This window comes from Bos mutus, chromosome 18 (assembly GCF_027580195.1).
Source record: "Bos mutus isolate GX-2022 chromosome 18, NWIPB_WYAK_1.1, whole genome shotgun sequence".
Lineage (NCBI taxonomy): Eukaryota > Metazoa > Chordata > Mammalia > Artiodactyla > Bovidae > Bos > Bos mutus.
In genome coordinates this window covers 12,136,825-12,273,742 of record NC_091634.1, presented here as the reverse complement: position 1 = coordinate 12,273,742, position 136,918 = coordinate 12,136,825, and the positions used below count along the sequence as shown (strand labels likewise).

At 52.1% G+C, this 136,918-nt stretch overlaps 9 protein-coding genes and 1 long non-coding RNA gene across 15 annotated transcripts in view; 4 read left to right on the top strand and 6 right to left on the bottom strand.

Annotated features, from left to right (window-relative positions):
- HNRNPUL1 (heterogeneous nuclear ribonucleoprotein U like 1) overlaps positions 1-34,427 on the top strand; it is a 35,129-nt gene extending 702 nt beyond the window's left edge. The window contains exons 1-15 of one of the 3 annotated variants that reach the window (XM_070387656.1): positions 784-1,219; positions 4,817-4,942; positions 6,941-7,094; positions 8,060-8,133; positions 10,040-10,179; positions 12,099-12,198; positions 13,960-14,072; positions 19,696-19,962; positions 21,138-21,260; positions 21,352-21,480; positions 28,691-28,859; positions 29,473-29,757; positions 30,812-31,101; positions 32,493-32,687; positions 33,235-34,427. In XM_070387656.1, the coding sequence (XP_070243757.1) occupies positions 925-1,219; positions 4,817-4,942; positions 6,941-7,094; positions 8,060-8,133; positions 10,040-10,179; positions 12,099-12,198; positions 13,960-14,072; positions 19,696-19,962; positions 21,138-21,260; positions 21,352-21,480; positions 28,691-28,859; positions 29,473-29,757; positions 30,812-31,101; positions 32,493-32,687; positions 33,235-33,351 (2,577 nt within the window). In that variant the 5' untranslated portion in view covers positions 784-924 and the 3' untranslated portion in view covers positions 33,352-34,427. Of the gene's footprint in view, positions 1-783; positions 1,220-4,816; positions 4,943-6,940; positions 7,095-8,059; positions 8,134-10,039; positions 10,180-12,098; positions 12,199-13,959; positions 14,073-19,695; positions 19,963-21,137; positions 21,261-21,351; positions 21,481-28,690; positions 28,860-29,472; positions 29,758-30,811; positions 31,102-32,492; positions 32,688-33,234 lie in introns of those variants that run through there. The other 2 variants (XM_070387657.1, XM_005911982.3) reach the window with 2 other exon arrangements.
- A 3,551-nt stretch (positions 34,428-37,978) lies between these two features.
- On the top strand, positions 37,979-48,346 carry CCDC97 (coiled-coil domain containing 97). Its single transcript, XM_070387661.1, has 5 exons — positions 37,979-38,153; positions 41,359-41,814; positions 43,629-43,907; positions 44,337-44,466; positions 46,224-48,346. Exons 1-5 carry the CDS (start codon positions 38,114-38,116, stop codon positions 46,342-46,344), a joined length of 1,026 nt encoding a protein of 341 aa, XP_070243762.1. The 5' UTR covers positions 37,979-38,113; the 3' UTR covers positions 46,345-48,346.
- Positions 48,347-52,960: 4,614 nt separating this feature from the next.
- Positions 52,961-68,675, bottom strand: TGFB1 (transforming growth factor beta 1). Of its 2 annotated transcripts, none has more exons than XM_070387655.1 (7): positions 67,427-68,675; positions 64,066-64,226; positions 62,752-62,869; positions 60,547-60,624; positions 60,238-60,388; positions 54,268-54,421; positions 52,961-53,563 (listed from the first exon to the last, which is right to left on the bottom strand). In XM_070387655.1, exons 1-7 carry the CDS (start codon positions 67,779-67,781, stop codon positions 53,405-53,407), a joined length of 1,176 nt encoding a protein of 391 aa, XP_070243756.1. In that variant the 5' UTR covers positions 67,782-68,675; the 3' UTR covers positions 52,961-53,404. The 2 variants fall into 2 exon arrangements, with proteins under 2 accessions (XP_070243756.1, XP_005890676.1); XM_005890614.2 differs by having other exon boundaries at positions 52,966-53,563; positions 60,238-60,385; positions 67,427-68,674.
- Positions 68,676-69,284: 609 nt separating this feature from the next.
- Positions 69,285-76,905, bottom strand: B9D2 (B9 domain containing 2). Of its 3 annotated transcripts, none has more exons than XM_014476655.2 (4): positions 76,682-76,905; positions 76,149-76,240; positions 72,558-72,683; positions 69,285-69,884 (listed from the first exon to the last, which is right to left on the bottom strand). In XM_014476655.2, the coding sequence occupies exons 2-4, from the start codon at positions 76,234-76,236 to the stop codon at positions 69,571-69,573; spliced, it is 528 nt and encodes a 175-aa protein (XP_014332141.1). In that variant the 5' UTR covers positions 76,237-76,240; positions 76,682-76,905; the 3' UTR covers positions 69,285-69,570. The 3 variants fall into 3 exon arrangements, with proteins under 3 accessions (XP_014332141.1, XP_070243755.1, XP_005890677.1); XM_070387654.1 differs by having other exon boundaries at positions 76,692-76,905; XM_005890615.3 differs by having other exon boundaries at positions 76,747-76,903.
- An 8,524-nt stretch (positions 76,906-85,429) lies between these two features.
- On the top strand, positions 85,430-90,117 carry TMEM91 (transmembrane protein 91). Its single transcript, XM_070386825.1, has 4 exons — positions 85,430-85,576; positions 86,811-87,034; positions 89,113-89,262; positions 89,794-90,117. Exons 1-4 carry the CDS (start codon positions 85,564-85,566, stop codon positions 89,950-89,952), a joined length of 546 nt encoding a protein of 181 aa, XP_070242926.1. The 5' UTR covers positions 85,430-85,563; the 3' UTR covers positions 89,953-90,117.
- A 2,010-nt stretch (positions 90,118-92,127) lies between these two features.
- EXOSC5 (exosome component 5) lies at positions 92,128-101,181 on the bottom strand. The gene is made up of 6 exons (XM_070387653.1): positions 100,959-101,181; positions 96,442-96,555; positions 95,796-95,917; positions 94,345-94,485; positions 93,293-93,382; positions 92,128-92,576 (listed from the first exon to the last, which is right to left on the bottom strand). The coding sequence occupies exons 1-6, from the start codon at positions 101,104-101,106 to the stop codon at positions 92,484-92,486; spliced, it is 708 nt and encodes a 235-aa protein (XP_070243754.1). The 5' UTR covers positions 101,107-101,181; the 3' UTR covers positions 92,128-92,483.
- A 377-nt stretch (positions 101,182-101,558) lies between these two features.
- Positions 101,559-120,751, top strand: BCKDHA (branched chain keto acid dehydrogenase E1 subunit alpha). Its single transcript, XM_070387652.1, has 9 exons — positions 101,559-101,716; positions 111,062-111,247; positions 111,354-111,440; positions 114,867-114,975; positions 116,927-117,088; positions 118,488-118,694; positions 118,802-118,943; positions 119,153-119,324; positions 120,231-120,751. The coding sequence occupies exons 1-9, from the start codon at positions 101,603-101,605 to the stop codon at positions 120,399-120,401; spliced, it is 1,350 nt and encodes a 449-aa protein (XP_070243753.1). The 5' UTR covers positions 101,559-101,602; the 3' UTR covers positions 120,402-120,751.
- On the bottom strand, positions 113,420-117,455 carry LOC138991765 (uncharacterized). The gene is made up of 4 exons (XR_011467632.1): positions 117,302-117,455; positions 114,620-114,765; positions 114,202-114,296; positions 113,420-113,551 (listed from the first exon to the last, which is right to left on the bottom strand). It is a non-coding gene; the product is annotated as an uncharacterized lncRNA (long non-coding RNA).
- A 457-nt stretch (positions 120,752-121,208) lies between the features above and the next one.
- Positions 121,209-123,973, bottom strand: B3GNT8 (UDP-GlcNAc:betaGal beta-1,3-N-acetylglucosaminyltransferase 8). The gene is made up of 2 exons (XM_005890620.3): positions 122,828-123,973; positions 121,209-122,485 (listed from the first exon to the last, which is right to left on the bottom strand). Exon 2 carries the CDS (start codon positions 122,448-122,450, stop codon positions 121,209-121,211), a length of 1,242 nt encoding a protein of 413 aa, XP_005890682.1. The 5' UTR covers positions 122,451-122,485; positions 122,828-123,973.
- A 3,085-nt stretch (positions 123,974-127,058) lies between these two features.
- Positions 127,059-132,959, bottom strand: DMAC2 (distal membrane arm assembly component 2). The gene is made up of 6 exons (XM_005890621.2): positions 132,834-132,959; positions 131,047-131,243; positions 129,783-129,863; positions 128,869-129,005; positions 128,602-128,764; positions 127,059-128,225 (listed from the first exon to the last, which is right to left on the bottom strand). The coding sequence occupies exons 1-6, from the start codon at positions 132,882-132,884 to the stop codon at positions 127,916-127,918; spliced, it is 939 nt and encodes a 312-aa protein (XP_005890683.2). The 5' UTR covers positions 132,885-132,959; the 3' UTR covers positions 127,059-127,915.
- Positions 132,960-136,918: the final 3,959 nt, after the last annotated feature.

Here is a 136,918-nt window from a genome sequence, read left to right as displayed (position 1 = left end):
TCAGGACTCTGAAGTCAAAGGGTTGCTTTTCTTACAGGCAACTGAGTTTCTTCCAGATTAAGAATAATTTATCTACTTAATCTCGATTTCATATACTTCCTCTACAGCGAAATTTGTAAGGCCGTCCGTAACCAGAATGGCCAATCTGTTTAGGTTTTCCTAAAACGATGCAACTATACTAGCTTTAGTGAGATAAGTCAGTAACTGAGATTGGTGGACAGATTGTTTTGAAACCGCCCTAACGGCAAGGGGCAGGTCCTTAGTGAATTCATCTCTTTCCGGTTTCTTAAAGGCAATCGTGAAAGGGGGGGGGGGTGGGTCTGCCGACTCTCCATTTGATTGGTTCTGGTGGTTTTACCCGCTTGGACTCCTCTAGGGGCGGGAGATTTAGACCAATCAAGATATGTGTTACAGAGACACTAGTTTGATGAAAGGACCGCGCAGGGAAGGCCGTGCGGCGCTCATTCTGAGACCCCATCACTGATTGGCCCAAATCTTTACTCTCTTTCCCTCATTTGACCCTACGGGAGCGGGCGCGCGGGCACTACCCAATCACCGCGCGCCCCTCCTCCCTCCTTTTCCCGCCCTCCCGTTTCGGTCCCGGCATCGACGTAGGCCAACGCTTCCTCCCCGGCAGCTCCTAAGCCCTTTCATTGCTGTTCTTTTGAAAGACCCCTTCTGATTGGTTGAGCCCTTGGGCCCGCGCCCGTTGCTCCTATGAGGTGGCCAATTGGCAACCGTGTTGCATCGGGCCAGGCCACGGAGGAGGGGGGAGGCGGCGGCGGCGGCCATTTTGAGCCGCCGCCGCCATTGGAGTGGGGGGCCCCCCCCTTTCCCCCTTCGCCTGCTGACAGGAAAGGTTTAAGGGGGACAGAGCCCTGGGAGGCCGGGCCGGGCTCGGGGGCCGCCCCGGGGGCCCGGGCCATGGATGTGCGCCGTCTGAAGGTGAACGAACTTCGCGAGGAGCTGCAGCGCCGCGGCCTGGACACTCGCGGCCTCAAGGCCGAGCTTGCTGAGCGGCTGCAGGCGGCGCTGGAGGCCGAGGAGCCCGACGACGAGCGGGAGCTCGAGGCCGACGACGAACCGGGGCGACCCGGGCACAACAACGAGGAGGTCGAGACCGAGGGGGGCTCCGAGCTGGAGGGGACCGCGCAGCCACCGCCGCCCGGGCTGCAGCCGCACCCGGAGCCCGGCGGCTACTCGGGGCCGGACGGACATTGTGAGAGTGCGCGGGGCGGGGGCCGGGGAGCCCGGACTCCGGGCCGAGGAAGGGCTGTGGGACGCGGGAGTCCGGCGCCTGAGGTCGGGGAGACGGTCTGAGGATCGGGGGATACCGCTCCCCGCCGCTGAAAAGGATCGGGGGACAAGGCCCGCGGGACGACCGGAGGGTGGATCCTGGCATTCGGCACAGGGAAGATACTGGAGTGGGGGCTCTCGGTTTCGGAGATGAGGCAGGTCCGGGGTGGGGGTGTAGAGGATTCCCGAGCCTGCGGCTCAGAAACCGGAAACCGTGGTTTTTGGAACCGAAGACAGTCGGAAGAACAAGGGGATCTCTTTTAGGAGACTGAGATCTTAAAGATGGTGATCTTAAGATTTGGAGCTGGGTAGGCTTGGGAGCCGTGTTTTCAGGGCTGGGGCCGTTTTGAGGATGGAGGATCCTGGAGTTTGCTGCTGGATGGGGTACCGGGGAATTCTCATGTTTGTTATTGGGATGGGTTGGTAAGATGGAGTTCCGGTATCTGGCCAGGGAGGGTCTGACGGACTGTGCGTTCTAGTGATTGACTGGGGAGCTTTTAGGGGATGCGAGAGACCACCATGTGTACCATGGGGGACCCCATCAGTGTGAGGACGGCCTGGGGGAGGGTCTCAGATCCAGGGCTGAAAGGCCAGCCTTGAGGCATGGGCAACCTGGGCATTTGATGCTGGCTATCTGGAGCCCTTTTGGCTGACTTCTAGAGAAGGTATATGGAACATCGATGTCCAGCAGCTGGTGGGGGAGAGAAGGCTACTTCACTGGGTGAAGTACCTGGAGGTCTGGAGCTAGGAAGGCACTGGGGACAGATAACGCAGTGGCTCCTGCTGAATGGTCTTAGATTAACAGGATGGAGAAAAAGAGTAGCTGAGAGTGGGTGGGGTAGATAACAGGTTGGTGGAGTTTGAAGTTGAGGGATTAGGGGTAGAGGATCATGCACAAGAAAAGAGTGTAGCTGGTGTGTCAAATGTAGGGAAGGGAAGAGTGTGTATGATGTGGAGGGTGAAAGAATACTTGTTGACTTGGCAGGGGGCCTCAGGGTGAAGGGGGGGAAGTGTTTCTGGGGCTGAGCATCTCCATGAGAGGGCTCCTCGGTCCTCAGAAGCAGGGTTTTTGTGTGTGTGTGCGCCTAGGGATTGGAGAGGCCTCAAGGGGTGGTTGAGAACCTCTGCATCAGACACTCTGAAGGAGAGGGGATGGAGTAGATCTGTGACTTTCTGAAGGGAAGAGACCCTGGTATGCAAGGAAGTAAATCAAGTTAAAAGCGGGTGGCTTTCTAGCAGGACAGGACATGGTGATTGGAAAAGTTGAAGAGTAAGTAGAAAGAACTCTGGCATCCAGAGATTGTATTATTTACCTGAAAAAGAGGGCACCCTGCGCTGTGGGACTAAAGAAATGAGGAAAGCAAGAGGATCAGGGAAGAGACTAGATTTGGGGTTGGCACAGGGTATTTACGTGTTTTCCTAGAGCAGGGCAATCTGAGGGTAGATTTGAGGTGGAGGGTGGTTGTCTAGGACTCAGATGCTGGGAGGAGTACTTCCCATTGCAGAGACCTGTCAAGGAAGGAGGAGTGGCCCTGTACCTGCCTAGGGCAGGCAAGACCCTGGCAGGAATGCCAGTGGCTGGAAATGTCTCCAAAGAAAAGTGATATGCTTTACGGCACAGGCTCTAGACTCAGATTTTTGTCTTGGGCAAGTCACTTCACCTCTGAGCTCTGGCTTCCTTGTGTGTAAAATTGGGATATAATAATAGTGCCCCCCTCCCCGCTTGGGGATGAATGAGATTACATGTGTAAGGGGCTTAGCACTGGGCCTGCCTGTTATTAGGAGGTAAATGTTTTAGAGAACAGAGAAGGGCCCCAGAATCATAAGCTTCTCTGGGCGAGGCTTCCTCTGTGAGCGCAGGAGAGATTCTCGGAAAGAAAGATATGAGGCTTTTGTGGCAAGAACAACACACGATGTTGTGTGTTGAACGCGATGGTATGAAAGGGCCCCCTGTGTTCTAATTAAGGAGTTATTCTGTGTCTTCCTTTCTCTCCTACCCATTACAGCAAAATCCTTTGAGCCCCTTTTATGCCCCCCGCAACCCTTCCTTCAGCCCTGGTAAACAGACCTGTAGCGAACCACGTGATCTGTGTGACTTTCCTCCCTTTGGGCCGCACCTGGTTTGTGCCCAGATACATTTGTCCTCTGAGAAAGGATCCAGTCAGTTAGCAAGCAGCAGAACAGTCTTTCTTCCCCATGGTTCCGCCTCACTGGTCCTGGCACAGCCACTAGTAGGGCCCTGGAGGCATCTTGCAGAGCCTGCCCCTGGGGTGGAGAACCTGCTTGCTACTCAACCTAGGTTTCCAATGTTCTTTCTGGGTTTGGCTACAGGGTTCTCCTTGAAGGAGTTTCAGGTTTTAGTCCCATCTCTGAACTTTATCATGTGTTGCCCAAACCCCAGGAATGTTTTCTCCATTCTCATCACTGGGTTATTGTCACTACTATGTATCCTTTGAGTCCAGGCTTATCTGTTACTTTCTGGGTCCCTGATCTCAGCCCCTGGTACTTCTTCAGAGCCCTTAACACAGTACAATTTTTGTACTTTCAGATTTGTTTAATGTGTATCTGTCTGACTAAGCTGAAACTTGTTCTTAGTTATATCCTAGCATGTGGTGTATAGTATGTACTCCACTCCATGAATAGTTGATATTGTTTTTTTCTTTCTTTTTTGGCCACACTGCACAACTTGTGGAATCTTAGTTCCCCAACCAGGGATTAAACCCTGGCCCCAGCAGTGAAAGCACTAAATCATAACCACAGGAAATTCCCTGATATTATTATTCTTGCCACCCTTCAGTTGAGTTCCTCCTGGACCCACAAAAACACCTTCCTGAAACACTTCCTGCCTAACTCCAAATATTTTAGGGCTTATCCCTAATGAGCCTGAAGGCCACTATTATCATAACTCCTGTTTTCTTAACAGTTCCTTTCCTTCCCCCCCCATTTCCCCTTCAACTGAGATGGTTATCCCTTACCTTTACAGCTATTGCAGGGCGGAAGAAATTCATAAGGAGAGTTGGCTATGCAAGTGGGAATAGTGAATTGGGTTGGACAGAGGACTGGTTTGTGCTCTGAACAATTTTTAAGGTTGTACCCTAAAGGCAACTCCCTAAGCTTTATACTCTGTCAGGGAACAGCTGGGCTGGTAATTTTTAAACTGTGTTCATGGAGTTGCCCCCCACCCCAGTGGGGACTTAGAGGGGAGGTCAAGTTGGACCCCTTCTTCAACTTTCCCATCTCCTTGCTCCAAACAGAGCATTTCTGCTTCATTTGGTTTTATGTGTTAGGATTCTGTAGAACCTAGTCACAGATAGATCACTAACTTTTGAGGGGCAAGAGGGCCTGTCCTTAGGCAGCTGGGGCCCCTGACTGCCCAGGTGGGTTTCCATCTGAAGGTGTTTTCACATCTTTTAGCCTCTGGAAGACTGATTGTCCACAATGGGGATGGCATCGTTTTGTATTTAAAAGCTACCTCTAGTCCCAAGAAATGCCCTTCTAACTGGCCATTTTTTGTTTTAAGATGTCATGGACAATATTACCATGCAGAACCAATTCTATGAGACACAGGTCATCAAGCAAGAGAACGAGTCAGGCTACGAGAGGAGACCACTGGAAATCGACCAGCAGCAGCAGGCCTATCGCCCAGGTAGGAAAGCGCATGTGATACATCTCTTTTGAAGGAGATGTAATCTATGTGCGGGTGGCCTTTACCTTCTGCCTACTGCCTGTCTTCCCAGAAACTTTGTATCTTCCTTTCAGGCAATCTTTGGGCTTGGTCACTCTGGCAAGATCTTTTTGAAGGGAAGAATTTAGTCTGTCTCACTTGCAAGTATTAGGATAGGGGAGTCTTCAAGGTATCTGTCATCAGATGTTAGTAACAACATCTTGGAGAGCTTAGACCTGGAGGCCAATATCTGAGTCCTACTTAGAATCTTAGAATGTTGAAGCTAGAAAGGACCTTCGAAATCTAGTCTAGTATTTGCCATGTTCTGAAGAATATTGTTGCAGGAGATATTGCTAAGGACGTCTCAGAGAAGAGTACCTTGGCCAAATGCATCTGAAAAATGCAGCATATACCTTGCCACCTCTGGGAGAGTCACTGTGCTCATTAAAAATGCTCAGAAGTCCTGGATTGGGAAAAACTCTGTCACATTGTTTAAACCCAGCATTTCCCAAATATGTAAATGTGTCTTTGTAGAACAAAGTTTTCTACAGTACAAGCTTGGAAAGCACAATTATAATGTAGATCTCTCCCCATTTTACAGATGAGGGAGGTTGAGGGCTAGGGTTGGATCCCAGAAATTAAATTGGCTTCTGGGCCACTGCTCTTGGTTGATACGCAGCATTCCTTACCTAGTATTTGGGAAGCGGGGTCCTACTGTTGAGTAACGACAGAGCCAGGACTGACTCCCAGTCTTGTGCTCCTTTCACTGTGCTGTGGTCCCAGTGCCTTTTTGTAGTCAGTCTAGTTGGTTCTGTCTGATTCCATTCTGGTTCACCCACAAAGTAAAATCCCCAGACATTTCTTGAGAGTGGCTCAGGATTTTAATGAATGTAGGTTACAAACTGTAGATTTGTGTCAGGCTCTGTGAGACTTGTGGGATCATTTGGCCCAAGGAGACTGTTTTCTGTGCAGACATTTATCAGGGCCTCCCTTGAGCCCAGTGCTGTGATGGGAACCAAGGAAGCTCTGTCCGTGTGAGTGAGCACCATCTCTGCCCTAGTGAACGAGGAGCCTTCTCTGAGATTTTGTCTGTGTGCCAGAGCCAGGGAGTGCTCCAAGGTGGTATTGAGTTGAATGCTGAAGTGTGTAGATGTGATGTGAGTGACCCACAGCATCCATAGATGAGGTGAGTCTGAACCCACAGTTTGCTCTCAGCAGGCACGGATTCTTGGAATCTGCCTGAGCCTGGGGCATTCCTGTGGTCCACAGCGTGTTATCCCATCCTGACTTCCTGTTTGTGGGGTGATTTAATAAGGCCATCCCACCTGTGGGCTGGCTTACATGCAGACCCGCCCTTCTGGAGCACTTCTGGGCTTTGTAATAGTGATTAAAGCCCATGGAGTTAGGTGGGGGACCACAGCACTGCTGAACTGACTTTCCCCTCCATTGCTAGACTGAAGAAGCTCTGTAAGAATTGAAGTGAAGAGATTCTCTGGGAGAAGAAATTATAGAATGCAGAATTGTGAAATGGTAGAAGGCTTTTAGGGCTCTTTCCTACTTGGTGCATGCGATAGTAGCTCCCAAGTTTCCCAACTTTACTTTGCCTTTGGCAAGGTAGCCCAGGCAGTCATTCGCCTTTGAGTAGGGCCTTAGAGAGCTTCTCCTTATTTAGTGCTGAAGTCCCCTCTCCTCCGCACGAAGCCTGAGAATTATCTGACTGACATCTCTCACCCTATCAACTGCTGATGCTACTGGGCCTGGATGGTCATCCCCAGCCTCGCTTTATTCTAGCCCTGTCCTCCAGTACAGCCTTTTCAGTTCCCTCAGCAGGCTTCCACTGAACCTAGCAAGAGCCTGTGCCCAGACCTTCATCACCATAGTCAGGATCCTGCCATTATCTCCTGAAGTAGAGGGGACCAGAAAAGTGATAACTGAAGAGTTTCTGAGTGTCTTAACCATCTGGATTTGTCCTGACTGTAGAAGTGAAGACAGAGATGAAGCAAGAAGCACCCACCAGCTTCCTCCCACCTGAAGCATCTCAACACAAACCAGACAGACAGCAATTCCAGAGTCGCAAGAGGCCTTATGAAGAAAACCGGGGACGGGGGTACTTTGAGCACCGAGAGGATAGGAGGTGGGTCTGTGAGGCAGTGGTCATCCTTTTTCCAATAGGCCTCAATGTCTGTAACCCAGTGCCCACCGGGGTCTTTTTACTAGCCAAGAGGGCAGAGCTGAGGTCTCCTGCCCTCTCACTCTCCCCCAGTTCTTCCTATACCCACTACAGATTCAACTTTGCTTAACTTCTGATCCTTCCCTCAGTTTCTCCCTTCCCATTACTTGAAGGGTGAAGTTCAGACACCTTGCCATTCACATGTGAGATGCCAGCCTGCCTTTTTAGTCCTTTGCCCCACTGCCCTGCATATGACCTGACCTGAGCATATGGTAGACTAAGGTCATCCAGACTGTCCCAGGGAGGACCCTACGCATTAGACTCCACACTTCTACCTTATTCCCATATGTTGGAAACCACCAGTATTTTCACATAGTCCCTTTTAGTATTTTGGTTGGAATAAATTTCGTTCATAATTTAGGACACTTTTAAAAGAGAAGACAAAAATGGGTCATTTCAAATCCTTTCAGATGTGGAGTTTTAGGAAGCCTGGAATAAGGACAGATTATAATAACAGGTTTATCCAAATTCTTACAGATTGCCCTTCCTGACCCAGTACTCTCTGGGCTACTGTAACCTCCCATCAGTAGCAGAGTTCAGTGTGAAGGCAGTGCTCAGCATGTAGAGGGGTGGATCAGAATCTGAGGGTGTGAGAGAGTGGTATTTTTCAAAAAGTTCTCTAAATGATTCTCATGGCCCTCTTCAGCAGAGCACACCCTTTCCAGTCTTTGACCCCGCCCTGGTAGTTAATAGTCATTGCTCTCATTGCAAGGATGTAGGGTTCCAGAGTTCTTTTGCTAACCTCTGTGGGAGGAACTTGAAATCCAGGAAGCAGCTTGGAGGCCACTTGTAAATTCCAGCAGAAACTTGAGGTCCCTTCTTCCCTTGTTCTTCTGTTCTCCTGTGACTGATACCTCTTTATGACACAGGGGGCGATCTCCTCAGCCTCCGGCTGAAGAGGATGAAGATGACTTTGATGACACCCTTGTGGCCATTGACACATGTGAGTCTTTGGAGTGCCTGTTTGATACTGTCTTCAGTCAGTGTAAGGAAACTGCCTTTACCTTCACAAAATCCCCACCCGGCACCGTCCAGAGCAGTTAGTTCAGACATGAGAACTAGCAGAGCCCTGGAGTCAGGGTGTCGGTTTGGAGACAACAGCTCTATCTGTGAGATTCGGTCAAGTCATTCTACTTCTCCAAGCTTCTCTTCAGGGAGGAAGAATCCTGCTCTTATACCTCAGGGGACTTTCAGTGACATTCATCAGAGAGCAAGTTGGAAAACCCTGAACACCCTGTAAAGTTGTCATCTAATCAAGAAGGGAACCTGAGTGCTGCTGGGGAAACTTAACTCTTTGACGGCTATTTCCCCAGTTTCCATTTGCTGCTCACGTTCCTGGTGAAACCAGTGCTGCCTTGTCTCCTCAGGCATTAACCTGGCCTGCCCTGCTCTCTGTCTCCCAGTTCGGTTTTGTTTCCTCTAGATAAGTGACTTCCCCCTTGACCGTGCATCTAAATACTTGGGGGAATGAATGTAGAGGTCCTGTCCCTCCTCAGGCCTCCTCAGATAAACTCTTAAGTGGTAGGGCCTATGAATATGAATTTTTGAACACACCCAGAAGCCCAGTCAAGTCTGAGGACTGCACTTTTCAACAGAGCAGAAAATTAACAGTTCATTCATGTACTTGTTTACATAGCTCGTGTTTATAAACCAATGGCTACATGCTTTAAAAGAGGTAAAGATATCTAGTATACAGTCCCTTTTATCACAGGATCTTAAGGATTCAGAGTGAAACAGAGTGTTAATTTTTTAAGTATTGTGGCAGTGGTTCATGAAGCAGCATCTGATTAAATACCAAATGTACAGACCATGGCACTCAGCCTTTAGAGAAAGGAGAGAGCCTACTGGACGAGACATACAGGAAAGACTTTCCCGGAGACATGCATGGCTCCTGGCAGAGTGGGGAGAGTCTGAGCAGCAGAGTCCTGGGCCCACGCGAGGAGCTGGGAGCCTGTGGCGCACCTGACCGTGGTCCTGGGTGGCGGGTGTGGATCAGGGTCAGCTGTTGGTGCCGCTCTTGGCAGCAGGAGCCTGACTGATATCCCACACTGATAGAGTTAGCATGGGAGGTGGTTGAAGTTTATGGTGTTGGGAGGTAATCTTTTCTAAATTCTAAAATCACTTGAGACTCTAACCTTTTAAATTCTAGAATCACTTGAAAGGATATTGACCCTCTCCCTAGCAAGTGTGCATGCTGTCACTTCAGTTGTGTCCCAACTTTTTGTGACCCTATGGACTGTAGCCCACCAGGCTCCTCTGTCCATGGGATTCTCCAGGCTAGGATACTGGAGTGGATTGCTGTGCCCTCCGCCAGGGGATCTTCCAGACCCAGAGATCAAACCCATCTCTCTTATGTCTCCTGCACTGGCAGGAGGGTTCTTTACCACTAGCCCCATTAGAGAGGCATGTGTGTATTACTTGCAGGAGCCCCCGTGACAGCCATCCTTGGACCCTGGCCAGGTGAAGAACCCTAGTTCCTCTGCGGCGTGGCAGCTTTCATCCTGTGCAGTCCAGTTAGCAGTATTGCAGGGCCTTTGTGCTAAAAGAGAGAATGGTTAGGTGGTGTGGCTGGCTTCTCGTGAACCTGTCCCCACACCGTGTCAGCTTGTGTAGTTTTGGTTAACACTCTTAGGAAACTTACCTCTGCCTGTCCCTCTGCTGCTGCTGCTGCTAAGTCACTTCAGTTGTGCCCAACTCTGTACGACCCCATAGACGGCAGCCCACCAGGCTCCCCCCATCCCTGGGATTCTCCAGGCAAGAGTACTCGAGTAGGGTGCCATTGCCTTCTCCTGCCTGTCCCTCTGGGGACCATTAAAACATCAGCCAACTACAGGCTGTTTCCTCCACAGACAACTGCGACCTCCACTTCAAGGTGGCCCGAGACCGGAGTAGTGGCTACCCGCTCACGATTGAAGGCTTTGCATACCTGTGGTCAGGAGCCCGTGCCAGCTACGGGGTCAGAAGGGGCCGTGTGTGCTTTGAGATGAAGGTAAGTGGGAGCAGCAGAGGGATGGGGACAGAAAGCAGGTCCATCCTTGATCAGAGCCATGATTGCAAAAGAAATTTGATTGAACATGAATTTTATGTTCAGGCCAAAGAAAAAAGTAAAATTAATTCAAGAGAACTGTCATTGCTAAATATTATATGGGGAAAGCAAGGCGACCATATGTTGCTTCATTAAGCGGATTTTTTCCTTGATGGGGTTTGACCTAGGTGCTGTATAGCCAGCCATGCGAGGGTGACATGTTTGTAGAGCTAGGGAGAGGAGTTATTTGGAAAAACAGTGAACTGGAAAGAATTGGCCCTGGCCAGTTAAAGGGAGGCCAGGTGAGAGTAGGGCAAAGTAGGGTTCTGCTATCCGGATATCCTCTACCATTATCTCTCCACAGTTCCATGTCAAAGTGTATTTATGAAAATAATATCTGGTCATGTTTAGTAAAAGGGCAGAGAGCACAGAAGAGTAAAAACCAGAGTTATACTCACATCCTCCCAGCCCCATCCTACCCTCTAGAGATACTTTATGTGTTAACAGTTTCTTGTGTATCCTTTGTGTATCCAAACTTATTTATGATAGCTAATATCTGTAGAATACGTTGCATGTGCTAGGTACAGTGCCAAGTTCTTTCCATGCATATCCATTAATCTTTACAGTCTCATCATAAAATACGTACTGTTGTCCCCCATTTTTCAGAGGTGGAAACTAAGACCAAGGGTTATCGTATTTGACTAAGACACTTGATTCTCAGTCGCACGTTGTTTTGTGTGCATAGAGAAACCGCCAGTTACACTAACATAGTGCTTTCAGACGTCAGCTGTAAGACATATACTGACTCTGGAGATGTTAAAATGTGAAAATCGTGTGTCCAAAAGTCAATTACTAGAGTAACTTTCTAAAAGCCACAAACGAATAAGATAAATATTGGTTATTAGATAGTTGACTGCTAATTAAAAGTTAAGTCAGAAGGTGCCTTTTATTTTTTTTGCTCCTGTTACTTAATACTATATATCTTGAATGTTTTTCCGTACCAGTGTATTAGTCCTGCTTCATTCATTTTAACCGCTGTATCATTCTGTGGCATGGATATGCCTTAATGTGACTGGTATTTTGCAGGTGGTTTTTTCTTCCTTCCTCTTCCCCTCTCTTCCTTCCTTTTCAACATAAAGACCACCACACTGCATTTTTTGTGTGTGTATATGTCCCTAGGATAGACTGAAAGTTGAATTGGTTGGTTATAGAGCATGTGCATTTGCTCTTAATAATAAGACTGTTAAATTGCCCTCTAAAGACATTACATCAATTTGTGGGCTCACACCAAATGTTGTGAGAGTCCCTGTTTGCCTTGTCAGTCAGTTCAGTCTCTCAGTCGTGTCCGACTCTTTGCAACCCCATGAATCGCAGCACGCCAGGCCTCCCTGTCCATCACCAACTCTCGGAGTTCACTCAGACTGAAGTCCATTGAGTCAGTGATGCCATCCAGCTATCTCATCCTCTGTCGTCCCCTTCTCCTCCTGCCCCCAATCCCTCCCAGCATCAGAGTCTTTTCCAATGAGTCAACTCTTCCATTCAGGTGGCCAAGGTATTGGAGTTTCAGCTTTAGCATTATTCCTTCCAGAGAAATCCCAGGGCTGATCTCCTTCAGAATGGACTGGTTGGATCTCCTTGCAGTCCAAGTATTACAGCTAAAAAATAACTATTTTTAAAATTCCCATCTCTGTGGCCCTGAACTCTCCTGAGCCCTCTGGAGGCCCTGGTTTCGGTATAGCTGGCCCTTGAGACAGCTCAGATACGTGTTCCCCAGCCACAGAAGCCATTCCTGTTTTAACATCTGTGCATTTCCCACCTGTATTGCCTCCTAAACTGTCAGTCTCCAGAGAATCAATTCTGAGTCTTCTTTTTCTCTGTCCCAGATCAATGAAGAAATCTCTGTGAAGCACCTTCCGTCTACAGAGCCTGACCCACACGTGGTCCGCATTGGTTGGTCCCTGGACTCTTGCAGCACTCAGCTAGGTAAGGGAGGTCAGGCAAGCAATCCAGAGAGTAGTGCGGGTGCCTTGATCCCTGGATTCTCAGGCTTCCTCAGCTTCTCTCTTCCGCATTGGACCCAGAACAGAACTGCCCTGGGGTGGAATAGACACAGGGATTGGGTTTGTGGGGCTGCCTAGCTTCAGACTTACAGGATTCAACTGGAAGGACCACAATCATACAGCAACTTTTCTACAAAAAATTTATCTTTCATCTTTAAGAACAGGGTCCAAAGTTCTCTTCAGAAAACTGTTCCCTTTAAAAAAAAAAAAAAATGACCAGTTGTCTCCTGTTCTCAAACCGTGGTGAAAGTAATAAGGTCCTCAAGTTTCATTGAGTTCTGTCTGGAATCTTCTGTCCAGAGCCTAACCCAGAGTAAAAGAGAAAAAGACCAGTGGGGCCAGGGCTGGCTGGTGGAAAGAGGCAGGGAGGGGCTGTCTTGAGAGGTTTTGAATTTTCACAGATTCCCGAGGCTCTAATGACCTTCTGGCCCCAGGTGACTGGTTTCAGTGACCGATGGTGAGACTTTCTTTCTTGCTCATGTAAACATTCTGATTGTGAAAATAATGTCTGCTCCGTGTGAAAATTCAGGCCGTTACAGAGAAGGGGAAATGAAAATCCTTCTAAACCTATGGGATAATGACTAGTGCCAACATTTTCATCTGCATTCTTCGAGACAATGTCTTTGTCCTTTGTGTATCTCGAATGGGATACGTTATAGAACTTTTCTGTAGCCTGACTGCTTTTTCCCACTTGATGTTGGTGGTTATATTTTGTAAATAAGTATAGATTTTTTGACCACTGCATAATTTTTCATTTTATAATTGTATTACCTATTTATAAATGTTTTGTGGGTCATTTACGTTGATTATAAATTTTTACAGTAAAACACTTGAGCTCTCCTTGTATGTAATTAGTCTAAGCCTTAAAAGCAGAAATGGTAGGTTAAAAGTAGTGTACAGTTTTCATTTTGATGTGTATTAGCAGTTTTATTTAAGATTCATATGTCATCTCCTTTTATCTTTGTTTCAGTTTTGAGATGTAAATGGAGAACAGTTGATACAGATAAAGATACAAAGCCCAGAACAGTCAAGCAGATGTCCAGGTTACACAGCTGATTCAGGCTAGAGCTGGGCCTGGAGTTCATGCTTGTTGGCACCTGCTTTACTGGCAGAACTTAGGTTTCTGGCCTGATATCTCTGTAACTCAGATGTCAGCCAGGGCCCTTGGGGTCTCAGTCATCTTGCTTCAGAACCCAGTTGTGTAGCCTGAGGAAATCTGTACCTTTCCTATGGGTTAGACCTCGTGGTCTGCAGAAGCAAAACCCCTTTACTGATTTCTGACCAACACTCATTGACACCAAAAACAGACACTGTTAGGAGACTTAACTGAATGTTGAATGTCACAAGGAAGAAATGTGCCTTAGTGTACAGCCTTTCTCCATCCCAGCTTCTCTCTTTCTTCCTCCCTTTTTTCCCCAGTTCTCCCTTCCTGTTCAAAGCAGTTCAGGTCAGTTCCAACTCTCGGACTTAACACCTAAAGCCATCAAACCCTCAGAAACTCTGCATGATGAAGGGCTTCCTTTCAATGGAAGCTTTCTTACCTCTTCCCCCAAAAGCACCTGATTAGTAAAACAGGCAAAGAAAATGTTTCTTTAATTTGTTTTAATTTAAAACTTTGTAACAGCCATAAAGGCCATTGTGACCATCACAGGTCTAACCTGCCTTTGCCTGTTTCTTCCCTCAGGCGAAGAGCCTTTCTCCTATGGCTACGGAGGCACTGGGAAGAAGTCCACCAATAGCCGCTTTGAAAACTATGGAGACAAGTTTGCAGAGAATGATGTAATTGGCTGCTTTGCGGTGAGTGCTGGCAGCCCATGGGAGTTAGCAGAACCAAATGTTGGTCCTGTGAGGTCAACCTGCAACATCTCTTTCAGAATATCTCTGTCCATCATCTGCCGTTTGTCCAGCCGCTCTCACCATACCTCTGTTTCTCTTTGACACACTGAAATGTTTGTGGTCATTTTGTGCAAAATTCTGCCATTCTTCCCCCTCTGGTCTTTTGTGCAAAGTTTTTGGATGGGCATCCTGAAGATGTTTGGGGATGTCAGACGTGCACAACTTCTAGATACCAGAGTAACATTTCCTAAGCAAACTAAGGAATTACCTCCCTTTGCTGTGGAATAGTCTGCATGCGCAAGTGCTCAATTGTGTCCGAATCTTTTCAAGCCCGTGGACTGTAGCCTGCCAGGCTCCTCTATCCATGGAATTTTCTCCAAGCATACTGGAGCAGATTGCCATTTCCTTCTCCAGTGGATCTTCCTGATCCAGGGATCAAACCCTTGTCTCTTGTGTCTCCTGCATTGACAGTCAGATTCTTCACCACCAGCACCACCTGGGAAGCCCATGAAATAGCCTATCTGTTCTCAAGCGCAGTGGTGTTGGCTCTTGCCCCCACTTTAGCATCATCTCATCCCAGAACTTCTCCCTTCCTTCACCTCATTGGTTTAGCCGGGCTTCCAGTAGTGCGTTGCCTTTTAGGAGGAGGATGCTGCCGCTGCTGCTAAGTCGCTTCAGTCGTGTCCGACTCTGCGACCCCATAGATGGCAGCTCACCAGGCTCCCCCGTCCCTGGGATTCTCCAGGCAAGAACACTGGAGTGGATTGCCATTTCCTTCTCCAGTGCATGAAAGTGACAAATGAAAGTGAAGTCGCTCAGTCGTGTCCGACTCTTAGTGACCCCATGGACTGCAGCCTACCAGGCTCCTTCATCCATGGGATTTTCCAGGCAAGAGTACTGGAGTGGGGTGCCATTGCCTTCTTGGGGTGGCTGCAAAACAGAACAAGGTAGAAGAAACCTGAACTGCTGCTGAACTTTAGTTCCCAAGAGCAGTAACCAGCACTCACAGAGGTATAGAGTGTGACTGATGGTTCTGGGGCCAGAATTCCTAGGCACAGACCCTGATTTTCAACTCACAGCCCTGGACAGCCTGCCCTCCCTGTGTTTCAGTTTCCTCTCAGTGAGAATTCTCACACCTACCTCAGAATTTCATGTGGTGTCATTAAGGTAGACCATTAGAAGCACTTATAGCAGTGTCTGGCAGAGAATGAATGCTCAGGAAATACTCTTTAACACTATGATCATTGGAAGTTAAATGTTTGTAAAAATATGCCATGAAGCCCCAGGGAAAGTGGTTAACCAGGTGGATGCTTCCTCTTGGCCTTCTTCCCGCTCCCTTCTTCCTTCTCTCCCTCATATTTATACACATGGTATTCTTTTTTCTTTCTTTCTGTCTTTTTTTTCCCCCTCTTTGAAAGAATTTCCAATTTAAAGAAAAGCCGTAGAATTCTCATAGAACCTTGTCCAGATTCTAATGTTTGCTTTACCATTTTTCTCAAATATATGTATGTGTATGTATATGATTTTTATCTGACCTATTTGAGAGTAAGATGCCTACTTTGTCTTTATTCCTTAATATTTTAGTATGCATTTCTTAAGAATAAAGCTATTCTCTTAACCACAGTAATCAAATTTAATGTTGATTTAATGCTATTATCTACTCCACAGTCCATGGTTAAGTTTTGTCAGCTGTCCCAACAATATCCTTTAGAGAAGTTTGGTTTGTAGTTCAGGATCCAGTCCAGGATCACTGATTGCATTTTCTTGTCATGTCTTTTTAGTCTAAAACAATTTCTCAGTCTTCTTTTGTCAGTCATGACCTCATTATCTTTTTAATAAAAAGCATGTTTTCTTGCTTCCCTAGTGGCTCAGAGGATAAAGCGTCTGCCTGCAATGCACAAGACCCGGGTTCGATCCCTGAGTTGGGAAGATCCCCTGGAGAAGGAAATGGCAACCCACTCCAGTATTCTTGCCTAGAGAATCCCATGGACAGAGGAGCCTGACGGGCTACAGGAGCCTGATGGGCTACAGTCCACGGGGTCACAAAGAGTCGGACATGACTGAGCGACTTCACACACTCATACACACATGTTTTCTTGAATAAAAATTAACCATGTTTATATTCTGCACACTGTTCCAAACCTCGCATTTTTTTCAATTTAACAGTAAATCTCAGCTATCTTTCCCTTGTCTGCACAGAAAGTATAAATCTAGCTCAATTTAAAACACTGTTGGATAGTTAATAAATTTTTATGGATTTCAAAAATATCCAGACATACAGAAAGGTATACAGTATAAAGTCTTCTTCAGACCCTTCCCCTCCACCCATGGTTCACATATGCCCTCCCCTACACATAAGGCCGCTGGTACTCAACATTTCTTTATCAGAATACAGGAAAGGTGGTGGTTATTTTTCTTTTCTACACAAAAGGTAGCATATTACACATGTTATTCTGTATCTGTCTTTGTTTAACTATATATCTTAGAGGTTTTTTTAATATCATTACCTAGAGGACTTCTTTGTTCTTTTATATAGTCTGCAGTTATTGTGTTGATCTACCATGTTTATATAATCAGTTCTGTCTTAATAGACACTTGGTTAATTTCTCATCATTTTACTTAGTGGCTTCCTAGTATTCTAATGTAGGTGTCAGTTTCCCCTGGTAGACCTAAAAGTTATTTCTTGGAACAGTTGATGCTACAGTGATAGCTTATCATTTCCCACTGACCAGAGTATCTTGGAGGGCTTTTCATGTTCCCATTCATGGACGTCCTGTGTGATTTAGTCTCCCACTTCCCCACTGGAGCACATTTAGTGGTGCTGGAGTGAACAGTTTGCACGTTCTTGCGTTCTTGTGGGCATACAGTTGTAGAATAAATACTACTGAAAGCATAAATTCTGAGTCAGAGGTACAGTTTTAATTTTTGATAGCTACTGTCGAGACTGTACTCCAACTCCAGAGAGGTTGTAGCAGTTTAATGTGTCATCAGCATGTGAGTGTGTTCCCCAAGCTCTCTTATTCGGGCGTGACATTCTGAGTGTGTAGCACTTGGGAACTTTGGGCCTTGACTCTTGCTTCAACCAGTTCATCTTTACTTCTGTTTTTTAATCTGTGTTCAGTTTCCTTTGTTTAAAGGATCAGTTCAGTTTAGTTGCTCAGTCATGTCCAACTCTGCGACCCCATGGATTGCAGCACACCAGGCCTCCCTGTCCATCGCCAACTCCCGGAGTTTACTCAAATGAGTCAGTTCTTCACATCAGGTGGCCAAAGTATTGGAATTTCAGCTTCAGCATCAGTCCTTCGAATGAATATTCAGGACTGATTTCCTTTAGAATAGACTGGTTGGGTCTCCAGTTGCAGTCCAAGGGACTCTCAAGAGTCTTCTCCAACACCACAGTTCAAAATTTTGCATCAGTTCTTCAGCCCTCAGCTTGCTTTATAGTCCAGCTCTCACATCTGTACATGACTACTGGAAAAACCATAGCCTTGACTAGATGGACCTTTGTTGGCAAAGTAATGTCTCTGCTTTTGAATATGCTGTCTAGGTTGGTCATAACTTTGCTTCCAAGGAGCAAGCGTCTTTTAATTTCACGGCTGCAGTCACCATCTTCAGTGATTTTGGAGCCCCCCAAAATAAAGTCTGACACTGTTTCCACTGTTTCCCCATCTATTTGCCATGAAGTGATGGCATCACTTTAAAAGATTCAGAGGGAAGGGTTAAGAAGGGGTGTGAAAGATTAGTGACCTGAAGGGGAACTAGTGGGGAGGACACTGGTGTCAGAGCTTGAGTTCTCAGCACTCACAAAGCAGGGCCAGATGACCTTCCAGGTAGAGAGGACAGGATAGCTCACTTCAGCAAACCGTAAGGAGTAAAATATTCGGCGCCTTGGGGACAGCACAGAGAGGTGTGAGAGGCGAGGCTGTGAAAACACACACTTTGAACAGCACCAGGCTAGGACTTTGGGTCCTTAGGCCCTAGCATGGCACCCAGGGACATTTTAGCAGAGGTGACACAATTACGCTTGCCTCCTTGACTGTTGGCCCTGTTGTGCTGGATTTGTCAGTTGAGGTTGCTGGTTTCCGTACAGGGAGGTAAGTTCCTGTAGTGAAGCTGGTGGACATAAGAAAGGTTAGCCCCTGCCATGTTCATTTTCACAACAGAGCAAAAGTGACCTGGCGATTCTTGCTCAGGTGAGAAGATACGGGAGGGACCATCCTGCAGGGATTGAGGCAGGATTTAGTCCAGCAGAAGTCTGTGTGTCTGCCCTGCATGATCTTTACCTGTATGGGCGCTTACAGACACAAAGGACCATGTAGAACTATGCCCTGTGACCACTGAGGAGGGTGGCGAGGAGGCTCCTTGGGGGAAGGGGGCTTTCACAGCTGCTCAAAGGCAAGTCCCAAGGTGGTCTCTGCATGCAGGAGGGGAAGGAATACCACTCAGCCTTTGCTCCCATCTGCTTATGACCCCAAAGGTTAGTTATTAACCTTTGCTCTGCAGCTGAGTGATCTTTGTGAAACACAGTTTTGACCAGGCAGTTCTGCTCTTAGGAACAAGTCAGGGGCTCTACTCTGCTGCCATCAGCAGGAATCTAAACTTGCCCGCCCCCACGCTCCAGTCTAGAGCAGTGTCTGGCATCTGGGAGTGAGACCACCCACTCGTGCTCTCACTGTAGGAAATACATTAACCTGTTTAGTCCTTAGCACAATTCTGCTGTATTGTGGAAACTTTTTTGAAAAGGAAACTGAAGATGTAGTAAATGGTAGAACTAAAGCCGTCTGCCTTCCAAAACAGGATCTTGACACTAAACCTCAGCTGATCACTCAGGACTCAGTGAATTGTTGAATTAATGAATATGGTCCCTTCCAGCTGTCCGGCTCTACCTGAAGTCACCACCTCCCAGTTCTTTATGTTTCAGCCAGTCTGACCCTGTGTCCTCTCACTGCCAGATTTGTACGTAAGAACTTCTCTTTAGGACTATCTTCTCTCACCCCAAACTTGGCTCATTCCCATTTATTGTTCAGGACTTGGCTTACAGGTTCCTCCTCAGAGAATCTTGATCCTGCGTGGGTGTTCTCACTGAATTAGGATAATGTCCTTGTCTGGTTCCCCACTAGGCTCTGAATGCTTGTCAGGCTCAGATGACTAGAATATGCATCAAGAAGAGCAGGAACTCAGGGAGCACGTGTTGAACATATAAATGGATGCACTTGTGGAGCCAGGCTTGACTTAACAGGCCCTGCTGTGAATTTCTTTCCATCCATTATCTTGTGGGAGTTGAGAATGGACAGGACAGCTTCCAGTCCATCTCAGGCTAGGCACAAGATTCAAATACTTGGAACTTCCTAAAGTTACACACTTCACATTCACTTCTGGGTTATGGCCAAAGAGGGCCTTGGGCTGCATATGGTCTGAACCATTCCTTGGGGCTGGCGGACACATTTATATGTTGAGGAGGGCTGCACTTGAATCTGGGGCGCAAGCTGTTTCCACCCCTTACATCTGCTCCCTGACTCATGGTTCCTGGTACCTTACGCATTGGAGCGTTGGAACTTACCTTTCTTTGGCTTTTTTCCCCTAGGACTTTGAATGTGGAAATGACGTGGAACTTTCCTTCACCAAAAATGGGAAGTGGATGGGCATTGCCTTCCGAATCCAGAAGGAAGCCTTAGGGGGTCAGGCCCTCTACCCTCACGTCCTGGTGAAGAACTGTGCGGTGGAGTTCAACTTTGGGCAGCGGGCAGAGCCTTACTGTTCTGTCCTCCCAGGCTTCACCTTCATCCAGCACCTTCCCCTGAGTGAGCGCATCCGGGGCACCGTTGGACCAAAGAGCAAGGCAGAGTGTGAGGTGAGGAACCTGGAAGCCTGCCTGGGTGGCCACCTCTGCAGAGCCACGCTGCTGCCTAGACAGGAGGCCTGCTTGCAGCTGAGTGTGGAGGAGCGTCCTAGATTCGGGGTGAGGGGTGTGGGCGTGGCTTAGGCCAAAGGGGGCTGGACTATTATAACTAAATACCAGAAAGATCCCAGAAGTTGCCACACTGTTCCTTGAGTGAGGTCAGAATCTTGAGAAAGGAGGCCTTCTAGCAGAAAAAGGGTGTGAAAGGCACTTTCTGGTGAGCAGGTTCTTGGAGGAGGTTTTGTGGCTCCACACTCCTGCCCAAGCCTGTCTGAGAACAAAAATGGCACCTGGGCTTGGAGCTGATTTGGCTGCAAAAGCTATACTCCTGGTCTTAATTCTCAAATAATTTTTTTTTCTGGTGTATGTGATTTTGCGTTTATTTTAGAAAATTAAGAAGTATAAAGGAGAGTTTCCCATAATTCCACCATCTACAAATGTTTCCTTTTAAGAGTTTTGAAGTTTATCCTAAATGCTTTTTTCTGTATTAGGTCTTGTCCTTGCACATACAGTCTGTCCTCATCTTAGACTCCAGGAATGTTGTACCACTCCTTGTGCCTATTCCGTGGGCCTTTTCCTGTCAGACACCCCTGAATCCTGCCTAAACAGAAATGTTAATATTCATGATAACAGCAGGCCCTCTGCTGAAAGTCTCACAACCCTCATGTCTTTCACTCCCAACAGCAATACTGTGAAGTAGACACTGTTACTGGAGAAGGCAATGGCACCCCACTCCAGTACTCTTGCCTGGAAAATCCCATGGACGGAGGGGCCTGGTGGGCTGCAGTCCATGGGGTCGCTAAGAGTCGGACACGACTGAGCGACTTCACTTTCATTTTTCACTTTCATGCATTGCAGAAGAAAATGGCAACCCACTCCAGTGTTCTTGCCTAGAGAATCCCAGGGACAGGGGAGCCTGGTAGGCTGCCGTCTATGGGGTCACATAGAGTCGGACACGACTGAAGTGACTTAGCATAGCATAGCATAGCATAGACACTGTTACTGCTTCCATTTCCCAGAGGTGGCTGTGAGGTTTAGAGTCACCCTCACAGTCCCCAGCGAGGGGTGATGCCAGGCTGCCATGGTACACACTGTTCACAGCGCCCCTCTTGGTCCTGTTCTCGTAGATTCTAATGATGGTGGGCCTGCCTGCTGCTGGCAAAACCACGTGGGCCATCAAACATGCAGCCTCCAACCCCTCCAAGAAGTACAACATCCTGGGTACCAATGCCATCATGGATAAGATGCGGGTAAGCGCAGCCCTTCTTTATCCACCCCACCCCCCGCCTGCTGCCTAGCAAACAGGACCCCCAGCCACCCCTTACCACTCCCTGCCCACAGGTAATGGGCCTACGCCGTCAGCGAAACTACGCCGGCCGCTGGGACGTCCTGATCCAGCAGGCCACTCAGTGCCTCAACCGTCTCATCCAGATTGCTGCCCGCAAGAAGCGCAACTATATCCTAGATCAGGTACTTCCTGGTGACCATCAACCCCCAGGAGAGGGAATGGGCCTTTTGGGTACCTGGGAAGTCCTCTGGTTCTATTTTTTTCCCCCATAATGCTCTTGGCCTACAGTATTGGTCAGAGGTCAGCTATACATGGTGGCACAGTCCCAGACTCTTAACACAACTTTCTGAGTCCAGTCTGCTGGAGGGTAGGGGGACAGCAATTCAGACCTGGCTCAAGCCCGCAGCAGCCCAAAAGAACGTCAGGTGAGAGCAGTTGTGTGAAATGGAAAGGCTTAGATTTCTGAGCCAAACAGTCCTGGGCTTGAATCCAGCTCTGCCACTCGCTAGCTGCATGCCTGTGGGCAGCGGCCTTTATCCTTTGACTGTTGAGTCTCCTGATCTGGAAAACAGAGCTCAAAATGGTGCCCACACACCTAACATGGAGACTGGCATGTGGTAGCTGGAGATTGTTGTTAATCTACAGAGTGGGTCTGTCCCAGCGTCTCTCAGTATGCTTTTATGACTGTCAGGTACATGTGTATGTCATGTATTTTCTACCTGCATTTCAGTGAAGAGCAGGGTTCTTCACATTAAAAGTATGACCGGCCCAAACGGTTAAAGTTCCTTGTTAGTACTACGCGAGGCATCATCCTTGATGTTTGTCCTGAAGGCTGTCTCAAGTAGCAGGTTTTGTATAAGTGTGCAAATACATAAACTAAGTAGCACTGCTGAGCTGGCAGCCTCATCTAGAGTGCCTTCCATGAGTGTGGCCCTGGGTGCTTGGTTCACATGAGTTTAAAGGGCTCCTGCTGAGGTTGGAGCTGGCTTTAGTGATTGACTGATCAAAGAGTGGGTGAAAAGAATTCCTGGTGGTCCAGTGATTAGGACTCCACATTCCCACTGTAGCAGGCCCCTGGGTTCAATTCCTGGTAAAGGAACTAAGATCCCACAAGCCATGTGGAGCAGCGATAGATGGATGGATCCATTATTCATCCAACTAACTCACAACCTTTTAGAAAGAAAAGAAAGGTGGTTCGAAACTCCAAAGGATCAAGGTACTTTTGCATAGGAGAGAGCATCTTACAGAAAACAAGCCAGAGCTGCTGGGTTGGTGAATAGTGGAGATTTGGGGAGGGTGGCAAGTTCCACGTAGCCTGCCCTTTGCGTCTGTTCCATCAGGTTGTTCCTGCATTATATCCTTTTATAATACACTGGTAATCTAGTGTTCAGACTTGAAAAATTGATTCCTTAATATCAACCTTTGAAAGGAATACACAGAACTGAAGACAAAAATAAAAGACTACTAGTTGGTGATGGTTCTTCATGACAGATAAACAGTTGCCAGTTAGATACTGAGAGTGGAAATCTGGTTTGCTGATGAAACAGTTACGCTAGGAAACTGAAAGTCGGCCAGACTGCAGGGCTGCTGCCACTCTTCTGTTGTGGAGGGGTACAGGATTTACATCGGGCTCTGCTTTTCTGGGAGGTGGACATGGAAAAGGCGTACTTTTAATTTTTTTGTAAGGTGGGTGTTTTTTATTTTCTTTAGTTCTTTTTTGGCCACACTGTGCAGCGGGAGGCGGGGGTGTCTTAGTTCCCCAAGCAGGGGAACACACACACACACACACACCCCCCACACACACACACACACACACACACCACACACACACCACACACACACCACACACCACACACACACACACACACACATACACAGTGGAAATGTGGAGTCTCAACCACTGGACCACCAAGGAGTTCCCTGGAAAGGTGTACTTTTGTCTAGTGACCGATGCTACAACCCGGGGATTAAGCCCTAAAGACTGACATTTGTGAAGACAGATATGATCCTATAATACTAAATTTTGATAAAACAACTAATTGGGCTGATGTTTAGACTGCATTTATGGGGGAGGGGTGGTTGGGCACAGGGTAGTCCAAGAGCCACTCAGCGTTGCTGCCCCAGTTCAGCCTCATCAATAATGTGTACAGCCAGTCTTCTTCCCCATTGAAGACTTTGTTTAAATTAACCCTGGCCTCACCTTGCCCCATTTCTTGTCAGGGCATTTTGGAATTGTAGTCCATAACTTGAGAATTATTTTTTTGGATACCACAAGTATTCCCTGCCTCCCTTTTTCTCAGTTTGCTAGTTAAATCAGCTGTGAAACCTATTTCACATATAGGGCCTGGTGGAGAATTTATAATCCTAGGGTAAATTGTCTTAACATCTCCGTCCAACATTGCAAAACGGGCTTTCTTTAAAGGTCAGGCCCCCAGCCCCTCAGCCAGGCACAGAACTGCTGAGCACTGTAAAGACTCACTGTTGGCCCTCTCAGCTTGTGTCGACTCTCTCAGGACAGGGTCCAGGGCTTTTCCAGGTGCCATTGTGGTCTCCAGGGCTGCCTGCCTCCTGGTGAAGGAACATATAGGTCAGGCCAAGTGCTCCAGGCCAACAGCAAGGCAACAGAACGCAAACTCTGAAGGTGGGGCGGGGTGGGGAGGAGGGTTCTCTGGCTAACCACAGATTGGAGGATTGACTTGGGGCCCCAAACCAGAGGTTACTGAGGCCTGGAAAGAGGTCTGAAGCTAGTGGTTTGACCTGTTTTGGCTTAAACATCAAAAAGGGTGTACCAGAAAAGCCTGTGTGGGTAGATGTGTGTGTAGAAGATTTAGAGCGGGCCCCAGGCCAGACCCTGCCATTTCCTCCCCCACCAGCCTGAGCAGTGAAGGGTAGGTCGATGTGCAGCTGACTCCTCAGTTAGATGGGGTTCCCAGAGCCAGGATTGGGACTGCAGGAAGAGTCCGTGCAGCCCCTGGATCTCAGCCCAGCACTGTCTTTTTCCTTCTCTGGTTTTCCCTGAGTGGTCTGACCTCCCCACGTTTGGCTTTTCTGGGTTTCCTGTTACCTAGTTTGACCCCAGAAATGCCCCTTCTTGAGAGGGGAGTGTGCCTGCAGAAGCCAGGAAAGGCCAGGTTTCGAGGTGGGGGTGTCTTATGCCTCGGTTCCGTGGTGACCTGAGTGTCCTCTTCAGATCCTGTGGGTGTCAGAGCTGTGGAACAGCTGAGGAGAAAAAGCAGCAGTAGGCCAGATTGCTTCAAGTGGCTCTTTTAGGTCCTCTGTTGCCAGTGGGAATCCTCTGGAATGGGAGACCGCCTGGCCTGTCCCTGGCCTACCAGATGCAGAGCAGGAGCTGGCCTCAGTGAGGCAGCAGACCTGCCCTCCTGGAGGCTTCTCAGAAGGCCCCTCAGGGCCATAAGTGAGGGCCCAGGCCAGTCCCAGAGTTGAGGTCTGAGGCTAGGAGTTCTCTTAGGAATCCAGCAGCCCAGAGCCAGGCCAGGCAAATGACCAGAGTCTACGGTATGACAGCATCATTAACCTTGCCTCAGCTCGAGGTGGTTGTACTCCTGCTGGCATCCCCATGGGCAGGTGCCATGCCTTTTCCTGAAACAGAGATCCAGGGCTACTGTGGGGACCCAGAGTAAACTGCCTCTTGTGGACAGGCATTGGAGAAGAGGGTGTTTCTTCTATCCTCCCCAACCCCAGAACCTCAGCCCATTCCATTGTTGACACTCTCGCCAGTTCTGTGTCTGCACATGTGGTTCATTCTACTGGGTTTACCTCACGCCGAGCCCAGAGTGAACTCTTCGGTCAACAGCTTTAAGCTTGCTTCTGTGGGATTCACACATGTTTCTCCTGCTGCCAGCCTGACCTTGTTGAGTTATAGAAGGGGGACAGTTGACAGGAGACAGTGTCTCTTAGAGATTTCAGGCTGTAAGCAGCCTGCTGTGTCCCCTCCTTCCTGCCCCAGACTGCCACACACCACAACTACCCAGGCAACTGCTCGGAGAAACCCAACCCCTGTCCTTTGGCCCACATCACAGAGGAAGGGGAGTAGCCAGGAGGCAGGGAACACAGACAGCTCCAGACCTCCTTCAAGTCAGCATCTTCAAGCAGGGTGGGACTGAGAGAAGCAGGAATGAGGCAGCAGGAGCCCACACAGCTGGAAAAGCTGACCTAGCTGTTGTGTTGGTCTCCTAGCAACAGCCACCAGCAGCCCCCAGTGACCACAGCAGTGCCGGGCCAGCCCAGGGGCTCTGACCTCACTGTGTTTGCTGTGGCAACAGCCACCAACAGCTAACTCCCTTCCCTCTAGGAAAGCCAAGTATTTGCATTTTTGCTGGTGTGGCTTAGATGCTCTTCTTCCTTTCCCCAAGCCAAGGAGTGAGGGGAGGGAGGTACAGTCTTCAAACTGTCACCACAAGGGTTCTCAGCACCTCAGCTCTGAAGTGTCTGAGGAGCCATCCCTCACTGTCTAGCCACTTTCCAGGACAGAGGCCAGCTGTTGAGGAGTCCCGTCTGCTCTTCCCCGTACCTCCCATCAACAAACTATGGGGACTGGCCCCTATGGACAGCAATGCTTCTCTTCTCTGTCTCCTCATCAGGACATGGACAGGGCGGGTCTGCTTCATAGAAAACCTCCAAGAGGCATTTATCCACATCCTTGAGGTTCAGAGGAATCAGAATAGGATCACTGATCATTTATTATGGGCAAGCAAACAGTGGAATCAGTTGTCCACTGTCCATCAGTTGTCCACAGAATGTCTGGGGCCACACTCACCCCTGGCACCTGCCCATCTGGGTTGTGTGCCAGGAGGAAGCTTCATTATTTAGCTGGAAGTCAAATTCTATCTTCCTATGACCAGACGCCACCTGATTCGCTTTTAGGAATGGAGCCTAGGAAGAGCAGCGAGGAGAAGGACTTGACTTTACCTTTGTAACCAGTGTGCTTTTTACACCATTTATGTGGCTCAGGGCACAGATGACTGCATGTGTATGCCTTCACTTCCACCCCAATGAAGGTTGAGACATTTTCCCTGGGGAACAAGGAAGACCCTCTAAATGCTGTGTGTGTCAGAGCCACAGGGTCGGGTTGGTTTAGAGAACAGCTACACCCACCGACCAGATCTCCCAACAGGTGTGCACTGCGGTCCCTGGCCTCTGGCTAACCCACATCCCAGCTTCTGTTCCTCGTGTTTTTGGAATAGACTCTCGTGTTTCATCTTCTCCTCAAACTTAACTTTCCTTGATGCTCCCTATTGGGAAGCCTCTCCCAGGACAGCATCAGTCCTGCTGGCCCCAATTTCAGACTGCTTTCCCTGCCAAACATTTCCACATCTGCAAATTCCCACCAGAGCCAGGGGGAGGGTGATAGGATCTCCATCTTTCAGATGCAGAAATTTGAGACTCAGACTAATTAGGTGGCTTGTCTACATCCTCACAAATAGAGGGCACAGCTGTGATTTCAACCTCGAGCCTCTTCCCCAGAGCCTAGATTTCTACCCTGACTCACCGTTCCTGTCCTTCTGATGGGAAATCACCGTAGCTTGACTTTCGCCTGGTCCGGGTTGTGAGAAGAGCCAGTGTAGCCCACCCAGTGATGGCCACTAACCATCAGCCATCACACCAACCATGACCTCCGTTGTTGAGTGTCGGCTGTGAGCCAGACCCTGGATTACGCAAGGGCTTTACTTTCCTGAGCTCCTTCAGTCTTAGTAGTGATCATATGATTTTCCTCTTATTTCCCCCTTTCAGGATTTGAGACTTAGTAGATAGACTGAGGCTCTGAGAGGAAGTCACTCACTCAGGGCCCTGTGGTGTGACTTGACCAGGTCACCTTAGATCTGGGGTGTGCCAAGCCTCTGCCCTGCACCACTGGCCTCTGTCTGGGCAGCTTCCATCCTGGAGGCCACAACGGAGCCCCTACTCCAGGGATCCCTCACACATGGTCAGTTGCTTTGTGGTCTTTTTTTCCGGTCAGTCTTCACCAAGTCCAGGAGAGAGGCTTTTCTCCCGCATTTCATGGATGAAGCAACAACACAGACTGGCCGTGGTCAGTAGTAGCCACACTGGAACTCGATGCCGGGCTTTTTCCACTCCGCTAGGCTGCATCTTTGTCTGTTTGTCTGTGCATGCAGGCCTCTTGACAGATTTGTTCCCCTCTGTGGCTTCTCCCCTGATTACCTTTCAGGGCCACTGAAAGTTGTTTAAATGCAGTATTCCTTATCACTCCAGTTCTGTTGTGTGTCAGGATGTGAAAAGGACACCCGTATGTGTGTCTGGGCCCCACTTCCAGAGACTGGGGTTCAGGAAGACCCCTATAGAGGGTTCCAGTTGCTGTCTTTTTCAGTAGTGTCCAAGTGATTCAGGTACATAGGCTGAGTCCTTGGACCGCTGGGGTTTGATAGATGTGGGCCCCAGCCCCAAAGGGCCCAGCATGTGGGAGGTATGCAGTGAATGGAAGCTGTTGTGCTCTCAATCAGGTGTGTCCTAGAGTATCACTCTCTGCCAGCACCAGCCCAGGACGCACCTGACCGTCACCTAGAAGAAGCAAAGAGAAAGTTACTAGCAAAACTGCACTTGCTAACAGCACAAGCTATTGGCTTGCCAAGCACCCTAATTTAGAAGCCTGTGGGTGCAGCTGGTGTTTCAGAGCAGGACTAAGGGGATAAAAGAAACAGTGTTGATGAAAATGATCTACACAGCTGTCAAAGGGGCTGGTTAATTATGGCATCTGTTCTACAAATAATAAAGGAGAACACCAGGGAATTCCCTGGCAGTCAGTGGTTAGGACTTGGCGCTTTTGCTTCCTAGGGCAGGGGTTCAATCCCTGGTTGGAGAACTAAGATCATGCAAGCTGCACAGCATGGCCAAAAAAAGGGAGAGCAACAGCACAGAAAAAGATAAATGTTGAGTGAAAAAAAGGCTTCCGAAGAATGCGTGTTTTTTGATTCCATTGGTTTTAAGAATCACAGATACTTATAAAAATACATAAGAAATTCAATACAGGTTATCTCTGGGAAGTAGGAATAGCAGCAGTAGGTGGATGAAAGGCTTCTTACTCTACACTTTACACCTTGTACTCTGAATTTTTTTTACAGTAAGCATATGCTACTTTTGAATAGGGGCCAATAGAGCTGTAATGTACAATACCAAGGACAAATAGGATTAAAAAGCAAAGCCCAGAAATTAGGAATCTCCTGTCCTCTGACTGTCAGCAGCCACTTTCCCAAGTCACTTCATTTTCTGAGGGTAGATTCAAGAATCTTAGAAGTGAAGAAGGAGCAGTTTCCTGAGTTTATCTGCTTTTCTCACTCCCTGGCCACATAATACCCTGCAGAGGAAAAACCAACTTGTAATGTGCCACCTCTTGCCTTTTCTGATACCTACCCCTAGACAAATGTTTATGGGTCAGCCCAGAGACGAAAAATGAGACCATTTGAAGGCTTCCAGCGCAAAGCTATTGTAATTTGTCCCACTGATGAGGACCTGAAAGACCGAACAATAAAGCGAACTGACGAAGAAGGGAAGGATGTCCCAGATCACGCGGTCTTAGAAATGAAAGGTAGGAGACAAGCGGTTCCCAGGGGGACATCGCAGCAAGGCCCTTAAGGGGAAAAGTGTCTTATCCCGTTTTTCCCGCCCCAGCTCCTTGAGTATTCTTTTTTTGAATTTGTTCTTTCTTTGCTTCTGCTTTGTCCCTTGCCTGTGTAGTACAGCTGTGACTGAAAGAGCCGCCCATATCCCTGTGGGGGCAGGCTTTTCAGATTAGGTGGGGCTGAGGCAGGATGTGGGAGAGGGTGTGTGCGAACAGATGCTGGAGACCTGCATGGTCTTCTGCCTCTGGCACCCACTGGGTGGGCTGGCTGAGCAAGCCTCAGTGAGGCTTCTCCATAATAAACAAGGATGGTGATTCCTCTTGACTGGCTTGTTCCTGGGGTATCAAACAGTGGTTTGGTGTTTAGTCACCTTTTCAGAAAAAGGAGAAGAGGGTCATTGTTAGCCCCTGATTGTTGTCAGGGAGGCAGAGCTTGGGACTCTCTCTCCTCTGTTGCTCACACTGTGGTCCCCTATTCCTCCTCCCTTCTGGCAGACCAGTGTCCTGGGGTGAAGGAGACTAACCCTTGGAAGGTGCTGACCGCCTTTCCTCTCCCTCTGGCACCCTCCCTTCCTCCTAGCCAACTTCACGTTGCCCGATGTTGGGGACTTCCTGGACGAGGTGCTGTTCATTGAGCTGCAGCGAGAGGAAGCAGACAAGCTGGTGAGGCAGTACAACGAGGAGGGCCGCAGGGCTGGACCGCCGCCTGAAAAGCGCTTTGACAACCGAGGCGGGGGTGGCTTCCGGGGCCGCGGGGGTGGCGGTGGTTTCCAGCGCTATGACAACCGAGGTCCCCCAGGGGGCAACCGAGGAGGCTTCCAAAATCGAGGAGGAGGCAGCGGTGGAGGAGGCAACTACCGAGGAGGTGAGACATCTCACACTGAACTCTCCTGCCTGTGGTTCCGGGGTCAGGGTTGACTGCTTCCTCAGTCAGCAGATGACATTTCCTTGGCACCAGCTGTTGGCTGAGCCCTGGTAGAGAACTGAGATAAATCAAAGTCTGGGGCCTCAGAGAAACTCCCATTGTCATCTCTTCCCTCCCCACCCCACCCCCCACCAACATTACCCCTGAAGGCCTTGCCCATTTGTGTGTCACATTGCTATTATTTTTGTGAGTCTTTCCCACCCCTCATCTGACTATGAGCTTTTTGAGAAGAAGGGCCAATCCTGGGTCCCACCTCAGGACCTGGCACAAGGCAAATATTAGGACTGTTTTTGCTTCTAAAACAAATGGAGAAACAGGCTTGGAGAGATTAATTTGCTCAATTCACCCAGGTGAATCCGTGGTTGGTATCAAGTGATGGATCGAAAGCCCAAGTTCTTAGTCACTAAGTTATGCTATGTCTGAAGTGTATGGTCATGATTTTAATAAGCATGCCCTGTTGTGTTTCAGTCTTGTGTTGGATGGTTTAGGGGACAGAGCCATGACCCAGACACTGTCACCCTTTGGTGACAGTCCAGAAGGATGCTGGGCTGAATGGGAAACCCCAGGGGTACAGTGAGCTCCAGTGATTCAGCCTGCAAAGGAGCAGGGCTCAGGAAAGGCCCCCAGAAGTGCTAATGCCTAAGCTAAGGTTCTGAAGGCACCAGGAGGGGGCTGGGGAAAGGGTTCCGGGCCAAAGACTCGGGGAGAGGCTGGCTCATTTGGCCAAGCACTTGGATGTTGGAGACACAGTAGAAACCAAGATGGCCCTGGTTCCGGGCCCACAGCCCAATGGGCAGGACAAACTTGTCAGCAGGCCTTGATGACTGGGTGCTCCCAGGGCTCTGGGGAAGGCCAGAGGGGGTGCTTGACTTGTTCACTGGACCTGCTCTGTGCATGGTCATGCTGGAGCCACAGCAGTCCCCAAGACAGCCCGACGCCTGAGGGTCTCAACCAGTCAAAACAGTGGGGCCTCTTACTTGCTTCTCCAATGCAGGTTTCAACCGCAGTGGAGGTGGTGGCTACAACCAGAACCGCTGGGGTAACAACAACCGGGACAACAACAACTCCAACAACCGAGGCAGCTACAACCGGGCCCCCCAGCAACAGCCTCCGCCACAGCAGCCACCGCCACCACAGCCGCCACCACAGCAGCCTCCACCGCCACCCACCTACAGCCCTGCTAGGAACCCCCCAGGGGCCAGCGGCTACAACAAGAACAGCAACATCCCCGGTTCAAGCGCCAATACCAGCACCCCTCCTGTCAGCAGCTACAGCCCTCCACAGGTGAGAGGAGGAGCGTGTGTGTGGTACAGGTGAGAGGATGAACGCATGCACGTGTGTGTGTGTGTATACAGGTGAGAGGAGGTAGGGCCATGGGTCCTCACTCTTAGCTCCAGCCCTGCCCTTTCTTCCTTTGTTGCCAGTGCTTTCAGCTGGAACAGACCCTAGATATTCCCAGATCCTTCCAGACTCAGAGTAAATTGGGAACCTGCCTCTTCTGTCACCCTTGGGGCCGACTGTGTTGTCACAAGCAAGTGCATTTGTCTTGGCTGTATTGTCATTGGCCTCACTGAATTCCCAAGAGAGCACTGCATTGTCGTTACCTCTTGCCCAGGCTAGAAGGGGTGACCCTTTGTCTTTAGGATGTGGAGACAGACCCTGAGGTTGGTGAGGACTTGACCTCTGCCCTGAGAGCTTCACTGCTAAGCAGCTCCATCTCAGTTCAAGTTCTCAGAGAGCCAGTTCTCGGCTCTGGTGTGCACGGGCCCTGTAACCAGCAGTCCCCATTTACTGTGCGCCTTCCACTCGCCACGCCTGGAGGCAGCGGCCAGGGGATACAGGTGTATGGTCTAGTCCCAGTCTAACCAGAATATTTCCTAGAACAGGAGTTGGGCAGATGCAAATTCAAGCCCCACCCTCACAACCTTCTGGTTTTGTGACCTTGGACAAACAGCTTTACCTCTCAGAACCTTGTTTTCCTCATAAAGACCTCCTCATAAAGACCTAGAGTTGTTAGTAGAACTCACTTCCAAGGTTTGCTGTGAGGGAAAGATAACGTTACAGCTTTGCAGGTGAGGCTCTGGAAATAGGCGGACCTGGAGGCAAGTCACGACTTTTTGCCCGTGTGACTTGGGCCCTGTTGATTTCACCTCCCTGGCCTCCCCTTCTTTTTCTATAAAACAAAGCCAATGGAACCTACTTCAGAGAGTTGGTCGGGGGTCAGATGAGTTAAGGATACCTGGACATGGGGAGCACTTAGGAATTGCCACTGCTGTTTTCCTTAGCTGGTCTTCCTGTAACAAATACCACCATTTATTGTGTTCAATGGAGTGTGCACATAAGCTTACTGAATACACAAGGCAGTCCAAAGGGGTAGTCGTGTTGTAATTCTCATTTTACAGGGGCAGGGGGTGGGGAAACGCCTAGGTTTTCAAGAGATGCTGTGTGCCTTGCTCCCGAGAGTCTCAGGCCTGGGATTAGAGTCCAGGATAGAACTCTGCATCCTTCCCTGTCCTGCCAGGTCACAGAGCTGACCCACCCCCTTCTTAGCCCTCGAACAGCCTCCCCCGGGGACATGCCTTTGTGGGCCCACTGCTTACAAAGGCCCTTCCTCCATCCCAGCTGAGCTGGCTGTTTCACAGAGACCTGGTTTTCTTTTCCCTTCCACTTTCCAGCCGAGTTACAGCCAGCCACCTCCCTACAACCAGGGAGGGTACAGCCAGGGCTACACAGCCCCGCCACCTCCACCTCCGCCACCACCTGCCTACAACTATGGGAGCTATGGCGGCTACAATCCAGCCCCTTACACCCCACCACCGCCCCCAGCGGCACAGACCTACCCTCAGCCCAGCTATAACCAGTATCAACAGGTAAGTCCCAGAAGCAGGGAAGGTAGAATGGGGCCCCACATGGATGTGTATTTCCAGACTCATGTCCCTGCTTATCCCTAAAAAGATGGGCAGTCTTTTGGTGTCCATCTAGTATAGCCATTCCATTTGGTGACCACTGCCACACTGGCTGCTAAGCGTAGGAACTGCCATTCTAGTTCCTCTCCCCAGCGCAGCAAGCAAAGGGGCCGCAAACCTTGCTTCAGCACCATGGCCAGTGTCCATTCTGATTGGTTGGTGCTAGGCCACCATACCTATTTTTGAGTATTTTGATTGTGGTGTAACAAAGACACATCTAGCTATATTTGAAAGGGCAGTAGGTTGGCAAGCCAGGAGACCTGGGCTTCAGTCTCTAACTGACCACCCATGCTACATCAGGTCATTCACTTGTCCTCCCAAGGTACCTTGGTTTCTCTGTCAGGAGACCTATTGTTGACTAACGTCACTGTACCATGGTGGGGGGTGATCGGGGAGGAGCCAGATGTGGGTCTGGGTGAACATGTCGTGTTCTTGGTTTCTCTCTCCCCAGTACGCCCAGCAGTGGAACCAGTACTATCAGAACCAGGGCCAGTGGCCGCCATACTACGGGAACTATGACTACGGGAGCTACTCCGGGAACACACAGGGGGGCACAAGCACACAGTAGCCATGTGTCCTGGAGGCCCCTGCCGGCTTCCTCCACCAGCGCCCACCTCAGCCCTCCTCATCCATCCCTACCGGGTCCCGTGGTGCTGGGGGATGGGTCCTCCCAGGGCTGCCTCCCCTCTGAGGGGCTCTTCCCCCACACAGGGCCGGGCATTTCCTCTGGATTCAAACAGGCAACAATGACCTTTTATTTTCTGTTCGCCCCCCTACCCTCCTCTTCCTCCCTTCCTCCTTTTTGACTAAAGACCCCCATCCCTTGCCTTGGTCGTACAGTGAGGCTACAGGGCTGAGGGGAGGGCCCCTTCCTGTCCTCTCCTCCCAGCCCTGCTCTAGCCCCTCAGCTTCCCAGACTCTCATGCAGTTGGTTGTAAATTCTTCCAGGAGCTGTTTTACTGTCTACTTTTCAGGATTTAAAAAAAAAAAAAATCAAAAACTTAAAAAAACACAAGTTTTAAAAAGCAAAATGCAGAGGGAGGAAGCAGTGACAGATATTTTTTTGGTAATTATGCTTTTTTTTTTTTTAATTTTTAGAACTTGTCCGTTTTTACTGTGGGTCGGCTGTTGATATTTCATCAGGATAACCATTTCTTTGCTGAGTTCAGGTGACAGAGGAAGAACCACACCCTCAAAACACACACAAAACAAAACCACAGAATCATCTTTAACCTAACTTTTTATACAATGTCTCAGTTTCCCGTAACTTTGCACACAAGCTTCTGTGTTGAGTTGAATTGTACCTGCTTTTTGTATTTGGAGAGAGTGTGACTATTGAACTTGAAACCTTTTATTCCGGGCGTCTTGGTAGTTTCTGGTGGGATTAAGCGGGTGAGAGGGAAGAAGGGAGTTGGGGGACTCCTACCCTTCAGAACATGAAGTTTCTCCCACTGCTCCTCTCCAGAGGTCTCCCAGTGCCAGACCTAAAGGTTTTTCCTACAGTGATCCTCTGATTATTTTTACTTCCCCTTGACCCATATGTTTTAACAGAACTTTTAACAAACTGCACTTATTAAGAAATGTGTTTGCCCTGTTTTGTTTTTGTTTTTGTTTTGTTTTCAATAAATGACATGGCACCTCCTAGCAGGAAGGAAGCAGGGTTTCAACACTGAAGTGTTACTGCAGTTGGCCTTTACTTGGGGTGGGGGCCTTTACAAGGGGACATTATTTACTCATTCATTAAATACTTACTGTGGGATTTATGTTCAGTTCAGTCGCTCAGTCGTATCTGACTCTCTGCGACCCCATGAGCCGCAGCACGCCAGGCCTCCCTGTCCATCACCAACTCCCAGAGTCCACCCAAACCCACATCTGCTGTGTGGGTGATGCCATCCAACCATCTCATCCTGTGTTGTCCCCTTCTCCGGCCCTCAATCTTTCCCAGCATCAGGGTCTTTTCAAATGAGTCAGCTCTTCGCATCAGGTGGCCAAAGTATTGGGAGTTTCAGCTTCAACATCAGTCCTTCCAGTGAACACCCAGGACTGATCTCCTTTAGGATGGACTGGTGGGATTTGTGTGCCTTTCCCCATTTTTGGTGCTGGGTGTGCCCCCTTAAACCTGGGGCCCTCAGTTTAAAATCCACTAGTTCACTTTTAAAGTGGTTCTCTGGTTTCTGCCCCTTTCAGTCCACCCACAGCCCCCATTCTCTCCCAGAATTTGTGAATAGGATGTAACAGGTCCCTCAGCAGAGAGCAAGGTAGGGCCGGTGTTTGGAAACTAGGGCTGGACTGTTGGGGTCACCCCTGGGTGTGACTGCCCATCTACATTAGGTCTGGTCTGGGTGCTAGACTTAAGATGGTTCCTGACTGCTCCTGGATCCAGGCTCGTGGGGTTCCAGGAACTAATGTATCCAGCTAGTAAGTGTCAGTTTTTGCTTTGTTCTTATCCACCCACTCTGGACAGTGTTAAAGACACAGCATGACCAAGGTGGTCTTGGACCCTGCCCTCAAGGGGCTCCTAGTCCAGAAGTGACACAGACCTCTCGTGGAATGGTGACAGCATCAAGATCAGCTGTGAGAGCGTGGGATGGGTGCAGGGTGTGGTGAGGGCTTCCTGAAGAAGGGGAACATTTTTTTTAAGTGGGAATGACCTGGGATAAAAGATTGCATCCCCACAGCCTGTCCTCCTTCCCTGGAAACTTGAGTCATTTCTTCATTCCCTCTGGGCATGCTGTGCTTCTGGCCCCTTGTGAGGGACAAGGCTGGGACACAGGAGGAGCCAGTTCAGCCCCACCTCCTCTATCACAGAACTATCTCAGAGCCTTCTGAAGGGGACATGGGCTACAAAAAAGGGAGGAGGAAGGTTGACTACCTTTGAGGCAAATGTGAGGCATCTGACATGAGATGGAGCCAAGGTTGATGCCTAACTGGGCTACAAGTGATCCTAGAGTGGCGTCCCTGCTGAGAGGGCCGCAAGCCCTCTAGGCTGGTAAGTCCCCCTGCTGCAGGTCCATGTGTTGGGCAATAGTGCCCTCTGCTGGCCTTGGCAACATCTAAGTGTGGTCAGTCCCCATCTATTCCAAGCAGCAACTCAGCCACTTTGCTCCAGATCCCTTATCCCGGGAGTGCAAATAGGAAGTTCCTCCTGCTTTTGAAAGGTTGTTGAATCACGCGAATACACCAGGATTCTTGGCCCCCGGAGGAGAAGAATTCAATCCGGGGCCAGAGACGAGGCTTGATCGCTCAGAGCTTTTGTGTAATAAAGTTTTATTGAAGTATAAAGGAGATAGAGAAAACTTCTGATATAGGCATCAGAAGGGGGCAGAAAGAGTACCCCCCTGCTAGTCTTTAGCTGGATGTTATATAGTCACTAGCAGTCTGTTAATGAAAGAAAGGAATGTCTTAAAATTCAGAATGGCACCAGGCCCCTCACCCATAAGATGCATTTTGGGATAATCTTGGCACCAAATGGTTTATCCTGGGCCATAAAATGATTAACTTGAATCTTGAAGAAGGGCAGACCACCATATAAATAGTTTCATTTTCATAGATAAGGGGAACAATATCCATACTGGTTTGTCAAGTAGGTTCTGGGCCAAGAGGCGGAACCGACTTGGAGACAGAGTTTGGGGTAAAGGCATAGTACATTAGCATAGCTTAAGACAAATATTTCCATAAGAAAAAGGCATTGGTTATCTCTAGGCTCGAGAATAGCTAACTTCAGGCGAAACCGGGTGTCATTATGGCAACACAGTATTTTAAGAGAAACCTCCCTATAAATTTGTATAGAGAAGGAAAAAATATTGCTAGTTTGTTTCCTCCTGCCGCTTAAGAGAGAGAAAAATGTCTAACACTTGCAGGCTATTTCCTCTATTTGGAGACCCCTGGCCTTCCTGCCTGTTACCCTCTCACTTTCAGCCATAATATCAGGGTTACTGCATCAGCCTCCTCACAGATCTCGCTGTCCTCCAGTCCCTTACCCTGATGCCGTCACCCTCTTTTAGCTCTCCACAGGATAAAGGAGCTCAAGCTACTTAATTCAGCTTATGTGGCGCACATGCTTGGGCCTGGTGACCTCACTAGCTTTATCTTCTGCCACTCCCCTTTCAAACTTCAGATCACTAGGGTGTTCAGGGAGAGTCACAAATCCCTTTTAGGCTCTAAATGCCATGAAATTCTGCCTTGGAAATGCATGTGTATTTGGAACTTTGCATAGATTCATGAGATTCTCTGATCCTTGCAGTCTGGTCAGGGCCAAGTTAGAACTTTCCTACTCCTGGTGGCTCAGATGGTAAAGCGTCTGCCTGCAATGCGGGAGACCCAGGTTCAATCCCTGGGTTGGGAAGATTCCCTGGAGAAGGAAATAGCAACCCACTCCAGCAGTCTTGCCTGGAAAATTACATGTAGGCTCCTCAGTCCATGGGGTCGCAAAGAGTTGGACATGACTGAGCGACTTTACTTTTCACTTCACTCCTTGACCATACTGAAGTCCTTGAAGCAAACAGAACCATGGATACCCGCCTTCCCTTCCAGGGCTTTGCCTTGCCCCCTTCCTACATAAGACCCTTCTCTTCCTCCCTCTTACCTTAATTCCTGCTCATCTTTCAGGTCTCAGGGTATCCTTTACTCCCAGAAAGAAACCTTCCCTGGGCCCTCCAGGCTGGGACGGACAGCTCCCTTGGCTAAACCTGTGGGTCCATCAGCCCTGCCCATTTGGTTACTGGTAGCACTTGAATGCCAGCCCTTACCTATCACCTAGGGCAAATCAAAACCAAGGTTTTCTCTCCACACTTGCAGATTCTTCAGGTCCTGGAAACAGAGTGGGACGTTCAGTCTCTGATCTCACCACCAATCATGCTAACCAGGGACTGGGTGTGATGACAGGCATGCTACAAGACTTAGCAAATATTGTTTGAGGTAGTGAAGAGGATAGGTCTAAACCAGAGCCCAAGCACTCAGAGGTTATGAAGGGTGGTGATTCATCCATTCCCAAATTAAGCATGCTGGGCTCTGGGGTCAGTAGCGCACAGGTTGAACAGTGCTTCCCTCCTGATACCCCACAATTTCGAAGCGGTTCAGGTTGGCGGGGGTGGCCCGGAAGAGCCTATCCGGCCCTGACTCCCTTTTCCTGCCCGGCTCGAGTGGGCGGGGCCGGACAGCAGCATGCGTGCGCATAGAAAGGGCCGCCTTCGTCCCGGAACTTTGGTTCCTAATGCCGTGGAGCACCCGGTCCCAGGAACGTACTCAGCCGGAAGTTGCCCCTAAGGACCTGCGTCCGGAATTGGTGTTAGGAGCTCGCCACGGCGGGTAAAAAGTCGTAGACAATCGGGATGGAGGCCGTAGCGACCGCGGCGAGGGAACCTGGTGAAGGTGAGGTCCTGGCGGCGCGGAGGCGGCAGGAGGGTGGGGCTGCAGTGTCACTGTGAAATGTTTCCCCTTGAAGGTGAAGAAGGGACTCTATAAAAGAGGGCACCTGTGTTCGGCCTTACCTGGCCGCTTCAGGCTGACCTCTTTTATCCCATCGCCTCCCCCGAAATTAATCTCCTCCAGCTCTTTCCGTGGCCCGGGATAACCCGTTTCCTTACCAGGCTGACTCAGACTAGCAAACCTGTTCCTGTCCCGGGCTAACTCTCCCATTATTTCAGCCAACCTTGCTTTCTCATGTTATCTCTTTCCCTTGACTCCTCCCCTCCCACGCAGACTCTTATTTGCTAATGCCTCCCCGCATTTCACTCTAATTCCCTTTCCCCGAAAGTCCACAGTCCCATGTGCTTACTCAGGGTCGTTAATCCATTTCTGTGCTCTCTTTTGTTTTTCAGTCTCTTTATTTCTCCTGATGCCTCTCCCATCAGTACCTAAAATGCTTTTGTTTTGCTCATCCAAATTCTGTCCTGGTGCTTCAGGGTATGTGGGGTGAGGTGCGGTTAGGAGGTTGGTTGAAACATCACAGGCCAAGAATTGGCCATTGTTGAAGCTGGATAATGGGTATATTGGGGGGAGGGGGGTGTCATTGTACTACTTCTGTGCATGTTTGAAATATTCCATAATAATAATAAAAAAGTTTTAACCTAAAAAGCTATCCCTTGATTGCATGCTGCCTTCCAGATACCATTTAATCTTCTCCAAAGAGTCATTTACATTTGCCTCCTCTTCCCACCCACTGCTGTCTGGCTTTTACCTTCAGAAACTGCACTGATTAGGGTCCCCAGTGACCTCCCAGTGTAGTTTGTTTTTGTTTTTACTTTTTAAGAAAGATTTATGTATTAATTATTTATGGCTGGGGTGGCTCTTTGTTGCTGCATGGAGGCTTTCTCTAGTTGTAGAGAGCCAGGGGCTACTCTTTGTTGCGATGCGTGGGCTTCTCACTGTGGTGGCTTCTCTTGTTGCAGAGCGCAGGCTCAGTAGTCCTGACCTACCGGTTTATTTGCTCCAAGGCATGTGGGATCTTCCCGGACCAGGGATCAAACCAGTGTCCCTTGCATTGCAAGGTGGATTCTCAACCATTGTACCACCAAGGAAGCCCTACTCTGTAGTTAAACCACATGGCCAAGTTCAGGTTTTTTTTCTTTTTTAAACTACTTGCAGAATTTGATGCCATTGACCCCTCTGTCTTTACTGAATGTTTTTCTTTGGTTTCTGTGACACCATTCTTTCTGATTTCCTTCCTATCTCTCAGGCTCCTCCTGCTCAGCCAGCGTTAGTTTCCCATGGCTGCTGTAGCAAATGACCACAAACTGGGTGGCTTAAAACAACAGAAATTTCTTCTCTCACGGTTCTGGAGGCCAGGAGTCTGAAATCAGTATCACTGAGTTGACATCAAAGTGTCAGCAGGGCCGAGGAGGCTCTAAGGGAGAACACACTCCTCACCTCTCCTAGCTTCTGGTGGCTCCTTGCATTCCTTGGTTTGTTCCCACATCACTCCAATCTCTGCTGCTGTCTTCACCTTGCCTTCTCCTCTGGGTACATCAGATCCCCCTTTGACAGGACACTTGTAATGGCATTTAGGGCCCACCAGGATAATCCAAGAGAATCCCCCTGTTTCAAGGTCCATACCTTAATCACATCTGCAAAGACTTTCTGAGTTTTGTGGGGTTTTTTTGGCCATGTAAGGTTAACATTCATGGGTTCCAGGAATTAAGATGTGGCTATATTGGGGGGCCATTTTTAGCCTCTCACAGCCTCCTTCCCATCCAGTCAGGGCTCTTTCTTAGTCCCTCCTCTCTTTTCATCCCTCACACAATCTCCTGTACCCTCCCCGTGACTTATTTCCTTCAGCTCCACTGCTTTCCTTGTCTCTGATGACTTCTGTAACTGTCCCCAGAGCAACACTTCTCTCCTGAGAAGTCTCCAGCCCCCGGTACCAGCAGTCTCATAAATGCCTTCCCTTGGGTGTCTCCTGGGCCTGTCATACCATCCATGTCCCAAATTGGTCTCAACATCTTCCCCCAAACGTGCTCCTCATCCATGCCTGTGTGTCAGGGACAGTTTGACCAGTTTACTGGCCAGAGGCCTGGACCTTAACTGAATGCCTTCCTCACCTTCCAGCCCTTCAATCCCATGACTTGTCCTAGTCAGCCTCTCAAGCATCTTTTTAATCTGTCCTCTCTTCCACAGCCCCTTACATGGTCCAGCCCAGTCTTCTCTTGCCTCAGTGATTAAAACACTCCCTGAAGCCCATTGCACCTAATAATCACCACCCTCTTTCTCTTCCCCATCCAAGTCAAGCTACCTAAAGGAGTTGTCTCTACTTCCCCTCTTCACTTATTTCCTGCTTGCAGTAGCCTTGCTCCAGTTCCCGCCACTTTTGAGAAACAGCTCTCACCAAGGCTTGCCCAGCCCTCAGCTTTTCTGTTTCCAGTGCCTGTACTGGCTTTGACCTTGTCTGTCTTCTCCCATCAGACCAGGTGCTCCCTGGGAGCTGATTTGGATCCCTCAGTGGATCCTCAGCATTGCCCAGCTCGGGGCCCAGCATAGATTTACAGTTGCTGAAAAGTGGTTAGATGGATGTGTGTGACTAGGAGAGAAGGATGAATGAATGAGTGAACGAGTTAGTGAATGTATTGATGATTTCATGAACAAGGGAAAAGGCAAAATTGAGTGAATCAGTGAATGAAGTGGTCAAGGACTAAGGAAACAGACCAGGCAAACTTCTCTCTCAGGGCCTTTGCACTGGCTCTTTCCTCTGCCACTTCCCACAGAAATCTCATGGCTCAGTCCCTGATGACCTCAGGTTTCTACTGAAATGTCACTTTTTTGGCAAGACCTTCACTGACTGTCCACTTAAAACTGCAGCCTGATCCCCATACCCTCCTCCTTCCCTCTTAATTTTCCTGCACAGCTCTTGGAACCACCTAACCCTATTATTTTTACTAATTATGTTTCCATTTGTCTGCCTTCCCCACTGAACTGTCAATCTCTTGCTTCGGGTGGTCTCTCTAGGTCTAGAACAGTGCCAAGAATATAGCAGGTGCTCGCTAAATGTGAAACGAGTGAGTGAGTGAGCACTCATTCCCTGCCACCCACTCTCTATCCCCTCTCCCATCCCTGGAGTGACTGATCTCCCCTCTCCCCACAGGCCACACAGAGCCCAGTCCTGGGCACTGGGGGGAGCTGAGCTGGACGCCGGTCCTGCCCAGACCCCAGGACAAGGCGGAAGCAGCAGAGGGAACGCCAAGGGCCTTAGATGCTGACCCCCCTGAGGTGGAGGACCCGGCGGTGAGTGCCATGCTGCACGCGGTGGCTGCCAGCCGCCTGCCCGTGTGCAGCCAGCAGCAGGGTGAGCCCGACCTGACGGAGCCGGAAAAGGTGGCCATCCTGGGCCAGCTGTACCACGAGAAGCCGTTGGTGTTCCTGGAGCGCTTCCGCACGGGCCTCCGGGAGGAGCATCTGGCCTGCTTTGGACACTTGCGCGGTGACCACCGCGCAGACTTCTACTGTGCCGAGGTGGCCCGGCAAGGCACAACCCGACCCCGCACGCTGCGCACCCGCCTGCGTAACCGCCGCTACGCTGCCCTGCGTGAGCTCATCCAAGGTGTGGGGGCACACGGGCTGAGGGGGAGGGGACTGCGGCAGAGGAAGTAGAAACAAGGGTGCGAGAGCAGAAACAGACGGAGATCCTGGCGAGACGGAGACAGAAATGTGAGGTGACAGGGCGCGATAGGGAGAGACAAGCAGGGACTCGGGGAGAGAATGGCACAGGCAGTGAGAAGGGCTGGAATCTTGCAGATGACAGAAGTGCCATAACCGGTCATCCCTCACGAAAACTAGGTCCCTACCTCGTACTGTACAAAGAGGCATTGCCAGAAACCTAGAGGAATATGTTCAGGAAAGGCCTCTTGAAACACACACACATGTGAAAAGCATGGAGAAAAACATCAGTGGGACTTCCCTGGTGTCCAGTGGTTAAGACTTCACCTTCCAGTCCAGGGGGTACGGGTTCATCCCCTGGTCAGGCAGCTAAGATCCCACATGCCTCAGGACCAATAACCCGAAATACAAAACAGAAGCAGTATTGTCACAAGATTCAATTAAGACTTTAAAAATGGTCCACCTCAAAAAATCTTTTAAACAAAACAGGAAAGAAAATATCAGTACCTTTTTCTCTTTTAATTTTTAAATTTTTTAAAAATGTTTGTGTAACATTGGTACCTTTTTGACCATGATGTAATTACAAGCAGCTTTGTGAGCGAAGACACCAGAACTAAAAGATGTTAAAAGATGAGAGCAAATGAAGGAGAGGGTGAGTTAAGATTCTAGTCAGAGAGAAGGCACAGGCTATAGAGAAGGGGAACTGGGGAGGGACACAGTGACAGATGAGGAGCAGGGATGAAGAGCTGAGGGAGAGTGAGTGAATGAAGCAAGTGGGGTGAGACGGTAGAAACTGAAGAAACGGGAGAGAGAGAGAGAGACTGGGGCAGACAGGGGCAGAGGAGGGGAGGGAGAAACCGAGACCCAGAGAGAGAGTGTGTGCTTGTGAGAGATAAGGAGAGAGAGAAACTGACTGTGGTGGGAAACACCGGAAACAGAGACATAGGGGTAAGAGGGGGGACAAGACAGAGCCCAAGACAGGGCTCTTGAGGGCGGGGCTGAGCAGGCTGAACCGTTATCTAAGGGACAGAGCCACCTCTACAGGGGCAGACAGCCAGGGGAGGTGCAAAGGCCCTGAGACTGAGGGGCAGGGAAACCCGGCCCACCTGAGGGGTGAGGTGTGGGGTTTGGAAGACCAACAGGGATGCCCATGCCTGGGCAGGTACCCTGCGAGACCTGATCCAGTGCACACGCACGCCCGCTCCATGCAGATGTATTCTTAACGTGTCCAGCAGTGCAGGCGTGTCCAGGCAACAGCCAGAAGGAGGTTCAGCAGACAGGCGTGCATGATCTACACACTGGCTCCCCTTCTGCATCCTGCTCACAATGCCCTGCTCACCATCTCTGAGACACAGGGGCCCAAGGAGTGTGCTGATGTGTGCACGCACACATGGGGTGCAAATTCTTGCCAGTACAGCTGCACAGGGGCCCTAGGCCAGCAGGGCCTCGGGCCAGAATGTCCAGCAACCTGACTGCACCCGACAAACTTGGGACACGTGAGTCCACACGTAGATACAGGCCTGGTCACGTTCACGTGCTCACACACCTTCGTGAGTTCTCATGGTCACGACCTCAGACATCTGTGCATGTTTTACTGCATTCCTGAATTGGACAGTCACACACTTGTGTCTACAGCTTCCGGTCAGCATGGTTCCACGCCTGGGTAGACACAGGTCTGCCCAGATGCTCACCCCTACCCAGGCCCTTGCCTCACCCGCCGACCCTGACCCCCCCCCCCACCCTGTCTCCTCCGTGCAGGGGGCGAGTACTTCAGCGATGAGCAGATGCGCTTCCGCGCCCCACTCCTGTATGAGCAGTACATTGGGCAGTACCTGACCCAGGAGGAGCTCAGCGCCCGCACCCCGGCCCACCGGCCACCCAAGCCTGGCCCCCCTGGCACGCCCACCTGCCCGCTCTCCGACCTGCTGCTCCAGTCCTACCAGGAGCGGGAGCTGCAGCAGCGGCTGCTCCAGCAGCAGGAGGAGGAGGAGGCCTGCCTGGAGGAGGAGGACGAGGAGGAAGATGAAGATGAGGAAGGTGAGGCCAGAGGCCAGGGGGCCCCAGCGTCGGCACACCCAGCCCCAGCCTGTGTGCCTTGGCTCCTTGGCGGCAGCGCCTGCAGGAACAGACAGCACATCCTCCCCTGCTGCCCTGAGCACCCCAGCCCTTCCGTCCTCTCCAGCATCCCTGTCCCCCTCCTTGAAGGACATCCCTCACCTCCAGGCCTTTGCTCATGCTGTTCCCTCCGCCTGGAGGGCCCTCCCTTGATCGCCCTCCTTCAGGTGTCAGGTCCACCCTGTTCTGCGGCCTCCAAAACACCGAGTTGTCATGGGTTTGATGTATGCCCTGGGAAGGTAGGGACGGGGCCATCGCAGTCACTGCCCTGTTCCCAGGGCCACCCAGCATGAGGGACGCAGCTCTCTGTGCACCCCTCACACACCCCCACCCTGGGCGTCTCCCCTACAGACCAGAGACCTGGCAAAGACTCGGAGGCCTGGGTCCCTGACTCGGAGGAGAGGCTGATCCTGCGGGAAGAGTTCACCAGCCGCATGCACCAGCGCTTCCTGGATGGCAAGGATGGGGACTTTGACTACAGGTGCTCCCCTGCCCTCGCCCCTGGTCCCCCAGCCTGGCACCCCACAGGGCAGGGGCCCTGGGTTCACCCAGCTCAGGGGTGATCAGAGGTCAGTGGGTGACCCTGGAGTAGCTTTGTCCATCTCTGAGCGTCTGTCCCTTCCCCCGAAAGAGGGATTTGAGCAGGGCTGACATTCAGCTCCACGTTGATAGACCACCGAAACATTCCTGTCCAGGTAGATGGTATGGCGGCCTGATACGAAGTGTCCCCAGGACTGCAGACCTCCTCATGCTGCAGGAAGTCATCACTGGCAGGGTGATGCCTGGTGTGGAGGGGCCTGTGCCGGGCGCCCGTGCCGTGCTGCTTGTTCATTTCTCCAGTACAACCCCAGGGATAAGATTCCCAGGCCACCTGGGTGAAAAGAGATTTTGCATCAAGGAAAAGGACACAGGCGAGTGAAGTATCAGAGTGAAAAGATAGATGCTTTTGTCAACTGTGGCAGCCTCGCCTTGTGGTCCGAAACATCAGGTGTGGCAGCAGAGGGCCCACCCCCCACAACACGTGAACAAGCAGCCCCTCGGGTCTCATCAGTAGATTGGCAGTCCTCATTGCCTTGGCCACGCCAGCCCCTGGTACCAGAGCATCTCTGGTCCAGTCTGGGATCCCCAGCTCCAGAGGCAATTCTGGCTGATCCACTTCGACATTTATCACTCTCAGGGTTCCACACAAAGCAGTGAGTAGAGTACCTGGGCACTCGGTAAGGACACCACTGCCATCATAAAGCCAGGTCCCCATGAGGAAGTCAGACCCAGCATGGGGAGTGGTGTGGGCCGAAGCCTGTCCCATCTCGGGGGGTGGGGGAGCTGCTGGCCTGCATTCACCACTAGGTTCTCAGCGCAGCCATGTCCAGACTCTGGGGATCAAGCAGCAAACAAAACCAGTGGAAGGGTTCTCTGTCCAAGGGCATCCCACTCCAGTGAGGAAGGCAAAAAAACGATCTAGTGAGGGAGCCAGGGAGAAAAAGCAGCGGGGTGGGTGATGAGGTGGCCAGGAGAGGCTGAGCAGGTGACATTTGAGCAGAGAGCTGCAGCAGGGGATGAGTAGGCAATGCGAAAACCTGGGGGAAGAGCATTCCCAGCAGGGTGGGTGAGGGGTGAGGAGGGAGGCAGGCCTCTCATCAGAGGGGAGGGGGCTGGACCGGATAAGGCTTCCTGCACTGGAGAGTGTGAGCAGGCCTGGGAGGGTCCTCCTCACAGCTGGACCCCTGGCCGCCTGAGGACAAGGTTTCTCCCTGTCAGCACTGTGGACCTTTTGGTCCAGATAATCCTTTGTGCAGACTGTCCTTCGTGCAATGGGCATTGAACAGCCTGCCTGGCCTGTACCTCCTGAACACCAGCAGCAGCCCCTCTCCAAGTTGTAACAACCAAAATGTCCCCAGTTACAACGAATGTTCCCTGAGGTGGGGGTGGGGGGCAGAATCTTCCTGGTTGGGAAGCGCTGCCTCTGGGGAATGTGGGCCCATGTGTCACCACATCTTCCAGCTTTTTAAGAGAAACCAGAAGTTGTCTTGTAAGATCTTTCTTTGGCAAGTGTTACTTTTTGTGTGAAGCCCTCAGAGACCCAGCCTAACCCAACTGTAAGTTAGCTCCAACTTAGAGCTGCCAGCACATGGCCTTTCATTTCGGGGGGCACCCCGGGCCCCAGCTCCTCCACCGGGTGAGAATCGGGAAGGCCCGAGTGCAGGCAGAGCCTATCCCTGACAGCCCCTCCCCCTGCAGCACCGTGGATGACAACCCCGACTTCGACAACCTGGACATCGTGGCCCGGGACGAGGAGGAGAGGTACTTCGACGAGGAGGAGCCCGAGGACGCGCCCAGCCCAGAGCTGGACGGGGACTGATGGCTGCGGCCACCTCCCGCCCGCACGAGGCCGCTGATGACAGGCCAGCTCAGGGACTTTCTCTAAGCAGAAGCAGGGCGGTTGCCCGGTACCATCAAGCCTGGCGGTGGTCTCCATGCCCTCACCCCAACTTTGCCTGGGCATCCTCCCACCCCCTTTCTCTCTGCCTTTCTAGCTCCTGCTGTCTCTGTCTGTCTCTCCCCACCTCCCTATTTTTCCTTTCTGCCTTTCTCTTTCTTCCCCTCCTTCCGTGCCTTGGCTCCTGTCCCCACAACGTCCTGAGATGAACATCCTCCCCTGGACCTAGGCCAGGGGGCCCTCTGTGGCTGGAACTGGCCAGGTTGACCTCAGAGCAGTGCTCCACCACTCTGCCCCCGCCAACCCTGCTGACTCTCCTGCACTCTGCAATGGGGTCTCAGGCTCGCAGGTGCACCTCCTTGCCTGTTACCTACTGTCTCCTGTCGATTCAGCTCTCGGGATCCATGGCCACACATTCCCATCTCTTTTAGCCTTTGTGCTGGTTCTGTCCCTCTCTGCCTTTATCTCTGGGTTTCAGGATCCCTGCCCTCTCCCCAGGCCGTCAGCATCCCCCATCCTGGCTGCTGAGTAACCCAGCCTCGCTGTGGACAGCGGGGAGACCCTGGGAGTGGCCTCCTGCCCTCACCTCTCCCTCAGGGCTCAGGTTTGGGAATGGTGGGCAGGAGCAACGTGGGACCACGGGCCTGCCAGGTTGGGTAGGGGGGACTCTCCCCTCCCAGCATCCCTCTCCCAGCCACAATTTTCCCTTCCTTCCTTCCTTCACTTCCTCCACTTCCCTCTCCCTCTCCTGTTTACACTCCCCGAATACGCACAGGCTGTTATCATGGGTCCTGAGTCATCCCACATACACACACAGTCGGCCCCAGCCTCCCTGCCCCCAGCCAGCCACAGAGCCGGCCCCGCGGAGCCCCCTGCCGCCCTGGGCTAATGGGAGCCAGATGGCCGCCTGGTGACTCAGCAGCCGGCCTGTGGGAACCCAGGCGTCCTGCCTTCCCATGGCCCCGCACTCAGCTCATGCTCCCCCAGCAGACATACACAGAAGAGGCTGGCTGCTAACGGGGGGAGGACACAGGCCATGCGTTGGAGAAGAGGGGTGTGGGGACCCCTCCTGTGAGCCAGGCCATGGCCTGGCCTGAAAGCCCTCTCAAAACTGCCTCCAGCATGCGGCCCAGGGTGAAGGGAGATCCCAAGGACTCCTGGGGCCACAGCACTTAACCCCCAGGGCTTGGCTCTGCCCTCTGGGTCAACTGGAATTAGAGCCAGACACAGAAATTGAAAGCTGGATGGAGGCTGGAGTTGGGGGGGTGCTCGGTATGGTTCAGATAGATTATTGAATAAGAAAGCTTCTAGTTCCTGAGCAGTTCGGTCCTGTGCCAGGCCCTAGCCAGGTGCCTGATGCTGCACTGAACCTCCAGACAGCCCCAGGAAGCAGGGGCTCCGTCCCATTTCATGTGTGGGCCATGGGTGGCCCAGAAAGGAGATGTCACATATTCAAGGCCAAGACCACCGTGCCTGGCCTGCCTGTCCACTCTCAGGGCCATGTGGCATGGACGGACACACCCATTTCTCAGGGGTACTGACTGAAGGAGAGTCAGCTGCTGAGGCTGCTAACAGTGGATAACACCTTTGGGGCCCTCCTGCTATGCTAGGCACTGCCCTTCCTCTCCACAGACGCATGGAATCTTCTAGTGTTTAGTCAGTACCTGAATCACTGAACGATCACAGAGATCCTGTGCAGTACATACTCTCAGCACTGACATTGCATCTCGGAGGAGGCGCAAGGCCCTTCTGTCAGCCAGACCCACAGCTTGCAAAGATGAAGAGGAGGGGATGTTTGTCTCAGGTGCTTGTGTTCATGCCCTCGAGTTGTGAGGGGTCTTTCATACCACAAATATCAGCCCTGGATGACCTGTGCGTTTTTCATTTGATCATTAAATTTGTGATATACTGTGCCATACATAAATTTGTTACATAATTTTTTAAGTGATGAGAGACAGCATTTTGAGTCAGAATTAGGGTTAGTCAGATGGCGGAGCAGGAGCGTCTGTACCCGAGAGACAGAGGTGGAGCCCGGAGACACACCCCCGTCAGAGCCGCTGAGACACAGAGGTGCCCAGAGAGGCGCCTACCCCTCTGCTTCCGCTCCTGGGGTTGGGGTGGGCGGAAAGGCTGAATCAGGGAGGGGACAGCCCCTCTGAGGGCATCCGGCCCCCACCCCCGTGTCTCTGGTCTGTCCTCCCGTTCGGGCTCTGCTGGCAGCCAGCTCCCCTCACACACACACATCTGACACCTCTCTGTGTCCCGCCAGAGCCAAACCTGTCCCAGCCCCTCTCCTCACTGTCCCCTCCTTCCTCTGCTCCTCCCCTTGCTCCGTCTTCTCTCTGGGGGACTGTCTCTGCAGCTCTGTCAGCATCTCCCTGCCACTTTTCATCTCCCCTCTCTCAGCCCCTTCTCTTTCCGCCGCTTTGCCCTCCACCTTTCTCTCCTTGTTTTTCCCTCCCTCTGTCTCTGCTTCCCCATACCTTTCTGTCGCAGCTCCCCGCCCCAGCTGCTCCCCTTGGCTTCACCCTCATTTTTTCCTACCCCTCTGCTGTCTCCTGGCTCACCCCCCTCGTCCCCACTGTTGGTCTCTCTCCCAGATCCTGGGAAGCCCAACGGGAATGTGCGGGTCAGGGCTTCACTGGTGGCCCCTGGGAGCCCAGGATGAGGGGTCACCACCTCGCCCCCACCCAGAAAGGGGGCGGGAAGGGGCAGCGAGGCTGTGGCCTGTCTGGCCAGAAGGAAGTGACTCTGCTGTGGCCTGGTCACCCCCCGCCCCCAAGGACCTGCCGGGCTGCTACCGCCCCCGGGCTGGGGCCGAGTAAACACAGCCGCCGGCAGCTCAAGATATTTATACCGAGGTCTGGGCGTGGGTCCAGTGCCCACCACAGCCCCTGCCCTGCCCTGCCCGCCACAGCCAGCCCCGAGCCAACGTGGCACCAGCCTGCAAGGGGACGCGGCCGCAGACACAGCCAGCCTCCACTCGGCACGGAGGCCGCCAGGCGTGTCGCTTGGGACGCCAGCGGCTTCACTGGGGACACAGGATGCCCCCCTGCCCTGGAGACACCAGAGCACAAATGCAGCCCCGCACAGGCAGCTGCCCGTGAACGTGAGCACACACTCCACTGAAAACTCCAAAGCGACAGCACAAAATAGAGACCCACGCAGCTGCTCACACACTGAAGTCATCAGCCCACATGTGGGGACACAATGCAGACACCACCTGCTCACAGACACCACAGAGGCTGAGAACACCGGTCCCGGAGACGGACACGCACACACACCGCAAGGACAGCAAGCATGTGGCAGACACACCCCACAGACACAAACATGCTCAGAATACCAGCAACACACACTGATCACGAAACAATGTAACCCAGAAGCCGCTGGCCCACAGACACACTGGGAACTGTTACACACACATACTGAAAACAGCCTGAGTAGGAAACACCACACACACACTACACCTCCTGGAAACACACTTTTCTCACAGACCATAAACACACTTCTACTCAAACTTAAGCTAAGAATGTACAGATTTACACCTAGAGAAGAGCAAGGGTGTTGAGAAAAGAATCCAGAGAAATAACACACCCCAGGGACACAACAAATTTACACACACAGACTAACCGAGTCACATGGTGTCACGACACAGAAACCAGAGTGCACACCGGCTTGTACAGCAGAAACACAAAGCAGGTGCAAACGCCACGAATGCAGCACAGTCACACACACACACACACAAATTCACATTAAAAACACGAAAGACACCAACACACTGGATGTCCAGAGATCGAGGCAGAAGGGGATTTGCTTTCCCTCTGCCTCACCGCCCCCCTCCCTTTCTCCCTCTCTCGCTGACCCCGTCCCAGGTCCCAGGCACGTCTGGGGGAGGGGGCAGGAAGGCCTGGGCTGGCCTCCCTCGGCCCTGCTTCCTGCCCCGTGGGGGCCGGACGGGAAGCTGGGGCTCCAGCCGGAACCCAGGCTCCCCCCACGACTTCCCTCCCCGCCCCGGCTGCCCGCGGAGGCGGGGGAGGGGAGCGGCGGGCCCCCCCGAACCCCCGGGTTCGCCTCTGCGGCTGGCTGGGGGCCGGTCCTGCGAGGTCCTGACCGAGCCCGGCCTCCCCGCGGGGGCCCGGTGCGGGAGCGGCCGCCCGGGGGCCGCCCCCGCGGCCCGGAAGGTGCTGAGCCCGCGGCTTTCCCTGCCCCCGGCGCCCGGGCAGGTGGGCGGGGTGTGGCCCGGGGGCGGGGCCGGGGCTCGGAGGCCGCGGGAGCGCGCGGCCCGGTGCGCGGCCGGGACTTGTCCCGGGCCCAGGCGCGAGCCGGGCGTGTGAGGGCCGCGGCCCCGGGGGTGTGTCTGGGTGTGGGGGACTCTCCGTCTGGGCCCCGGGGTGTGACAGCGCGTCTGGGTATGACGGGGCGGCCGCCATCCGGAGGGCCGTGGGGGGACTCCCCGGGCTGAGCGTGTGGAGCGGCAGCTGTCAGGCCGAGCAGCGGCACGACCGCCCGCCCGGCCGGCAGTCTGCGCGGTCCTGACGTGTCAGGTCTCCGTGTGTGGGACGCGCCTGGGTGGGGCCGTGACGTGTCAGGCCGTGTGCGTGCACGCTGTGCCTGTGGGTGACGGTGACCCCTTGGAGGATGTTTGTGTAACTGCTGGTGGGTCGCAACCGGAGTCTCGTTTCATTTCCTGACCTGCTCGGATGCTGCGAGGAGTGTGTGCGTGACACTCCTCTTCCTGTCTGCTGTGCGGTGGTTGTGACCAGGACCCCACAGGAAAAACTTGGGTCACTGCGTCTTGCCGTGTCCCCGTTGAAGTCTCTGCTTATGGTGTGTCCCAGCGGAACTCCAAGCCTGGACTGTGTGCATGGAATGGGGCAGTGTGTCACACTGGCACCAGGTCTCCCAGCCAATGCCTCGTGGGTCCCGCAGGTGTTTGTGTGCGTGTCCATTGTGGCACTCAGGCGACTGGGACGCTGTGGGACCTTTACCCGTATCTGAACCTCTGTGTGAATGTGAATGTGTGCATACATATGCCACATCCTCGTGGGGCTGCAGTGACTACTCTTCTATCCTCGCGTCCTTGCCGGCACCTCCACACCAGAGGCTGCTAACAATGGTGACACTTCCTTGAACAGAGACCTCCTCTGGTCCCCCATCTCACGCCCGGCCCTTTATGGCTCCCAGACCTGGGGCAAGAGGAGTGACCACATGTCTACCGCTGGTCTGGGCTGGAGGAGGCAGATGCTGGGACTCATACATCCTGACCTAGAGCCGCTGTCCCCCGCCCCCGCCCCCGCCCCCGCCCCCAACAAAGGAAGCTCAGCACTCACACCATCCTCCCCCAGGGGGGGTCACTGAGCCAAACAGGTTAAGGAGAAGGGCAAGGGAGAGACAGGAACTGAAACCAGGGAGGAAGAGGGGAAACAGAGGCCAGAGAAAGAGGAAGCAGGGGAGAGTTCACCAGCAAGACCCCAGCAGATGGGAACAAACAGAGCAAAGGGAAACCCACCCCAGCTCAAGGTGCTGTCATTTCTCTCCTGGACAATCAGTCTCCCTGCACTCACCCTCATCCCCCTTCAGTCTGCTCTCACCCATCAGCCAGAAGGAACCTCTGAGCAGGTCAAATCACATCCCTCTTCTGTTCAAAACCCTGTCATGGTGCCTGCCTCCCTCAGAGAACAGGTTCTCACAGGTTCCTTGATTGGGGTCTGGAAGGTGGGACCAGTGCAGAAGTCGTGTGCATAAACCCTCAACTCCAGCTGCCCGGATTCGAATCCCAGCTTTGCCATTTGCTAGCTGTGTGACCTTAACAAGTCACTTAACCTCTCTGTGCCTCAGTATTCCCATCTGTGGAATGGGGAGCAAATGGTCCCTGTAGCAGGAGTTGTCAGGCTTTTCCTATCAAGGGTCAGATAGTAAAGGTTTTTGACTTTGCACAGTTTTTACTCAGCTGTGCCCTTGTAGCACTAAAACAGCCACAGACAGTACAGTAGGGAACGACCATGGCTGTGGTCCAGTAAAACTTTATTTACAGAAATAGGCAGCCCGTCAGAATTTGCCTCAGGAGATAGTTTGCCAACCCCTGCTTTCTTGAGCTGTGGGGAGAATGCCCTGAGCTAGAAGCTCCATACCTAGCGTGGAGAATTGTTTTTATTACTCTCTGGCCTGTGAGTGTTGCTTTCTGACTCAGATCTTAACACCCTTCCCTATGCCCCTCCCTTCTAACCGCACTGGCCTCTTTCCTGTGTAGCTTACCCCAAGTTCATCTTCACTTCCAGGCCTTTGCTTTTGTCCTCCTACCAAGAACACCCTCCCCCATCCTCCCCCAAACTGCCATTTTGGCTTCCTTTAAGTCCCAAATGCCACCTCCTCCAAGAAGCCTTCCCTCCTCCCCAAAGCCATCTCTAGCCCATCCTGCTTTCCTATTTTTGCACAACGCTACTATGTCTGTCTCCTCCCCAGAAAGTAGGTTGTTGGTGGGCAGGAACAATTCCTTAACCTCTCTGGGCTTTGGTTTTCTTAAAGTGGGTATTATCAATCTCTTTATCTCAGAGCTTTGTTATGGTGGTTTAAAAAGTTAATTACTATAAGACACTTAAAATAGGGTCCAAGGTGCTCAATCAAGAAACCTAACAATAAATAAATTTAAATGTTCATTAGGAGTAAGGAACATAACAAGCGAAAAGGAAGTTTGTGTGTGAAGAGGCGCAAATGAATGGTGGACAAAGACAGGAGGCGGCAGATGGAGGGGAGGGAGGGGGGTAAGAGAAGTCAGAAGGGAGAACGCCGTGACGCGCCCAACGACACAGAGACCCAATCCTCTCGCCACCTTTAATGGACCCCAGGTGGGCTTGATGGGAGTGGGGTGGGGGGGGGGTGCTGTGTCCTTAAATACAGTCCTGGTGAGGCGGGCGGGGGCGGGGCCGGGCCTGCCGGGTGGGCGGGGCCTACGGGGCGGGGGCTGTTGGGGTGGGACGGGGCCTCAGCTGCACTTGCAGGAGCGCACGATCATGTTGGACAACTGCTCCACCTTGGGCTTGCGGCCCACGTAGTACACGATGGGCAGGGGCTCCAGCGCCTGAGGCACGCAGCACGGCGCCGCCGAAGCGCCCGGGTTGTGCTGGTTGTACAGGGCCAGGACCTGCGGGGCGGGTGCGCGGGGTCAGGGTCGGGGGTCGTGGGGAGGATGCCGCCACCCTGCCAGCCTCTCTCCCCATCTGCCTCTCTCTTATCTCATTCCGTGTCTTTCTGGTTCTCTGCCTCTCCCCATGTTCCACTCTTGGCTTGTATCTCACTGTCTTTCTCCTTCCATCTTCCAAATTCTCTACCCTCCTACCTTTTTCTCTCTCATTCTGTCTCCTTTTCTTTCTCCTTCCATCTCCCCACCTCTTCCCTCGCCCAAGTTGGGATTAAGTCATTTTAGCCGTGTCCGACTCTGTGACCCCATGGACTGTAGCCTGCCAGACTCCTCTGTCCATGGGGTTTCCCAGGCAAAAATACTGGAGTGGGCCGCCATTTCCTTCTCCAGGGGATCTTCCTGACCCAGGGATTGAACCCACATCTGTCTCTTATGTCTCCTGCACTGGGAGGTGGGTTCTTTACCACTAGGTCTCCCCATATCTCTGTCTCCCACTCCCTTGAGTCTCTAACTTTGCAGACCCTGCCTCGAGCTTTTCTCCCATCCCATTATCACCTCCCCTCCAACCTTCCTCTCCCCTGTATTTCTGACTACCATCTTGCCAATTCATCTGATTTGACTTCTCTTTCTCCCTCTCCTCACTCGGTTTCTGCTACCCCCATCTCACCCCCAGCTGGGGAGCAGGGGGTGTCGGGCTCCAGACGCACCTTGCTGTACTGTGTATCCAGGCTCCAGATGTAAGGGCAGGGCCCCAGGCAGAAATTGGCGTGGTACCCCTTGGGTTCATGAATCCACTTCCAGCCCAGGTCCTTCCGGAAGTCAATGTAGAGCTGACGAACACAGCAGTTCTTTTCTGTGGAGCTGCAGGCGGGAGGGAAAAACACTGTCAGGAGAGCAGAAGGCTGCCTCTCCTCCCCTGGAGTGTGTGTGTTTCACCCTGGTTGCCCTCCAGCATGGTATCCAACTTGGTCTCCCTTGCACCCTCTGTGGTAATAACAGCAGTAATAGTAGTGATCATCGCTTACACTGATAAAGCACTTCCTCTAGTCCAGCACTGCACTAAGAGCATCGTCATAAGCGTTATCTCAGGCAGCGCTCAAAACACACCTGTAAGGCACCAAATGAGGAGTTCCCAGGAGGCATCCAGTAGTTAAGACTCCAAGCTTCAATACAACAAAAAAAGAAACAAAAAACAAGCAAACAAAAAAAGACTCCAAGCTTCCACTGTAGGGTGCATGGATTCGATCCCTGGGCAAGGAAGTTCCACGTTGCATGCTGCACAGTGCAGCCAAAAAAAAAAAAAAACCAAGCCTAAAGAAGCCAAATGACTGTCCACAGGGGACAGCTACACAGATCACACTACATCTATACACTTCGACATAAACAGCACAGTGCAGGTCCATGTGTACTGATATGTTCTAAGTGTCCAACAAATGTTTACTCAACTACTGCGTGTTGGGCTGGGGTCTACTGCGGACTCAGTACAAATGAAACAGACAAATCCCTACCTTCTGGGGCCACATACTAGAGACTATCATGTTGCCCCTCTGCTCTGAACAAGCCCAATGCCCAAGTCCTCGCCACAAGCTCAAGGAGCCACCAGATCTAGCTGATCTCAACTCCCTCCCCACTCCCCCTCTCTCACTGTCCTCTGGCCACTTTAGCATCCTCGCTGTTCCTGAGTCCCAGTCCAGGACCTTTGCACGTGCTGTTCCTTCTGCCTGGCTTGCTATTCCCACAGATACCCTCTCTGGCTCTCTTTCTTCACTCCATTTATACATGTGCTCAAACATCCTTCACTTTGGGGAGTCTTCCCTCCTACAACACTGCCTGGCATGCAGTAGGTGCTCAATAAATATCAGTTAAACAAATGACGTCATTGCCTCAGAGACCTTCCTGGATGATTCTATCCAAAACACCAATCTAAAAAATTGTTAATTCCTAGGGACTTTCTGGGCAGTCCATTGGTAAAGACCCTGTGCTTCCAATGTAGGGGGCATGGGTTCGATCCCTGGTCAGGAAAGATCTCACATGCCATGAGGCACAGCGGGAAAAAAAAAAAAAAGGATAGTTAATTCCATTTAGCGTAATAACGGCATTTCAGTTCTGCAAGGAAATATAAAAATGTCTGCAACTGAAAGGGGGCAAATCTTAATGCCTGTTGATCTAGATGAGAGTGTATGGGGGTTCATTTTACCATCTTGGTTATACATTTAAATGTTTCCATAATAAAAAGTTTAAATCAGACTAGGAAAAACAAATCATCACAACGATTTCTTTCTTTCCTCTTCCTTGGATTTATATTCCTTCTTAGAACTTACTGCCACCTGCTCTTTTATTAGAGATTGATTTGTTCATCTGTTCATTTCCTGTCTTCCTCTGAGGACAGGACTTTTTGTCTATTTTGTCCCTAAAGGTGTCCCCACTGCCCATAACAGTCCCCAGCACCTGCTGTGTGTTGGCTGTATACAAGTGTAGGCTGTATACAAGTGTATACAAGTGTTGGCTGTATAAATTAATTGGTCAATGTTACATTTTTCAGAAGCACATCAGAGAGTGGTGGTGGGTAAGACAACTGCCATGTACTCATGATCTCTGTCCCAGGCTCAGATGCAAAAGTCAGTCCTCGGGCTTCCCTGGTGGCTCAGTGGTAAAGAATCTGCCTTGCAATGAAGGAGACAGGGGTTTGATCCCTTGTCCGGGAAGACCCCATGTGCTGTGGAGTAAGTAAACCCTTGTGCCACAACTATTGAGCCTGTGCTCTAGAGCCCAGGAGCTACAACTACTGAGCCCATGTGCTGCAACTACTGTAGTCCCTGCACTCTAGAGCCCGTGCTCTGCAACAAGAGAAGCCACTGCAGTGAGAAACCCACACACTGCAACTAGAGAAAAGCCTGCACGAATATAATAAAAGTCTGTTTGGAGGGGGACTGAAGGGTCAGAACTGGAGAGTCTTTGAATATCCTTTCTAGGTTTGGTCCATGTACATGTATTTTCCTATTTAAAAATCAATACAGAATTTCCTACAAGGCAGGTCTTTTTTTTTTTTTTTTTTTTTTTAATATGTATTTGGCTGTGCCAGGTCTTTGCAGCAACAGGTGAATTCTTTGGTTGCCATATGAAGATCTTAGTTCCCTGACCAGAGATCGAACCCAGGCCCCCTGCATTGGGTGTGTGGAGTCTTAGCCATTGGACCACCAGGGAAGTTCCAAGGCAGGTCTTATACTATTATTCCCATTTGAAGGAGGAATAAACTGAGCCTTAGAGAAAGGGGGATGTTGTCTGTTCAAATGTAGGCTGTAGGTGGTAGAGCTCAGGGCCAGAGGTCTCTGACTTCATTTGCCCAGCCCAACCATGTCAGCTCAAGCAGAGCGTGAGGAGGCGATGCCACAGGCTCTCCCAGGGCAAGACAAGGCCTTTCCAAGAGCCACAGGACCTCAAGAAGGAAGTCAGGAAACTGAAATTCCTGTGAGCTCAGCCTGGTCCCTCCTCAGTCTGGTTAGGCCTCAGTTCCTTCATCTGTACAAAGATGCAGGGAACGTTAGATCAAATAAGCTATTGTTAAGGGCCGAGGAGACATCAGGAAGTCCATGGACAGGCTCAGGGAGGGTTCTGAGCTCTCTAAACCATGCACACAGATGTGTGTTGTTGTGGTTTAGTTGCTAAGTCATGTCTGACTCTTCTGTGACCCCCTGGACTGTAGTCTGCCAGGCTCCTCTGTCCATGGGATTCTCCAGGCAAGAATAGTAGAAAGGGTTGCCATTTCCTCCTCTGAAGGATCTTCCCGACTCAAAGATCAAACCTTTGTTTCCTGTAGCTCCTGCATTGCAGGCGGATTCCTCATCGATAAGCTACCAGGGAAGCCCAGATATGTGTGTATGTATAGACATATTCTGGGGGGAAAAGGTTCCCGGCTTTCAGCTTCTCAAAAAGGTGTTAGATTCACAAAAGGGGAAGAACCACTGTCCAGTAAAATCTATCATTTCTGGTCCAGCTCTGCTGGGGTGCTGAGATCCTCTGATTTGCAGTGTGTGATTCCGTTACTCAACTCAACTGCTCTCCACGTGGGGTTCCTGGAGTAGCGGCAGCAGCATCGCCTGGGAACTTGTGGGAGATGCAAGTTCTCAGGCCCCACCCCAGATGCACTGAATCAGAAACTGGGGGATGGGGATGGCTGGGAGACAGCAGGCCACATTTAACAAGCCCTCCAGGTGACCCTGAGCTACTCTCTAACCCTGGATGTTGGGGAAAGGGTCACAGAGGCTTCCCAGTGGAGATAGTGGTTAAGCTAAGAATAACTTTTTATTGCAGAAAGTCTCGGACATACACCAACCCACTCCAGTAGTCTTGCCTGGAAAATTCCATGGACAGAAGAGTCTGGCGGGCTACAGTCCACGGGGTCGCAAAGAGTCAGACACGACTGAGCACAGCACAGGCATGGGACATACACAAAAGCAGAGAATCTTACATTTAACTGCTGTGTCTCTACCATCCAGCTCCAGCAAACATCAAGTCATGGTCAGTTTCACTGTATTTCTACCCGTATCCACTTTCTCTCCTTTGACAAATGATTTTGAAACCCACGTCATCCATCATATTATTTCATCCATAAATATTTCTATCTCCAAGGAAATCTAGACTACTTTAGAGCATCACACAAAAAATTAACAGTAATTCCTTGATACCATCAAATATCTAGTCAGAGTTCATACTTCCCCAACTGTCTCATAAGTATCTTTTTAATTATTTTATTTATCTATTTCTTAGCCATACCATGTAGCATGTGGGATCTTAAGTTTCCTGACAGGGGATCAAACCCACATCCTCTGCATTGGAAGCACAGAGTCTTAAACACTGGACTACCAGGGAAGTCCCAATATCTTTAAAAAAAAAAAAAAGTTTGGGGAATTCCCTGGTGGTCCAGTGGTTAGGACTCCATGCTTCCAATGCAGGAGACATGGGTTTGATCCCTGGTCAGGTTAAGATCCTGGAAACCGTGAAGCAAGGCCAAAAAGCAAATAAGTAAATAAAATTGTAAAAACAGTCTGCATACATAAAGACTCAAGTAAAGTCTATACAGGGCTATTGGTTGATACATCTTTTAAGATTCTTTTAAAAATCTATATAAACCCATCTCTCTATTTCATCCCTTTGTATCGTATTTGTTGAAGAAACTGGGTCAGGTTTCCCACAATCTAGATGTTGCGGACTGCATGCCCATGGTGGCTGTTTAACATGTTTCTCTGTCCTTATATTTCTGGAAAATTGGGACTTGGACCTACCATTATTGATGGGCTTCAGGTTTGATTTTTTGGCAAGACTTCCTAAGTGACACTGTGTCACTCACATGGCTGGCTGCCTTTCTCTTAATGTTATAGCAGGCTGGCACTCAGATTTTAATCTATCCATTCGTTCATAGGTTTGTTGGGCAGAGGGTAGGATCTGGTGATGAAGGATCTTGGAAACAGAGCTGACTTTGCAACAGGAGAAGTGCATGCAACAAAAACCAAAGGCACCATCAAAGTACTTAGCAGAGACGGGCCAAGGTCGGATTATCATTCTAAATTTGCCATATTCTAACTCTGAATTTCAAAATTCCGAGACTACAACTTCTCAGTTTTCTTAGACTGCAACATACTGGCATCTCAAGATTCTAACACAGCAACAGCTTTCCAACTTTCTAGAATTCCCACATCCCCACTCTCGAGGATCTTGGCATTCTGGTTTTTTTTTGATCTTGGTATTCTTGAATTCCAATATTTTAAAACTGCATTCCAACATTCCACAGTTCTGAGCCCATCTCCCAAGAGGTTCAAGCTGCCACTTTCTAAGATCACAGGCTTCCAAGATTCTAACAAGACTCTAGCACTGGGACTTCCCTGGTGGTCCAGTGGTTAAGAATCCACCTGCCAATGCAGGGGACATGGGTTTGATCCCAGGTCAGGGAAGATCCCATATGGGCAAGCCGCAACTACTGGAGACAGAGCACCTAGAGCCCATGCTCCTCAACAAGAGACGCTTCCTCAACTAAAGAAATCGCGAGCAGCAGTGAGGATTCAGTGCAATCAAGAATAAATAAATAAGACTGAGTCCCAACATTCTAAGGTGCCAGTATTCTGGCTTTCACCGACTCCAACGTTTTTGGAGGCTAAAAGTTCAACACAGGATTCCACCAATTCTGGACCTAATATTCAAGCACTCCAACCTGCCAAAATGGGAGAGTCCAGTCTGTCAATGGTACCCATCATGGGCAATCTTCCAGTTCTGAATTCCCAACTTCTAAGAACCCAACAGTCCTTGAATCCAACATTCTTTGATTTCAATAATTAATACCAAATTCTAATATCCTAGAATCCCAACGTTTTCAAACCCCAATCTGCCCACAGTACAGAAATCTAACACGGAGACCTTCCAATACTGAAGTCCCACATGTTCAGTGTTCCACATTCTAATAAATTTCCGATGCCAACCAACCAGCAAGAGACCCGCCTGATCTCAACATCCAAGGACTCCTAGTTCGCACACACTCCAGCATCCCAGGCTCGGACCTCATGCCCTGAACCCTCCAGGCTGAAGGAGACGCTAGCCCAAGCAGAGCACCAGCCACATGCCCAACCTGTGGTGGCCGCTCAGTGGATGGCGAGGACGCCCCCAGCCCAGGAGGCTGCAAGGTTCACCTGAAGCAGTAGTTGGTGTCCAGGGCTCGGCGGTGGCGGGAGCTGTGCAGGTGCTGGGCCCTCTCCAGAGGGGTGGCCATGAGGAGCAGGAAGGGCCGGTTCATGCCGTGAATGGTGGCGAGGTCACCCCGGCGGCCGGAACTGAACCCTGCTTTGGTTTTGGGAGTCAGAGGGGTGGGGAGGATTGGGAATACACACACACACTCATATGGATGAATGACGAGGATGGGCAGGGGAGGACACACACACACACAGACACACATCACTGCCGGGCGTCGGCGGGGGTGGGGGGCAGGGAGGGGGCCTCACCGTTAATGTCCACTTGAAGCGTGTTATCTTTACTGTCACAGGAACAGTGGGCACTGAGGCGAAAGCCCTCTATTTCCTCTGTGGGAGTGGGAAGAGGGAAGCCAGCATGAGGGGGGCAGCTCACCCATCCCTGTGGGGGTGGGCAGGAGAGGAAGGAAGTCGCAAACCCTTGGGGTATGGGGGGATCTCTTTCCTGCCCCTTCCCCTGCCTGCCCCCTCACTGCACCCTCTCACTCCAGTTCTTGGCCTTGCAGCCTCCTTCTCCTCCTCCAGGTCTCAGCGCTGAGGCCACCTCCTCCAGGAGGCCCTCCAGGACACAGCCCCTCCCCCGACTGTGACAACACGTTTTTTTCTCCAAAGCACTGACCTCTGTAGCTCTAACATTTGTCTTTGGCTATTTATTTCCCTCATTGTTTTCAGTGGCAAGCAGGATACTACGGGGGCAGGGAACCTTGTTTTCTTGTTCCCTGCTGGGCCTGGCCCTCCGTCTTAAAAACAAACATCTCCTGAGTGCGCTGGGTGCCAGACCCTGTTCTAAACACTCTTTGTGCGTTATTTCCTTTAATCCTCACCAAAGTTCCCCATTTTACAGATGAGGAAGCCAAGGCCCACAGGCAGGGCTGGGATGGGATGCAAGGACCTAGGCTCCTGTCCCAAGGCAGGTGCAGAAGAAAGGTTTTACTTCTTTTTTTTTTAATATACAAAAGTAACGGGTTTTATTAACATTTTTTTGAAAGAATAGTTCAAAAAATGTTAATAAAACCTGTTACTTTTGTATATTAAAAAGTAGTTAGTCACTCAGTTGTGTCCAACTCTGGGACCCTATGGACTGTAGTTCACCAGGCTCCTCTGTCCATGGGATTCTCCAGGCAAGAATACTAGAGTAGGTAGCCGTTCTCTTTTCCAGGGCATCTTCACAACCCAGGGATTGAACCTAGTCTCCTGCATTGCAGGCGGATTCTTTACCATCTGAGTCACCAGGGAAGCCCTTTTGAAAGAATATGTATATCTAATAATCATAGCAGTATTTATCAGTTGTTCTTATTTTTTAGATTAACTTTTATTGGAGTGTAGTTGCTGTACAATGCTGTGTTAGTTTCTGCTGTACAGCAAAGTGAATCAGGTGAATGTATACATACATCCCAGAAGAAAGGTTTTTTGAATGAATGGCTGAATGAATGCTTCCCTAAGCACCCACTATTGTGTGGGACCCTGTATCAGGTGCTCTGGACTCAGCAGTCAGCTCAGGACACTCGTCCCAGTATGCACCTGCCCCCGAACTCCCATCCTTTCCTCTGGTCAAACCATCACCTCTTCCATGAGTCTCAACACAATCATTCTCACCCAGAAAGCTCTCTTGGATCCCCTCAGAGGGGTTAGGGTGCCCCCTCTGGGCTCCTATAGCACTTATGCCTCCCCCATCCCGGCACTGCTCACCCTGGCCATCATGGCCTGCTAGGGCTTTGGGAAAGATTTCCTGGGTATCTAGAAGTGAGTGCGGGTCCCATGAGGGCAGGCCTAGAGGTTGTCATGGTTACCACTGTGTTTCCCCCCTACCAGCACAGGGCCAGCCAGAGAGCAGGAACCTACTAGCATTTACCCCAATGAAGGAATGAATGAGAGGGAGACTAGGAAGGGAGATGTGAGCACTGGGGCCTTCAACATGACAGGACAGATGGTCCTCTTCCAGACAGAACAGGTGTGTCAGGCTTTCCCTAGACTCGAGGCCTCTGCACAGCCTATCCCTCTGCTTTGAACACTCTTGCCCCTCCCTCCTTTCCCAGGCTGGCCCCATGCATCCCTCCGACACAGCTCCAATATCCCCTCCTCCAGGAAGCCCTCCCTGACCTCCCAGGCTGCATCAGGCACCTCCCCTGGGCTCCCCATCCCAACCCTGCCCACACTGGGACATTACTACCTGGTTTTCAGGTCTTTCCCCAAGTCCCCCAACCCCAGCAGTGGAACAGGAGCTTCCCGAAGGTCAGGATGAAGCTGTTTTCATCACTTCTGTGTCTCCAGCATCACCCAGCACAATGCATGTGCTCAAGAATGGATTAGCCATTAATCACTCAGGTGTGAGTGTCTGGGAGGAGGGCCAGGTCTGGGCTCTTTGGCACCAACACAGGGCGGGGGGTGCTAGGCAGGGTGGTCCCAGGACAAAAAATGGGTTACAAAACAGAGGTGGGGCAGACAAGTGGTCCTCACCTCTGCGGGTCAGCCACTGCCGCACAACTCCAGTGACGTCAAAGGACAGCCACTCCGGTGAGTCGCTGGGGGCGAGCAGCCGGTTGCTGAGGTAGCGCCAGGAATTGTTGCTATATTTCTGGGGGATGAAGAATTGGGGAGTGAGATAGTGGGTAGAGGCTGCCACAAACACCCATGTACCTTGCACCTCTCACTCCATCTGCTCCCCAAAACGGGTCTCCACACAGTCCATCAGTCCCCCTCCCAGACATCCACACTGAGGGGCTTCACAGAAACCACCCAACTCCATGACAGGGGACAGAGAACTCCAGGCCAGGGGTCAAGGCACCTAGGCATTTCAGCCTCCACCCTTGATCCCGCCATGGCTGTGGAGAATTCCTTTCTCTTTTTTGGCCTCAGTTTCCTCACTGGTGAAATGCCCAGTTCCTTTCAGCTTGGACAGCTCATGAGGCTAAAATTCTCCTACTGACATCACAGAGGTCATTGACGATACAGCTCTGAATTCTTAGAGTCTATCGCTTTCTAGAAGTTATGTTCGAAGTCATTCCATAACTCCAGCACTTGGTGGCACCCCAAGAATTACACATTCTATGAACTCGAAAAGTTTTATGAGATTCAAGTTCAACAAACCCAGGAGTCCGACGTGCCAGAAACCTAGACGTTGCAGATGCCTGACATCCACGAGGAATGACGCCCTGGGAACTGGCAGCATAAAGCCGAGTTCTCTAGATTCCGAGCAGTTAGTATCAAAGCTTCCTCGTCGTAAGAGTCTAACATCTACCACTGAATCTAACACTCCATTTGACAGGGCTTCTAGGTCACATAGCCTTCGAGAAAATCCAGATTTTTTGGACTCTTCCTGGAGACTCTTCTAGAACAGAGCTATCCAAGAGAACTTTCTGTGACGATGCAAATGGGCTTTATCGGTGGTGTCCAAAATAGCAGCCACTCACTCCATGTGACTACGAGCCACTTGAACTATGGCCAGTGAGACTGAGAAACTGAATTCTTTCTTCTATTTAATTTTAATCCACTTAAATGGCCATATGTGGCTAGTGGCTACTGGGTGGGCACAGGGCATTTTGAAAGTCTCCAACTTTTCAAAGATTCCAACTTTCCTTGTCCTGAGTTTTCAGAGTCCAGCTCCAAAGATTCCAGCTGCTAAGCATTTAACATTCTAGGGCTCTAGGAGACTCCACACTCTGTGCTCCCTCATCTTTCAGGGTTAGTCCATGTGGACCCTGCAGCCACCAGCCTTGCGGCCGTCCTGGGACCACCCTAGCCCAGGCCACTTTCCGGGACCCTTGCCCCCACCTGGTACAGCTCCACGTGCTGCTCCACTTTTAACTTGAGCCTCAGCAGGCGCAGCTCTGCCCGAGAGAGCAACACAGGTTCGGGCACCGCTTCCCGGAGCTCAGACGTGTTGAAGAACATATATATGCTGTGCGAGCTAGACTTCATTTTGTCATAGATTTCTAGGCAGAAAGAGTCGAGGGTAGGGGGGCTGTCAGTGTTTGGCAAGGGCAGGGGAGCTAGTGTACCCCAAATCGAAGAACTCTGGGTTGGACTCCGACCCTGACACTTTTTAGCTGTGTGACCTTAGGTAACTAGCTTCTCCTCTCTGAGTTTGTTTCCACCTCTTTATTATTATTTTAAATATTTATTTATTTGGCTGTGCAGGGTCTTAGTTGTCGTGTGGGATCTTCGGGCTTCGTGCAATGTGGGGTCTTTAGTTGCAGCATGCGAACACTTCGTTGCAGCATGTGAGATCTAGTTCCCTGACCAGGGATGGAACCTGGGTCCCCTGCATTGGGAACTTGGAGTCTTAGCCACTGGACCACCAGGGAAATTCCTCTAGCTCTTTAAACAGGGTCCTATCCTAACCCTCTCATCAGGTAGGAAGTGGCCCCTCAGTACAAAGCTGGCTTGGGGGTGGGGCTGCTCTGCTTGCTCAGGCCTCCCTACCACCGGGAGCCTCAAATGCAAGTTATGTTGAAGCAGAGAGATAAAGGGCACTTGGATCAGACTATGCCTTTGCTGCCTTCTGTGACCTTGGGCAAGTCACATTCCCTCTTGGAGCTGTTAAATCTACTTGACATCAAGTTCTCTGCCTCCCAACCCAGGCTCTCCTAACTGAAGGGCAGTGGAACTTTGGGCAGATGAATTCGTCTCTCTTGCCAGATTCTCACCTACAAGCCAAGGACTGATGACAGGATGACAGTGTGAAATAGATGAGATGATGCAGATAAAGTATGTCGCACAGAGTCTGCATACAGTGATTACTTTAATGTGTGTTCAACAACCCCATGAGAAAGATTCTATTAGTATACCCATTTTATAGATGGGCAAAGAGAGGAAACAATTTGCCCCTAAGCAACACAGCCAGGAAACTACAGTGTGGGGTGGGGATTCAAACTTGGCCAGTCTGGTCAGAGCCTATGCTCTTAATCCCTAGGCTATGCTCCCTCCCTGCTAATGTGACATTATTTTTGTTATTATTTGTAGTATTTCCACCCTTAACTGGCTAGAGAAAGTAAAGTTCACTCTAGATAAGGATGGCTTCAGGGGTGGGGGAAGGGAAACAAAATTAAGAAGACTCCCAGTTCAGGAAAAATTGGGGACTGGGAATGAGGGGGGCAGGCCATGATCAACTGGAGCAGTTTCGTTAGGCCTCTGCAGTGGGGGCATGGAAATGGTGGAGACATGTTGAGAAAAGACAGAGGAAGACCCTCTTGAGCGCCTCCTTCCCCCTGCTCCTCCCGTCTCTTGCCGGGCTGGCCCCTTTCCCTCACGAATAAGCTCTATCTTGGCCCAAGAGTTACTCAGCCGACCCAAACGGAAGGGCAGAGCCCAGGCCCAGGAGACAGGGAGGAAGAGCGATAGAGGGAGCAAGAAGGGTCAGAGTGAGAGATGGAAATAGGATATTGAGGAGAAAAAGAGAGAAAAAGGGAAGAGATGGAGAGAGAAACTAGGAGACCCAGAGAGGGTCAGAGTTACACGGATGCGGGAGAGACAGAAAGGCAGAAGTCAAACGGGAAGACAGACGGAGGGTTTGGGAGCGAGATGGAGGCAGAAGAGGGCTGAAGAGCAACTGAAGGTGTCAGCATTGGAAAAACCTCTCCAACGAAGGTGAAGCGTCGACGGAAAAGGTGAGACGGAGATGTGGGTGGGTAGGCTGTAGGGATGTCATCTGACTGAAGCCGCAACTGGGCGCCCAAATGGGCCAGAGACGCACACGTCTACTGCCCACGAGGGAAACTAAGAGCGGGGGGCGGGGTTCGCCCCCGAGCCTCGGGGCCCAGCCGGACGCCTGGGTACCCGCGCGGGCGCCGACAGGGCGGGCCCAGGGTAGCCCCGCCCTGAGCTAGGGGTGAAGAGGGCGGGAGTCGCCGCCGTCGCGAGGGCGGGGACCGGACCTGCCTCGTCTCGCCCCAGGCTCAGCGCGCGATCCCCGCCCCGTAACCCTCCGCCCCCAACCCCGAGGCACAAGAAGGAAAGGGAAGGGAGGGCTAGGCAGCCGGACGCTGGGGTTTCCCCAGCCTCGCAGAGAGGAACTAGGAGCTTGGGGTCTAGGCTCTCCGCAGAACTCCGCGGGGTCCTCCTGTTCCTTCCGGAAGCGCAGGCTCCTCCCCCACACCCGCGCGTGGCACCCACGTGGGGCTTCTCCAACCCCTACAAGCTCGGTCTTTCCCCCGGGTCTCGCAGAGTCGCATTCACCCAGCTCTCTCCCTACTACGACTCCTCACTCAGCCCTCTTCCTTCCAGCCAGCGGCGGGAGGGTGGCGGGCCCCGCTGCTCCCAGCATGACACCATCCGTCGCTCCTCTACCCCATTCCAGGTCCACCTTTCCCACGCTTATTCTCCCGTTCTGTAAACCCCTTCCCACGACCCAGTATTGTAGGTTTCCTGGGAGCGCGCGCTTCTTTCTCTGGGTTTCATCCTCTTACAGTCCTTGTGGGAAATATTAAAAGCACCTCCCGGCGCATTCTGGACACCCCCCGCCCCCACCCCCTGGGCACATCCTAGGGTCACCGCTTCTCTCCCGCTAGTTTCCCGCACCCTACAACCTCGCGTCCCTTTCCGACCTCACATTTATCACCCTCTCCTTCTAAGCCCTCCTCCAATCTCGCGTGTTCTTCGCGTCCTGTGCATGCGGGTCCACTCTCTCTACTTTCCTGGCACCCCTCTGGGATTCGCTTCTGTTTTTCTGTCCTTGAATCTTCCTGCCTCACGGCCCCTGAACTCTGAGTCAGCTTTCCCCACTACCTCTCCTTTTCCAAATGCCGGGGTGCTAGTTTCTCCCAAAGCGAGATCCCTCTCTGCAGCCCCGCTCCCACGACCCCCTGCATTCTCGAGCACCCTGCAAGGGGAAGTCTTTTTCGAATGGCTTCGCTTCTCTCACTCTAAGGGACTCCCCACACGATCTCGCATGATCCCGTCGCCCTCTAAAAGCGGTCCACTTCGCTCACTATCTCTTATTCAAGACCAGATACCTTGGGGTTAGGGAGCTCAGCGCTATCTCTTTGGGACCCCTCCCCCCGACACGTTCCCGGCGCCCCCGGGGGTTCTCTTCCTCCAGCCAGTTTCCTCTACCAGCAGTTTCCTCCCCGTGACCCCTGCACTCCGGCGCCCCCTGGGGGCTCCCCTCCAGGGTCCCCTGCCCGTGCGAGCTCACTGTTGCCGTATTCCACCATTAGCACGCGGGTGACCTCCTTGGCGTAGTAGTCCGCCTCTGGTTCAGGCTCCGTTTCGGCACTTTCCCCGGCCACCCGGTCGCGGGTACTGTTGTAAAGGGCCAGTATGGCCTCGGGCAGCGGGCCGGGTGGCACATCCCCCTGGCTCGGGGGGCTGGCGAGCCGAAGCTTGGACAAAATCTGGCCGCGGATGGCCTCGATGCGCTTCCGCTTCACCAGCTCCATGTCGATGGTCTTGCAGGTGGACAGTCCGGCGACCGGCCGGCCAGGCGTCAGCATTAGTAGCCACAGCAGCGGCAGCAGCAGCGGCAGGAGCCGCAGCCCCGAGGGCGGCATGGGGGAGGCGGCGCCCCCCGGCACAGCCGAGAGCGCGAGCTGGGCTGGGGTGGGAAGAGGGAGGCCCCGCCCCTACAGGGGCTGGGGTGGGTGGGGGTCTCCCGAGGAAAAGGTAGGAGGGTCTGTTTGCGGGGAGAGTTGAGGCCTTCAGGGAGAACGGAGCAGAGCTGGAGGGGAGGCTCTGATGGGTGGGTTCTCGGTATCCCACGGAAAAAAACCGAGATGGGTGAGCTCTGGTACTAGAGATGGGTGATCTTGAATAGGAAAGCTGAGGCAAGTCTGAGAGAGATCCCGGATCCCGGAGAAGGGTCCTCGGATGCGCGGGGGCTCAGGAGAGAGGCTGGGGAGTTGGGGGGCCGTGCAAGGGGGTGCGCCCGAAATCTGGGGTCAAGTCTTCGCGGGAGTCGGGTTTGCGGTTCCTGATGGCTGGTCCGGAATGGGGGTGCCTGGGGAATGCCGTATAGGCGGCAGGGAGGGAGCAAGCGTCCGAGGCGGTGGCGGGGGCTGCTGCTGTCTGGGGTCCTCAGGTCCTGCCTCGCGGAGCAGCGCTGCGCGTTGCGGTCCCCGCGCCTTCGGCTCCCAGAGGCAGCGGAAAAGTCTCAAAACTTTTTTTCCTCTTCTCCCAACCAGCTCGTCCCTCCTCCCGCTCCTCCTCCCCCTCCTCCCCGCAGTGGCGGCGGCGGCGGCGGCGGCGGCGGCGGGGGCGGCGGCTCGTCTCAGACTCTGGGGCCTCGGGCTGCTCTTCGGCCCCGCGGGCGGCTCCGAGCCCGGGGGGTGCCCCGGAGGGGGCGTCCCCCCTGCCCCCGGCCGGGGGCCTCGCTGTCTGGCGGATCCGCGGCGGGAGGAGGGAGGTGGGACGGCCTGGGGCGCGAAGGGCGGCGGCAGCTGGGACCGGCAGGGGCGGCGGGGGTTTTTGAAGCCGCCCCGGCCCCACCCAGGAAGCGCGCGGGGCGGGGGCGGCCCTCAGGGGGAGGGCACGGGCGGGGGGGGGGCCGGGCCACGGTCCGCATCTTGCGTGGGCGGGCTCCAAGGGGGGTCCCTTAAGCCCGGGGGGAGGGGGCGGACACCCGGCTCCGCCCCACCAACAGGGTGCTGCCTCCTGGCGGCGAGCGCCACCGAAGCGGGCGGCAGTGATGCGTGTGGCTTTGAGGACTGGGCCGGGGGTCAGCGAGCATAAAGACCTACGTAGCGCGCAAGGCTAAGAGAATGGGGACGCAGGATACAGGGACTCGGAGGTGGACCGCCTCGAGTGGAGAGTGGGAAACCGGGGCAGAGGGGAAGAGGGTGAGCCAGAAGCTAAGGAGCCACTGGGGAAAGGGGCACGGGGCAGGGGGAACCCCCAAGGAGTGGGGGCCCTTAAGAGCATCACCCAGAGTGGGGAAGGGGGTCAGACGCTGAGGCAGAGGGCAAGGGAAGGGGGCTTGAGGAGGAGGGTAACAGTAGGAGGAATCCCCCCACCCCTGGCCCACGTCTGACAGATGAAGGTCAAAAAAGCACCCACACTTGAAAAGCACCACACCTTTATTGAGCCCTTCCATGTGCCATTAGCTTCTCTGCACCCAACCCCTGTGAGCCCAACACACCTGCTGCCCCCATTTTACAGATGGGAAAACGAACTGGGAGCGGCAGTCACTGGGCTTGAGGCGCTAGTCAGGTTAGAAGCTGCACCAGCCTTGGCTGGGTCAAGGCATACAGTCTCCAAAGCCCATACTTCTGACCACTGCACCATCCTGCCCCTTATGGGGTGTCCCAAGATATGGCTGGGGGCCAGCCATCCTTATAGGCTCCTTCAACATTCAACCCCATAGCGATCAAAGTGGCGCAGCAGCAGGCTCAGCTCAAGGTGCACGGTGCCCCCGGAGGTGGTGTGCAGGCGATAGCGGTCAGCCCCACTGTAGATGGCATCTCCGTGCAGCAGCTGAGGCCCGCCACCCACGAAGGCCCTCGCCAGCTGCTCTCGCCAGCTGCCCAGGGGTCGCCACGTGGGGCAGTCCAGCTGGTGGGTGCCTGGACTGCTGGGCACATGGCAAAAGCCATAGCCTGCAAGCTGGCAGCGGCCGAAGCTGTCCTGGGACCACACCTGGAGATGGAGCCGGGGCCAGCCTGCAGGATAGGAGGGAGGGAGGAAAGGTAAAGGGGGACAGCCCAGCCTCTTGCTCCTGAAGAACCCAGGCCCAGTGCTTCCCTGCCAGGTTTCTGCCCCACCCTCCTCCTCTGGACTACCACAGAGCAGCCAAAGGGATCTTTCTGAACCCAGGTTCTTCCTCTGCTCAAAACCCTTCCATGATTCCCTAATGCTCTCAGTATAAAGTCCAACCTCAACATTCTAGACCCGTGAGGTCTGGCCTCTGTTGAATTCTCTGTTGGCCTCCTCCTCTGTGTCCCCACCTCTGGGGAGCCCAGTCCCCAGGTGAGGGTGTTGGGCCTTGTCCTGGATGCCTCCTTCCTTCCCTCCCCATGGCCACACCCTGTCCTCTTTCCTGGCCTCAGGGCCTTCTTTCTTGCCTTCTCATCTTTCACCTGGCAGCTGGAAGCATCTTTCTCCCCTTTCCATAGATTTCCCAGTTCCTCACTCAAGATATAGTTCAGCTCCTCACCCTATAGGCAAAGTGCTTGGGAGATCCAGCCCCATTTCACCCACCTTTCTGAGTCTCTCTGAGCTTGGCCCTGTTCTAGAAGCTGGGGATACAGCAGTGAACAGGGCAGACAAAAATTTCTGCCCTTGTGCAGCTGACATCTTAGACAACCAACACAGTAAATACGCAAATTATAGGTTATGTCAGATGGTGATAACTGCCCTGGAGAAAAATAAGCTGGGTAGGGTGGGAGTAGGCATGCAGTTTTAGAAGGCGGTGATCAAGAAAAAATTTACTGAGAAGGTGACATCGGAGGGAATGCCTAACGGAGGGAAGAGACTGGGGGCTATATGGCTATCTAGGAAAGAGTGCTCCCAGCACAGGGACAGCTAGTGCAAAGGCTCTGAGGTGGGAGCTGCCTGGTGGGACTGATGTGGCTGGAGCAGATGGGGAAGGGGAGACAGAACCAGATCAAGCAGGGCCCTGTCCTTCCATGGTAAGGCTTTGCCTTTTACCTTGAGTGATGTGGGGACCACAGAGGGTCCTAAGCAGAGAAGGAATGTGGCCTGACTTAGGTGTTCACAGGAGGGACACCTCAGTAAAGACTCTATGGTAACAGCAGAGTGAGAGGTGATGGGGGTCGGGGGAGTGATGACATTCAGGATGCATTCCAAAGGTGGAGCTAATGGGATTTCCTAATAGAATGAGAAAAGAAACGGCAAGGGTATTTGGGATCCTTAAGAGCTGAAAGAACTGTGGCCTGCCTCACCTTCCAATCCGGCACCCATGAGGCAGCCAGAGGGATCTTTTTTTTTTTTTTTTAATTGCAATCTTTTTTTTGTTTGTTTGTTTGGCTGCATCAAGTCTCAGTTGTGGCACATGGGATTTCTGTTGTGGCACTAGGGCTCGAGAGCCCACAGGCTCAGTAGTCACGTGGACCCAGCTGCCCCACAGCATGTGAGATCTTAGTTCCCTGACCAGGGATTGAACCTATCTCCCCTGCCTTGGAAGGTGGATCCTCAACCCCTGGACCACCAGTGAAGTCCCCAGAGGGATCTTTTAAAAGCAAAATCTGACTTGTCAATCACCTGCTCTGGCTCCCCAGATATGGCCTCCACTCTGTGGCCTGGCATTGAAGATCCTGCAGGGCCTGTTCCCTGTCCCCTGCCACATCACCCCTTGTAGTCTCCCTGCTCACCCTCCATCCTCCAAATACCCGACTCACCTTCCCCTTGACCCTTCCACACATGGCTTTCTGCCTAGAACCCTCTTCCATCTTTCCATTTTAATGGCTCCTACTGACTCTTCACAGCAAAGCTAAACATTCCCCCTCCTCCGGGAAGCCCTCCTTGAACTCCCCAGCAGAGTAAGGCACCTCCTCTGGGCTCCCAGAGTCCTTCAGGATCCCTCATCCAGGCCTGCCCACTCTGGGTTGCCACTCAGGGTAGCTCTTTCTCTCCCTAGAGATGATCTGTGTGGGAACAGAGCTGGGCTAGCAGGGGCTGTCTCATCACTGACATCTCCTTGGCCCCCTCTGACACAGGGCAGGTACTCAGTAACTATTATTTATATGATAGAAATATATGGCATATTTATCTAGACCATTTCCTGGAATCTACTCCTTTCTAATGACATAAATATTCCTCCAGAAAAGGTTTTCTGATACCCCTCCTCTCTCACATATTCATTTACCCTCTGAGCAGCAGAAAAGCCCTGCTTGCAGAACAGCCACTAGCCTTCACCTCTGTCTCTCTCATAACCCTCTCCCAGCTTCCTCCTTTTTTCTTCTTTTGGCTGAGCCAAGTATTGTGTGGGACCTTAGTTCCCCTACCAGGGATCAAACCCAGGCCCCCTGCATTGGAAGCACAGCATCTTAACCCCTGGACCTCCAGGAAGTGCCTCCCAGCTTCCTTCTGATGGAAGATTCTCTTGCTTTGTCTCTGTGAAAGCCACGTCTTTCTCCCCCCACATGCCCCTTGACCTTGCCCCCTTCACCCTGGCCTCTGCCCTGGTTCTAACAAACTCTAGAGCTGGCCTGGGGAGGTTTCAGCTCAGCCTCTCCAGGGCAAGTCTGGTCAGGAAAGGGACCCAAAGGCACAGGAAGCAGGGCCAGCACTTGGTGGTTCCGGTTCTGGTAGCATGGGGGTGCCGCTAACCCACCTCCAGTTAGTCTAGCCTGAGGCCCAGGCTGGGAACCCACCTTGAAGGCCTTTGGTGGCGAAGTGCAGGTCGATGGGGTGGGACCAGTAGGCCATGTCCCCTATCTGGGGGGTGTCCACCTGTGTTTGGCCCTCCCGCACTCCTGACAGGAGCTTCCATGCTGCCCCTGCAAGTGAGAGCCGGGACATGGATGAGGTCAGGGCGAGGGGTAGGAGACAGTCCTCAGGAAGGGGATCCCACTGTGGCTGCAGGACCCCCTTTCTCCCTGGAACTGGGGGTGGGTGGTGGTCAAGGGTTGCAAAGTGTAGATTCTGGAGCCAAATGTCTAGATTTAAATCCTGGCACTATTTCTTCCTGCCTAAGCAACCTTGGGCTTGTTACTTTCTCTGCCTCCGTCTTCCCATCTGTAAGGTGGGTATAATAATAATGCATCCCTCACAGGTTTGTGAGATGATTAAATGAATTAATACACACGAAGCACTAAGAAGTGTCCATGGCATAGTGCCTGCTGAATAAGTGTTGGGCATCCCTTTGCTGCTGCTGCTGCTACTAAGTCACTTCAGTCGTGTCCAACTCTGTGCGACCCCATAGACAGCAGCCCACCAGGCTCTCCTGTCCCTGGGATTCTCCAGGCAAGAATACTGGAGTGGGTTGCCATTTCCTTCTCCAATGCATGAAAGTGAAAAGTGAAAGTGAAGTCGCTCAGTCTTGTCAGACTCTTAGCGACCCCATGGACTGCACCCTACCAGGCTCCTCCATCCATGGGATTTTCCAGGCAAGAGTGCTGGAGTGGGGTGCCATTGCCTTCTCCGGGTATCACTTTATTATATTACTATTCTCATTCCACATTTAGAGGCCCTAGTCCGAGGACCAAGATGGGGCCAAGGGTGTCCTTCATGAACAAAAGCACAGAGCATATCGTGAAAGGTGCATCGTAATAGCAATCCTACCGAGGGTGACAGTCACAGCAAAAATGCACTGAGTGCTTACCAAATGCCAGACGCTGTGCTAAGCGCTCTAATAATGAATTCATTTAATCCGCCTTCTGGGACTCTTAATCCCCACCCCACCCCCTGCTTACAGATTCTCCTCCATAGCCCACAGGCCCTGCAAGGCCTGGCCTGTGCCCTGCCCCCTCCCCACCCCCACCCACCACCTTCCTGAGCTCATCTCTCATCACTTTCCTCATTCCTCACCACTCTCTGGCCTCACTGGTTCTATTTTTGTTCCACTTTTCAGGGCCTTTGCACTGGCTGTTCCTTTTGCCTAGAAAACCCTGCTCCTGGATGTCCCCAGACTTTTTTTTTCATACTTCAGGGATCAGCTCAAGTGCTATTTTCACAGAGGTCTTCTCTCTCACCCTCCTATCCCCAAACTAATCAGTCCCTCTCACATCATCTCTCAGCTCATCTCTTCCTAGGACCTAGTACACGATCTGTAATCATTGGACTCATGTCTTTATCTGTTTATTTATTCTCTGTCTCCCCTACTGTGAGCCCCAAGAGAGCACGGATCTCATAAAGTACTGGATCCCTAGGACCGCAAACCCAGATCTTGGTACACAGAAGGTGCTCGATACGTGTTTGCTGGACAAAGAAATGATCCTAGGAGGTGGGGGCTAATACAATCCTCATCTTACAGGTAAAGAAACAGACTCTGAGAAGGAATGGCACTTGGCCATTCATTCCACAAACCTTTACTGAATACCTTCTCTGTGCTAAGCACTGTTCTCCACGCTGGGCCTACAGCAGGACCGAAGCAGACCAAATCCCACAGTGGAGCTAATTCAAATGGAGCTCTGTTTTGTTTCTGGTTTGTTTGTTATTTGTTTTTGACCGTGCCTTGAAGCATGCGGGGATCTTAGTTTCTCGACCAGGGATGGAACCGGTGTCCCCTGCAGTGGAAGTGTGGAGTCTTAACCACCAGGGAAGTTCCTCAAATAGAGTTCTGACTGATAGCAGAGACCAAGCCCCTTATCTGACTGCCCCTCGGCTCTCTCTCGAGAAGAGAGAGCCTCTCCTCCCTGGCGAAGAGCCCCCCTGAAATAATAAAAATCATGTTGGTTACTGCTCCCTTCTGGGCCAAGTGAGGAAAGCAACAGACCCTGAGTCAGGATTCTCACATACAAGACTTCCTGATGCTGCTATGAAGGACAAATAGTCCCATTTTACGGACCAGGAAACTGAGGCTCTGAGAGGGAACAGCGCTTGCCCAGGGTCACAGAACAGATGAGTGGTAGGGCGCTGGAAACCGAGTTGATTCCAGGCTTGTCTTTTTCACTCAACTGGAGGATCCCAACTTCCCAGGGAATCTCAGCGACTAGTCTATCCACCAGTGAAATCACAAAGGACTCTGGACCTAAAACGATGATGATGACAATGGCCACACTCATTTCATGGACATGTATCTCTGCTAGACAACATATCCCAGGCTTAGAAACAAGAGCCCATCCAGCTGTTACACAAGCCAGGCAAGTACTTACAAGGACTTACAAATCCAGGTCCTCTTCTAAGGGCTGTTGATATTCATGTAGTCCTCATAACAACCCCATGAGGTAAATAGTGTTATTATTCCCATTGTACAGACAGGGAAATCGAGGCAAAGACAAGTGCCCAAGGTCACATAATTAATAAATAGGAGCTGGTTTTGAATCTAGGCAGTCTCTGCTCTTAACCTATCAGTACTCTGCTGCCTCTTAGGTGCTATTAGCTTCATTTTCAGACAAGGGAACAGGCTCAAAAAGGTCAAGTCCGAAGACTCCCAATTAATAGGTAAGGGAGTTTGTATTTGAGCCCAGACTTGGTGACCCGTGGCTCTATCACACTAACCACCACCCTCTACCGCCTCTGATGGAAAGGCATGAAAACTGGGACCTCCAAGGTCCCTCTTGGGCTTATGTGGATGGACTTGGATGACGATCAGAACCAGGTTTCTACGTTTTCACAGAGAAATATGAATACAGGAGGGTGGTCTCTCCTCTTAATTCCAAGATGGAAACTTCCGTTCACTTTAAGAACTCAATAAACGGAGATGGTGAAGCAAAGAATTAAGATGGGGGAGTCACCCAAGGTACCTCTAAGACAGTGAATGAAAGCCAAATAGTGTTGTTAGGGCTGTTAAATGTTTTGAGGATTGGGAGTGTGTGTTGGGGGTAGGTGGGTGTGTCAAGCCTATATCCTTGCTGTGTGTGCTAAGCCACTTCAGTCGTGTCCGACTCTTTGTGACCCTATGGACTGTAGCCTACCAGGCTCCTCTGTCCATGGGATTCTCCAGGCAAGAATACTGGAGTGGGTTGCCATGCCCTCCTTCAGGGGATCTTCCAGACCCAGGGATCAAACCCATGTCTCTGATGTCTCTTGCATTGGCAGGCGGGTTCTTTACCACTAGCACCACCATGGGAAGCCCTCAGGGAACGTGTATTGAGAGACTAGAACTCAAGAGTTCCTAGAGGTGGGATGGGAAGGGATAAGAAGGGAGCCTGAGACTCGCATGAACAGAATGTGGTTGGGGTAGGAGTCCTGAGAACTGACAGAAGCTGAGGATCAGGGACTGAGCCAAGCGGTCAAGGAAAGAAGGTGGAGCAGCTAGACTGAGAGGTTTCGGTGGGGAAATGAACCATGTCGGGGAATACCTGTGTGGACGCCCCACTTGCAGAACAGGCTACTTTCCGAGAAACCGGTGGCCCCCATGATCTGTCCGATCACGTGCACCTCAGCCATTGCCCTGAAAGGGGAAAATATAATCACAGCCTTATGAGAAAAGTATACAATTATCTCCACCTAATAAATAGGAAGACTGAGGCCCACCAAGTAAGGAGCAATACGTGGGATTCCAAGCTAGTTTCGTCAAACCACTGAGGTTGCGGTTTCAACCACGATACTAACTGCCTCTCCAGGAGAGTCTCAGAAAAATGAGGGGCGAGTAACGGACTCTCCAAGGAGCTGGCGCGTAACTCTGGCTGCCTCTAAAATAACTTCTTCCTAGGCTCAACGCCGCGGAAAGTCCCGCCCCAGGGGGCCCAATGGCTCCGCCCACAACACAAAACTCCGCCTCCCACGTCAGATTTCCGTCCCCCCCCACCCCCACCCCCGCCAAGTCCATGAGGCGCATGCGTCGCTGGGCGCCTTAGCTCCGCCTGTGAGTTCGCGCATGCGTTATTCCTACCTCAAAGTACCTAACGGTTAGGAGAGGCGAGAACGCTGGCGGGGATTGGAGTTCATGGGCCTAACCTGTCCCTCTCTCCGCAGGCGCTGACTTCCCAGGTCTGGCTCACGCCTCTCCTAGGACCTTCCTGGCAGCGAGAGAGCTGAGGCGCAGATCTCTCCGAGACCGCGCCCGCCTCCTGCCTCCCAGGTTGTTGCTGGGGCAACGGCAGCCTCCTCCCCTGGCCTTGCACCCGCCCTCCGGGTTGCTAATTGGCCCTAGCGGCATTTTGGGGGCGGGACTATGCTGTGATTGACATTTTCTTCCCCCCACCCGTCTCCATTTTTGGGTAAGAAGTCTCTCCAGCCACGATCCACGGTTCAGCCATTTGCAGCGTCGCCAGGTTGTGGCCATGTTGAGCGCGGCGAAGAAGTTTGAACACTGTCTGTCTCAGATATTCTCATAACAGAATAAGCAAATCCATCCATGCCCCATTACCCCTCAAACTGTCTCTCAACAGGGACCACAAGACAGACTTGAGCCAGAGCTAAGGGGAATCTCACGAGTTTGGATGCATCCCTTTGCCTCCTAACTGGAAATAAACTTCATCTGGTTGGCGGGGTTCCTTTTTAGAGTTCCCCCAAGCTCCTCAAAGACTGATAAATCCAACTTCCTTCTCAGAAATACCGCCCATTTCTTCATTGTTAGTGCTGATTCTGAGCAATGAGTGGGTGGGGTGGGGGAAGGGGTAAGAAATGAGGAACTGAGGCCCACTTTATCTGCAGAAAATCTTGTTTTTGAAGGCTGGACTCTGTCAGTAACTTAGGACCTTGCACAGCTCTAGGTCTCAGTTATCTCATCCATGTCATGACCCCAAGTGGAGTGACTGAGGCACTCACACGTTCTGATTTCTTGAGCAGTACCTTCTCCACCCTCCAACTCCAGTTGAACCTTAGTTTCTGCCTTATTCCTCCAGCCCAGACCAGGAGTCCAAAGGGAACTTATTCCCCTACTTATTGTAAAACGGGGACAGCAAAAGTTAGAGTCACCAGCTCAAAGTTATAGGGAGGGGGGCAACATTTCAATGGGATAGTGTCCTGGATTGTGTGCAGGTTAGAAAGGATTTTCCAGACATGAGGCAGAATGAGAGGAGGATAGAGTTTATTCGAGAGGGAGATGCCCTTAGAACAGCAGGCCTACCTCCTGACAGAGCACGGAGAGCTGACTGTTAGAACAGCAGGCCGGCTCAAGAGAGCCAACGCCTTTCATCGGCTAGTAGCCAATTTTTATAGCCTCAAGACAAAACTCCTGCTGGAAGGGTGGCATTAGGCGATTGGTTAGGATGCTATAGGGTGAATAATGGAGTGGGTGTTTTTACCTAATATGGGATCAAGGAATTGAGTGGCTTAGATCTGGGGGGCGCTCATGGCAATGGTTGCTATGGGGGCTCTGGTCAGTTCCTGAGATGACCTTAGTACAGGCCTTCACATTTGTGGACTTGGTACAAGGCTTTACACCTGTGACCTTGGTGTAGGGCTCCACAGATAGTATTTATATAGAAAAAAAAATAATTCAATATGTATATAATTCGATAATATTTCACTAATAGGTATATTTGAAAGCTACCATTTATCAAGTGATTTCTCTGTGCCAGCCACTGTAAACTGATTGTTTTGCAAGCATGATCTTTAATCCTTAGATATCCCATGTGTGTGCTCAGTCGTGTCTGACTGTTTGCAACCCTTTGGACTGTAGCCCTCCAGGCTCCTCTGTCCATAGGGATTTTCCAGGCAAGAACACTGGAGTGGGTTGCCATTTCCTTCTCCAGGGGATCTTCCTGACCCAGAGTTCGAATCCATGTCTCTTACATTGGCAGGTGGATTCTTTACCACTGCACCATCAGGGAAGCCCACAGATATCCCACAGGGTGGGTAATTATCAGTTTTATTTAAGAAGAAGAAATTAGGGCAAAATGATTTATCCTTAAACCAAATCGACCATAGTTCTGTCTTGAGCTACGTGCTCAGTTGCGTCCGACTCTTGTGACCGCATGGACTGTAGACTGCCAGGCTCCTCTGTCCATGGAATTTTCCAGGCAAGAATACTGGAGTGGGTTGCCAGTTCCTACTCCAAGGGATCTTCTTGACCCAGGGATCAAACCCACATCTCCTGCATTGGTTGGTAGATTCTTTACCACTGTGCCACCTGGGAAGCCCATAGTTCTCTCTCACTCTGTCCCAAAACTTTATGTTCTTCACCTCCTGCTGTCTCACTTCTCTTGGATACACATCTCATCTCCTAGTATCAAAGGAATATGGAGGTCATGGGTGTCATCCTCAACTCCAACACGTCCCATGTCCAGCCAGTCATCAAAGTCCTATACATGGGACTCACCTGGTGGTCCAGTGGTTAAGACTCTCTGATTCCATTTCACTGGGCACAGGGTTCGTTCTCAGGTCTCAGAACTAAGATCCCACATGCCACACAGCATGGCCCCAAAACAAACAAACAGAAGTCTCATAAAAAGCTCCTTCTTAAATATTTTTTCTTCAGTTGGTTTCTTTCCCACTGGTAATGTTAGTGATTAAGAAAATGCTTCCCAGTTCACCTACCTGGATTTAAGTCTTAGTTCTGGCCCTTCCGTTTGACCTTTAGCCTCTCAGTTCCCTCGTCTGTAACAGGAGAATGAATAATGGTACCCACTGTGTTAGATTATGGTCAGAATTTAATGAATGTATGAAGCTGGACATTTAAAACATGTCCACAGATTCTTGACACTCCTTTCACTAGGTGGTGGAGCCTGCCCCTCTTGAGTATAGGCTGTACTTTGTAACTTGCTCCAGTAGCTCCTGGTACAGTTGTTACTGTGTGACTTCTGAGACTAAGCCATAAAAGGCATTGAGGATTCCACCTCCATTTCTCTCTTGCATGGCTCACCTTGAGAGAGCCCAGCCACCACAATGCGACAGCAGGGAAGCAGCCAGCAGAGAGACCCAAATGGGGAAGAACCAAAGCCAAACAAACCAGCACCATGTGAGAGACCCATCTTGGAAGGAGATGGTTCAGCTGCAGCAACGCTTCAGGTGACTATTGCAGCTGGCCACCATGCCAGCTGTAACTTCATGACACCCTGACCCAGAGTCAGCCCACAAACCGATCAACAGATTCCTGACCAACAGAAACTATGTCTGATGGTAGTATTTGTTGTTTTAACCCACTAAAGTTTTGGAGGATTTTGTTATGCAGCAATAATAACAATGTAAATGACTAATAATAATAATACAACTGCCCAATGAATTTAGGGTAGTGCCTGGCACATAAGAAGCACTATAAATGTTTATTATTATTGATGGTTTTTACTGTTCATGTTGTTGTTACTGAGACAGCACATTTTACATATTTTTTACAAGAAGCACACTGAGTATCTCTTTATGTAGTTTTTATTCTTAAAGTCTTTTAAATTGTGAGAACATACTCATAAAATTTACCATTTTATCCATCTTTAAGTGAACAGTTCAGTGGCCTTAAGCACATTCACATAATTGTGCAATGTCTCTAGAACTCTTTTCATTTTGCAAAACTGAAACTGTACCGATTAAACAAAAACTCCCACTCCTCCCTCCCTTCCTCTAGCCCCTGGAAACCCCCTATTTACTTTCTACTTCTATGAATTTGACTACTGTAGGTACCCCATATGAGTGGAATCAATATTTGTCCTTTTATGACTGGGTTTTTTCATTTAGCATAATTTAGCATAATGTTCTCAAGGATCAGCCATACTGTAGTGCATGTCAGAACTTCCTTGTGTTTCAAAATTATATGGCAATTATTTATTTATTTTGAAGCATCGTTGACCTCCAACACCATGTTAGTTCCAGGTGCACAACATAATGGTTTGGTATTTCTATACATTACAAAGTGGACATCACAGAATTTCCTTCCTTTCTAAAGTTGAATAATATTCCATTTTAGAAATACACTCTGTTTTCTTTATCCATTCATCTAGTTGAGTTGCTTCCACCTTTGGGCTATTGTGAATACAGCTACTATGAACATGGGTGTATACACACATCTCTTTAATACCTTGCTTTCAGTTCTTTTGGGTATGCACCCAAAGAAGTGGAATTGCTGGATCATGTAGTAATTCTATTTTTAATTTTTGGAGGAAATGCTGTACTCATTATTAGAGTGACTGTTCATCCTCTTTTATATCTTGGCTTTTTTTTTTTTTTTTGGCCAAGCAGAGTGGCTTGTGGGATCTTAGTTCCCTGACCAGGGATTGAACCCAAGTCCTCGGCAGTGAAAGAGCCTAGTCCTAACCACTGAAACACAGGGAATTTCCACATCTTGCATTTTTCACTCAGTGATACGTCTTGGAACGTTATCCATATCTTTAGATAGAACTCACATTTTCAAAAATAAATGTTTGGCAGTATATGTACAGAAAAGTGCACAAATCATAAGTGAACAGCTGAATTAAATTTCATTAACTGAACATACTTGGTAACCAGAAATCAACTCATGAAAAGAACATGACTAACTTCCAAGGATGCCCTTCATGCCTCATCCAGGATGTCCCCAAGGGAAACCACTAACTGGACTCCTAACAATATGCATTAATTTTGACTGGTTTTGTACTTTATATAAATGAAATCTCGCAGTATGTATTACTTTGTGTCTGCTGTTCCTTGCTCAGTGCTTTGTGAAATTTATCCCATGCCATTGCACGTGGCTGTAGTTCTTTCATTCTCATTGCTATATAGTTTCCTCTGTGTGAAGATGCTATACTTTATCCATCTATTGATGGGAACCTGTTTTCCGGTGGACATATGTTCATATCTTATTGGACTGGAATTGCTGGGTCATTAGGTGGCTCACTAGTAAAGAATCCACCTGCCAGTTCAGAAGACCCAAGAGACATGAGTTTGATCCCTGGGTTGGGAAGATCCCCTGGAGAAGGAAATGGCAACCCACTCCAGTATTCCTGCCTGGAAAATACCATGGACAGGGGAGCTGGGCAGGCTACGGTCCATGGGTCACAAAGAGTCAGACATGACTAAGTACACACACGCACACACAAGATATGTTCAGCTATAGAAGAAACTGCCCAGTTTTCCTAGTGGTTGAACCAATTTGAATGCTCATTCAGCCTAGTGGTTGAACCAATTTTAGATGTATGAGAGTTCCCCTGCTCCACATCCTTACCAGTACTTCCTGGTGGCTTCTTCTATCATTTAGCCATTCTGATGAGGGTGTATTGGTATCACATTGTGATTTTAATTTGCATTTGCCTGATGATTAGTTGGGTAATTTTTAAATGTTCATTGCTACCTTGGATTTCCTCTTTTTGTGAAGTTTTGTTCAACTTTTCACTTGATTTTCTTTTCATATATATATATGTATGTATATACACACATATACATACACATATGTGTTACATATATGTATACACATATACAGATATTATATTCATAATATTATTTTAACAGTAAAATTCTCCAAGAACTAGAGGATTTTCCTATATAACCATAATACCAGTTTAACATTTCCCCAAGTATCAATTTAATATTGATAGAAAACTATCATCTAATTCATAGTTTGTATTCAAATTTCTCCCTTTGTCCCAATAACACACCTTGTCACCATCTGCTCTCCATCTGGGGTCACACTTTGTGTTTATTTGTCATGTTGCTCTAAGTAAGTAAGTGTTAGTTGCTCAGTTGTGTCTGACTCTGCAACCGCATGGACTGCAGCCCACCAGGCTCCTCTGTCATGAGATTTTCCAGGCAAGGATACTGGAGTAGGTTGCCATTTCCTTCTCCAGGGGATCTTCCCAACCCAGAGATCGAACCCAGGCCTCCTACATTGCAGGCAGATTCATGTTTCTTTGTGTGCGGGCTAAGTCGCTTCAGTCATGTCCGACTCTTCGCAACCCCACAGACTGTAGCCCGTCAGGCTCCTCTGTCTATGGAATTTTCCAGGCAAGAATACCAGAGTGGGTTGCCATGCCTTCCTCCAAGGGATGTTCCCGACTCAGGGACTGAACCGGAGCCTCTTATGTCTCCTGCATTGGTAAGTGGGTTCTTTACCACTAGTGCCACCTAGGAAGCCCGTCATGTTTCTTTGGTCACATTTAACCTAGAACAGGCTGCCGACTTTTAGATTTTTATGTTTTTGTTTTCATGACACTGACATTTTAAAAATATATATTTAATTTGGCTGCATTAGGTCTTAGCTGTGGCACGTAGGCTCTCTAGTTGTGGCACATGGGCTCCAGAGTGTGCAGGCTTCATAGTTGCAACTCACGAACTTAGTTAATCCTTGGCATCGTCCCCTGCATTGCAAGGTGGATTCTTAACCACTGGACCACCAAGGAAGCCCCAATACTGACATTTTTGAAGAGTTCAGATCAGCTACTTTATAAAGTGTCCCTCGATTTGGCTCTGCCCCATGTGTTCTCATGATTAGATTCAGATGATGCATTTTTGGCAGAAGCATCATAGAAATGATGTCATGTCCTTCCTTTTCAAGTACACATCAGTAGGCACACGAGGTTGATCAGCTCCAATACTGATGATGTTCACTTCCACCACCTGATTTAAGTGGTGTCTGCTGACGTTGTCCGTTAATACTGTTTTTCCCCTTTGTAATAAGTTATCTGTGGGGGGATCCTTTGAGACTAAATATATGTCCTGTTCCTTATCAAACTTTCACTCAGTGGCTTAGGCTTCTGTTAATAATCCTGGCTGGGATTTCATGTTCAGTATTTCAGGACCATCACAAAGCCCAAGAACCCTGGAAGGGGCAGGGAGACTGTACAAGGCTGATGGTGGCCAGAGAATGTAGTGAAGTGACTAAATCTCTAGGGTGCGGGACTTCCCTGGTGGTCCAGTGGTCAGGACTTTGCACTTCCACTGCAAGGGGTGCAGATTCTATCCACGGAATAAAATTCTGCATGCAGATGACCAAAAAAAAAATCTCTAGGGTGGCCTAGGGGGTCAGGGGGCCCCATGTTGCTCAGGGATTCAGTAAAAATCAGTAAATTCAGCCTCAGTAAAATGTATTGATTCATCCTCAGTAAAAAAGGGAAGCTGGTAAGAATTCATGTGCCCATGCCACAAATAGGTATTGAAGGCCTGCTTTGCACCCAGGCACTGTTCTAGGCCCCGAGGCACAGCAGTGAACAAAAGAGAGCAAATCCCAGCTCAGCTGCAGCTGGCACTGAAGTGGGGGAATTCAAACTACAAACAGCCAAAGTATGTAGTATGTTTCACAGTGATAAGAGCGAGGTTAAGGAGATAATAAAGAATAACAGGTTATCTCTCCTGATAGAACAGTTCTGCTCCCTCTCCTCCTCTATCCTCCCGTGGGTCTCCCCGCCTGTTGTCAGCCAGAGTATCTGACTGAGCCAAGTGCACTTCCAGACACCATCTGCTCTCCCTGGGAGTGGGGCCTGTGCCAACTCCAGCGTCTGGACTCTTGGCACAGAGCCCCAGAGCCCTGGAGCGAGAGAACTCTGGTCGGCCCCACATCAGGAAGGGAATCCTCCAGTTTGGCTGTCTGAGACTGGTGAGACGGAAGGCTTCCGAGAGACAGGGAAGCCAGTGCAAACTGGGTGGCCTCCTTGAAGGAGGTCAAGGCCTGTAGGGTGAGAAGAGTTCCTTCATCAAACTGAAAATGATGGCTACATTAATAAATAATTCTATTCCTAAGCAGTATTAAACACGTTCAGAGTGCCTAGTTTGGGGCAAATGCTGGACATGTGTTAATTTCACCTAATCGAAGTGCTTTATATATGTGATCACAATCTAAGAGACAGGGAGTACTTAATCCATTTTACACATGGAGAAATTGCAGTTCAAAAAGGTGATGCTATTATCCAGAGGTCACATAGCGAGTGCTTTGAAGAGCCTGGAAAGGAACTCAGGTCTGTGTGGGTCCAAACTGTAACTCATAACTACCGCCTGTACCACCTGATAACCAGCACACCATCCCTGGCCCACTCCCACCGCCGGCCCTTTCCCTGGAAGCCCCCACCTCACCTTCTGCCTCTGTTTTCACCCCTCTACGTGGGCCAGCAAGAAATACAGCCTTGGGTTAGAATCTGCCTGTGGGTCCTGGTACTAGTTGCTTACCTCCGACCAGTGAACTCACACATACCTCTCAGCCTCAGTTGCTTGATGTGCAGAATAGGGAGAGAGATCTAGAGGAATCCGTGAGATGATGAATGCAGGGCATCTAACGCAGGGGCAGGGCGTGGGTCACTACACCCACTGACCCTGCCGCACGCTCTTAGGCAAGCTCTAACTCTCGGCGCCTGTTTCCTCCTGGGCACGACATGACCACCAGTGACAGTGCTTCTCAGGTCGTTCTCAGGAATAAACGTGTCCGTGTATATACATAACGTGTGTATGTAAAGCACTAAGAACCGTGCCCACAGTTAGCTGGGGTTGCTGCTTTGACTGTTGGGCAGCGGGGAGGGCGGTGGGCAGGAGGCGGGGCCAAGTCAAGAAGGCTCTGGAGAATCGGGGTGCTCCCTCCTCCATCCTGCAGATTTAGGGTCTGGGTTCAGGGAATCAGGGCCCGCTGTTCTTAGAGACTCCCGCCCACTCCTCCACACCCGGGGTGGTAGGGGTCCGCGCCCGGCGCTGACGTCGGCCTTCAAGGCCCCATCCTCCGGCCTCCGCGGAGGGCGGAGCCCCGGAGCCCGTCGCCCCGCCCCCATCCCCGCCCCCGCGCGCTGCGGGCCCGGGGCGCTGAGAGGGGCACTGGGCTGAGCGCGGAAACCTTGAGCCCGCAGCCAGGCCTGGACCCTGGGGAGGGCGGGGCTCACTGAGTGCCCCCACCCTGGGTGGCAGGGTCGGGTCGGGTGTCTGTGCAGGGAACCCAGGAGGTCCTGGCCTATGGCTGTGGGCGGTGAGTGAGGGGCGCAGCTGCGGGCCGGGAGCACCGCTTTTACCCCAGGTCTTGGGTTTAGGGACAGGGAGGCAAAACCTTGGCGAGGAAATCGGCTCAAGCCAGGTTTGGGCTGAGGGCGGGAGACTTGGGGACCCTCCCTCTCCCCCCGGGCGATCGTGAGGGCCAGGAGAATATTCTCTATGGTTGAGTGGAGTGTGTGGTGGGTTGGTGGTGTTCTGGGGGAGGGGTGCAACGGTGGATTCTGGTCAAACAGGAGGTGTCTGGGGAGCAGGTGGGTGTGGGTCATGAATGTGGGTGGAGTAAGAGGGGTGTGTGGACCCTGGTGTTTGGGGCAGGTGTGCAGGGGAAGTGATGGAAACAGGAGAGTGTTCCATCTGCATGTGTGGGAAGCCTGTGCATATACCTACATCTGGGGAAATTCTGATGTTGAGGGGATTAGGATGAATGTACAAGGAGTTGTTTGGGGTGAGTGTGTAAGAAGGTTGCAGGCCTCAGAGGGGTGTTTTCTGGGAGCTCATGTTGTTTGGGGCAAACTGTCCCTTGGGACATGAGTGTGCACAGGTCGGGGTTGGGCTTGCCTGGTTGGGTATGTGTGGCAGGGGACTTGGGTATTGAGTATGCAGGCTTGTGGGGCACAGGGGGTGTGTGGACTAAGCGTCACTGGGGATGGCTGTGCGGGAGAGGGATGGGAGTATGAACTCAGGATAGGTGTGTAGTTCATGGGCCAAGTAAGTGTGTAAAGCATGGTTTGGAATAACTGTGGAACAGGTGTGTGGTTTTGCCCTGAGGAGAGAGAAGCCCAGAACTGAATGTTCAGATTCCTGAGTTTTTTTTTTTTTTTCTCCCCCACAACTTGGACCATCCTCTTTAACTCTTTTTTAAATTATTTATTTATTTGGCCATGCTGGGTCTTAGTTGCAGCACACGAGATCTTCAGTCTTCACTGAGGCATGTGGGACCTAGTTCCCTGATCAGGGACTGGACCTGGGCCCCCTGCATTGGGAGTGCAGAGTCTTAGCCACTGGACCACCAGAGAAGTCCCTTTTTAACTCTTTAGACCTCAGTTTTGCTTAAATGGGTCTTAGGATGGTTCAGTTACCTAGTCTCTGCCTGGAGTCTCTCCAAAGCCAGGAGTCAGGGGAGAGATGAAGGTGAGACTATTAACAGCCTGTCTTAAAAAAAAAAAAAACAAAAAAAAAACAGCCTGTCTTGTTCTTTCCCCTTCCCCTAGGAAGGAGCCTCTCCCCAGCCATGGACAGCCCCAGTCTTCGAGAGCTCCAACAGCCCCTACTGGTGGGTGGTGAGCTTCCCATCCAGAAGTCCGGTGAGCCTGAGCTGGGGCCTCCCTTTCGAGAGACAGCCTTTGCGGAATCGCTGAAGGGTTGGCAGTTCCTGCCACCATCTCTTCCTTCTGTGAGTGCAGGACTAGGGGAGCCAGGGACCCCCGACTTTGAGGTAGGAGCAGCACCACTAAGGAAGGCACCCTAGTGGGAACTGGGGGAGGGGGCTGGCGGGAAGCCCAGCTGTGGCCAACATCCAGCAGGCTGGCAGAGGGAGTGCCCATCTTTGGCCTGGAGTCTCACTTCCCAACTGCATGCATGTTCCTGGGTTTCCAGTTGTGGTTTTTCCTGTTCTTCCTCTCCCCTGGTTTCTTTACCTTTTTCTCTCCAGATTCGTCTCTCATCTTTGTTCCTTTTGGCTCTTTCTTCCCAATCATTTCTGACCCCCTTGTTTTCTCTCTGTCTCTCTAAAGCTGATACATCTCTGCACCTCTCTCTTTTTTTCTCCCCTCCAGTTAATGTCATTTTTTATCATTTCTTATTCCGTGTCCATATTCTCAAGCTTGTCTTTTATTTGCAAAGCATGGTTTTCCTGTTGCTACTGCTGTTTAAGAAATCACCCAGAACTTGGTAGCTTAAAACAACAATCACTATCATGGCTCATGGTTTCCATGGGTTGGGAATTTGGGAAGGACTTGGGTGGTTCTGCCTCAGGGTCTTTCATGAGGTCAAGGCCAGCCAGTGGCCAGAACTGGAACAGTCAGGGTCTGAAGCAGCAGGGGGGTCTGGTTGGGTATCTCTCTCTTAATGTGGTCTCAGGGCTTCTGCAGGAGTCACCCCATGTGGGCTGGTTTGGGCTCATAGCACGTAAGCTTCAGGGCAGCACTCCGAATGTGCCTCCAGCCCTCCAGCAGGAGTGTTTCAACAAAGCTGAACCTGCCTCACCTTTTCTGACTTAGGCTTGTGAGTCGTGTGGTATTATTTCCACCACATTCTATCAATTACAGATGAATCATAGCCTGCCCAGACTCAAGGAAAGTGGACACAGGCCTCACCCCTTGATGGGAAGATTATCAGTCACACTGTAAGAAGAGCCTGTGGGAGGGGAGAGGTGGTTATGGCCATTTTTAGAAACAGTCCGCCACACCGTGGCAGTAAGCTTCACTTCGACATGGTTATGTGTCTGGTAATTCCAGTATTTGAAGACTTTCAGGGCCTTATTATTTTGCTAGTTCTCCTCCATGGTTCCTGTATACCTGGTTATCTTTGATGGCTTGTTGGTTATTGTATTTGAAAAATGGTTTTGAGGGTTAGAATCAAAGTACCTTGTCCAGAAAGGATTTGGGTCTGCTTCTGTCAACTGCCTAGGGGCACTGCCATTCAGAGATCATTTTTAATCTAGTTCAGGGTGTGAATGAAAGATTAATTTTTCCAGGATTGGGAAATGCCTGCTGGGCAGAAGGGACCTTCTCTGTTAAATTAATTTTGATTTTCACTTCAGTTTTGGCCTTACAGTAACTCCTTAAAGTCTTGTGAGCTATTTGATGCAAGATTAAATATATATATATATATATATATATATATATATATATATATATATATATATACATTTCAACTGACTCATTGGAAAAGACCCAGATGCTGAGAAAGATTGAAGGCAGGAGGAGAAGGGGACGACAGAGGATGAGATGGTTGGAGGGCATCACTGACTTGACGGACATGAGTTTGAGCAAGCTCCAGGAGTTGGTGATGGACAGGGAAGCCTGGTGTGCTGCAGTCCATGGGGTCACAAAGAGTCAGACACAACTGAGCGACTGAACTGAACTGATATATATATATATATATATGTAAACCTAGAACCTGTGGTTTCAGCAGGCAGGTTTGTCCTAGTAATTCAGGCCACCAGAGCTCTCTCCTCTGATCTCCATCTTTTTTGCAGGTTCTGGTCCCCACTGGTTTCTGTGTCTACTTAAGGGGTTTATAACTCAGGGCTTATGAGCAGCTGTAATACCCACCCATGACTGGACCTGTGAACTTCTTGAAATTGAACTCATAGCTTTTGAGCGTGGGTGAGGTTTTTCTCAGGAGGCAGGGTCCAAAGCTTCCCCTCGGAGGCATCCAGGATATAGAGGGGTCAAGAGTCTATCTCTGGGAACATTTTTCTCTCTTGGTGTCTTTGGGGGCATGGGGAGCAGAGCAGTGGGGCAGGGACGGGGGATGGAGATGCCCACTCAGGCCGTCTCCTGCCCACAGGATGTCTCATCCAGTGACAGTGACTCGGACTGGGGCGGGGGCGGCCCCCTCTCCCCGCTGCTGCCCCACGACCACCTCGGCTTGGCTGTCTTTTCCATGCTGTGCTGTTTCTGGCCCTTGGGCATCGCCGCCTTCTGCCTGGCCCAGAAGGTCAGTCTCTGGGTGGGGTTGAGAGGGGACTGGATATAAGAGAGAAAATGGCATTTGAAAGAAAACAAATGAGAGGAGCCCTGCTTGGGTGGGTTGGGGTGGGGGGTGGGAAGTGATGAAGAGGATTCACGTAGAAATATTCAGGAGTGAAGTGAGGCGTGTTTGTCACAGAGGGGAGTGCAGAGTGAGCTCCACTCCTAGGCCTGCCCCCCAGCCTCTGGTAAGGTGGTGGTCAAGCCACTTAACTTCCCTGTGCCTCATTTTCCTTATCTGTAAAATGGGGATGACTAATTCTTACCTCAGGGTCATTGTGAAGCTCAATGAGTTAGAACTGTGGCATATAGTAATATATGTCTATTTTTATTAGTCACCTAGTAAACCCAGTGCCCAGCTGTGCCTGACCCACAGTAGCTGCTCGCTGTTTTTGGAACATATGAATACAAGGGTGTGGGGGTGGGGGAGGGGTCGGGCTGCGGGAAGCAGGGTGGGATGAGGGGACTCCTGAGTCACCGCTGCCCAATGCCTCTACAGACCAACAAGGCTTGGGCCCAGGGGGACGTCCAGGGGGCAGGGGCCGCCTCCCGCCGAGCCTTCCTGCTGGGGGTCCTGGCCGTCGGGCTGGGCGTGTGCACATACGTGGCCGCCCTGGTGACCCTGGCCGCCTACCTCGCCTCCCGGGACCCGCCCTAGCTGCCCCTGCGGCCCCCGCTGTGAACCCAGAGGCCGGCCGCCCAGCGCGTCTGCGGTCGAGTGGAGAGTCCCGGCGGACGGGGCGGCAGCGGCAGCATCCAGAAACGGGAGTGGGCTGGGCCGCCCCCTCCCTCCCCGCCTTCCTGGAGGCCGCAGAGAGCGATTAAACACCAGACACTCTTGCCGCCAAACCTGTGTCTGTCTGAGTGTGTGGGCAGGTGGACAGGCGGGGCCAGAGTGACAGGCTGTCCCCCGGGGTGTTCCTGGACACCTCAGAGCCAGAGAAGGGAGAATCCATGGAGGCTCAGAGGGCTCCCAGATGGCAGAACATTCTCTCCAGAACATGGGTGGTCGGCAGGGAATTAGCGAAAGCGAGGTTCCAAGTCCTTCCTCCTCCGAGTTCACCGTGTAACCCTATGGTCTGAGCCTCACTTTGCCTCATCTGCAAAATGGGACTGATTTCCCCCACAGCTGGAGCAGTTGTAGAGACCAAATGAATCATACAGTCTACACAGCAGTCCCCTCCTGAGTTCCTTTAAAGCAGTGGCAGAAATCTAACTCTTTTACACAACAAAGGGGAGGAAAACAGAGAGAACTGGATTCAGGGTGTCAAGTGAAATGGTCTGGTCTCCCATCTGTTGGCTTCCACTGTGCAGGCTCCCCCTCCTGGGGGAGGAAAATGGGAGTGGGCAGCTCTGGTGCCACCAAGGTCTTTGCCAGGCACCCTATCACTGGCCCACCTGGGGTCCAAGGCAGCTGCATCCCACAGCCCGAGATTGGGACAGCTGGAGCCTCAAAGCATCAAAGTGCTAGCAGGCAAAATAGCCCTGTGCCTAATGTGCTTGTCAGATACATTAAATGGGGCCTGAGGGACTTCTCTGGTGGTCCAGTGGTTAAGACTCCACATGTCCAATGCAGGGAAGGACAGTGCCATCCCTGGTCGGGGAACTAAGATCCCACATGCCATGGCCAACCCCCCCAGGTTGGATATTATCAAGTAACAAAGTGAGAGCTGTTTAGTTTTCTTCACTCCACTTAATACCATCTTGGGGCTTCCCAGGTGGCGCTAGTGGTAAAGAACCTGCCTGCCAGTGCAGGAGATGGAAAAGATGTGTGTTTGATCCCTGGGTCAGGAAGATCCCCTGGAGGAGGGCATGGCAACCCACTCCAGTATTCTTGCCTGGAGAACCCCATGGACAGAGGAGCCTGGTGGTCTACAGTCCATAGTTGCAGAGTGGCACACTACTGAAGCGACTTAGCGTGCACAGGCACACTGCCATTTAATCCCGCAAGAAAACATTATTCACTGTCTATGCTCTCCTGACCATTTTCACGGAGCATCATTTCAAGCTATTTATGCATTTCCTTGGTTACCGGGGATAAAAATGACACCTGCCCAAAGGGGCAATTGTGTGAGTCAGTGCACCCATGTGAAGCTGCAGCAAAGGACCCCCTTCCCCAACATGTCATTTTTACCATAACCCCCCAAATGTCAGTGGCAGACAGGATCCGGCAGGCATGTGGCCCATCTGTGGGAATCAGTCAAATCAGAACCGAAAATATACCTGTTTCCAGAAGCCCCTTATGGGGTGCCACCACCCGACTTGAGAATCAACAGGCCTCGGCCACTTCCGTTCACTGTCAGGGACCTGAGGTCCAGAGTGTGCTGACTCTCTTGGGGTCTGAATAGTGGGGGCTCTGGGTCTGGATTCTGAAGAGGGACCCGTGTTCCACCATGGACTCTGAAGACGGACCCGTGTTCCACCACTAACTAGCTAGTGACCTCTGGCAGTTAACTGGCTCCTAAGTTTGTTTCCTGACCTTAAAATAGGGACCATAACAGCCCCACCTCAGGGGGTTGCTGGATAAAGGCAGTGCTCAGAGGCAGATTGCCCTCCAAGGCACACGAAGCCCGTTGTCTCCCTGACCATCTCCTCCCTCCCTCCTGCCCTCCCTTCCTCTGCTCCAGGTGCACCAGCCATCTTGCTGGTTCTTGAACCTCTGCCTATCTCTGCCAAGGGGTCCTCCCCCACCACGTGTCCATGATTCCCTAAGCTCATCCCTGGCCTTCTCCTGGACTTCCCTCGGATGCCCCCTCCGCACGAAGGTATCCTCAACTGATGTACTGAATCTGTCCCCTTTCCCCGCCATGAACTCACCTAAACCCCCTTTAAAAAAGTTTTTTGTATTGTTTTATTTTTTAAATAGCATCCACCATCCAACACACACTACTGTTACTTGTCTATCACATCAACGTTCCTCGAACCTGAGCCTCATTCACTGCTGAGGCCTTGGCACCCAGCAGGGCTTGCACACTCTAACTGCAGTCCCGGCTTCATGGGGCTGTTAGAATGAGTAGCTTCATTCAGTGAATGCACTACCCTACCAGTGTCTTCCTGGAGTGGGGCGGGGTCTGTGCCCGTCCCCCATGCCCAGGGGGCCGGCTATAGCCACTCTTTTCTCGGCAGGGCCGGCCTGCTGGCTTCTTTGACGCTGGAGGTGGCGGGAGGGGCGGCCTGCCCTGGCTTGCCTCAGCTCTTGGAGTAACGCCTCTGTAGCGATTCCCGGTAGAAGCGGAAGACGTGTGTGGAGGCAGTCTGGGCTGCAGCCAGGCACTGCTGGAGCTGGGAGGGGAGGGGGGTCGGTTAGTGCCAGGGGCCCCACCTGACTCCCAGAACCCCCCAAACCTAACACCTCCCCTTTCACCGGGAGCCCCGCTCCCCAGGGGAGGGTGGTGGTGAGGGGGTTACTCCACATGCATTATCATCTTCCTCACTTCATGGTCTCCTTAGAGAAGGCTTCAGGGCTGATTAAACAGCTCCAGGCCCTCAGACCAACAGTGTCAGGCTTCCTGCCCCCAGAAGCATTCCCAGGCTCACCGAGCTCCAGACCCAGAGATTGGAATTTCAGACCCAGAGGCCCTGTGACTCCGAATACTCTTAATAGCCATGGAACTTGAGACCCCAAATCTTTACTGCCGTGTATACCTGGATTCACAGGAGGGCCAGGTGGTAAATGTTCTTGGTGACCATTTGGCCCAGCAGGTGCCAAACTCTGTTCAGACACCCCAAACTCCAGGGTGCACAGCTCTGAGCTGGAAGCTGGGAGGCTTCAAGTGCCCCATGTTCTGATTTCCACCTGAGCCCCTCTTCTCAGGTGGAAATCTGGGTTTCCCTTTAAAATTCCCACAAAGGCTTCTATGGCCACAAACTTTAAAACCTCCTATTTACAGAAGGGGTGCAAGGAAGGGGTTCCCCTTAAGCCTCTTAGAATAGTGACTGGACCTCATGTCAGGGGGGTGGAAAAGGCCTGGTGTTCACCCCCAGTTATGCAGTGGTACCTCGGTGTCGGAGTAGAGCCCCTTGGTGGTGGACATCAGCAGCTTCCTTTCCACGCTGTCAAGGGCAAAGGTCAGGACTGCCCGGGCCTCCTAGGAACGAGAGGTACAAGGTGGAAGACCTGGAACCCTCCCCTCAGATACAATCTCAGCTGGCCCCAAAGTGGGTGTGTGTGTGTGGGGGGGGTGGGTGGGGGGGGGGTTGCTTTTCCCGCAGCCAGGCCCTAGCAAGTGTATTTTTTGAGGGGAGTCTACACATCACCCCCTCCCTAGGGAATCGCTCCCCACGTGATCCCACCACGTGGCTCTGACAGGGCTTCCAAAGCACAGTGTTCTGCCCCAGAGGGGCAGCCACGGTGATGGTCATCCCTCAGTGCCTCCCAGAGTGCTCTGCTCTCTGGGGCTGGAAGCCAGCAAGCTCTATTTCCCAGGTTCCCCTGCCAGTTTGGGTGTAGCGGGAATCTGGTGGGAGACAAGAGAGGAAGGAGAAAGCAGCATCTGGGTCCTCACAGGAGTTTGAGGCGTATCACCCACCACAGTCGTCATGGAGAAAGGGTGGCTGTGGACCTCAGCAGCCAGGCCAGAGCCAGACTGTTTTCATCTAGATCTGACTGCTCCCATGTCCCCAACAGCGCCCAGCAGGAGCTGGCTTCAGGCTTCTCATCTCAGGGGGGGCCTCCCTTCTTCCCTTTTGCTTCTTCAGCTCTTCCATCACGGCTGTTGTGACCAGTTCCCTGCATTCAGTTCCACTTGCCCACCCCCCGTCTGAAGCTCTCAAGGGGTTTCTTTCTGCTTTCTTGACTGGATGTGACTGTCACAGTCCTGAGCAGATAACTGGGAATAACTGGAGCCTCAGCACACTGTGAACTTGAGCCACTGAAGAAGAAACTCTAAGTTTTTGCTTTTCTTTTTGAACCTCTTAAAATCAACTCCCTTGTCACTTTAGCGGGTTAGAGCTGGTACCAGCCAACTGTTTTGGAGAAGCGAGGCCCAGAGGAGGAGGAGAGGGAGGGTGCCTGTCCAGGGCCTTTCACCACCCCGCCCTTCATACTTACCTTTTCCTGTTTAGCAGTAGGGTCTAGCATGAGGGTCCCATCAGAGTCCAGAGCACAAGTGACCCCACAGAAGAGGGCCCGCATGGGCACACCAGCGTCCACCAGGGCCATGCAGGCGGCATTCAGGCAACAGGCCAGGAGCCACAGGCAGTGGTTAAGTTTCTTTTTTCATCTTTTGTTTTTCTTTGACCACACTATGTGGCTTGTGGCATCTTAGTTCCCCCACCAGCGACTGAACCCAGGCCCTCAGCAGTTACAGCGCAGAGTCCCAACCACTGGATCGCCAGTGGATGTTAAGAGTTTCTACTGAAAGTTGGTCAGCAGAACACATCCATGCCTCCGGTTCACCAGGCCAGTGCCGTGAACACCAGACATCTAATTGATCACAGAAAGGCAGAGTAATCCTGGGATCTAGTATCCTTGGGTTCCAAACCTGAACTGCCACCCTAAGCTGTGTGACCTTGAACAAGCTACTTACTCTCTCTGAGTCTCAGTCAGGGATCACAAGGATACTTAGCAGGTATGCACCTTCAGGGAAACAAAGGTGAGAAGCCTTTCAAGATAAAACAAGGAGGCAGTGGCAGAACCAGGCCCGGGGCTGGGGAATTGAGCAAGCAGTGCTAGCTGGCGACAGGCTAGCGGGATGACAGAGGGAGGAGTCAGTGTCCTCAGGGAGCCGGCAGTCCCAGGGAGAGGTGTGGCCCTGGCCCTGTGCAAGGGGAGCCCAGGCCTGAGTCAGACAGCCAGCCCCAGCTCAGTTTCCTCAAGTCTCTCCTCCCCAGGCCCAGCTTTACAGTCAGCCAGCCCCACCTCTGCCACTGACCCTCCATTATCTCCCATCTGTGAAGTGGGTTCACAGTGCTCCTCTTCCCCCATCTGTGAAGTTATCTGCCCAACGCAGGGCCACACACATCCACAGAGCTGTCTAGAAATGCCCATTTCTGGGCCTCTGCCTCTTGCACCCAAACCGCAGCCACATTCCAAGGCTGAGCTGCCGAACCAAAGGCTCTGCCTGCTCGGGGCTTCTGCACTTGTTGAGCCTCAAATCCAAGCTCAGGGTCAGAAATGAGGTCAAAGCCATAGGCTCTGGAGTCAGATGGGCCTGTGTGTGAATTCAGCCTCTGCTGCCTTCCAGCTGTGTGACCTTGGGTAAGCGACCTCCCCTCTCTTGGCCTTGGTTTCCTCACCTGAAACATGAGACCAGGACCCAGCTGCTAGGGGCCTTGAGCTCTAGAACCACATGGCTTGGGCTTATGTCCTGGCACTGCCAGTTACTGGAAGTGTGAGTTGTCCGTGCTGTATAAATTGCCTGACACAGTAAACGCTCAAGCCGTGTTTGCTGTTCCTACAAGTTGACATCTGTCAAGCAGACTAGGAGAGGGTGTGTACATGGCCATCAACAAGGAGGGCAATCAGTGAGATTCTGGAGGACTTCCTGGAGGAAAGGATACAGAGCCAGCATCGCTGACGACCTGCAGTACCACAGTTATGGAGGTGCGGGGGTGCAGCGCTCCCAGCACCACCGCTTCGCATGTGTTTCTGATCAGCCGCTCCCGGCTCTTCTCCGCTACGCCTGCGGAAATCAGGGGTGGGTTTGGGCTGTCAGGCTCTTCCTTTCCAGCTGGCTCACCTGTCTCCATATGCCCCACCCAAGCCTCCAGAAAAGGGCCTGCAGTCTTGGCCCAGGAAGAATTTGCGGGAATGAGAGAGGAGTCCCAGTGGGAGGGAGGCAGGGCCTAATTGCCACCCACTTAATGCCTGCCACCTCCAGTGCCCACCAAGGGAGCCTCCCGGGGGAGGAGAACCTCAGAGCTCTCCCATGTCCAGTGCTGCTGTCCATTCCCATCCCACTGCACCCAGCCCTGGGGAGTGAGGGGGGCAGAGAGTAAAAGGGTGGAAAAACAGATTAATGGAAAGGAGGAGAGATGGAGCCAGGAAAGAAGGGGGGAGGGGGGAGAGAAGATGGAGAGAGGGAGAAAAGTGATAGAGACGTACAGGCAGAGAACTGGAGAAGAAGAAACAGCTGAGGGGAGCTGAGAGGAGGAGTGGAGACCAGAAAGGGCAGTGACGGGGACACCGGGCGCAAGGAACAGTTACCAGGCAGTCCGGTCTTCGGCCTCAGGATCACTTCCAGCGTGGCCTTGTTGAAGATCTCTTTGCTGATTTTCACCTCGGCTGGCCCGTACACGCCGGCCAGGACGGAGGTATCCCCTGGGGAGAAAGCATGGGCGAGCTCACCTGCATGTTCCCTGCCTCTGGGGTCTGACACAAGGCACTTAACATTGTGGGCCCTGAGCTGGGTGGCCAGGGGTCCCCACGTCACCCTCACTCTGGCCCACCCCTTGTTAGCAGTGATTCCTTAAGCACTTGCTTCATGTCTCTGCCTCTACTTCCTCATCTGTAAAATGAGGATGACTATAGTACGTTCCTGGGACTTCCCTGGTGGTCCACTGGCTAAGACTGAGCTCCCAGCACAGAGGGCCTGGGTTCAACCCGTGGTCAGGGAACTAGATCCCACACGCTACAGCTAAGAGTTTGCATGCTGGGACTAAGACCCGGTGCAGCCAAAAAAAAAAAAACCAACGCAAACACCTACAGGACATCTTTCACAGCTATGAGGATTAAATGAGATAAAAAGAGAAATACTTAGGATGCTGCCTGCTAAGTTGCTGAGTGCCCAAAGAACTTTAGCTACTATTAATAACTTTAACAGGAAGTTCTTCCTGAGTGCTAACCTTCCCCCTTCTTACTGCTGCTGGTCCCAACTTCTCCTTCCAAAGCTTCCCCCAGGCCAAGTTCTCTTCCCTCTGGCTCACATCCCCAGATTCTGCAGCAGTCAGGACACCTGAGAAAGGGATGAATATGTAGGGCTGGGTCCTGGCACCTGCTTATTTCCTCCTGGCTCTGTAATCTCAGCTGATTTTGCTTACTTCTCTGGGCCTCAGTCTTCCCATCAGCAAAATGGGTAGACTGGACTACAAGAGCAGCTTCCAAACATTCCTGATCATAACTCCCTGGAAGAAATACATTTTAGATTCAAATACACTTCAGGACCCAAAACTCACACAAATCTGTGTGGATGTAAATGGAACGAACGCCTCCCAAAACAACTCTTACTGTTGCTGCTTTGACGTACTCGGATATTTTCTACTGTATTTCAGTTACAAAGAACCACTGAAGGGGACTTGCCTGGTGGTCCAGTGGTTAAGAATCCACCTTCCAATGCAGGGGATGCCGGTTCGATCCCTGATCAGGGAACTAAGACTGCACATGCCATGGAGCAACTAAGCCCACGAACCACAACTAAAACCTGACCTGACCAAAGAACAGAAATAAAACGGAAACAAAAACAAAACCCACTAGTGAACACAGTAGTTCTCAACCCTGTATGCACACTGGGCTCACTGCAGAACTTTAAAAAGATCTAGATGCCCAGGCCCCTCCCCTAGAGAGCCTTAATCCCATTGCTGGGGGCTGGGGCTCAGGCACTGGGAGCCTCAGAGCTCCAACAGGCCATTCTAACGTGCAGCTGGACCTGCAACCTGCAGTGGGAAGACATGGAGCTCCAGCACGGTTTCAAAACACAGGCCTGCAACCAGAATCGCTACAGCAGATCATTTAAAAATACAGAGGGCTGGCATCCCTGGGTTGGGAAGATCCCCTGGAGGAGGAAATGGCAACCTGTTCTAGTATTCTTGCTGGGATAATCCCATGGGCAGAGAAGCCTGGCTGACACAACTGAGCGACTAAACAATCAGCACAAAGAGGGCTGGCCTTAGTTGGCATAGGTGGGTTCTGGGGCTTGGCATTTTTAACCTCACTGGAGAGTCTAGTGAGGGTTTGCAGAGGACCCTGCTCCAGGGTCCTGGGCTTTGGGGTTTTAGAACATACAAGGGGCTCAGTATTTCTTTCTTTTTTAGAACACACAAGGGGCTCAGTATTTCTTAAATTCTAAGAACCTCCAGGCACCTGCACTGAGCAAGAGAGCTAAGCCTGGGGAGGTCCCAGGTAGAGGCTTTTTTGTTCTGGGGAAGGGGAGGAAGAGCTGCCATACAACTGAGGGACTCTCTTGGTTCCAGGAGAATGGACCCTGGAGGAGGAAATTATCCAAGCAGAACTAGATCCACAGTGGGGTCTTCCTTCCTGTTACTCCAAAGGCGCTGTCTGTGCTTCACCTGGGCACAAGACTGCCTCCCTTCTCATCTTCCTGAGGCCATGGCTCTAGCAATTCCCTCCCCTCTGGACCCCACATCCATCTAACTCCTGGCCCATCTAGCTTATCCTCTTACAGCAAAGTTCCTGAAGAGCTGTCTCTGCTCACTGACTCTTTTCCTCCTTGACTCCACCCCTCCACCAGAACAGCTTTTTCTTTTTTAAATTTTACTTATTATTTTTGGCTGTGCGTTGGGTCTTCGTTGTAATGCGTAGGTTTCTTATTGCGCTGGCTTCTCTTGTTGTGGAGCACAGGCTCTAGGGTGTGTAGGCTCAAGTAGTTGTGATGCAAGGCATGTGGAAGCTTGCTGGACCAGGGATGGAACCCGTGTCCCCTGCACTGGGAGCTCAGAATCTTAACCAGGGAAGTCCCAGAGTGACTCTTGGCTGCACCACCTACAATAGACAACCAAGTTGTCAACCCACAGGTCTAGTCCATCCTCACATGATTCAGTCTCTCAGCCGGACCAAAACAGTTGGTTGGTCCTTACATTTCAAACACATTCTCTGGGCTCCAGGTCACTACCCTCTCTTGATTTTTCTCCTACCTTACTAGTTGCTCCTTCTCAATGTCTTTTCCTAGCTCCACCCAGGCTAGAAGGCACAGGGCTAAGTTCTAAGTTCTTCTCTTCTCCATCTATATTAATTTTCTTGGTGATTCCATCCAATCAGTAGCTTGAACTGCCATCTAGAGCCAAAGGACCCCCAAATTCCAGTCTTGTATGTCCGACTGCCGAATCCACACTGCCATGGGAAAGTCTATTAGGCACTGCAAATGTAATGTTTCCAACTGAACTCATTTTCTTCCAGCATGGCTGGTCTGGGTAAAAAACTTTAGTGTTATCCTTGACTCTGTCATACCCCCAAACCAAACTACCCGCGATTTGTCGGTTTTACCTTCCGACTCTCACCACCAGTCCTGGTCCCACTCTGGTCTGCGCCACCCTCCTCTCCTCCTTTCCCCCATGCCCTTTACCATCAACACTGCAGCCAGAAAGTCTAAAATCTATAAAGATATATTCCGAACATGTCACATGGCTCCATTCTCAGTCACTAGACTTTATATGAGGGGCAGGCCTCCTTACCTCCACCCCATCTCCTGTCACCGATGCAGGCACCCCTGTCCCCCTGACTGTTCTTCAAACACACCAGGCAAGTTTTGGCCTCAGGACCCTGTGGTTCCTAATGCTTTAAAAGCTTTCCTCTTAATCTCTTTAGGGTTTGCTCCCCCTGCAAAAAGCCAATTTTAGGGGAAAAAAAAACTGCCTTAAAAATTTTTTATTTGGCTGCACTGGGTCTTCACTGCAACACTCGGGATCTTTAGTTGGGGCATGCGAACTCTTAGCTGCACCATGTGGGATCTAGTTCCCTGACCAAGGACTGAACCCAGGCCCCCTGCATTGGGAGCTCAGAGTCTTAGCCACTGGATCATCAGTAAAGTCCCATCTTTAAGTGTTTATTCAAAAGGTACCATCTCAGTTGATGCCTTTCCTGACCATCCTAATTAAGACTGCAACCCTCTCTGGCACACCCCATTCTACATCTTTACTGTATTTTTCTCCAGTTTTTTACTACATATTTTACTTATCTTTTGCCTGTCTCTCTGACTAGAATGTAAGAATGTCAAATCCGTTACAGCAGGGATTTTTAAAAAATTTATTTACTTATTGCCCAGAACAATACTAAGCAAAGGTACATGTTCAATGAAAGAATGAATGAAAGCAGGTTTTGTATTTGGGTTTCAGGTAATGCCCTAGAGCAGGGTCTGAAGCATTTATGGGGGTGACCCTTAGGCCTATCCCCAGAGGAATATTTCCCTCAGAGGGGTAAGGGAACTGAGTCTAGTTTCAGAGTTGTTTAGCTACGAAAAGGGGATATTTCCCTAATAGGTAAGAACTACCCCAATCTTAGGGATATAGGGAGAGTTGTGTATCCCAGTCAAAGGGACATTTACCCAAGAGGTGGGGCTGGGGACATCACCATCAATCTGAGAAGTAACTATTTGGATAAAAGATCTGCCACCGGGCTAGGGAGTAAACCGGAAGTGGTGACAGTCCACTGGGCATTTATGCAAACAAACAGGTTTGCCTCAGCCTGGGATGTATGGACCCAGGGTGCGTGTGTGGGAAACCGGAGAGGAACCTAGTCAAGGGAGACCCCCGGATAAGAAGATTTCCCCTATTCTGGAGTATTCATTCTTTAGAGGTGGTCTGCCGTCTCCCATTCTACGTACTTAACAATCTTCTCCTTGCTAGTCTGGAGGGAGAGATATATGTCTACCTGCGTATGCAGTAGTGTCCACCCCGGCAAGAACTGCACCAGTTCAAGAGAGATTTTTACCAGCTAGAGCAGTACACTGTAACCCCCCCCCCCCCAAAATAATACAACCTAGTAGTTCCTACCTTGCAGGAAAGAGGCAGAGCCATCAGGCCGGGAAAGCAAGTTCTGTTCGCAGGCAAAGTGCCGGAGGCTACAGCCGGGGACCCTAGGGCCGGGCTCTGTCCCAGAATCAGCCCGGATCTTCGATTCAGTCTGCATTTCCCCCTCCATAGCCCCGGAGCCCACGTGCAGCCGGGTCTTGTTGCTTCCGCCCAGAAGCGCGCGCTTGCGTAGGAGGTGCGTACAGAGTACGCACGCGCCGACCCGGGGGCTCCAAGAGGGGCGCCCGCACGTGGCTCGGCGTTTACTAACAATCTGGGCCCTCCCACTCCCGCTCGGAAGTCCAGGAAAGCCATTGGACAGAAGAGAAAGTGGGCGGGCCTTGGCATGAGCTCGTCCTACCCAAGGCCCCCGGCCTTGAAACCCTGAGGCGCTGGACGGGTTGTCCTCTTCTTTGCCGGTTACAGGAATAACTAACGTGAGGCGGTCAGAGTACTTTTGGGAAGTTAGGTGGCTTTATGCACCTACATGTGTGTCCCAGAGGCTGCAGAACTAGTAGCGTATGGTTTCTTGGCAGGGTGTTGCTGGCATTTGAGTCAGGCTTATGAAGGGGCAGCCCCTGTCTCGCCGAGGAGAGGGGCGGATCTCCGAGGGATGGTCAGCCAAGATGGCGATGGCGGTGGCGGTTGCGGTGGCGAGGGTTTGGAGACCAAGTCGAGGCTTGGGACGGACGGGCCTCCCGCTCCTGCGGCTGCTTGGGGCTCGTGGGCTGGCTAGATCTGTGAGTACCTGGGGCACCTGAGAGTTTTCTCGAAAGAGGTATAGGAATGTTTATGCGGTCTTCAGAGTGAGGGGATTCCCTTAGGTCCCTGTAGGAAGTGAAGGAAGGGCTGTTAAGAGAAAGGACGAGGGCTGGGAGAACCACTTGGACAGGACATGCAAGGGAATAACTTCCACTTCCTTAGGAGAAGAAAAGCCAGACAGCTCTTTTCTGACCCTAAGGGAGGGAGAAAACTTGGAGAGAGCGAGGTAGTTTCTTAATTGCCGCCCATCCCCAGGAGAGGCCGCTTGGAGAATACGGGAGAAGGGTGTGCCCTCTCCCCTCAGGAGCTGGAGAAAATTGTGTTTGTAAGGGAAAGACTTTCTTCTGAATACGGAGTCTACTTTCAAGGAGGAGGAGAGAGACATCAGTTGCCCTTTCAGGAACTTTTATGGTGCCCCATGTTTCTTTGCTCCAATTCTGATTTTTAAATAAACTGCGTAAAAAAAAAAAAAATCGTTGTGGGACACCCTTGGTGGTCCAATGACTGAGACTCCGCGCTTCCAATGCAGGGGGCCTGGGTTTCATCCCTGATCAGGGAACTAGGTCCCACATGCCGGCAGTTAAAGAGTTCGTGAACTGTGGTGTTGGAGAAGACTCTTGAGAGTCCCTTGGACTTGCAAGGAGGTCCAACCAGTCCATTCTGAAGGAGATCAGCCCTGGGATTTCTTTGAAAGGAATGATGCTAAAGCTGAAACTCCAGTACTTTGGCCACCTCATGCGAGGAGTTGACTCATTGGAAAAGACTCTGATGCTGGGAGGGATTGGGGGCAGGAGGAGAAGGGGAGGACAGAGGATGAGATGGCTGGATGGCATCACTGACTCGATGGACGTGAGTCTGAGTGAACTCCGGGAGTTGGTGATGAACAGGGAGGCCTGGTGTGCTGCGATTCATGGGGTTGCAAAGAGTCGGACACGACTGAGTGATCTGATCTGATCTGATGCCGCAGCTAAAAATCCTGCATGCTACAACTAAGACCCGGTGCAGCCAAATAAATAAAGATAAAATACTTATAAAAATTCGTGGATCCTGTGCCTCCGATATAGAACAGTAGTCAAGGACCTTGTCGGTTTTGGTCACTCTAAGGAGGAGGTGATCAGTAAATATTTGTTGAACTAATGAGGGGAGAGGTCCTGGCAGAGCACTTAGTCCGTATTTCTTAGAAACAGTGGAGAAATGCCTTGTTTCTTGTCAAAAGGAGCAGACTCCCTTTAGATTGATGCTGCTAATGGCAGGCTCTCACAGCAGAAATGTAGATGGGAACCACTGTTTAGAGGGAGAGAGGCAGGAGGCTGAGAAAAGCTGTGAACTGAGATTTTGCATATAAGAGTAGTGATTAAGAAGATTGGCTCATGCTAAATCATGTGAGGCCTTGTTGTGTAATCTGCCTTTTTCTAGCTCTGTAGCTTTGGGCAAGGGACTGCTCTTCTCTGGACCTGATTTTCCTGTCTGTAAAATGCTGACAATCGTCACCTCGTAGAGTTGTGAAAATTAAATATGTAAAGTACTAAGACCTGGATCTGGCATATGATGAGGGCAATTGGAGTGTTAGCCACTGTTGAAAGTGAGGTTGGAGGGAAGGGACAAAAACTCACCTTGGAAATGGGGGAAGAAGAAGGGAGGTGACTTGGGAAAGGCCTGGATTGGTGAAGGCCTTGGTGGGAATTCTATCCAGACCTTATGGGGTTGGGTCTCACCATCTGATCCCAAACCATTAGGAAGGGAAGATGGAATCTGGGAAGAAGCTCTTGCTAGAGGGAGAAATGGGAGGAGGATGGGCTGTGAATAATGTGTGGGAAGACCTAAGAAGGGAGTCACTTGAAGCAGGTAATTTCAAAAAGGTTACTGGAGCAAGAGGGAGGTGGGAGAGTCCCTGCCTTTGGGCTGGTCTCTCTTGGGGCTTGGTTTTGATTTGAGCAGTCAGATCCTCCATAGCTTCATCCCTAGAGCCCATTGGTTGAGCCTGTGGAGTGAGGGTGAGCTTGACTGAATGGGAGGAGGGAAAGGTCACTCATGGCTGATTAAATCTGCTTCCTTTCTGGCTCAGTCTCCTTGCTACTCTTCCCTCTGGCCTTCCCTCCTTTTATTTTTTTGAGTGAGGTCTGTTGGTGGGGAGGGAAGCAGGGGGCGGTGGTCTTTAATTATTTATTTGGCTGTACTGGGTCTTTCTAGCAGCATGAGGGAGGTAGTTCCCTGACTAGGGCTCGAACCTGGGCCCCTTGCATTGGGAACGTGGAGTCTTAGCCACTGGACCACCAGGGAATTCTCTGTGTATTTTGAGAGTCCCTGTTTCTTCTCCACTTTAAATTATCTCACTTGTTTTTAAGTGTAAAAAACGTTTGTTTTTTTGTTTGTTTGTTTTTTGGAGGGAAGAGGAAGGAGTAATAGCATTTATTCAAAGATCTGGGGCCTGGTGTGTCCAGTAGCAGCTTCCCTCATGACTCAGATGGTAAAGAACCCGCCTGCCAATGCAGAAGACACAGGTTCGATCCCTGGTTCAGGCAGATCCCCTGGAGAAGGGAATGGCAATCCACTCCAGTATTCTTGTCTGGAGAATCCCATGGACAGAGGAGCCTGGCGGGCTGACTTTTCGTGATGATGTCCACGTTGTTCAGTACAGTAGCCACTAACCACCCATGGCTGCTGGGCCCTTGAAATGTGGCCAGTATGACAGAGCCCTTGAAGTTCTCATTTAACTTTAGTGACTTTAAATAGCTAGAAGAGGTTGGTTGCTGCCATGTTGGATGATGCAGTTTTAGGCAGTCAAGGTGGAGTCAGGAGATGGTATCTTGGAGGCAGGTTGGGAGGTTGTGCTTGTAGTGGACTGATTGGGTTGTTGGCGCAGGCTGCGTTGGGAGGAAGGCTCCTCATTCTCCACTTACCCCCAGCCCCCACCTGCTTGCCCCTTCTTTCACTGCCCTTTACTCAGGCTATGCCCTGTTGCCTTGGAGGCATTTGGCTGGTTCTGCCCTCAGTCTTGTTTCTAGCAGACGTTTTATTGTTCAGGGAGAAGAGGAGGAAGGGAACTTGATTGTCCTGGAGTCCTGAGTTGTTTTCTCAGCCACCACCCCAAGAAGCAAGTGTGATTTTGATCAAGTCATTTCACCTCTCTGAGCTGTAGCAGGTGGGGTGACTGGAGTGCCTCCTGCCCAGTTGGGAGTCAGGGAGCACCTCAAAGCTGGGTCTGTGTGAATGATCAGTAATAGTATTTCTCGGACCCTGCTGTTCAGGCAGTGTGTCTGGGGGCTCTAGAACTCCAGGGCCCTGTGCAGCATCTCCACACGGTTGGTGCCCAGAGTATATTGCAGCATGAAACAGTAGTTCATCATCTCCCTCTTGGCTGGTGTCTTAATGAAGCACTTTCTCATCGACAGGGCCAGCTCACACCATTGTTATATTTAACACTGCAAGGCATGGTACTGGTAGTTTTCTTCTGTTACAGGGGAGGAAACTGAGGCTCAGAGAGGTGAGGTCTGAACTTGGAGCTCTGGACTCCAGAACTGCCGGGAGGAGCAGGGGCAGGACTTCGGTTCAGGTCTTACTGCATCCTGCTTAGTCCAGACTGGGTGTGTATCGTCAGCCTCTGCCTGGGGCTGGTGGCAGGGTGGGGTGCCCTCCCCTCCCTGCACTTCAGCTCCACTGGCATTTTCCCTTCCCTTGGGTGAGCTCCCACCGCCTTGGCAGGGATATGGTCTTTTCAGTGTGGGCAGACAGGTCACTTCTTCAGAGAAGCTTTCCCGCCCCCCCCCCACCAGTCTCAATCTGTAGAACAGGGACAGCAGCAGTGCCTCCCTCAGAGAGAGATCTGAGGGTTAAAGGAAACGGTTCTTAGGAAGTACTTATGACACATACCTAGGGCTTTCCTGGTGGCTCAGCGCAAAAGAATCTTCCTGCCAAGCAGGAGACTCGGGTTTGGTCCTGGGTTGGAGAAGATCCCCTGGAGAAGAAAATGGCAATATCTTGCCTGGAAAATCCTATGGACAGAGGAGCCTGGTGGGCTACCATCCATGGGGCCGCAAAGAGTCAAACCCAACTTAGCGACTAAACCACTACTGCCACCCACACTATGCGCTCCATGAAGGCTCAGGAAATGGGAGCTGCTGTTTTTCTCCAGGGACAGTGACACTGCTGTGGCTCTGACTGATGCAAAGCAAGGATGCTTTACCCCTCAGTGCCTTGGGGAGCTTAGTGCTCCTAAACCCCCTGGGTCCTTGAGGCCAGAAAAAGCCTGACCTGTCTCCAGCCTTCCCTGGCCTCCCCAGCCAGGCCCCCGCCCCACTCTGGCCCCAGGAAAGGGAGGCCGCTAATGAGGGCACTGACATTCCTCAGCTGGAAGTAGAGCCAGGGTTTAGCTCTCTTTGAGGGCAGTGAGAGCGCTGGCTGAGGTGACTTTAGCCATCGTAGCTTCAGAGGACCCGGTTCCCTGGCCCCATCCACAGAGCCATCCCAGGCTGGACCCCACCATCCTCTCCAGCTTCCCTGTAGTGGTCAGGCTGCCTGGCTTCATGTGCTGGCATCTCTGCTCTCGATCTCCTTGGATCGCTGACAGGTTGCCTAACCCCTCTCAGCCTCGGGACCACCTCTCTTATGGCGGTGTGGTCGTGGTGCCCTCCTCGGGTCCAGTGGGACATGGACATCATACAGCACGGGCCTGGTGTGGCCTGGACGCACGTCCTTAACGTGCCGCAGCCAGATTGTCTCCACGGTGCCAGGGTCTCTCCTCTGGCCTCAGCCTTTGTCCTTCCGGAAAACTGACATGTTCTCCCCTCCCAGTTTTGCCTGGCTCGCCCCTGCTCGTTGTGCAGGCCTCAGCTTCCCTCTTCCTTTTCCCTGAGACTTTTCCTCTTGCACATGATACAGATAGTGAGGTGGTGAAAGGCTTATACGCTATACAGATGGTGAGCAGGTATAGCAGGTGCTTTCTACCCGCCCACCACCAACTGTTGAAGTAGAAATTCTTTATGGGTTCAGGGAGGCGGTCTCCTGCCCAATGTGACGTGACTGGAGAGCCAGGATTCAAGCACAGGCCACTCAGCCCTCCAGCCGTCACCCTAACTGACGTATGTGGACCCTTCCCGATCCTGCCTCCTCTGAGATCGCCCCTCCTGATTGTAACTCCTGTGTTCAGTGTCCATCATCCATCTCTCCCCATTGTCTCCAGCCCTCAGTTCAGGGCTTGACTTAGAGCAAATATTCACTGATGCATTGCTTGACCACAATAGCCATCAGGCACACTTGTTAGCTACTCATATTTGTCCAGCATTAGTTATATGTCAGGCATGAGGTCCTCTACACACAGGAGTTCTTAATCGGCACACCAACTTTCTTTACACATGAGGAAACTGAGGGAGCTGTAGTTCCACATCCCGGAAGCAGTGATGGACTCGAGTCCTTGTCCTTAACTACAGCGCTATGGCTCCCACAAGTACTGCCCTCAGTACTTGTGGGGCAGACCTGGCCTTCCAGAGCATGTCTCGGTCCTGTGCTGGGAGAGGGCATGGCTTCAAGGCTTTGTGTAAATCTGTGCAGTTTCTGCAGGATTCCACCAGGACAAACCCACCCACACCAAAAAGAAAGGAAAATGGGTGGAGAGGCATATATCCTCTGCATGTGATTCACTGCGTGCCCTCCACCCCTGCCCCCTCCCCCTGCCCCATGATGGAGCCATTCCTGAGAGCCAGCACTGTGCGGAGCCCTCTGAAAGCTCTTGGAATCAGCACAGTACCCTTGGCATGGGTACCACCTTCATCTCTACAGGCTCCGGATACGGGGCTCCGCCGAGGCCCGGCTCCAGGGACAGCACCCTGCTGGTAGCCCTCCAGCCTCTGGAGGCAGATAGCCGTGCCCTGACACTGGGGTTTGTGCTGAGCCTTGCGACTCTGTCCTCCTGGGCCCTGCTGGCCCCTGGCCTCCTGTCCCAGAGCCCTCAGATGGAGTCTCCCTGCACCTCAGTCTCGAGTGTCCACTGGGGCCCGGTCTGGAGTTACTATCTGGTCTGAGATGCAGGCAGTCCTCCCCAACTCCCCTTTTCCCCATCTTCCCGAGGTGCCAGTCAATTTTTCTCATTTCTCTTCCTAGATTTTGGTTTTTTCCCCTCCTTCTACCAGTTTTTGAGCATATAATAGGTCCCACACCTGTGGTGAACCTTCTGTATGCCTTATGTGAAGTACTACTTGTAACCCTGCGCAGCCTTTTCACAGATGAAGAAATTCAGAGACACTGTTTTGCAGAGGGCTGTGCAGTGAGCTAAGAAATTGGAATCCAGGTTGGTCAGACTCCAAGCCAGTGAACTTACTTGCTCATTCATGCGTTGGGTCAGTAATTCCCTGTTGAAGAGTGTGCCCTGTAAACCCATGTGGACATGCTCCTTGCCTCCGGAGCTCATAGTGTGTGTGGGGGAGACAAGACACCTCCAGGTAGTTGGGAGGGCCCAGCCTGCATGAGCACCCTGAAAGCAGGGGGTGGTCTGCAAGAGCTGAGCAGCTGCCCTGCCTTGGCAGGCCTGGGCCTGCCCTGCCGTCAGAGCATAATTTCCTTTATTTCCTCACCACCACAAATGCAGAGAAACGCACACTCGTTCACATTCCCCCACTGGCCTCTTTACCTCAGTTAAAGGAGGGAAGGTGGGGAACCCATTTGCGCACCCTCGTGTGAGACCCAGCTCAGGACGAGCCCAGGTGGCGTGCTTCACTTCCTCTGGGAAGTGAAGCCACAGTTAGCCAGCCGAGAGAGGACCCCGGGGACCTGTGGGAAGTGGGCAGCTGGGGTGGGGAGCCTGAGCTTGGGGGTCTGGCTGTCAGCCCTGCCCAGGTTTGAAGCCCAGTTCCGACTTACCCGCCTGGTTTAGCTCTGGGGCCTGGTACAGGAGGTGATATGGCCGCCCTGAGCCTCAGCTTCCTTGTTCGAAGGGCAATAGTAAGTGCGCCCTGCCTCCCGGACGTGCTCTGAGCACTCGGTGAGGGCTGTGTCTGGGGACATCAGCCTGGCACCCCTGTATTAAAAGGGGCTCTGTTGTGACACAGGTGGTTCAAGGCTGTCTAATTGGAGAGCTGAGAAATGGGATCGATTCTCCTGGTGCGCCTGTGGCCTTCCAGGCTTTCCCTGCCAGGCCACCCCTGAGCCAGGGGCTGCGATGTTTCCCACAGGACTCCTCCCCAGTTCCACAGATACATGCCACTCTTCACGTTCTGCCTTTTGCCTATTCTGCCATGCATGCGTGCTAAGTCACTTCAGTCACGTCCGACTCTTTGGGAACCCATGGACTGTGTGTAACCAGCTAGGCTCCTCTGTCCATGGGATTCTCCAGGCAAGAATCAGTTCAGTTCAGTTCAGTTCAGTTGCTCAGTCGTGTCTAACTCTGCGACCCCATGAACTGCAGCACACCAGGCTTCCCTGTCCATCACCAACTCCATCACAAACTCATGTCCATTGAATCAGTGATGCCATCCAACTATCTTATTCTCTGTCGTCCCCTTCTGCCTTCAGTCTTTGCCAACGTCAGGGTCGCATCAGGTGGCCCAAGTATTGGAGCTTAAGCCTCAATGTCAGTCCCTCCAATGAATATTCAGGACTGATTTCTTTTAGGATGGACTGGTTGGATCTCCTTGCAGTCCAGGGGACTCTCAAGAGTCTTCTCCAACACCACAGTTCAAAAGCATCAATTCTTTGGTGCTCAGCTTTATAGTCCAACTTGCACATCCATACATGACTACCGGAAAAACCATAGTTTTGACTAGACAGACCTTTGTTGGCAAAGTAATGTCTCTGCTTTTTCATATGCTGTCCAGTTTGGTCATAGTTTTTCTTCCAAGGAGCAAGTGTCTTTTAATTTCATGGCTGCAGTCACCATCTGCAGTGATTTTGGAGCCCAAGAAAATAAAGTCTCTGTTTCCATTGTTTCCCCATGTATTTGCCATGAAGTGATGGGACCGGATGTCATGATCTTCGTTTTTTGAACGTTGAGTTTTAAACCAGCTTTTTCAGTCTCCTCTTTCATCAAGAGGCTGCTCAGTTCTTCTGCTTTCTGCCGTAAGGGTGGTGTCGTCTGCATATCTGAGGCAGAATACAGGCAAGAATACTGGAGTGGATTGCCATGCCCTTCTCCAGGGGATCTTCCCAACCCAGGGATCGAACCCACGTTTCTTACACCTCCCATATCGTCAGGCGGGTTCTTTACCACTAGAGCCACCTGGGAAGCCCATGTGTTCTGTTACCCAGCCTCGAATGCTCCTTCCCTGACTCCTAGATATCCTTCAGGTCCCAGCTCTCACTTCACTTCCTCAGGGGAACTGTCCCCTCTTTCCACTCTGCTCTCACCCCACAGCCTCTCCTGGAAGAACATACATCACCCGTGGCCCCCCCGGTGTTACTTTTTGAGGATCTGTCTTCCCTGCTGCGCGGCAGGGGCAGGTGTCTTGCCTCTCTTAGGTCCCCACAGACTAGTACAGGCTGTGAAATGAAGCAGGTGCTCAAATATTTATTGAATGAGTCAGTCTGGGCTCCTGGAGGAGGTTAGGACTGGAGAGGGCAGCGAAGCGTGTGGAGCTCTGTGCCAGGAGATGGGGGAGGAGGCCTTCTAGTGTAGATGAGAGCAGAGATGTGGTGGTAGAAACGAGGATCAGCATTACTTTGCACCTTCACGATAGGTACAAATACTCTGCTCACCGTTTTATACGCGTGCTTTTGTCTAAGCCTCCCTGCGTTTCCATGAGGTGTTCTCCATGTTACAGGTGAGAAAGGGAGACTTGAGGAGGGAGACGCTCATTCCCATGGTCCCAGCAAGGGATTTGAGCCTAGGCAGGCTGACTTTTAAGGGCTCCCAGACTTAAACTCTAAGCTGAGAGACTGGCTTAGAGTGGTCTCCTTGTGGGTAGAGGGGTCGGTGAAGAGCACACCTGGGGGGGTGTGTGTGTGTGTGCACCATGGGAGATGAGGGGCTAGTTGTGGTCAGCCTTGAGAGTCCTTGAATGCCAGGAGAGGAATTTGGGCCTCTGATAATTATAGCTACCGGTTCCTGAGCCACCTGCCACTTTATTAGATCATTTAAGCTTCACAACAACGTTGTGTGATAAATACTATGATTTTCACCCCAGTTTTACAGCCTAGGAGCCAAGACACAGGGCAGTTATAGGAACCTCCCCGAGGCCACACACTGGGAAAGTGATGGAGCGGGAAATCAGACCTTGTGTGTCTGGCTCCAGAGTCCACCGTGGCCTGGCGGCTGCATCACCAGCAATGCTGCCTGTCAGCACAGGGAACCTCTGCTGCTCCTGACCTGGGTGTTCCCCTCCACCCTCCCTCCCCAGCACCCCCACAGGTGGCAGCAACAGCAGCACTTCTCGTCCCTGGATGACAAGCCGCAGTTCCCAGGGGCCTCAGCGGAGTTCATAGACAAGCTCGAATTCATCCAGCCCAATGTCATCTCTGGGATCCCCATCTACCGGGTCATGGACCGGCAGGGCCAGATCATCAACCCCAGCGAGGATCCCCACGTAAGAGGCCACCTCCCCCCGACCCTGTGCCTCCCATGCCCAAGCCCCTTGCCCATCTCCTCTCTGGCCCCAGCTGGCCCACGTCTGTCTGTGCCTCTGTCTGCAGCTGCCCCAGGAGAAGGTGCTCAAATTCTACAAGAGCATGACCCTGCTCAACACCATGGACCGCATCCTCTATGAATCCCAGAGGCAGGTGCGTGGGGACAGGCTGGGGAGGGGGCCTGGGATTACCTGAGGTCCTGCCCACCCTACCTGTGTATGGGCCAAAAGACAGCGCCCAAAGAAGAGGGAGTGGAATGGAGATCCCTGTCTTGTGGTCCTTAGACCTCCTGGGGCTCTGGAGGAAGAGGATGAGGGGTGGTCCTGCCCCAGAGCAGAAGGTTGAACCGGATCACAGGAAGCCTGTTGTCTGCTGGGCTGGGGCTTAGCTGTGCTGGGGGCGGGAAGACAGGAGGAGACTGGATGGCCCTTTGTCTCAGACACTCACAGTCCTGAGAACGGGGTGACCCTCGGCGCTTCCTGGAGCGCCTGTGTCCAGTGCGCTGTGGAGGGACACCCAGCAGTGTTAGCTTCAGCAGACAGAGCCCGAGGCTCAGCAGTGTCAGCAGAGAGGGAGCCTGTTGACTCCAATACCTGCAAGTCTACAAGGCTGTTTCAGGCACGGCTGTACCCGGGGACTCAAAAAGTGTTATCAAACCTTTCTCTCTCAGAGTGTCTTTTCCACTCTCCTTTGCCTTGGCTTCCCTCATGCTCAAGCCGCAGTGGTCTCTGGAAGCTCCAGGCTCACAGAGACGGGGCAGTGAAAGAGTTCAGGGTGCGGGCTCTGGAGCAGGACTGCAACTGGAGTCCTCATTCTGTCACCTTCTAGCTTTGTGATCCTGAGAAAGTTGCTCAGCCTCCCAGTGCTTCAGTTTGCTGGTTTCTAGCTACTTTATCAGGTTGCTGTGAGGGTTGATGGTGGCGTACATAATAGCCTGAGAAACAGTGAAACTGGCATTTGTCATGGATACCAGCCTTGCAGTTGTTATCTTCTCTGCTTAGCAGTGGAAAGAGAATGTCTGGTCCCTAACATTCCAGCTTTGGTCACAGACAGATTCATCTTTGAACCAACCTGTGAGATTGACCGGCCAGGCCGGGGCTGTGTGCTCATGCCTGGGAACCATGGGAGCAGAGGCCTGGAGTCTGTCCTTCCTGGGCTGCAGAAACTTAAGAGCAGGGGCACGGGGTTCCTGTTAGAAAAGTGGGAGGATGCCAGCTGTCCCTCAGCTTCCACCACCGCTGCTGGGCCAGAAGTGGGGATGGGCTTGGGAATCTGCACTTGTATCAAGCCCCCAGGTGACCCCACTGTGGACTGAAGCCCGAGGCCCACCGAGGACAGTTCCAAGCAGATCATGCGGGCAACCAGCTCACAGCAGTGCTGTGTGTGGGTTCTCCACCCTGCCCAGAAACTTCCCTTGGCTCCTGTTGTCCACAAGATCAAGACCGGCCCTTCCTGTCTGCCCTGTCTCCCGTTGTGGCGCTCAGCCATCTGCTCCCCTCTGCACAGCCTCAGGGCCAGGCCCCGCCTCCCATCCACTCATATTCATGGGCTCCTTCCTGCCCCTGGATTGACTGTGCACACGGGACCTTTGGAACCTGATGACATGGGCCCAAGTCACCACTGGGACTTTAGGCAGATGGTTTTTCTTGTCTTTGCTTCAGTTTCTTTAGTGTATTAAATTAAAAAAGTAGAAATAACAAGAGAACACATCCCAGAAGGTGGGAGTGGGAGTTCCCTGAGACCCACACATCAGGTCACTTGGCCATTGGCCAACACTGGGAACCCTCAGTAAGATCAGCTTGGCCATCAGGTTCCAGCCTTTATTAGCTAGGATGACTCTCAGCTATAAGTAGCAGACAGCCCTCCCTCAACACCTCCCAAATCCTGACAAAAATAAAAGCAATAGTTTAAACAGATTAGTAGTTTCCTTCTCTTACATAAAAGAAATGTGGAAACAGGTGGTCGGGACTGATGCACCACAGTGTCACTGGACACCCAGTACTGGCTTCTGGCTTCTAGGGCCCCTCAGGAACACAGTGGCTGCTGGAGCCCTCCATCACGTCTTACCCCAGGCAGGAAGTAGAAGGAAGGTGGAAGGCTGGACATGGCACTGCCCAGCTATCTTCCCATACCCACGTTTATAGAACTTCCTAGGTAGTCCCACCAAATGACACCACACGTGTCACTGGTCACTCCCAGCTGCCACGGACACTGAGAATGCAGTCTGTTAGTCTGGGCGGTGGCTGCTGGTGGTGCAGTGAGACCTGTTAGTAAAGAGAAGAGGGATCAGGTGCTGGATAGGCAGCCAGTGATCTCTGCCACTAGCCCAGGTCCCGTTTCCTGGGATTCCCCCCTCTCAGGCTCCCCCCACGCCAACCTTGACAGCCCAGCCAAGCGCTCAGCATCCACCCACTCGCTTGGCACTGGGCGGTCAATTAACTTTTAATTGGCTCCCCACTTGGAAGCAAGTATTATTCATCGGTTCCCGGCTTGTGATGGGAGGCTAGGCCTGTGGGACACGAGGCCTGGGCACAGGGCACCCTGCGGAGCCCGGCATGACTGTGATTTACCTTCCATGCAGTCCTGCTCACCACCCATCTCTGTGCCAGGGCTCCCGGGTCTCCAGCCAGACTTCACCTCTTAGCCCCAGATCTACTTGGCTTCTCACCCTGGGTGTCCCTCACAGATTTCAGCCTGTCCAGACTTGACCTCAGCACCTTCCTCCCAGACTCGCTTCTCTTTCTCCCTCAGGCCGTTTCTCAGGGATGGGTGCCACCATCCACCCATTTACCCAAACAAGACCCGCAGTGTTCCCTGTCCCCTTGCTATCACTGCCCCTCATTCTCTCTGTCCTTAGGTCTTTAATTAGAAATCCATTCTGCTCAGTACCACAGTCAGGAACCCAGCTTCCTACCTTTCTGTTACATCATCTTGGGCAGCTTGACTTTCTTCCTGTAACTGTTGCCTCATGTTCACAAGATGGCTGCCACAGGTCCAGGCTTCATGGCTCTGCAAAGTGGGGGAAACGGATGGCAGCGCTGCAGTGATCTCTTTTATCAAGAAAGCAAAAGCAGACTTCGACTTGTCTGGCCAGAACTGTGTCCGGGGGCCACTTCTGACTATAAGGGAGACTGGGGACCTGCTTTTCCAGGCCCTGGGATTGAGGCATTCAGGAAGAGGGGTCACCTTGGGCACTGGCACATCCAGCTAGCAGGTGCCTCTCTCTTTCCAACCTTGCCGCCCCCCGCCACACTTCACACCCCAGCCCTTCTGGCCTCCCGGCCTTTGTTGCCGGCTCTCTGGAAACTTCCACCATCCCCACGTTTGCTCACCTGAGGCCTTGCTCCATGATGCCTCTCCATGGTGGACTGGGTACACCTTCAGCTTCCATCACCCTGGCTCTGACCAACCTGGCACTTCTTCCATGGAGGCAGGCATGCCAGCGTGGCCTGGCCCAGAGCCGGCCTTCAGGAAGCATCTGCGGAATCACAGAGTCAGCAGACAGTCAGCATTTGGATACTTGTATGTCGTGGCCCAGCCTCAGTGAACCCGGGCCCCCGGGCCCCCCTCTACCCCCAGGGCCGCATATCCTTCTACATGACCAACTATGGCGAAGAGGGGACACACGTGGGGAGCGCAGCAGCCCTGGACGACACAGACCTGGTGTTTGGCCAGTACCGGGAGGCAGGTACGTCGGAGCTCAGCCAGGCCCTATGAAGTCGGGCCCTGGATTTGTGGTCTCCGTGGAGACAGGTCAGGCTCAGTCCCGCCTGCTCAGAAGGCGAGGTCTACATTAGTTACCAGTGTGCCCTTGTGTGAGCTGCATGATGCCAGGGAGCCTCGGGGTGCTTCACCTCCGAGAGGCCTGGCAATACTGTACTTAAGCGCCTGTGCCCCTAACCTGTCCATGCCCTGCTGGTGACCGGTGGTTAGATTTGGGGCAAGTCACTTCCATTCTCTGAGCCTCATTTTTCTCATCTAGAAATTGAGATTACGATGGGGTGGCGACTCCTGCGTGGTGGGGCTGCCGGGAGCCTGTAGTGAGGGCAGGCGGGGCTGCGGGACCCCCGTCCACACGTGCAGGGCTCTGCCAGCCTCTATCCAGGTGCCAGGTCACTCACTCAGCAGAAGCAGATGAACGGTGTGTTCTAACCATTTCTAAGTGAATGGGGGAGAGGATGGAAGGATCACAGACTAGGAATGAAGAAGACGGACAAGCATTTAGAGACTGCGGGGAGAATGGAGCTGAAGTTGGGGGTTCCAGAGCAGTTGTTGGCATGGGGACCCAGCAGGGAACCCCATCTGCCCCTTCCTCTTAGGTGCTGCACGATCCTGGGCAGGTTCCTTGCCTCAGCTTCCTCATCTCACGTCCTCACCGTGTGGGATGGGTACCCCTCCCAAGACAGTTTCACTGGGCAGATGACACAAAGCCCTCAGCACAGGGCATACAGTGCAGAATAAGCCCTCAAAGTTGGAGGCGATGCTGTTTCCAGGGCCTCGCACCCTGAACAGCTCTTCAGGGAGGTGTGGCCTGGCCAGGGTGGCTGTCCAGAGCCTGGACCAGCTGGCATGGCTGTCTCCTCTCAGACTGTCTCCTCTCTCATCGGCACCAGACTCCCCACCCCCACACACTCCGGGAGGACAGACGCCCCATGATAATGACTCTGGTTCAGCATCATTAGATTTCCCCAGGCAGTGGGCCACAAGCCAGGCCCTGGCAGGTTTGCCGAGTGCTTCCCGCTGTTTTTGCCGAGGGGTTCTCTCTGGGGAGGGCTCCAGGCAGGGCCTGGCATTGCGGGCGCCAGCTGGGCCTGCACACGGGGGCCGTTAGGGCCCTTACCACCTCTGCAGGAGTGAGCCGTCCTGCCTGGGTCCTGGAATGCCCTGAGTCCTGGCAGCTGCGGGGGGCACCTGCGTGGGGCGGGAGGAAAGGCCGACCCCGTTTGCCCATCCTGACTGGGCAGCTGCTCGCCTGGCTAAGTCGGTGTCTCCCGTTTCTGGAGTGGGGAGAACGAGGGCACTGAGGATGGTGGTGCTCCCGGGGCCTGTCTCCGTTCTCCTCACAGTGGAGTGGAGGCCCCTGCCAGCCTCACGCTGGAGGGGCTGCATGGGGCCCCTGCCAGCCCTGCCAGCCGAATGGTAAGAAGCCCGGGTCAGAGAGGTGTGTGCTTGTGGATTTTGATGATGAGGTGGGTGTCTACCAGGGGTTTTACTGCTGAGAACTGGTTTGAATATTTCCTCCCTTAGTCCAGGAGTCATGAACATGGCCCATACATTTATTTGGTTCGTATGATTTTTTTAAGTAAATGAATTAGAGGAACACTTAAAAATCGATAATTTCTCAAAAGGAAAAAACAGGCAAGCTGAATTTCTCCTTCTTTTGAAAAACGAAACCATGTGGCCTTCCTGAGCAGAGGCCAGTTGGTCCGAACAGCAGCCTCCCTACTGAGCCAGGCCTTTCTGCTCTGTGCACCGTCCCTGTGAGCATCCAAACGCGCCTTCCCTGCCCTACTCCGGCTCCCTCGCTGTACCGGCAGCGGGGCAGGGCCTGACGGTGGGCGGCTGCGGGCAAAGAGGTAGCCTTCAGGGGTTGGCCTCCCCCCATACCCACCAGGTAACCCTGCCTCCTCCCGCTGCAGGTGTGCTCATGTACCGGGACTACCCGTTGGAGCTGTTCATGGCCCAGTGCTACAGCAACGTGAGCGACCTGGGCAAGGGGCGCCAGATGCCCGTCCACTACGGCTGCAGGGAGCGCCACTTCGTCACCATCTCCTCTCCACTGGCCACGCAGATCCCCCAGGGTGAGAATGCGCACCCAGGCCCGGCACACGCAGACTGACGATGTTTCCTCCTCGGGCCCTCACCTCTCCACTGGGGCCTCCTGTTGGGTGCAAGGACTGAGCGCTGGTCTGGGCTCTAGACTTACAAGATCTCTCTTTCTGAGACCCTCGTGGGAGGGCTCTAGTGGCGCTCGGCAGGCACAGTCACTCTGTGTTTCCCGTGCTTATGCTCACCTCATGTCTGTTCAGTGGCACAGCCAGCCATGTAGAACTGAGTGTATGCCAGGTTCCTCGCGAAAGGTCACTGGCAGGTCGCAACAAGAGTTGGCTCTCATGTTGTGGACCAGGTGGCTCCAGAGCCCAGGTTCTCTACCCCAACCCTGGTCTTCCTCTGTCCTCGGAGTCTGACTCCCCCGAAGGTGACTCTGGAAGCTCACGATGCTTAGCGCAGCTGGTGTGACTCTTGTTAAAGATGACCACTTGTGAAGCAGACCCGCTTGGGGCCAGGCCTGCGGCCACAGAGTGCAAAGACAAGGTCATTCTGCTCCAGGGCAGACGCTTGAGCTGATGTGTGCAGGGTTTAGCAGAGTCCCAGGCACGTTCACCCCTAGTGAGTTTTAGATATCTGAGAACAAGAGCAGTTTATGTGTGAGGTGGGAGGTGGACAGGGCAGCCTTCTGGGTGGAGGTAGCATTTTCATTGATCTCCATCCTGTAGAACTTCCATAAGGTAGGATCAGGCCCTCACCTTCTGTTTGGGTGAGCGGTTTAGTTAGTCACTTGGATATGTCCGGAGTCCATGCGCTGTGCTGGGCACCTTCTAGGTGCAATGAGCAGAGGCAGTGAGCTGAGGCCTCTGGGTGCTGACCCTGGTCGGGGAGATGGACGGCATCTGGTGCAGATAACACGTGGAGTATGTCAGGGGTCATAAGGCCTACAGGGAAAACGGCCCGGGTGTGATACCGGCTCTTGACTTTTGAGCACACTTGGACCCACAGAGGACCCCCGCTGCGGGAGGAAGAGGAGAGAGTCTCCTGTCGGTCTGGCTCAGGGTTTAACCGGAGGGTAACAGGGTGGGTGGGAGGAGCAGGGGTGGGGGAGGCTGCTCAGGCACGCAGGGGAGAGGTGGGGCTGGGACCACCAGGGCGAGCTGAAGAAGAGGTCAAATGTTAACTCCCATTTTGGAAGTGGAGCGGGTGTGGGAATGACCGGACTCAAAGATGCTGAAGGTTTTAGCCTGAGTGGTTGGAAGGATGGAGCTGCCATCAGCTGAGGGGAGAGGACCAGGTGGGGAGCTTCTCGAGGGCTCAGGTGTTTTCTTCCCCTCAGAGCCTGGCGACCGCCAGACTGAGCCCCAGAGGCCCGGGTCGGGGAACAGGGGTATGAGCGCAGGTGAGACGCGCATGTGTCTGCTTCTACAGCGGTCGGGGCGGCCTACGCGGCCAAGAGGGCCAACGCTAACAGGGTGGTCATCTGTTACTTTGGAGAGGGGGCGGCCAGTGAGGGGGACGCCCACGCCGGCTTCAACTTCGCCGCCACCCTCGAGTGCCCCATCATCTTCTTCTGTCGGAACAACGGCTACGCCATCTCCACGCCCACCTCGGAGCAGTACCGCGGGGACGGCATAGGTGAGGGCCCTCCGCTCCCCTCCCCTCCCCTCCGCTCCGCTCCCCTCCCCTCCCGGCTCAGGTCTCGACTGAGCCCTGGGGCCTGGCCGGCCTCTCTGTCCCCACAGCGGCTCGAGGCCCCGGGTACGGCATCCTGTCCATCCGCGTGGACGGCAATGATGTGTTTGCCGTGTACAACGCCACCAAGGAGGCCCGGCGGCGGGCCGTGGCGGAGAACCAGCCCTTCCTCATTGAGGCCATGACCTACAGGTACCTGCTGGCTGCCCCCCATCATCCCCCAACCGTGACAGCCTGTCCGCAGCTTCTCCCCCGTGTTGGTCACTCTCCACAGCACAACCCCATTGCCCCGTACCCTCTGGCCTCCGTTCCGTTCCCATCCTCTGTTCCAGTCTAGCCTTGCCCTCCTGACCCTTGCCTGCAGGGCCGCAGCCTGACCCAGGCCTCCCCTCCCCCTGTAGGATCGGGCACCACAGCACCAGTGACGACAGCTCGGCGTACCGCTCAGTGGACGAGGTCAACTACTGGGACAAGCAGGACCACCCCATCTCCCGGCTGCGGCATCACCTGCAGAGCCGCGGCTGGTGGGACGACGAGCAGGAGAAGGCCTGGAGGAAGCAGTCCCGCAAGAAGGTGAGGCAGGGCTTCCCCGCCCCAGTGGGAACCCACCCCAGGGGCCATGATGCTTCATAAGGACGGCTGCAAGAAGGGAGAGGCCGGGGGGTTGTTCGTTGTCGTTTAGTTGCTCATCGCAACCGCCTCTCTTGTGACCCCATGGACTGTAGCCCACCAGGCTCCTCTGTCCATGGGATTTCTCTCACAGGAATACTGGTGTATTCCTTCTCCAGGGGATCTTCCCAATCCAGGGATTGAACCCACATGTCCTGTACTGGCAGGACTATTCTTTTCCATTGAGCCACCGGGGAAGCCCAGCTGTGGGGCGTAGGGGGGAGTGCCATTGAATGGAGTCTTGGGGATAGCCCTGATGTCACGATGCCCAGACACGTGCACCTTGGCCATGTCCCAGCAGATGTCTGGCCCCAGCTCTTTCATCTCTGAAGAGGGATACTGGGTACCTGCCTCAGAAGTTTGTCTGAGGCCTTGCACTTACTCCAAATGCAGTATAAGTGCCCACCAGAGTCGGTGCACTGCCCTCCTCAGCCCTGGTCGTTGAATGCCAGGGACATTGCAGCCCAGTGGGCAGGGTGGACTCTGGTGTTGGGCAGCATGCGCTTCCTGACTCTGACATCATGGACACGTCCTTCTCTTTGCCTCACTTTCCTCTCCCGAGTTGCCTGCTTCTTAAGGCTGCTAAGAGACCAAAATGATTCTGTACTCTTGGTACAGTGCCTGGTTCCACTAAGGATGGAGAAGCTGGGATTGGTGATGTTAGCTGTCACCACTGTTAGGATGATTATTTCCGTCACCTGCATGGGAACTTGAGGCTCAGGGGTCTTAACCCCTTGCCGAGGTCCCACAGGAGGAGGTAGGTTCCTGGGTAAGGGATGGGCTGCCTGCCCACCACCCCTTGTCTCCCAGGTAATGGAGGCCTTTGAGCAGGCTGAGCGGAAGCTGAAGCCCAACCCCAACTTGATCTTCTCGGACGTGTATCAGGAGATGCCTGCCCAGCTCCGCAAGCAGCAGGAGTCTCTGGCACGTCACCTCCAGACCTATGGTGAACACTACCCGCTGGACCACTTCGAGAAGTGAGGCCCCATAGCCCTTGGGGTAGTGCCTCAACTACCCCAAGAGGCAGCCCCAGTTTGAGGGGCAGATGGGACTGGCAGGGTGCCAGCTTCCTCAGACAGCTGCCTCCAACACACTCAGGAGCCAGGCAGTACTTGAGGCAGCTCCTGTTCCGCTAGGCTGTTACACTGGTCAGCCCCTTCTCCACCCTGAGTTACACGGTCTTCTCCCAGGGGCTGGGCGAGGGCACCTCTGGGACTAGACACCCCTGAGGGCTGGGGCTAGACGTGGTGGGTGAGTCTGTGGAACTTGACTCAGAATTAGAGGTCAGCAAGTAGTGAATAAACTATGTCTCTGTGTTTGGCTCCCTGCCACCTCTGGTTTCTGTTTCCTGAAGTGGGGACATGGGAAGCAAGGCCAGCATGGCTGGCTTGGGACTCCCCTAGCTCCTCCATTGAAGATGAGTAAAGCCAAGGCTGTTGAGCTGTCGTCTTCTTCCAGAGACTTTCACAAGCTGGAGGGTCAGTTTCAGCAAATAGCATGGGGGTGGGGCCCTCCAGAGATGACCTCTGGTCTCCTGAAGAATGGGTCAGAGCTGGTGTCCAGTATGACGGCTAGGCCATTGGAGCAGACCTCGCCCAGGGTGGGGGCAGCATCTGGTGTGAAGGTCAGGGGGCAGCTGAGCCTTGCTCTGTACACTACCCCAGGTTCCGGTAGACAAGAGAGACTCCAGGTCTCAGAATGCGGAGTGTGTTTTTGTTTCAAAAACAAAAAGACAAGGCCCAGTAGGAGCTCAAGCAGCCTCCATTCCAGGACCTCCTTCCTCACCCCTCAGGGGCTGCCCTGCCCGCCCCTCCCCGCCTCTGCCTCTGGGGCTCTGCACTGGAGCCCAGGGTCCTGCAGCTGTTTCCAGAGCCGGATGCTGTCCTGAGGGCTGAGGGGCCGCACAAGCAGCAGGTCTCTGAAGGCACAGGGGTCAGCAGTGCGGTCTGCCGGCCAGGCAGTGAGGAAGCCTTTGTGGGTCCTGGGGGCCAGGCCCAGGGCTTGAAAGCACAGGCCAGTGTAGACGTCGCCAAAGGGGAAGGGGGCCACGCGGGCTGCCGCCTGCAGCAGCCAGGGTGCCAAGCGCCCCGCGATGACGTAGCCGCCCCCGCTGGCGTAGGCCGGGTAGCTGCCCTCGAAGAAGGACCCGGGTACGTAGAAGGGTCCTCCGGGCTTCCGGAGAGGCTTGGCCTGGATGAAAACCTCACCCAGGTAGAGGCCCCGGGCCCTGACAGGCGGTAGGCCCCGCAGGTGGTCCAGCAGAGCAGGGGTGCGCACGAAGGCATCATCCTGGGCCTGCAGGACAAAGCTCACGCTGGGGCAGTGGCGGCCAAGCCAGGCCAGCAGCATCAAGTCTTTGAGCGTCTGGTTGAAGGGGACGTCGAGGAAGTCCCAGAGCAGCAGGTCACCGTAGCGCCGGCTCTCCCAGGACACCAGGGTGCCGAGGTCTGGCCCCGCCTGGCCCACTGGGGACCCCAGGAGGAAGAGCAGCCGGACCCCGGGGGCTGGCCTGCCCCAGGTCTCCCTCACGGCCTGTCGTTCCGCAAAGCGCCCTGGTTCTGACTTGACAGCCAACAGCAGGAAGGGGACATCACCGGGATCCTCGCAGCCGGTCACCTGGCCTCCGCCGCCTGTGGGCAGCCACGGAGGGAAGCTCCGGCAGGCAGCCCACAGCAGGAAGCGGCGGAGGTCCTCGGGGTAGGAAGCGAAGTCGGGGATCTCAGCCGCGGCGGCGGCCCCCCAAGCACCACAGTCCCCCGCCTCCGTGCTGTTCACTCCGGGCAGGGTCCCCAGCCGCCACTGCTGCTGGTTCCAGTAAGCCAAGGGCAGGGGGCCAGTCTGGCCCAGACGGGCCGAGAGGTTGGCCGGCAGGGTGGGCTCAGTGCTGGCTGGCGTGGGGCCTAGCAGAGTGCTGCGGGGCCCTGGGTAGGCCTTGCCCAGCCGGGGCTCGGACGTCCACTCGATGTACACTTTGAGGCCCAGGAGTGTGAGCAGCGCTGACAGGCAGAGAAGGCACTTGGGGCAGCGCATGACCTGGCCCAGGGAAGGGGCGGCTGTGGGAGCTGCTGAAGAGACACAGAGGCCTTTGGGGCGGGGGTTTGGGCGGGGCCCTGGCAACTCCTGTGAGGCTTCTGCGGTCCAGACCCTAACCCAGCCCTCCACTGACCACCCGACGCCGGGACGCCGGGTCTTCCCGGACCGGCGAATCCCCGCTCCACTGCCATTCTGGCACCTGGCTCTTTCCACCCAGCCCAGAGCCTTCTATCTTCCCCATTCCCCATCCCCACCCTAGAGACCAGTGACTCCGCCATTCCTGCCCCCAACCCCGCCCCACCAGGAGTCAGGATCACAAGGGTCACGTCCTCGCCTGACAGTCCCCACCCCAGGCACTGCTCCCTCCTTTTTACCTCTGGGGCCAGCTCCGGCCAACTCCAGCACCCTGGGCCTTGGTCCGGCTCTCTCTGCGGTCCGGAGGTGCGGGTGGTGTTCTCCAGCCCAGCCCAGCCGGTCCACTGGCGGGGAGGGGAGCTACTGCGGGCTGGGAGGGCCCCAGGGGCCGGGAGGGGCTAGGGCGGGGCTGCGGGAGAAGGGGAGCGGGGGAGGGCAAGAGGCAGGCCTGAGGGATGGGGCTGGGGCGTGTCGGGGCTGGTTTTCTGGTGAGACCGCGGGAAAGGTGCACGGGAGCTGGCAGACCCGGAAGGGGAGAACCGAGAGTCCCAGGGAGGGTGAGGCTGAGGGCCACCTAGCCGGGGCTGGGAAGTGTCAGAGTGACCCAGGGAGAGGCAGAGCCCCAAAGTGGCCAAGCCTGAGGCCAGGGGTTGGGCCTGGCCAGGGGAGGAGGCGGGCAGTGAATGTGCTGAGAGGGCAGGGGGCCTTGCCAGAGGCAGGGGAGTGGTGGTGTTGCCAGGAGTCAAGGGCGGGGGAAAGGGACTAGTGAGGAGGAGAAGACACTGGCCGAGGAAGCAGAGAACCGGGGAGACCACAGGGGCAGGGAGGGAGGAGAGGGAGGCTCAGGGAGGCCCAGAGGAGAGGCTAGAGGTGGAGCCGCAGGAGATAAGGAGAGCCCCGGGGGGAAGGGGTGGGGAGAGAATGTGGAGGGGCAGGTGGAGGGACTAGGGGTGGAAGCAGAGAGCCGGAGTGGGCGAACAGCCAGAGCCAGGGAGAGGCTGAGAGGAAGCTGGGGAGGAGCTGGGGAGCGAGTGGGTGGAGGGGGAGCCAAGCCAGGGGCAGTGAAGGGTGACGGGTGGGGGCACCAGGAGCCCTGGAGCTGGGCTGACCCCCCGCACCGCCACCCCCACCCCCATTCCCTTGGGTGCCTGGCAGGGCCGCAGTCCTCCCTGCTGGTCCCTCTCTCCAGCCCTGGGCCGGCCCCTCCTACAGCTGCACGGTGACTCGGGAACACTCACATCCGGCCCCCTTGGGACCAGAGGGTGTCTGCCTATGTTTACGGCCCTGCCCTACAGGGGCCTCTGCTGTTGGGGCTGCTACAGCTGTCTGGGGAGGCAGGCTGGTGGGGCTGGCTCATCCTAGACCTCCTAGAGCCTGGGGTGAGAGTGAGGGAACTGCACCCCCCTCCTCCCCACCTGCAGGTGAGCTTGGCCTGACCCCCAGCTTGGGTTGGGAACTGTCCAAATCACTGCAGGAACCCTGTCAGCCACGGCAGTTTGAGTAATGGAGCCCATGGGACCAGATGGAGGAAGAGTGTGTGGAGAAGGTGAGGACTATTGATGGAATAAAAGCCAGAGTGGGCTGGGGCAGGGCTCTGAGAGCTCCTGGAAGGGGTCTGTAAGCCTTTTTACCCCCAGGCAGGGCAGGGGGCTGTTTAGCCCCCCGACTCTTGGCTCATCTAGCTACTCCCAGAGCACAAACCAGGGGCAGGGTGGACAGTTCGGGTTGCTGTGTGCCTTGTCTGCAGACATTCCAGTGAGGAGAGAAACCATCCAGCGACTGGAACAGGAGGTCTGATGTCGAGTGACTAGAGGTGGGTGCCTTCTGGTGGAATGTGGACCCCAGCCTGCATTTCTGCCTCCCCAGGTCTTTGGATCTCCCTCTCCAGTTTATGCCTGGGCAGTTCCGGTTTCTCACCTTAGTAACCATAGGTCACTGTTGAGTCCCAAGTTCCAGTCAGCCAACCAAGAAAACTGTCGGGACACCACCAGCTGCACTAGCTAACTCATTATATCCAGAGTCTCCAGTAAGCGCCCTTGTATCAGTGAGCTTTGCTCCGTGCAGTGAGGTCCGCTCTCACTGGCCTAACACCCTGAGAATCCACTCCCATGCGGCTTCTTGAGTGTTGACTGTACATCTGTCTGCAGGTCTTGCCCTTCTGTGTAAGAGCTGTTCCCTTCTGGGTCGCCTGAGCACCCGCTCCCCGGAGCGTGCTGAGGCTTGACCTGTGGCACTTGTGGGTCTAGTGACAGCAGGGGGCGCTTGTGGTAAGTCTCAAGAAAAGCAGGTCTCCCTTTCAAGGCATTTGCTCCAGGGGAGGTCATGGCCGGGCTTTCAAGAGCAGGATCGCAGGTGGTCTCCCCACATTGTTAGGGAAGGCTTCCAGGAGCTTGGGGGTTCGAGGTCATCTCTTTCCTCTGGGTCCAACCAGATGATCTGACTCCAGGTTTCTGGATCCCACCATGTACCAGTCAGCACCCTCACTACCACCAGACAAGAAACTTGTCCAGACTGGGGAATTCAAGTGTCATAACTCGGCAACCCACAAACCTAAACACTGGGTTGTATTTTCAGCAGTATCTGTGAGCAATAACTTTGGTCGGGGGGAAATGCTGTCATGGGAGCTTGCCAATTCCGAGGCGGGTGACTGAGCTGGGCACTTGAGGGAATCTGCCCAACCCTATCTTTAGAGCTGTCATTACTGCCAGTGTCACGCCCAGCAGCCACAGGGCCCCCCAGGGCACGTGGCACCTCACTGGCACCTCATCACAACCCCAGGCGGTAACATTTTTGTGATGCTGCTGCATGCCTTGGATTGTTATTTTTTTAATTTTTATTTTATACTGGAGTATTCCCAGGTAGCTCAGTGGTTTAAAAAAAAAAAAAAAAACCTGCCTGCCAATGCAGGAGACCTACGTTTGATCCCTGGGTTGGGAAGATTCCCTGGAGGAGGAAATGGCAACCCACTCGTCTTCTTGCCTGGAGAATCCCATGGACAGAGCCTGGTGAGCTACAGTCCTTGGGTACACAAAGAGTTGGATACGACTGAGTGTCTAAACAACAATAGTTGATTAACAGTGTGTTAGTTTCAGGTGTACAGTAAAGTGATTCATGTATATGTTCGCTATTTCTCAAATTCGTTTCCCATTACAGAACGTGAAGCAGAGTTCGCTGTGTTATACATAAGGTCTTTGTTGGTTATTTAGCCTACTTTTTGTTTGGCCCCTCTTAGTTCCCCAGCCAGGGGTTGAACGTGTGCCTGAGAGGGAACAGGCACGAAGGCCAGAGGTTCCCAAGCAGCAGGAGGAAATAAACTGCAAGTGGCAGACGTCCTGCCTTGAGCCAACCAGTGTTTTTCTTGTGGAAATGTTTTTTAAACTATGTATTTGCTTTAGAATTTGCCTTTCTTCAAAATGGTTCCACCCAAGACTAACTTTTTTTCTTTTCTCAAACCTTGGGCTGATAATGGCTCAACAAACCAGTATTCCTATCAATTGTTTTATGGCTGGGGGATGCCATCCTATCTATTGTGGGAGAGGTCTAGTGAAACTCCCTCAGCCTTGAGGTGTCTCTCTTATCTGATTAGTAGCTTTCTAACAGATATAAAACACCTTGCTAAAAACTAGCAAGGGGGCACTCTTTCTGTCCTCTTCTGATGTCAGTGTCAGAAGCTTTCCCTATCTCTATACTTTAATAAAACTTTGTTACACAAAAAGTTCCCCAAGCAGTCAAGCCTCATCTCTGACCCCAGATTGAAATCCTCTCCTCCGGAGGTCACGGATCCCGGTGAAACACACAGCTCACAGCAGCCACCTTTCATGCCATTAGTAGAGGAAGCACAGTCCTAACCACTGGACCACCAAGGAACTCCGTCTGTTTTAAATATAGCAGCATGTGCATGTCAATCCCAAACTCCCAGGCTATCTCCTCTCCTTCCCCCAGTAGCCATAGGTTTTTCTCTAAGTCTATGAGTTTTTGAAGTTCATTTGTATCATTAAAAAAAAATTCTACATATAAGTGATATATTTTTCTCTGTCAGACTTACTTCACTTAATATGATAATCTCCCGGTCAATCCATGCTGTTGCAAATGGCATTACTTCATTCTTTTTCACGGCTGAGTAGTATTCACTATGTATCACATATACCCCCTACATCTTTGTTACCCATTCATCTTGTTGATGGCATTTAGGCCATGGATTTCTAATGTTTCATTTCCTACTGCCAAGGAGCTCAGCAGTGGACTCAAGCCAAAGGCACCATTATCCATTCATCCTGTTGATGACATTAAGGCCATGGATTTCTCATGTCTCATTTCCCACTGCCAAGGAGCTCAGTAGTGCAATCAAGCCAAAGGCAGGAACAAACCAACCCCCAAATCCTGTCTTTGTGAATTTATCTCTGGGAACACTCCAGATGCCAAGGCTCTTATCAGTCTGGATCCAATCTAGAGAGAGAAGCCACACAGTAATTTGAACAGGGAAAGTTTAATATAGAGAATCAATGACTTTAACAGCAAAGTGAAGTAAGGAGGGGATTCATTGGTAAGGGGCCCTGGGAGTTACTGGAAATCCACCTTCAGGGGTATGGTGGAGAGGCATTCAGAGAGACACCTCAGTGGAGGCTGTCCTGTGCAGGGTTGGGGGTGGAGGGCGCCAGGGGAAGCTGCTGACCACCTGATTCACCTCAGCAGATGCGGGGAGCCCTGCACCACCATGCGCTGCAGGGCAGCTGAGCAAGCACCCCTGAGCAGAGCCACAAAGCAAAAGCCTTTCCTCCCTTGAGGAACATCTCTTGGGCGCCCTCTACTGGCAACCCTTATCAGGCCAGTTAGCAAAGGAGAATACTTCAAAGGCCCAGATCAATTTACACAGAGCAAACAACGTTGAATTTGGAGCTGAGCGTCAATAAGGAGAAGGCTGTGGGACGCCCCACATGTAGTGGATATGGACCAGGGATACTGCAGCCTGCAGTGAGCCGAGTCGACCCACACAGGGAAGAACCAGCCCTGTAGAATGCCAGTAGTGCCCCCTGGCAGGAAACAGGAGCACATGCAAGTGGGATAATCCGACTTCTGACAGAAGTCAAGAGAAGTTTCTTGCCAGAGAAGTGGGCATGGTACGGGGCAACCACAGGGGAGAGTGCAGCTCCCTGGGGCTACTTGCAGCCAGGGGCCCTTACCTCCCCTAGGATAGAGAAGGGGGCTCCTGAAACTGGGAAGGAGAAGCATGTGGAGAGGGCTACCTGACAAGCTGAGAGGAGCTGTGAGCTTCAGGCTGGGTGCAGCCAGCCAGAGCACCCCGGTGGTGGAGAACCAATGTCCCAACCTCAGGCTCTCCTCCCCTCACCCCAGCCCGACCCCCCGAGTTGAGTGAGCCAAACAGAACCAGAAGGATGAGCTGTTGGGCGCTCAGCACAGCCTGGCAGAGACCTTGCTTGATGGGGAGGGGCCGAAGGCCAGGCGGGGATGGGGCTGCTGGCTGCGTCCCGGGACTGCTCCTCTGGCCCCACCTTGAGGCCCTGTGCCCAGTCAGCCCCCAGAACCTCACAGTGGGGCAGCATCTCCTCCACCAAGATCTGAGTGAGGCCCGGGTTGGACACAGCAGGAAGGTCGGAGATATCCAGCCTGCGGAGGTTCCTGAGAGGAGGCAAGATGGGGGGGTGAGGGGGGGGTCACATGTAAGGATGGCATCTGTGTGTGTGAGTGTGGGGGGTGTACCTGCCCCCATGCTGACCCCCAGCTTTCGAATAAAATCTTTGCTCAAGTACATGAGACCCACTGTGTTCATTACAAACTGCACACCTCTGGCTCCTGCTGTCCCACAACAGTGTAAATATCTTGTAATTTCATTCATACAAAAAGGCAGGAAGACTAAGAGTCTTCCCACCCTCCCAGAGGTTCACTGCGCAGCTCATCTATGCTGACCCACCACCAGCTCTAGGTCTGTCCAGGAGGCAGGGATGGGGGTACTGCCCTCCCCTGGTCTGGGGCCCAGCCTGAGTTGAGGTCTCACTGGAGGTGGTGGAGGCAGGCGAGGCCCCGTTCAGAGATGCGGGGGCAGCCGGCTAGGGAGAGCTCCTGCAGTGAGTCGGCCAGCTGGTAGAGGCGGCCGAGACACCAGTCATCCACGTGGGGACAGCGCCGCAGCGACAGGGACTGGAGCTCCTTCAGGGCCACTGCAGGGGGCAGAGGGAGGATGGCACTGACGGCCCTTCTGGAGCCCACCACGAAAGGGCAGAGCCTGGTCCGTCTCCACCTCATCCCGCCCCACCCCACTCACAGAGGTTGTCCAGGCCTTGGTAGTTGATGGCACAACCACTGGCATCCACAGCCTCCACGGGCACCTCCTGGAGCTTCCGGAACTCGAGAGAGGAAAGGCCTTGCTCATTCGCCCGCATCCACTCCCTGTCCCGAAACCTGGGAGAGAGCGAGTGTCAGCATGGTCCCGCAACCTTCCAACCTCTTAATAACACTCCTAGCACCATATCAGAGAACCTGCTGCACTCACTATACACCAGGCCCTGCGCTAAGGGCTTTACATGCCTGGTCTTAGTGGGTCCCCTGACAACCCCATCAAAGATGGAGAGTTTGGCCAATTTTACATACCTGGAAGCTGAGGGTGTAAGAAATTATGGATATTAACATGAGAAAAAAGAGCTATGAGACAAGAATCCTTGGAGATGGGTGAATGTTGAGATATTTACAGACAGGTATACCATTTCTAAGGAAGGTGCTGGAGAAAGTGCTCAAAACAAGTGAAAATCTTAATCGGAACCAAGAGGAAGGCTAGATGAAGCCTATGTGAATTGTGTTTTCAAAAAAGAAGGAAAATAAAGGGGGAAAACGAGGAGGAGGAGGGGGAAGGAAGAAAGAAAATATGCACCAGTGCTGACTGAGCACATGTGCTACGTTGGCCTGTGACCCATGACAAGTGTCCAGACTGCAAAGTGTCTCTGAATCTTTACAGCACACCTTGTAGGTTAGACATGACCACCATCCCATTTTACAGATGACAAAACTGAAGCTCAGGAACAAGTCCCCAGCTACATGGCCAGGAACGGGCAGAGACCAGGGTGTGCAGAGAAGCCAGTCGGACTGACATGAGCCCATCCGACGGATGAGCCCCAGGCTTAGAAAGTGGCTCTCCTGCCTCCCCCACCCCCACCCCCCATTCTGACACCTTTGCCGTCATACTTGACTGCGCCTCCCTGCTTCAAGACGAAATAGGCCCCTGCGACGTAGGGGCCGTATCGCTCCTTGATGTAGGTGAAGGACCTGCCGGGAGAAGAGTAGCCGAGGGTGAGCCTTAAAGCACCACACCCCTTGCCAGGCCCCGGTGCTGCTGAGAGGGTCACAGTCCACAGCACGGGACTGAGATATGCAGGCAGACTGAGTCAGATGGCAAATATTTACTGGGCGCCTCTGAAATGCTGGGCACTAGGGGACAGTGTGACCAAGGCGGATCACTGTCCCTGCCCCTGCAGAGTTATTTCACAGGGGAAACAGATAACCGCCAAGTTAAGAACAAATCGCAGAGTAGCAATTCCGTGATGAAGTTAATACCGAGGGAACAGACTAGGGAGTGGCTCGGGTAGGGATGGCGGATGGAGGTGAGTGATTTGGTTTGTGTGTTGGAGGAGGCAAAACTTGAGAGATCTGAATGAGAGAGGGATTGCAGAGGTCAGGGTCAGAGTCTGCCAGGCCAAGGGAAAAGCCAGTTGCAAAGACTCAGAGGCTCAAATTAAGATGAACAAATGGCAATAAGGATGCCAGGCTGGGAGAGGTGAGTGGGCGTCCCTAGTAGAGGTCTCAAAGCTCAGTAAGGGGCCAGATTTTCGGCCTTGGAGTTTGGCTTTTATTCTAGTTGCAGTCGGAAACCATAAGAGGGTTTTAAGCAAAGTGGTAATGTTATCCATCTTCCTTTCGTAAGAGTCCTCTGGCTGCTGTGTAGACTGTAACAGGGGCCAAAAGGTGACTGACAGGAGACAACTGCAGTCATCCAACCATAAAATAAAAGGGTTCCCAGCAGGCTACAGACAGGTGACAATTGGTCAAATTTAGGATATTCTGGTATTTTATTGATGGACTGGATGTGGAGGAAAGGGAAGCAGACAGGAATGAGGGATAACTCCTTGGAATGTGGTCTGAACAACGGATGGGCAATAGTGCCACCGACTGGGATGGGGAAGGCTTGGGGGTGAGAGGCTGTTTTAGGGGAAACCAAGGTTTGCTGTTAGCCATGTGAGGTCTGAAGTGCCAGCTAGACCTCCAAGAGGAGATAGTGGTCAATGGATTGCCTCTATGAGCTGGAGGGTTTGGGAAGTATGTGGGCTGGAGATGAAGAGACACGTGGGCACGGCTCCCACTGGAAGCCCTAGGGCTTCCTGGAGTGGCAAGGGCAGGGCAGGCAGACCTGGGAGGCCTGGACAGCAGGGCTGAGCAGGCCATGGGTTCTCACCGATTTTTCTTTTGCACCTTCAACACCTGCTTCCGGAGAAGGTACTCCCTCACAGCCTCCACGTCATAGAAGTGGTCAGTCAGGAACTGGAGCAGCGTCCTCCCTTTCTTCTGACTGCCCTCCGGGTCCACTGCCTTGCTCAGGCCACGGATGCCGCTGGTACCCCTGTTCCATACCGGGGCCACTAGCCGCAGGGACTGGGGAGGACAGGGGAGGAGGAGCTGAACCCAGAGCCTCCTGCGAGACACACAGACAGATTCCCCAGTTTTTCCTCCCAAATTTTCCCTCCTCAATGCTTCCCTGCTGATTTCTCTTCTAGGACCTTCCAGTTCTTTGGACTCTGCAAAATTTCCCCAGAATTTCCCCAAGTTCTTTCTTTTAATCCATCTTCAATTTTCTTTGGGACTTCCCTGGTGGTCCAGTGATTAAGAATCTGCCTGCCAATGCAGGGGACATGGGTTCAATCCCTGGTTTGGGAACCTCCTACGTGCTGCGGAGCAACTAAGCCCGTGTGCCACAACTACTGAGCCCACTTGACCTAGAGCCTGTGTTCCGCAACAGGAGAAGCCACTGCAATGAGAAACCAGTGCACCACAGCTAAAGTAGCTCCTGCCTGTCACAACTGGAGAAAGCTTGCACACAGCAACCAAGACCTAGCGCTGCCAAAAAACTTTATCTTTGATTTGGCCAAAGGGTCTTCTGGTTTTCCTAAATTCTCCCCCTAACTTCCCCCAAGCCCTTAGTCTCTCACCAAACCTCTATTATCTGAACTCTTAATGTACTACAAATTCTCCCCTTTATTTTATCCACTTCCCACCAGAGTTTTCCTAAATAAGGCATTCCTTTCCTCAAAATATGACAATTTTTTAAAAAACTTTATTTTTGGCTATGCTGAGTCTTTGTTGCTGTGCAGGCTTCCTCTAGTTTCTGTGAGGGGCGGGGGGCTACTCTTCCATTCCCGTGTGCGGGCTTCTGATGGGCTGTGACTTCTGTTGCTGAGAAATGGGGTCTAGGGTGCTTTACCACTAAGCCACCAGGGAAGCTCCCAAATATAATCTTAATTTCTCTCCCAACCATCCTTAACTTACCTCTTGAAGCTCCCAAACTCTCTTCAAGTTCCCCTCCAAAGTTTTCTCTTAACCTGCTTCAGTTTCTCTTTTTCCTTTAACCAAATTCTCCCAATAGTTTTGCCCACATACTTATTTTCCTTAAAATTCCTTTTAAGCTCCCAACCTTACTCTAATTTTCCTAGGCCCATTCCTTGATTTTGCCGAATTCTTCCTAAATTCTTTCCACAATATTGCAAATTCTCCCCTTAATTTCCCCTAGATCTTTTCCCTTGGAATTCCCAAATTCACCTCTTGGGTTTTCCATCAAAATTTCTAACTATTCCATGAGTTTCCCTCACCTTTGGTCTCCTACTCTTGGACCTCAAACCTCAGTTTTTCTGCCAATTTCTTCCAAACCCTTATCCTTTGCAGGTCCCACTATAGCCCGCCCCTAGACTCCCAGTGCCCGTCGGATCCTTCCCTCTGATTGGTCTGGCGCACTTTCTCAGTCGGCACGCCCTGCTTCCCCATTGGTTTCTTTCCTTCGCTGCCTGTGACCCGCACCGATCCTTCCCGGCCCCGGACGACCACACGTCTCCGCGCCCAGAGCGAGGTTTAGCGGGAGAGAGCCCCTGCTCCTTCTCGCTTCTTGTCCGCTGGGCGCCGAGAGAGGTCCTGAAGGCAGAGACAGCAGAGCACACACTAATTTGGGGGGCTCTAAAAGCTTCGGTCACCTACCGCCCTGGGCGCCGCCATCTTGCTAGGATTGTGTAACCGGAAGAGGCTCATCTTATCCAACCCACCGGCTCTCTTATGACCGCGCCCCCTCCGTTTTCCTGCGGTCCTCTGAAAGGGCTTCCGTGGTGGCTCAGTCGATGAAGGATCCGCCTGCAATACGGGAAACTCGGGGTCGATCCCTGGGTCGGCGAGATCCCCTGGGGAAGGGAATGACAACCCACTCCAGTATTCTTGCCTGGGGAATTCCATAACAGAGAAGCCTGGAGGACTATTGTCTTTTACCGTCCACGGAGTCCCTAAGAGTTGGATATGACCGAGCAAATAACATTAAAAAAAATTTTTTTATCGAAGGTTAATTGCTTTTCAAAATTTTGTTGTTTTCTGTCAAACTTCAGCATGAATCAACCATAGGTATACATGTATCCCCTCCCTTATGAACCTCCGTCAAATCTCCCTCCCCATCCCACCCCTCCAGGTTGATACAGAGCCCCTGTTTGAGTTTCCTGAGCCATACAGCAAATTCTCCGTTGGCTATCTATTTTACATATGGTAATATAAATTTACATATTACTCTTTCCATACATCTCACCCTCCTCCCCTCTCCCCATGTCCATATATCTATTCTCCATTTGTCTGTTTCTCCATTGCTGCCCTGTAAATAAATTCTTCAGAACCATTTTTCCATATGTGCCCTGGAATACAATATTTATCTTTCTCTTTCTGACTCACTTCACTCTGTATAATAATCCACCTCATCAGAACTGACTTAAATTTGTTCCTTTTTATGGCTGAGTAATATTCCATTGTGTGTATGTACCACAACTTTTTTATCCATTCATCTGTTGATGGGCATCTAGGTTGCTTCTATGTTCTAGCTATTGTAAATAGCACTGCAGTGAACAATGGGATACATGTGTCTTTTTCAATCCTGGTTTCCTCAAGGTATATGCCTAGGAGTGGGATTTTACTGGGTCATATGGTGGTTTTATTCCTAGTTTTTAAAGGAATCTCCATACTGTCTTCCACAGTGGCTGTATCAATTCACATTCCCACCAACAGTGCAGCAGGGTTCCCTTTTCTCCACACCCTCTCCAGCATTTATTGTTTGTAGACTTTTTGATGATGACCATTCTGACCGATGTGAGGTGATACCTCATTGTGGTTTTGATTGCATTTCTCTAATAATGAGCGATGTTGAGCATCTTTTCATGTGTTTGTTAGCCATCTGCATGTCTTCTTTGGAGATCTTAAGTCTTTTTCCCACTTTTTCAAATAACACTTCTTAAAGGAGCACACACTTATTACTCTTCTTGTGTTTAGCAGTCTGTTGGACCTCCCTTTCTAATGGGCATTAAAATGGGACCCAGCAGTCTTTCCCTTAGGAGAGGGCTGTTGGAGTACCTTCCTTCCCTCTGACTGCACTCACAGTCCCTGTGAGCTTTCCTGTTCCTCTAGGTCTAACTAGCTGTTAATGCTTCCTTAGAACAGAAAAAGATGCGCTGAGAAACTCCACATATTTATTTTTTAATCATTATTTTTAAAAATATTTATTTATTTTTGGCTGTACTGGGCCTTCGTTGCTGAGGGTAGGCTTTCTCTACTTGTAGAGAGAGTGGGCTGTTCTAGTTTCCATACTCGGGCTTCTCATTTCTCATTTCGGGTCCCATTTTGGCTTCTCTTGTTGTGGTCATGGGCTCTAGGGCAAGCAGGCTTCAGTAATTGCAGTGCATGGGCTTAGTTGCTCCTAGGCACGTGGGGTCCTCCTGGATCAGGGATTGAACCGGTGTGTCCTGCATTGCAAGATGGATTCTTGTCCACCTGACTACAAGGGAAGCCCTGCATCTTTCTTTAAAGCAGGGTCAGGGAAGGGAAAGATCGAATAGCTGGTGATCTGACATTGCAAGGTAAGGAACAGAGGCAGAATTTCAAGACTAGTATTGCGGTGGGTTGGCAATTTCAGTTTGGAGTTCAAGGCTACATCTCAAGGGAAAATTCATTATGAAGTCTTGTGGATAGAATTACTCATTCATTCATTCTACAAATATTTACTGAATCCCTACCATGTGGCAGGCACTGTTCTGAGTTGTGAGATTACCATGGAACCACGGCTCTCCCTGGAATGGAGCCAACATTCCAGTCAGTGAGAGCATGGTTAAGAAACAAATGAATAAGCAAGATAATTGCAGACAGTGTTTGATAAGAGGCAAATAAAAACAAGCCATATAATAGGGAGTGACTGAGGCACAGGGCCATCAGTAAAGACCTCTGTGAAGTGTTGACTTTTAAGTGGAGGTGAGGAATGAGAAGGAAACAGCCATTCAAGGGCCTGGGGGGAAAGTGTTTTAGGCAGACGTAATAGCCAGTGCAAAGACCCAGAGCTGGGACCAGCTTGCACAGAGGTGTGGGAGACTGGGTCAGAGAAGTGGGCGAGAAATTGACTGTGCTTTATTCCATTTGCACAGGCATGCCATAGTCTGATTTATATTTTCTTTTTTAAGATTATATTGATTTGTTCATTTATTTATGGCTGTGGGGGTCTTTGTTGCTGCACACAGGCTTTGCTTTCTCTAGTTGTGACAAGTGAGGAGCTACTCTGTCGTGGTGTGTGGGCTTGTTGCGGTGTCTTCTCTTGTTGTGGAGCTCAGGCACTAGATTGTGCACTCTCAGTACTTGTGACACAGGGACTTAATTGCTCTAAGGCATATGGGATCATCCGAGACCAGGGATCAAACCTGTGTCCTCTGCATTGGCAGGCAGATTCTTAACCACTGGACTACCAGGGAAGTCCTAACAGATCTTAGATGCCAACTACGGATGATGATTGCAGCCATGAAATTAAAAGACACTAGCTCTTTGGTAGAAAAGCTATGACAAACCTAGATAGCATATTAAAGAGTAGAGACATCACTTTGCCGACAAAGGTCTGTCTAGTCAAAGCTATTGTTTTTCCAGTAGTCATGTACGAATGTGAGAGTTGGACCATAAAGAAAGCGGAGAGCCTAAGAATTGATGCTTTTGAATTGTGGTGCTGGAGAAGACTCTTGAGAGTCCCTTGGGCAGCAAGGAGATCAAACCAGTCAATCCTAAAGGAAATCAACCCTGAATATTCATTGAAAGGACTGATGCTGAAGTTCCAATACTTTGGCCACCTGATGTGAAGAGCCAACTTATTGGAAAAGACCCTGATGCTGGGAAAGATTGAAGGCAAAAGAATAAGGAGGTGGTAGAGCATGAGATCAGAGAAGGTGATGGCACCCCATTCCAGTACTCTTGCCTGGAAAATCCCATGGACAGAGGAGCCTGGAAGGCTGCAGTCCATGGGGTCACTAAGAGTCGGACACGACTGAGCGACTTCACTTTCACTTTTCACTTGCATGCATTGGAGAAGGAAATGGCAACCCACTCCAGTGTTCTTGCCTGGAGACTCCCAGGGATGGTGGAGCCTGGTGGGCTGCCGTCTATGGGGTGGCACAGAGTCGGACACGACTGAAGCGACTTAGCAGCTGCAGCAGCAGCAGCAGAGCATGAGATACAACCAATAAATTGTGGTGGTTGTTGTTTTGCTGTTTAGTCGATAAGTTGTGTCCAGCTCTTTTGCAACTCCACGGACTGTATGTAGCCCACCAGGCTCCTCTGTCCAAGGGATTTTCCAGGCAAGAATACCGGAGCCTGCTCCAGGGGATCCTCCCCACCCAGAAATTGAACCCACATCTCCTGCATTGCCAGGCGGATTCTTCACTGCTGAGCCATCAGGGAAGCCCCTCCAAAAAAAACCAAACAAACTGTGGTAGATCTATCCAATAGAATTCTGTGTCAGTCAGGATCCCAGCAGATAAGTAAGTCACACACAAGTAAGATAATTGAGCATTTAATAATAGCACTATTTACAAAGTGAGGGATATCCAATGAGGGATGGTGAAACACCTGTAAACTAGCCACAGAGAGGCTCCGTTACACCGTTATCCTTGAAGGGTCAAAGGGAGAGAGCAGTCCCCGGAACCCAGTGAAACCTATGGGTACAAAAGAAGGCCAACAGGAGTCACGGCCAAAACAAGTTGCACAACCAAACTCATCAGTGGGGAGGA

Coding starts and splice junctions, on each gene's coding strand:
- TMEM91 (XM_070386825.1), top strand. Junction 87,035..89,112: donor CAGGGACCCCCGACTTTGAG/GTAGGAGCAGCA, acceptor TCCTGCCCACAG/GATGTCTCATCCAGTGACAG. Junction 89,263..89,793: donor CCTTCTGCCTGGCCCAGAAG/GTCAGTCTCTGG, acceptor ATGCCTCTACAG/ACCAACAAGGCTTGGGCCCA.
- CCDC97 (XM_070387661.1), top strand. CDS start 38,114: ATGGAGGCCGTAGCGACCGCGGCGAGGGAACCTGGTGAAG. Junction 41,815..43,628: donor CCTGCGTGAGCTCATCCAAG/GTGTGGGGGCAC, acceptor TCCTCCGTGCAG/GGGGCGAGTACTTCAGCGAT. Junction 44,467..46,223: donor GATGGGGACTTTGACTACAG/GTGCTCCCCTGC, acceptor CTCCCCCTGCAG/CACCGTGGATGACAACCCCG.
- BCKDHA (XM_070387652.1), top strand. CDS start 101,603: ATGGCGATGGCGGTGGCGGTTGCGGTGGCGAGGGTTTGGAGACCAAGT. Junction 114,976..116,926: donor TGGCCAGTACCGGGAGGCAG/GTACGTCGGAGC, acceptor CTCCCGCTGCAG/GTGTGCTCATGTACCGGGAC. Junction 118,944..119,152: donor ATTGAGGCCATGACCTACAG/GTACCTGCTGGC, acceptor CTCCCCCTGTAG/GATCGGGCACCACAGCACCA.
- TGFB1 (XM_070387655.1), bottom strand. CDS start 67,781: ATGCCGCCCTCGGGGCTGCGGCTCCTGCCGCTGCTGCTGCCGCTGCTG. Junction 64,227..67,426: donor AATGGTGGAATACGGCAACA/GTGAGCTCGCAC, acceptor CTTTCTGCCTAG/AAATCTATGACAAAATGAAG. Junction 60,389..60,546: donor GCTTCAAGTGGACATTAACG/GTGAGGCCCCCT, acceptor CCAAAACCAAAG/CAGGGTTCAGTTCCGGCCGC.
- EXOSC5 (XM_070387653.1), bottom strand. CDS start 101,106: ATGGAGGGGGAAATGCAGACTGAATCGAAGATCCGGGCTGATTCTGGG. Junction 94,486..95,795: donor TCGTCAGCGATGCTGGCTCT/GTATCCTTTCCT, acceptor CACTGCCTGTGG/CTCCTGGCCTGTTGCCTGAA. Junction 92,577..93,292: donor GGCTCTACTCCGACACCGAG/GTACCACTGCAT, acceptor CTCCCCTCCCAG/CTCCAGCAGTGCCTGGCTGC.
- DMAC2 (XM_005890621.2), bottom strand. CDS start 132,884: ATGAGCCTCTTCCGGTTACACAATCCTAGCAAGATGGCGGCGCCCAGG. Junction 131,244..132,833: donor AGATGGCGGCGCCCAGGGCG/GTAGGTGACCGA, acceptor TGTCCTCCCCAG/TCCCTGCGGCTAGTGGCCCC. Junction 128,226..128,601: donor GCCTGCCTCCACCACCTCCA/GTGAGACCTCAA, acceptor GCCTCCTCTCAG/GAACCTCCGCAGGCTGGATA.
- B3GNT8 (XM_005890620.3), bottom strand. CDS start 122,450: ATGCGCTGCCCCAAGTGCCTTCTCTGCCTGTCAGCGCTGCTCACACTC.
- B9D2 (XM_014476655.2), bottom strand. CDS start 76,236: ATGGCTGAGGTGCACGTGATCGGACAGATCATGGGGGCCACCGGTTTC. Junction 72,684..76,148: donor CAAGTGGGGCGTCCACACAG/GTATTCCCCGAC, acceptor TCTCACTTGCAG/GGGCAGCATGGAAGCTCCTG. Junction 69,885..72,557: donor CGCCACCAAAGGCCTTCAAG/GTGGGTTCCCAG, acceptor CCTATCCTGCAG/GCTGGCCCCGGCTCCATCTC.